Genomic DNA, 140,373 nt, shown 5'->3' on the forward strand with positions numbered 1-140,373 from the left:
AGCATCTGGTTGAATTCTCTATAGCAGCCAAAATGAACGCAGTGGTTAGAGGGAGGCAAGAAGCCCGGCAACTTGCTGGATGTGTTTCCGAGCTGGTGTTCTGCTTTTCAAGTAGCAGCCTTCCAAGCTACAATGCAAACTGTCTTTGAAACCAAGGGGACTTTCAAAAGTAGATAGTGATAGGACTAATTGCAATACTTTGAAGTTCTGTTGAGCTCAATGAGATTAGGGGTGCAATCCTAACCAACTTTCCAGCACTGAGGGCAATGCAACTCCAAGGTAAGGAAACAAACATTGCCTTACCTTGAGGAGGCCTCCGTGACTGCCCCCCATGTGCAGGATGCAGCACATGCCCCACTGGCACAACTATGCCAGTGCTGCAAAGTTGGTTAGGATTGCGCCCTTACTCCCAAGTAAGTGTGTTCAGGGGGGCCCGTGTCTGTGGATCCATATTTGCAGTTTCACTTATCTGCAGATCAGGTCCACGCTTCCCTGTGCATGCCGCCTCTGGAGGCAAGGGGAGCTCTGCTCCGTTTGTCTCCAGAGGGTCCTGTGAGACCAGCAGAGGCTGTGCACGTCTCTCCACAGCCTCTGCTGGGATCAGATTGAGGCCTAAAGTTTTTAAAAAAGTGGCTTCCAGTTTCTCCATGAAACCAGAAGTGACATTTTTAATGCATTATAAGGAATTGCATCTTGCAATCTGCAAGAGGGATCTGAAGGCCTTAGGAGTGGACCTCAACAGGTGGGAAACCCTGGCCTCTGAGTGGCCTGCTTGGAGGCAGGCTGTGCAGCATGGCCTTTCCCAGTTTGAAGAGACACTTTGCCAGCAGTCTGAGGCTAAGAGACAAAGAAGGAAGGCCCATAGCCAGGGAGACAGACCAGGGACAGACTGCACTTGCTCCCAGAGTGGAAGGGATTGTCACTCCCGAATCGGCCTTTTCAGCCACACTAGACGCTGTTCCAGAACCACCATTTAGAGCACGATACCATAGTCTTTAAAGGTTGCCAACTACTACTACTATAAGGAATTAGGAGGCCCGGGGAAGCCCAGGGGAAGTTTCTCCGAGTCTCTGAATGCTTTATAAGGTATTAAAAACATCACTTCTGATTTAACAGAGAAACAGTTGCCTTTTAAAATTTTTTTTACTTTAAGGCTCAGTCTGAGCCTGGCTTAGCCCACGGACTGATGGTAGAGGCTGCAGACAGCAGAGCTCCCCCCTGCCTCTGAAGGGTGGAGGGGGCATTTCCTGGTATCCACGGTTTCAGTTAACTATGGGGGTTGGTAGTTCTGGAACGGAACCTCCAGGGATACCAGGGCACACCTATATATGGACTGCAGCCTTCAGAAGGGAATGGAACAATAATGGGGTGAATGTTATTTTAACAAACGAAGTGTTTCATAACAACAACTATTGGAATAATTGCATATTAAAAAAATCTTGCACAGCCTAGTCAGAATGGGACCATTAATTTAGGATTTTCCCCCCCCCTCTTTTTATACAAAAGAATATGGTTTTAACTTTTGCTGGGTGAGAGGTTATGCATGCTAATTCTAAAATTCACTGTAATGTACATTTATAAAAATGGAACTTTCCTTTTTTCAAAGTCACAAAATAACTAACCACAGCTTTTTTAGACTTGTCTAAAGTTGGGTGCATCACACTTACTTAGTTACCCTTTATGGTAGTGGTTCCCAAACTGTGAGCTGTGGCTCAGCCAGGGGAGCAGCAGAATCTTCCTGAAAAACCTGCCACCCTATACATTGTATAGGATTGTAGCCCTAATGGGAAGCTGTGGCCAATGGCCCAGTAGGTCAAGGAAGTCACCAGTCAAAAAAGTTTGGGAACCACTGCTTTATGGGTAATAAAATGAAGGCCTGGAGGAGTAGGTAATGCTGCCATACCCCTCTCTATAAATGACACAGATATGTCTGTCCCACAAGTTTTGACTCAGTCCATTGAAGTGGTTGGGAATAATGTGGTCTGAGTGGTTTAGAACTGCAGACATGTTATGCAACTTACAGGAACCCATTATAAACTAGGAACCTTGAAGCTCGCAGGACAGTCATTGCAAAACAATGCTCGCACTACAAACCACTCAATTATACTTGCAATATGGGCAGGATATATATTATCACATGAACACTATTCAGAACTGACAGTCAAAACCAAAAGTGGCATGCTTCATATCTTTGGTCCCAGAGTTAATAGTCAAGGCTTTGTTGCATGTGTGTTTTTTTAATGTGGTTATGATAATACCAGCATTCTCAGCCTTTGCAAATCCAGAAGGAGCCTTCTTTAGACAGACTCTAGAGTCTGTTGAACTGGTTCCCACGGTGCTTTAGAGCAGACAATGACCAGCAAAAACCTTCAGTTTCTGTGGTCAGCTCAAAATAAGATCTGCAACAAGGGATGTAATGATTTAGGAGACTGTCTTCCCCCAGAAAATGGAATCCTGGCTAGCTGTTCAAATGTAGTGCTGCTCAAAAGCCTGAAGGCAAAAACTTTGCTCTAAATCCCTCAGGGATCTGAAGGCCAAGACTGCGAGCCACTGATGGAGCCTGCTGTAATGAAAAAGCCAAAGGTCTACTAATAGAGGCCAAAGCTTCTGGCTCAAAGCTTTCTTGTTTTTTGTTGCTAATATAGTTTTCATAATTCTTGTTTATTGTTGCTAATGTAGAGTTATGGAGTAGAAGTTGATTCTCTGACCGTGTTAATGAGTATACAGTCTGCATCAGCGGGGGGGGGCAGAGGGTAGGCTTGGGCTGTAAGTCTATTTAGGATTGCAGCCTTAGGCAGCCTGCAAAATCCAGCTTCCCTGGTTTCCAAATTTGGGGTTGAATTTCTTTTTTCCAGCATGGAGTACATAGCCCTGTTTGCGATCAAAAGTTATCATCAAGCCTACATTTTTGGTGCTGTGTAGGGCATGATACAGCCACCTTGCTGAAGCCAAAGAAGTCTAGGTGTGTCAGTACCTGAGAATTTCATGTGCATCACTTGATTTCCAAGATGGCAGAAAGGGGGGACAAATACATGAAATAAATCTAATCAAGTTCTAGAGCACCTGAAAATGATAATTGAATCTATCTGTACTCAGTTAAAGCTATTTGTTTTGATATTTCATGGAAGGTGAGTGGACACCCTATGGCCATGATGAGGAAGCCATTTTAAATAGTTTTACATAGCATCTTTTGTTAACACAAAGATCTGGTGATTTGTCTTGGCCATTTGTGACAGAGGAAAAGACTCTCCCAATTCCCGTTGTGAACACGATATGTCAAGAGGTGCCACAAACAACAATTTGTATGGCCTCCATAAGGTGTCTAAAATGTGTACAGTGGGTCTGATACCTACCTATGATAAAAACTGGATACCAACCTTTTGTTTCTCAGAGAGGTTATGGAGCTTTGGGTGCTTTAGATCCAGAGCAATTTTCAGCCTTCCTCTACAAGAACAACAGAAATAAAGGTAATATTTATAAGAATTGGTTGACGACTGCATAAGAATTGGCAAATAACTACAGTAACATGTCTTTACTTAGTTGGAAAAAAGGGCATAGAGAGACTCATGTAGACATAGCATCAAGTTATTTCTACATGTCTGATCTAACAACTTTGTGGCACCAAACACATGATTAGCATGATTCTTTGCATGCTAAACAATTGAGAATTTGTGCAAATTGGGCACTCACAGGAACATCATACGAGAAGTCAAAATTTGGGTTATGGGCTGGTATAGCAAGCAACAAGAACATAGAACCAGTCAAGAGGTAGGATACTCTCACCCTACAATTCAGTTAAGTAACACTGTCATGGAATGTTAAGAGGAGAAGTTATGTTGGGAACAACAGGATTCCATCAGATGTTCAGATGTTCCCCCTGCCCATGTTCAGTGAAAATATGAAAGTGGTCCTGCTCACTGGTTCTCCCCCTGATGTCAGCGTGGCTGCTAACTATGTCCCTGATGTCTGCATGTTCACCTTGTTGGTGAAAGAGTTGTACACACAAAGAGCTCTTCCAAAGGGTCAGAAACCCTGATTGACTTAGGTTTCTTCATACTGTGGAAGAGCTATATGCCCATAGAGACTTATCACACAAAAGGCTAATGTACAAATGTTGGGTTACGCACATATATATGGACTAACAACTTCAGTAGGGCTAGCAGGCATGGTTCTGCACCATTCATTCCAAAAAATTTGCTAGGGCATGCCTGGCAGAATCAAATTTTGAAAAGCTGTTTGTGATGGGCAGCACTGGCATGTGCTGTATCCTAGCCCCCTTCTTGGATAAGATCTGCTGACATGGATCAACTTAGACTTGCGCCACTGATTTAGCATGTACAGGTCCAAGTAGACCCATTGCCATGGCTGGGGCAAGGGAATAGATGTTGTATTTGAGAACTCCAGCCAGCAAAATTCCCATGCTGAATGTATGCAAGTTTGCTGCATCAGTGCAGGAACAAGAGAAGAGCATGTCTAAAATACGTCTCATTTAATGGCAACAGTGGCATAAATACAAAGAACAATTCTATTCAGTTCTACCAACCTGAGTTTGGAGTTTGTGGTGGAGTGTTTGGTCATTCAGCCAAGGATGTTTTAAGCATGCAGTTGCACTTATCCTCCAGCTAAAGAGGAAAAAAATAGAAGGTTGAAATGTAATGGATACATAATGACTGTAGCTTTCAAAATGTTTGTGTCAGAAGGGTGTCTTAATACAAGCTGGTAGTCAATCAGTGGCAATGGATAGCAGTAGCTTGGGACTTTAAAAGAGCTCATGTTCCATAGTGATCATAAGGATCAAACAAGAAGATTCTCTTGACTTTGGTGCATCAGTGATAAACTTATGATCACAAGGGTGTATCAAGAGATACTGGTTGGCAACCTTCAGTCTCGAAAGACTATGGTATAAGCCTACAGCACCTGGTATTCCCAGGCGGTCTCCCATCCAAGTACTAACCAGGCCTGACCCTGCTTAGCTTCCGAGATCAGACAAAATCAGGGATGTGCAGGGTAACTATCAATTGTGCAATTCCTTTTCCTTAGACACATGGCAAAGTATGAGTTGGAGCTTCTAGATTTTCTGCAAAACATTTATCTTCAAATTGGCTTCTTGTGGCCAGGGACAGAAGGCGCAATTCTAACCCACTTTCCAGCACCGACATAAGGGCAATGCAGCTCCTAGGCAAGGAAACAAACATTCCCTTCCTTTGAGGAGCCTCCGTGAGTGCAGGATGCAGCACATGTCCTTTTGGCACAGCTGTGCCAGTACTGGAAAGTGAGGCAGAGAAGGGTAAGTCGACGCGAATATTTACTGACTGCAACTGAGATTTTATTAGCATAATAAATGAATAATGGTTGATAATAACAATAATACTTAGGGCCTGATCCTATGCTCTTTGCCTGTCCCATTGTATACTGCTGCCATAATGACTGCTGCTGAAGCCTGCAAGGCAAGTAAAGCAGGCAGAGGTCTCCTCAGGGTAAAGGAACATTTATAGTGCTATGTAGTACCCTTGCAACCCTGATGGGTCTACTTCAGTGTTTCTCAACCACTGGTACTCACTAGACCCCTACTGCCAGGAGCAAGACCAGGAATGTGAAAAATCAATCAGTGGTGGAGGCTCAGATTGATGGGCAGAGCGACAAAGCATGCTTTTCTACACTCAAAAAAGCCCCTCCCCACCCATCCTGAGCCTCTTAGTGGTGTTTGTTGCATCGCGACTGGCTTCCCAACCCAGAACAATCTGGCTTTGATGTCATCACTAGTTACATCTGGTAGTACTTCCAACAGGTGGACCATGTGAAGTGGTACAGTGGAGTTCAAATGTTGAGAAACACAGGTATACTTGGATCTGCACCAACTCAATTGCTGGCACAGAACTGAGGAGATCCATTTTGGGCTCTGAGGCACAGGAAGGAGGATAGGATCCAGCTGCAGCCTCTACCGTCTTTCCCGCTCCCTCATGGGCCCAATCTGCCCTCTGACTAACCTTCTCTCTGCCCATTCATCCCCACTCTGTCCTCACCCTCTAGAAAAACCTCCACACTGAGCTGCAGTTTACTTATCAGCAGGTGCTCTTCTTCTCATCCCACCAGCATGGAGGTCCAGCATCCAGAGTGCTGGCCTTTCTGTCAGTGTCTCACTCATTCTGGCTGCTGCAACATGCCTTACAGCCCAGTTGTAATTATCCTTGCCCAGGCAGTGCACGAGCGAGTGGCGCTGCCCAGGCAGAGAATTGGGCTGCCCATATTTGTAGTGCACTTTCTGAGAGTGCAAAGCTCTTCATTTGTACTATTCTGAGGTAATATAACAACCCTGTAAAATAAGTAAGGGCCCGATCCTATTTAACTTTCTGGCACTGATGCAGCTGTCTCAATAGGGCATGCACTACACTACATCCTGTAGTGGGGAGGCAATAACAGAGGCCTCTTCAAGGTAAGGAAACATTTGTTCCCTTAATTCAGACTGCATAGGGGCTGCAGCATTGGATAGGATTGGGCCCTTTGTATTATTATCCCTGTATTGCAGCTGGGAGGATGCTGAGATGGAGTGGCTTACCTAAGGCTACTACTTCATGAGTTCATGGCAGAGGAGAGACTGAACCAGGAAAGTCCTGATTTGCAGGCCATGACTTAACAACAGTGATACACTAGCTCTCACAGATCTCAAAAAAGAATCACTAGCAATAGCCACTGGAAAAGACACCATGGTATGGAAAAGGAATTTGAGTTGCTTTCCCCCTGCTAAATATAAGTGGACACCACTTTAAAGATAAGGAATCACTTAAGCATATGCTAAATCCTTTCCCATGAAATTAAATGAAAAATTCTTAATTGTCACATATGCCCTTGTTTGTTTCACTAGATTTCCACTGTAAGGATCTTCATGAAGTTCTCTGGAGCCTACCAGATGACACTAATAAAGACTTTAGAGATTTAACAAACATATACATATGTGAGAATAACATGTGGAGGAGGAGTATTCTAAAGTCCAACAGTTAGAAAACTAATTACCTTTTTTCTTTGACAAGAAGCTTAGTTATGAAGTCTTTCGCTTCCTCAGACACACGGTCAAATTCTTCATCATCAAAATCCCATCTACAAGCCATGATGTTGTTCAGTGTCTCATTATCATCCTCGCCCAGAAATGGAGATAATCCAGTGAGTCTAAGGAGGGAAAAGGCAGGAAAAACTCACATTGTGTAACCCGAAATTAACTTTCAGTACAAACTAGACACCTACATTTTAAGCAAACATTTGGTGGCAACTCTAGCTATAATTTTCATCAACATCAATCATAAAAGAAACTTAGCCCTACTTACAACATGTAGGCAATAACACCTACACTCCACATGTCAGTAGGAAAGGAGACAAAGTCATAGTTCACAACTTCAGGAGCCAGGAATTCTGGAGTGCCAAAGTTGACCTTAAGTTTCTCTCTTGGTTTGTATCTAAAAAACAAGAATGAAATCCATGACAACTAATTACAACAAGGATGATTTCTATAACACATGCTTATGATTTCATTATTAGGACATTTCAAATAAGTGGTTGAAGGAGTGTGGTAATGGACAGTGTGATGCCATTAGACCATGGGGTAAATTTTCCTACATATTAGAAAGGTGAGAGCTTGGTTGAGGGCTGTCGATGCTCTTTTCAATGCTTAAATTCGGAAGAGGGAGCCTGCCCCATTATTATTATTATTATTATTATTATTATTATTATTATTATTATTATTATTATTATTATTATTATTATTATTATTATTATACTTTATTTTTACCCCACCTTTCTCCCCAAAGGGACTCAAGGTGGCTTACAAAACAAGGTTAAAACAAGTCAAAAACATAATTTAAAAGCAGATAAAAACATAACATTAATTTTTGTGATGGCCTCTTTAGCTACTGCTTTATTGAAGACATGGTTAACTATAAGGTGATTTGACTAGAACTGGGAGGAGTTAGCAGACAGGGCTTATAGTTTTCATTAATGGCTCTCCCATCTTTTCTCCCATAATATGAGCACTGCTTCTGTTTATTGTTATGTGTAGTTCTACTCTTAGGAAGTAAAATGAAAAACAAAGGAACACTTTTAAGGAACTTAAACTCAAGTTAGCAGATTATTTGATGAAGAAAAACAAAACAAAACATGAGAATCCTGCTATAGGAACCAGAGAATGTTAATTTGGAAAGATGGCATTTACTCTGAACACCTCCATTCATTCACTATAGCTTTTCTTGTGCCAGTTTAGCTCCCTGCATTCAAGTCTTAGGATGGGAAGAAACAGAATTCACTGGGAGGCAGGAGAAGCACTGGATCACTCTTCTGGTTCATTAGCAAAACAATCTCATGCACATCTATTCAAAAATAAGGGTCAACAAGTTCAGTAGGGCTTACTCTCAGGAAAATGAACATAGGATTCCATGCTTAAGCATTTATATGCCTTGCATGCAAAAAGCAATCATTTCAACCTTCTGTATAGCTGGTAAAGTGAAAAAACCTACTCAACAGAAATGCTACTGGCGTCATCATCAAATGTTTCTATACTGGATGAACCAACAATCCCCAAACTTAACTGTCTTCCAGTTGCCTACCTAGAATTCTTCTTATTCTGCTGTTCCTCCCAATATCACAACAAATGCAGTAGGCCTGGAATTGAGGAAATGGGAAGTGCGGGTAACATGATTAAAACAACATACCTCCTTGCCAGTCCAAAGTCAATAATCTTTATTTTATTTGCCTCTCGATTGACACACAGGATATTCTCAGGCTGCCAGGAGAAAGAAGAGCATGCAGTTATGTGAAATGGTAAAGGCTTTGAGTGAATTGCACTAGAATCAGCATTAAAAAGATGACTGAGTATAAAAATATGCATCTTGGTGTTGGCGTCTTGAAGCAGGTTAGCCTCTGTCGCTATCTCATGTTATAATCATGCGGTAATTGAGGCTGGGAACTCTCTGCCAGTGCAGCTTTTCCCTCTCTGGTGCATTTTTGTTTGACATAATGCAGCAACTCAAGATAAAAAGCTCATTAGTGAGCTTTCAGAAAGGGGAATTCAAGCACTCAGGCTGAGCTTCAGGAAGCTGGTGTTGTGATTTTGCAGTCCATAATGAGCTGATATTGGGAAATTAAAAAAAAAAAAAAAGCTTTGCCCCATCTTTGAAATTGAACTGTCAGTTCTGGACTTCTTAATTCACTGCTCCTCTCCACCCAGTAGCTGATATATGAATCCTGGGCAAATCAGCTATACACTTTTCTCATATATAAATGAAGTAGGAGGGGGTTAAATGAATCTGGATCATCAAGAGGCAAACCACCATTAGCAAACTCTGTGTCTCCACACTATTTCCTCCCCCCCAAAGCATTTCCTTGCTGGGTTTTTGTTGGTCATGTTTGCATACAACATCAAGTTAGGCCTTAAAGTTGAAATATATTCATAAAGCACTTCTTGGATATCAATTTGCTTTCAGTCCTGAAATATGAGTATTGAGTGTTGGGAGAGTTAGGACAGACAAAAGAAAATATTTCTTTACTCAGCATGTGGTTGGTCTGTGGAACTCCTTGCCACAGGATGTGGTGATGGTATCTGGCCGGGACACCTTTAAAAGGGAATTGGACAAGTTTCTGGAGGAAAAATCCATTATGGGTTACAAGCCATGATGTGTATGTGCAACCTCCTGATTTTAGAAATGGGATAGGTCAGAATGCCAGATGCAAGGGAGGGCACCAGGATGCAGGTCTCTTGTTATCTGGTGTGCTCTCTGGGGCATTTGGTGGACCGCTGTGAGATACAGGAAGCTGGACTAGATGGGCCTATGACCTGATCCAGCGGGGCTGTTCTTATGAAAAGATTTTTATTCTAAATCCATGTACAGGCCATTCTCAATTTACACAGTGAGGAAAACAAAGATGTCAGTAAGGAAACCAAGAAAGTAGTAAGTAGCAGCTCTGTGAATGCATTTACTTTCTCTCTTGTTCTGTCTTCTGGCTTCAGAGGAGACACCCTTCCTCAGAGGAAGCTGCCAGTATCTAACAGAATTTCTCATTAGCACTATTTAGCTGTTAATTGACTGCATTATTTTGAAATTTGCCGGCATAGATTAGACTGCCGATATTAATTTGCAAATCACACCATCTCAAAAATGTGCAAATTAAGACTGTGTTAATCAAGATCTGCCTGCACTCAAGTTTAGCTTAGCAAGGTTTTGCATCAGACTGCTCATGGACAAATTTCAAGCGATATGTGAAGCTGAACACTAACTTGCTGTTCATTAAAGTCCTTTTCAGAAGTTTCTCTCCCCATATTTCCCATTGAGTGTTCACATGTTCACTGTCAGCATATGCTGAATGTGCAAAAAAAAACTACTTGGAATTCTTCATGCATTCCATGTTGCCTATGCAAATGCTGAATGCGCAGACAACTTGGAGTGCGGCTAGTGGATATGTTAATGGGGATCATGGTTAGCCAGTGTGGCCCCCATTCCCAACCCACACATTCAATAACTGCAGGGAGAGTAATTTTGGAAAAGACCTTAAGTCACTGCAAAATCAATAATAATAAAATTTGTGGAAGATAGGACTATCAATTGCTTCTAGTCATGATGGCTATCAGGTTACCAGTTATAGAAAAGCAATGGTGAGAAGGGTGTAATCTGCATACCCTCATATGAACTTCCTAGAGGCATCTGATGGGACATTATGAGAAACAGGATGCTTCTTAGGTTCTTAATAGTTAAAAAAGCTTCTGCAAAATCATCTTGAGAGAACAAATACCAGAAAGGATATGTGCCATCCATTGTAGTTACAATTTGGTAAGGGCCAGTGGCCCTTCAGTCTGGTAAAAGTGCTTCAGAAGATATGACAAATAGTCATGTTAATCATATGGGTGGTATAACCAATGCTTAGTACCTTCAGGTCTAAATGAAGAATATACATTTGATGCATGTGCTGAATCCCTGCACAGATCTGCTTTATGAACAAGATGGTATCCATTTCAGTCAAGCTGCAGTTGTCATCAATAATTCGATCAAACAGTTCTCCTCCCTCCACACTGAAAAAACAGAATCAAAAATTAATTTTTCTGAAGGATATCAGTCAAATAGGCATGTGTCTTACATGCAAAATTAAAAAAAACTCACATTTCACAGACTGAATTTCTGTGTAAATTTGAAAAGTTCACAAAAAGTATTTATTTTAAGATCACATTTTTTAACGTGATATACAACCCAATCCTGAGCTGCCCATTCTGCCGGGACTGCCTTGGCGCTGAAACGGCTGCCAAGCAGCTCCTCGGGGAAAGGGGACTTCTGTCCCCTTCCCCTGGGTAAGGGATGTAGCCCTGCAATGGGGCTACTTGATTCCACGGGAGCCCTTGGGCTGCCATAGAATCAAGAACCTCTGTGTCAGGCTGAGCAGCCCAACATAGAGCTCAGGATCCAGTGGAATAAGCCAGCGTGCACCATTTAGGATTGGGCCCATAGTATCTCCCCTTCCAGGGACAGGATGTATTATATAGTGGGTCCATGCGAATAAAGGAAAGCATAGTGATAACAGCTCAATACGTTTATTCCATCTTCGGAACAGAACCTAGCAATGAATCTGACACAAGGCAAACACCCCTGCCTTTTATAGCCTTTAGCTCCGCCCAGACTCCCTATGATTGGTACAATTGAAACATTCACTAGAGGGCCAATTGGATGGTAGGATTTTGATCCATCACCCGATTGGCCAGCCATAAGTCTGGGCCAATCGGTTATGCAGGATTTCGATCCTGCATAACTTGCATACATAACAGGATGACACAAGGATATAGAGGGAGGGGACAGATTTCATGAACATCAGTTCAGAGATTATGGGAATTAACAGAGGTAGAGAGCCGAGTAGGGCACTTTTTCCTTCACTCTATCAAGGAAGTCTGTCTTGGCCTTCTTTAGTTTTTGAGAAGCTGGGAATTCTTTTCACATAGCTTGGGATGGTTGTCAGTGCAGTTGTGAAGCAACTTGTTTTTTAAATAGATGCGTGTTTTTTTTCTTCAGTAGATAGGCTTATTTTTTTTTCTAACCAGCCCTTTACTGACACATTGCTGCTATTGTGAGTTACTTGTATTGATGTTGTTTTTATTGTAACTTGTAGCTTTTACAAAAATGGGGCAAAATTGTTTTAAATAATAATAATAAAAAAACACACATTGGGCAAATCAGTGGTCAAATTATGAAACATCGTGGTTGCTCTACTTTAAGTGCAGTTATGGTTGCAGTCAGAGAACCTAGCACATATATATGCTAAGGAAACAATCCTACTACATATGCATGTGTGGAATGTTTGCTCTTTCGAATGTAACTAACCTTAACATTGATAGTACTGTTTCAGTTGTTCATAGCCAGCATGCTAATAACCGCTGTCTCTCAGTTGCCCCGCTCAGCAGAAAATTAACAGAGAATTTTTTCCATGGATTACAAATAGCATTGATCAATGTTGATAAGACTCTTTCTTGAGAGCTTGTTTTTCCTTATAGCCTACTGAATCCAGTGTCCTCAGCCCTCCCTATTTATCCCAAGGTACACACATTACAGAACATGGAGGATATGGGGGGCAAAGTGACTGTGCAGACTGTAGAGATTAGATGCACATTGAGGGAATCTACAGTTTGCTTTCAGTGTCCATGATCCCATAATGTTTGTACCTTCGGCCAGGTTTGCAGGGCTGAGCTGATTGGTTGCTGATACAGTGGGGCAGGAGGAGAAGAACAGAAAAACACATGGTGTGAACACAGCCACTGTCTTAAGATCATAATAAATAAATAAATAAATAAATAAATTTTGAAAAGATGAAAAGTGGACACCTACTATTCCATAATGAGAACAATATCATTTTTTGATTCAAATGCATCATACAACTGAATGAGGTTCACATGGTTCAACTGGTTCATTACGTTGATCTCATTTTTTACTTCATCCTGTGAAGAACAAATGACCAGTGTTAAATGTAAGAAGGACTATAAAAGAGATTGAGTCTCCCCTTATCACTTGAACATGCTACTGCTCACAATGGGCCGCAAACCATCTCTGTGTAATAGAGCAGTGTTTCTCAACCAGTGGTACAGGTGCCATCAGTGGTACAGGTGCACCCGTGCTAATTGTGTAAGAGGCACTTTTTCAAGTGGGTGCTCCTTTTTTTAGCAGGGGGAGAGTAACTGGCCCACCTCACCCCAGCACTGTCTGTAGTGGCTGCCTGCTGGTATTCATTTGCATCTTTTTAGATTGTGAGCCCTTTTGGGGCAGAGAGCCATTTAGTTATTTGATTTTTCTCTGTAAACCGCTTTGTGAACTTTTAGTTGAAAAGTGGTATATAAATACTGTTAATCATCATCATCATCATCATCAGTGGTACTTGAGGTGGTATCTGGTGGTACTCGAGGGACCCCTGGACATCTGCTGCCCAGCAATGAGACCAGGAATGTGACACAACAAAAAGCGGTAGGAGATTGGTGGGCAGAACTCGAAATCATGCTTTACCATGCTCAGAAAAGCCTTCCCATCCACCCTGAGCCTCTTACTGGTGTTTGTCACACTGCACCTGGCCTCCCAACCCAGACGTTTTTGAATGAATTGAATTCAATTCAATAGCTTTACTTTGGCCAAGCTCAGCCAACACAAGGCTCCCTGTCAAAGTTGACGCAGAGGTTGGATTCAGCTGGATTCCGTGGGCCAGCGCACATCCCTGCGCCAGCCCAGCTGACTCTCGAGGAGGTGCAAACGTGCTTTATGGCATGTTTGCAACCCTCCTGGGCTTTCTTGCACCACCCCAAGGGTGACCTACTAGAATTGTACCCTAAATAAATCATGACAATAATTTATCAATAACTTGCTTTTTGATTTAAAAAAAAAACTGAGAAAAGGAAATTACAAAAAGAACAATGTCTCAATTTCTCTTGCATATGAAAGAAATGAGAAATAATTTGAGAGATTTGTGACAACCAGACAATCTAGTTATAGGCTATAGACCTTGTAGACAGATTTGAAGAGCTAAAAGTGAGACAGAAATTAAGGTTCACAGAGTTCTGTGCACCAATGTGTCAGCACTGACAGCAAAAATGGAACCCCACAGAAGGCAGCAAAACGAGCAGGTGCCACTTGATAGACCTTGCACAAGCAGGACAATAGCTTAGGTTTATAAAACCTCATGTGGAAAGTTCTACTGCAAGCTACTGTTCACACCCAAGTCATTCTTACCTTTTCCTTTACACCTCTTGCTTTTATAATTTTGGCAGCTAATTTGAGACCTGTCGATTTTTCTTCACATTTATGCACCTGGCCAAATCGTCCACTGGAAGGGAAAAAAAGCGAGAGGAAAAAATTGGTGATTCCAGGACTGAGTCCAGTTGAAATGTTTTAAAATTGTTTTTATTTTTGAATAGTTGAAACTTAGCCTGTACTCCACTAGAATGCATTCTTTGAGAACTATTTCTGGCAAAGGTGCATTTGAAGGATCAAAATGTACTCTGTTTTGTATTGCTTTCTGCTTGTGTTGACCTAACAGCTTCTTAATTTGCTAGTTTTGAAGGAGTAACATGAGGGATCAAATTTTGATCAAATTCAAAAATTTGATCTCTTGACTATAGCCTGATTGCTGCAGTTCAATAACAGATACAGTCAGATTGTTGGTCCACATCTTAGGTGCACTATTGCATGAATTCAACTACAAGCGATTGGCAAACCAAACAGAAAACAAAGGTTTAAACATTTGAATTACAATGCCTTTTGTTGAACTTACCCGCCCAAGACGTCACCTTTGTGAACATGATAAAAGCTGTTGATCCCTGCATTTTTTGCTGAGACAATCCGATGATCAAAAGGGGCTGGAGGAGGTGGGCTGTCATCTACAACTGATAAGATAATGTTAGTGCCACACGTGCAACAGAGAAGTGTGATACTTATGCATCATTTCCAAGAAACAAGCTGTATGAGAAAGTTAGGCTCCAATGCTATACACATTTACCCGGGATGAGCAGCCCAATCCAGAACAAGGTCCCCTGCAGCAGCACTGATAGCACGGCTTACTATGTATCCTGCAAGGGAATTTAGCAGGTGGAAAGCCTTGCCCTGGGGCAAGCCCCACCCTGCACCACAGATCTACTCAGACCAGCAGCAGCTAAATCACTGGTGCCAAGTCTGCTTTGACACATGTTGGCAAATCAGGCACAAGTAGGGGAACAGGATGCAGCGCACCAGTGCAAACAATCCCACCTCTGCCTGGGTCTGATCTGCCCACCGCCTGCTGCCACCTTACCCCATTTCCTGCCCCTTTCCACTCTACACTGTTCAGCGGGAACTTACCATGGTTGGCTCGCGCTGCTCCTTCTGCCAGCACTAACTCCCCCCCCCCATGTTGCATACCTAATTGCTATACTGTTGCAAAGTGCTTTACAGCATTAGAACCAGTGCAACATGCATTCTGCCAGTGCAGAGGCTGGCTAGGATTGTGTCCTTAAGTCCCATTGAACTCAACAGGACTTACTTCTGAGTAGATATGCATAGGATTGTGTTATTATCAAGGCCTGAGAGTGAAGTCCAATGATCACTATTGGTTTGGTTCATCCATGAAATGGTAACCTTGGGTGGTGCATTGGTAAGGGATGCCTGCTGCCATCACTCCTCCTCTTCCTCATCCTCGATCTAGCCCACTAATCTCCTTTCTGCAATACCTGTGCTCTGTTTCCATCTTTCTTTTCAAATCCAGGGAGTAGAAGAGGAGGAAGAGTGTTGGAGGTGGTTGCAGCCAGCATGCCATTAGGTAAGGGAGAGTGGCTGTGCAAGGAGGGTGGCAGCATTTGGCACACTACTTCAGGTGCCAGGAGGGCTTAGACCAATCCTGGACCACTGCCCATCCAGCCAACTAATTGTACTCTGGAAAGGCTTAGTAGCATTGGATTTTTCATCCAGTTGCGGGTTAAACCTTTCACACATTTTCCAGAATCTATTTGAACTTCAGAAGTCTTGGTTCTGCACTTGAACTGCTCAGAAACTGGTGTGTTTCAGGGAGCTGTAGAAGCTCTGGAGACTTCTTCACTGCAGTAGCCCTCACTGTATATGTGAAAAGTAAGAAGAGCTTTGCAGGATCAGGCCAAAGAACAATCTAGTCCAGCTTCCTGTATCTCACATTGGCTAACTAGATGCCATTAAGCTGGACAGGAAGGACACTCATTTTCTTGGAATGATAATGCAGATGTATTTTCTAAAGTAAGTTCGTACCAGTTGTAGTATTGCCAACGTCTTCTATAGAAGGCTTTCGATTACATTTGCTGTTCTCGGCAGTGGAATTAGATCCTTTTGTTTTTTCTGACAGTGTAGATTCTGCATTCTTGAGCTGCGCTGAGTCTTCTGGTTTGTGTTTATCACTGATATTTGTTGCATCTACCTTGCTCTTTTTGTTGTCATCTTTAATGAGCCCTTCATCATTCACACGACGCTTACTGCTGCCAGTCTGCTCATCCTTCAGAGAGAACAAGAGGTTTTCATTCTCTTTATGCCTATAGGACAAAAGGTGGATTATTGTAGTAGTATGTTTAGAGCGAACTGCAGCAGAAATATAGGCAAGACATGACAGGACCATTTTCCTTTTAGCGTTACTTTTTGTAATTAATCAATTTATTAAGGTAAGTAGGTTTATCTGGGTGAACAGAATAGACTTTTAAAATAAAAATTGACCATCTTTCAACAACCAGTGTGCTAGAGTGGGATTAGTGGGATTAGATAAAGGCCTTGGTTCAAATCCTTAATCAAATGCTGGACAATCTTGTTCTGCATGGATGCGTTACACAGCGTGCCAGTTTTATCATCTGGGAATTACCAACATCATGGGCCTGTTGTGCAAATGTATAAAATGTAAAAAAAAGTTTATAATCTAAATTATTAATAAATTCAGAGGATATCACAGGTATCCTCAATCATAGATGAAATAAAAAGGGGTTCTGCCAAGCTCTACCACAGTGGGCATCTAAAACTTCCAAATATAGACTGGGGGTAAATATTTTCAGAATAGAAGCAGGGGTATTTGCATTCTGGCAGGTTCCAGATCGCTGGTGTTGCTAAGGAGGTGTGTGTGTGTGGCGGGGGGTGCGGGCTGCACCAGGTGACACATGGGGGGTGACACTACTATTCACCAAAATTTTTAAAATCGTGGTATTTTTGATTAATACCATCATGTTATATATCAATAGATGTGTAATGTCATGCAGAATGCAATGAAACAAACCGTGTTGAAATATCTCTATTCTATCAAACGTTATAGCCAAAAAACCATCAGGGGGCTGGGCGATGGTACATCACCACACCTATTGCCCTGGGCGTTGTCCCATCCACTGCATGGGAGGATGCCCATCATAGGGGTGACATGCTGGCCTCATGCTGGGTGGCACAAACCCTAGTGACACCACTGTTCTAGAGCCATTAAGAAAAAGGACTGTAAGCCTCTGCTGCAACAAGGGATTGGTATCTTCACTGCTTCTTGACATGTTGAAGGCCCTTTTGCACATTGTAGTGTGGAATCCAGTCTAGCTTCCAGAATCCATTATGGAATTTTCTCAGGGGAAGAACAGTTCTTCTTCCCACCAAACTTTACAGTACAAAACCAAAAAGTCCTGCTCAACCCTAGGAATAGGAACATATTAAACCGTTCTTCTTGCACTGATTTGTGGACTGGGGCATGACTTTTTGTTCGCTATCAAGAATAGCCTTAAACTGCTGGTGCTTCCATATAAATGTTTCCTTTGTTTGTAATGCTGGAAGTCATGAACAGCTTTGGCTTCAGTCTACATCTCTTGTGCAACTCCTGTTCATTTCAGTAGGGCTTGTGTAAGAAAACTGCTTGGAAGATCGTGGATTATATCTTTAGCAGGTTATAATATCCTGCAGCACAAGTATGACTGTTAACAGACATATTAGTTGGCTCACTGACCAAGTTTCATAAATGTGTATGACCTATGAGCTACCAATAGTCAAAGTATCTGCTCAATCCCAGCTAAGTGTCATAATGGGATTATGTGTCATAATGGGATTTTATGACATAATGTGTCATAAAATGCCACATTTTAAAATGAATCAAAGACACATTATTTTAATAGACCTGGTGGACATTCAGTCCAATCCATCATTAACTCCCCACGTGGCAGTGCTGCAGAGATGGTGCAAACTCTACCAGAGCGTTTGAGAACCACTGCTGTAATCCTATGTGCACTTTCCCAGGAGTAACTCTTACGCAAAATAATAGGATGTACTTCTGAGTAAACACGCATAGGACTGTGTTGCATAACAATTAGCTGAGGGGAAAGAATTCTATCTGGTGAATCAGGGGAAAATTATTCTACAGTTGAATACTCTTCTGCAGAAAGGGTGTTAATGTGGATCAGGTCAATTCAAAATTAAACAGACACTCTAGCAATGAATACAAAATGACATAGTATGGTGATTTAAACATACTTTACGTCTTGAACCTGGATTTTTTGTGAACTGTCAACATCTTCTGCTGTATCTTCACTTTGGGACGTAGTTGCTGATGCTTCATTCTCTTCATTCCCGTCAGCATCTTTTCTTTTAATTTCTTTCCTTATTTCCTTTTGGCTTTCTTCAGACTCCTCACATGTCTTTATGAGTCCCTGAGAGTCACTCTTTGTATCCTGGCAACCTGGTTCCTTATGAGTTTCATTCACTGAATTCACTTCAACCTGATTTTTTCCAGTTGTCTTCTGAAGAGTACTTTTCCAGTTGTTGATATGGCTTTCCTCTGCATTGTCTGTTGGTTCAAAAGTATGAGATGTAGGAGAATGTTTCTGAGCATAGAAAGTGCTTGCCTTCTCATTATTCTCTTTGTTGAGTTGATTGACTTTTTCTGTGTGAGAATAAGAATCTGATTTCTCATCAGATTCTTCTGGAACCAAAAAGAAGATACCAACTAATTTAATGAAAGAAGGACTTGTATGACTAGAGCAATTTCAGTGTCTTATGGAGTAGATACTTCTTTCACCATTTTGAAAGTTAGGGACCTTCCAATAAATGTGCAATGGCACAAAAATGTATTTCATTTTTATTTATTTGGTGAAATAATATTTATGTTGCATGTGATGTGATTTGTTTGGTTCATATGAGCCCCCCCACCCCCAATGATTGATTGGTTTGTGAATGCTACTTGAACATTCATGAATCAGTGCTCTCTCTCTGCTCTCCTCTCTGGCATGGAGCTCTGACATCAACATTTGCCTTGCTAAATGGGCAAAGTGGCATGAAGTGGGGCAGAACTGGGCTTGGTTCAAGGACCTCCTGCCCCTCCTCCCCCGATCCTGCTGCCAGCAGTGGTTGATGATTTCATTCTCCCTTCACAAAACACTTCCATTTTTGTCAAAATAATTACACACATTCATTCCCTAATCCTTCAAAAATGGAAGTCAATGATGAATATTTATAAAACATGTTCTAGCAAAACCATTCTCAAAGTGATTCATATAACAAAAGGAATAAGATGTTTCTATATCTCAAAGGACATTACAACAGGGGCGTAGCTAAGGAGGTGCAGGGGTAGCAGTCGCACTGGGCAACAAGCTTTAGGGGGCCAACAAACTGAGCTTGACACCAGTGGCCAAAACTGTGAAAAAAATTTGGTATGTACGAATAATACCATCATGTCATATATCACTGGAAAGGTAATTTAAAGTGGAATGCAATGAAATAAACCCCATTTGAATATATGTATTCTATCAAATGTTATGGCCAATTAACCAGAAAACAAAAAAGCAACTGCCTTATAGAACAAAAAGTGAATTTTCTTAACTCAAAACCGACCCATGGGACTGATTGTTCTGAGAATCAATGAGATGTAGTTATGATACAGCATGGAACCACTAAAGTGTTAATATGAGTCAGCTCTCATTTCCATGTATCATAACACAGCTACTCCTGCTAACTGGTAAAGAGGCACTTTTTCAAGTGGTGCTCCTCTTATATTTAGCAGGGGGAGAATAACCATCCCTCTTCACCCCAACACAGTGTCTCTAACCAATAAGGGGCACATTTTTTATTTATTTACTTAATTAAATTTGGTTTTGTCATGGAGGGGGAGCTACATAATCTTCTTTGATCCCAGGTAGCATATAGATGTTTTAGCTATGCCACTCGCTGGGGAGAGGTGGCAGATCAAGTGTGTGGTGAACTGCTGGAAGGAGGAGACAGGTTTCCCCCCAATTTGCACTTTTAAAAAGCCCGAATGTGACATCACTTCCAGTTGTGACATCACTTCCGGGGCATCATTTTGAGCTCTACACTGGGCTACATGTTCATTAGCTACTCCACTGCATTACAGTGTAAAAAGGAAGCACAATGAACACTCCAGCAACAGCAATTGGGAGGGATATTAAGCTGAGGTGAATATGAACAGCTCTCCCTTGCTAAATGTAAGAAAATCAGTACTCTAAAAGGTGAATTTTGGGCCAACTTAGCAGAATTGCCTTTAAAAAAGTGGTGCCCACTTCCCAGCGCTTCTTTCCACCTCCTGGACTACCTTCAGTGTTGTTCAATAGGAGATTTTGAAGGAGATCATATTCTGATATATGCCCCCTACTACTACTACTACTACTACTACTACTACTACTACTACTACTACTACTACTACGACTACCCTTATACCCCTAATGCCTACCCTTATGCAATGAGTAAAACAACCATTTCAAACATCTGAAATCACACATAATTTATGGCAACAGACAATTAACTAGATGTAATATGCATATTTCTGTCTCAAGTATTTAATGTCGACCATGTAATCTGCTAACTGGTAAATAGTTCTGGCTTATCTAGTTACAGGAACAAACTTAGGCAGTGCTGGCATCAGGCTTGTCTGATAATGCAACCAGCAGGCCTACAGATGGGGAGCTGGCACAGGTCCTGTGGGAAAGATGCCAAAGTTGAAAAATGTTATTCCAGAATGCCCTGGGGTGATAGAGTTCTTTATCCATTTGATAAGTCTAGTTCCTCTGTCCAGGGCACAAGCCTGTATAAACAATGTCACTGAACATTAGGTTTGAAAAGAATAAAAATTCTAACCCGAGGAATCTGGTGGTTTCTTCTTTTTGATAGATTGTTTTTCCGTAGCAGTCAAATATGGCTTTTCCTGTAGAAAAAACATAAGCAAACACATTAGATCCTTCATGCAGTTTCTATATTTCCTCGGCAAAACACTGCATTTTCTTCCGAAAAATCACAGATTTTCCAAGAGTTACCATCAAGAGTTCTCATAGCATCTGTACTCATTTCCCATTTCAATATCCACTACCTGAACCTTTTAACTATGTAACTGCAACAGACCTCTTTGAACTAAAAAGTGTTCCTTTAAGGAAGGCGCTGCCCTTCACAATGGCATCTCTTTATTTAACATGAAATTATTTGAAGATTCCCATGAACTGACGTTAAAATATTTGTGGTTCACTTGTCATTGACACTGAATAACTAACTCATTATATATTGTGTTGCCCATTATATGCCTTGTTCATACGAACATTTTTTTAAAGTTCTCAGTGGATTTCTTCTATGTGAAAATTCATGATATTTCTTCTGATAATGTTGCTATTTTTGCTCTAACAAAACACACACACACACACACACACACACACACACACACACACAGAGAGAGAGAGAGAGAGAGAGATGCCCTGTGCAAAATTTAATTTCATACTGCTATGAGTGGATAGTTATTTAATGATGTCTTAACTTGCTGACTGGCCAAAGTTCCCCTTTCCCATCATTAGTCTTTGTTAGCACTTACTTTTATTGTGTGGTGACCAATGGTTAAAAGTAGACAAACTAAACTAAAATTGAACTGAATTCCATGCAAACTTTGAAGCACCACTACACTGAAATCAACGAAGTTACACCTATGAACAAACAATATTATAAGATTATCACAATTGAATACTGACAAATCAAATAATAATTTATCAGTGGCTGCTCTGCAAAAGAAAAAGTAGGCTTGTTCCTTTCAAAATTACTAATGGTATTTATCATCAACAGGTAGACCACAGCTGCGATACAAGGACATCTGCAAGAGGGATCTGAAGGCCTTAGGAGTGGACCTCAACAAGTGGGAAACCCTGGCATCTGAGCGGCCCGCTTGGAGGCAGGCTGTGCAACATGGCCTTTCCCAGTTTGAAGAGACACTTGGCCAACAGTCTGAGGCTAAGAGGCAAAGAAGGAAGGCCCATAGCCAGGGAGACAGACCAGGGACAGACTGCACTTGCTCCCAGTGTGGAAGGGATTGTCACTCCCAAATCGGCCTTTTCAGCCACACTAGAACCACCTTTTCAGCTGTTCCAGAACCACCTTTCAGAGCACGATACCATAGTCTTTCGAGACTGAAGGTTGCCAACTACTAGATGGCTGTAACCAAAATACATCTGGTTATTGCAAACCAACATGTGAAATTTCTACTCTACTTGACCCCCTCCCCAGCTCTCAGTTCCCATACATTCTAACCCGTTTGCCTCTCTGCTCAGTTTCTATTAATACGTACACAATATCTTCCCTGACCCCTGAAAAAGGAGTTTCTCTAAGGCAATCCACCTTTCCTTTCTATTACAAACAGCAGGATAGATGCCAACCATTTGCAATTGACTCTTCCCATTCAGCTATTAGTGTTCATAAACATTCTGATTATCACAGAAATTCACTGAAAGAGATGGGAAAAGAGGTTGAGAGACAATACCTGGTTTTTTATTCTTTTTTTTGGGGGGGGGGGGGAGTGGTTATTTGCTAAGTACCTGAGTTTTACTGTTAACTTTCTCCCAGACGTTGTGGTGATGATAGTGAGACATTACAGAACTGCACTTTAATAAACCAGTGTAATTTACTGTTGTAGAGTGATGTGACACATGTATCATACTTCTGTGTATATGAACTTTCTGCTATTTCTATAGTCTTCACACAATGTCACAGTGACACCTAGAGGAAGCTTTTACTAACAAATTGCTCATATAAAAGCTGTAAAAACATATGAAAATAAGAATGACATTAGTGCAGGATTCAGCTAGTTCAGCATTCTCTTTTCAAAAGTGGCTAGACAACTGCCTCCAAGAATTATTACAAATAGGATTAGCCCCCCCCCCTAATATTTAATTATCCAAGGGATACTGCCTATAGGTATCTTTATGTCTTTATGGCTGTTAAAGAAGAAAATTAAATGATCACGTGCTTACAAAATTTCCTAGACAACAAATGAAATGGCAAAATTAACAATCCCAGATATTTATGGCAGGCTGTATTCTAATAAAGTTATAGTGCAATCCTATTCATGTCTACTCAGAAGTCCCACTGTGTTCAATGGATTTTTCCTTACTCCAGGAAAAATGCATACAGGATTGCGGCCATAGTCCTGATCCCGTTCTGTTGATATGAATGGAATTTCTGTTAGCCACAACTAAACATACCTCATTTATTTCAATATGGCATAGTATTACTATTTTCCTTAGGATATAACCCAGTTTATCCACTATTCCATTTTGCATGAGTGGACACTCATGTTATTAAAAGGAGAGAGAGAGAGAGAGAGAGAGAGAGAGAGAGAGAGAGAGAGAGATGAAACTTCTGGTCACTAATCATGCAACCCTATTCAGACGTTCTTTGGAGTAAGTTTCATTGGGCTTATCATAACTCACTTCTGCATAAATATGAAAACAGGGCCAAGCTGCAAACTCCTAAAGCTGCATTCACAGAACTCCATGTTTATTTAGAAATAAGTTGCATTGAAGTGATAGAACTGACTTCCAAGTAAGCATGGGTACGATTGGGCTGCGCATAATTCATTCTTGGATGTGGAAATTCTTCTGTCAGTGAATAGCTCCCCACTTAACTATTGCAAGAGACAAATTTCTCTGTGTCAAAAGGGATTGCGAAGTTGTGACATGAGCAGAGTTACAGTGAAGAGCTATTTGTGTTTTCATACTCTTTAATGGATTTCCAGTGTGTCCAGGATGACAGGAAACAGATGAGCCCAACAATGAGACATTACATAGATTTCCCCACAACTTTTAAACAATAATCTCAGCAGGGAAAATATGTTGTGCCAAAGAAAAGACATAGTGCCCTACGCAGTTTGGGTCCTGGTTGTCTCTGCCTTCTAAATCACCCCATCCAGCCTCTACAACCAGTCAATGAGGCCCTGCTGAAAATACCATCTTGTATTGATTCTATATGAGCCAACAGAAGAAAGGTCTTCTCTGTGGTAGCCCTGGAAATCAGGAATGCTTTCCTTGGTATGTTCATATGGCCTCCTCTCTGCTATCTTTCTGGAAACTGGCAAAGGTATTTCACTTTTACCATGACTTTTGGATTAGAGCCTTTTTTGAAGGTTCGGCTGATATCTGTGTTTTTCTATCTGCATGGTGCAATTTTTTTAAAACCTCATTTTATTTGTTTTTATGATATTGCAGTTTTGGTTTATATATTGTAAATCACTTTGAAAGTACATGCTGAAAAGAAATGCTCCCTATCTCAAAACAGTATTGGACTATATACCTTTCTACATAAATCAAATACATGAATGAATGAATGAGAATGCCATTTACTTGTGGTCAGTTGTGTGACTATAAGTCTCATGGATGACCCCTTTCACTGAAATCCATTCCTCTATATAACTCCACAGCAATTAGTCCGCCACTCATTCCATGGCTGCTAATGTAGAACTGGTACCAAAATTTCAACACAGTGAAACTTGAACTGAACTTCAGGGTTCCTCCCAAGGCAAAACACCTAAGAATGTCCAGTAAATGGGAGGCTAAACAAGTTTATGCAAGACAAGTGAAATTTCTCAGATAGTTTCTAATGGTTGGCAATCTTCAGTCTCGAAAGACTATGGTATAAGCCTACAGCACCTGGTATTCCCAAGCGGTCTCCCATCAAAGTACTAACCAGGCCTGACCCTGCTTAGCTTCCAAGATCAGATGAGATCGGGCATGTGCAGGGTAACAGTTTCTGCACCTCTAAATTCTACTCCTGATTGGTCGGTGGCTCAGAAATTGGGAACTTTCAGTGCAATCCTAACTATGAGTGGAGGATCGCAAATGTGCCGTAAAGCACGTTTGCACCTCCTCTAGAGCAAGCCGCGCCAGCGCCTGGAGGTGCGCTGGCACACGAAGGCTGCATCCAGCCTCCGTGGTGGCTTGTGGGGCGAGTCTGGCATTGGCCGAGCTTGGCTGATGCAAGGCTCTGGGGTGGGAGGGGAGGAGACAGGGAAGAGGTGGGAGGGAGCCATCCTGGGCAGGGGGAGGGTGGGCAGAGGGCGGACCCAGGGTTGAGTGGGTGGAGAGAGGGAGGAGGGGCTGGGATCTGGCTGTTATGTTGGATACCAACCCCTGTTCCCGAGCAGCGTGGAGCAGCTACAAGCTGCTCTCCTCTCCTCTCCTCTCCTCTCCTCTGATTTGCGCCACCTCAAGAGGCTGCAGTGGCTTACCCAGGGGAAAGGGGAAGAGTTTCCCCTTACCTTTGGCTGAGCCACTGTGGAGCCCTATCTCGCAATGGATACAGCGCAAGCCTCCTGGCTTGCCTGATCCAGTGCAAAATACGATTGTGCCCATAGTGGTGTTGCTATCACAATATTATTTGCTAACGTAAGCATGTATTTGGGCAGACACATTATTCATGCACTGGTAGGTATTATCACATGCCTGCCAGCATGAAGCTTTTCTAATGACTTTGTAACAAGTCACCTGAATCCTTTGTGTGATTCATTTGACCTCAATTAATGTAAGTTTCCATTAACTGAATTTTCTCATTTGATGTCTGTCTCATTTGAAAGAACTGAACTGAAACTTTGTAGATTGAAGATTTTTTTGCTTCTGCATTTGTTGATTGTACAACTTAAGTTTATTTTTCCCCTCACAAACTGCAGGTGGAGTGATAAACCTGGTTCTAGACCAGTGGTTCCCAAAGTCCTACTTGAACTGGCAGGGCCGGGGCAGAGAGAGAAGTTGCAATGGCACTGCAGCAATCACTGTGCTGCCAGGACCAAAGGTTTTTTAAACTTACCTGGGGGGGGGGTCACACTGACCCCTCCCGGCTCAAAGCCTGGAAATATCACCCAAAACCAGAAGTGGGTTCCAATTGCCGATCAGAGCTATTTGGAACAGCAGGGATGCCTGCAGAGGCAGCTGCAAGCCTCCTGGATCCTCCCAGAGGTCAGCGTGACTCCCCCCCCCCCCAGGAAAGTTTTTAAAAAGCTTGCTCCCAGCAGTGCCATGATTGCTGTGGTGCAGTTGAGGCACCCATTTCTGGGCCACTCCCCTTAAGAGGGAATGGCCCTCTTCAAGTTGCCCTGGTGCGTTGTGACCCACCAGTTTGGGAACTACTGGTCTAGTCAGTACCATTTCAGATTGTAGATACGAGCTCACATGCTGTATAAAATACAGTCCCATATAAAAATCATGTTTGCACATAAAAAAATTAGCATGTCAGGGGCAAGAGTAGGCTAGAATTCTTCTTTTGAGCATCCTGTTTTCGTTTTGTATGTTGGAGCATTCATTCATTCATATGAGCTGCCACCTGCAGTCTGAAGTGGTACAATCCAGGCCTCCTTGTTTGGGAGGCCTTATTCCAATGCTACAAAATATTTATTTTCTATTACCACTTTCTCTCAAGCACACAGCAGTTCACACTCTAGCAACCACGCAGCAGGTTCAGTTCAAAGGGGAGTGGGTGTTGTGCCATGCTGAACAGGGACCTCTTTCTTTCAGCTATCTGGCTGTTTCTTCCAGAACATAATATTTGCCTAAATAGCCTTACTAGGGCAATGTGTTCTTGAAGCAGCCAAATCATAAGAGTTGCCTTTAACTCTGCACACACCATTTCCTCTCTTGACTGGATGAGATTATTTCAAGACCTAAGTGTTGAAAAAGGCAGGAATTAGACATTAAGGCGTCATTAAGCATAAAAATATTTTTAGTAGTAAACTGAAACGCAATCCAAAATTAACTTAGCAATTTTATGAACACCTGACTCTTAAAAAAAGGAGAGAGCGCCATTGAATTCTTTCTTTATGCACCACCAGAACGAACCTGGCAATGCTTCTAATATCCAACTTTTATTTTTTTGTTCACCTCATAAAATGCTTTGATGTTCTTCCCACTGCCAGAAGCTCCACAATGAATGTTTTCACGAATCTGCCTCAGGCCTTTATCATCCCATCAGGCTGAATCAGGTGCCAAACTGAACTGTTCTGTGGCTTCGGTTCAATTGCACTTAACAGGTCATAATATATGGAAATTTGCATTTGCAATCACTGCATTGCCTGCACAAGAGCGTTTATACAGGGGCTGCTTAAAAATGCCCTCAGAGATTTATTAGGATCAGATATCTCATTTCTATGTCAGGCCCATTAATAGTTGTGGTTGAGTTACCTGATCTAAGTGATGATATCAAGTACTTCAGCATGTCGTTCCTAGCCAAACTAACGTCATGGATTTTGATATACAAGCACCAATACAGAGCCAATACATGTGGCTTTTGCACATGCATGCTTCCCTGACACTAAGCCACGTGCATCTGTACCAGCACCTAAATATATTGCTTTTTTTCCTTTTTTTCTTTTTGAAAGGACTTAAGAGGCATTACCAGAGTACAAGTTCTAGGACAATGCAGAAATTCAGCATTCCTTTTCATTTTTCTTGTGACATTTGGCAGTCTTCAAACATTTAATTTATTCTGATTTATATACTGATGAAACAAATACCAGACAAGCGACTCAAGGATGTTTCGTGATACATGTCGCACTTACTCACACGTTCTTCATGAATTCTTTTAAGGGACTCATAAAACATGTGTGTATCCTGTTAGACGTTTTCCTTTTAGAACCTGCTTTCCACTAAATGGAATCTTTATTCCTTTGAATAGTATAGAATTCTTTTTGTTCCGGCACTCCTGCAGCATAATACTACAGAACAAAAGCACTACAAGGAGGGTAGTGCAAAAGTAACTCACACTACCTGGATTGTTCTTAAATGAATGCAGGTACATCTGACTTTACTGTCCACTCAGGCTTCTCACCTTGGGTGGGGTGGCAGAATGGAGCAGGGAGGGGGAGGAATGTACTTTCTAGGCAGGGGGGAAGTGGGTGGTAGAATGGGGAAGGTAGGGGAAGATTCTGGCAGCACTGCCAAGCACCAGGAATCTGTCAATTCTCCGTTCCCTCTTCCCTATTCTCCTCAGTTCTGCTCAAGCTAAATGGCTGGTGTACAACCAAGAAGACTTACTGTGGCAGTTCACCTATGTGTACATCATGTACATAGGCAGTTCACCTACGTGTATGAATTTTTCATACTTCCACTATTTTACAGCAGCTCAGACCTGGCCTAAATGACACAAGTGCTATGCAATTATTTTATGCAGAAACAAGTCAAGGGGGGTTTGAGGGAGATCTCTGAACAGGGAAGAAATCTCGTCAATAAAATAAATTTAATGCATTAAACATCTTTGCACTTTAAGGCGAGCATATTATTTAGATCAGGTCTCAGTGTGGAAGATTGTATTTGAGATGACAGAACTGATATAAAATGTCATCTCTGTCTGTGGTGTTTGAACTGTGATGGTTCATTCACACATGCAAATCAACCCTTTCTGCATCCACCAAATGATGAACATGTATACATGAACAGTTCGTAGGTTAATATCATTCACAAGAGCTCCTGCACTGATTAGAAGGCATTGTTTCAGCCAGCATGTCAAAGTCTAAAACATCTCCTGCAACTACAATGTATGATAGAATGAAATGAGTTATGTTAAATACAACTAGTTCACACATGCATGTTATCATTCACTGACCAAAGCCTCAAGCCATAACTTGAAAGCATGAATGAGCCATTACTGTTTAATCACCACAAATACTGTATAAACTTTGCATTGTCCAGTGCCAGTTCAAACACGATACTTTTCAATGGAAAGAGTTCCAGCATTTAGCTGAGAGTCATCAATTGATATTCCACCAAGCAATAAGCATGCATGTGTGAATGAACCTACTAAAAGAACCATTCCCAGACAACTGCCCAAAGGAAGAATATATCACTGCTACAGTTGGGGCAATAATTTCAATAATAGGAAATAACTTCCAACAGAAAAATATGGAAAAAGTTATTCCATAAATCTTTTTTCCCCCCCCCCCCAAAAAAAGAGCATTCCCACTACATATGAGCCTCACCAAAATAAGCACACTAGCAATGCTTTATGGGTTGTATCCATTATCTATATTCTGTTGTAAAAAGATTTCAGCACAGAGGTGTATTTTTTTTTTCCTCCCAGACAATCCTATTGAATATATGGTAAGCATAGGAATAATCAGTGTTAATATGATACATGTTTCTAACTGCAATCCAGTTTGGAACATGTCTCAGAGTTCTCAGTAGTTTTCTAAGAAAACCACTGTTTTGCCTCCCTGTGGAATGGATGATTGAGTTTCTAATTGCCAACTGTACTAAAAACAACAGTAAATACCAAGCCTAACATGACAGGCAGTCTCAGCAAAAGAAACAGACAAACCCAGCTGTAAGGTATTACAGAGAGTTCAGTTCACTGGTTGTTCAAGAAAATGTGAACCACAGTCTGATTTTATTTAACATCATGCAGATGCATGATTAGTAACTCCAGCTGTGGTTTACTGGACAAAGCCAATGGTTTTTGTAAAGGATAGCTAGACTGACCCTGGATTATGTTATGCAATAGCACTGTGCTTTTGCAGTTTTCTATCCATTATTTTACCCAGCAGGGTTGCAATCTTGTTCACATCCTCTTGGGTACAGTCTCTGCCCCCATAAGATTGACTTGTATAGCAGAATTAGAACTCATGGCTCACGTAAAAGTAAGAATAACCCAGCCAAAGTTTCAAAGTTTCAGCATCACTAACTTCAAAGGGAAAGTTAAGCTTGTGCTTAATTTCACTTCATTAATTGGAACTTCATTCCCCACTTCCAAATTAATACTGTTCAAAAGTAATAATAGTGCACATTAGCTAAACTAGATCCAACTAATATCCAGCACATGTGTTTATCAGATTATCTTTGCATAATGAGTTGACCACTTTGATATCCTCAAATAGTTTGTAAACTATTCCATTCATTTGAACAACAAATTTTTTTTCCATTTGGGTAACGTTATTTTAAAGTAGTAATAATAATAATAATAATAATAATAATAATAATAATAATAATAATAATAATATATCCCGCCCTTCTCCCTAAAGGCGGCTACTTGGTAAGTAGTGCTTACCAAGTTGTCTAACTTATATGGATAAACCTTGGCCTGAATTACTGAAAGGAAACAATTTGCAAGATGTTGTCCTGCTGCTGTCCAGAGTCTTGGCCTTTATTGAATTACATATGTTTACTCCAGCATGTCTTATCTGAAAAGGAAGTGGGGTTGCTTAAGGATAACAATTCTGAAAAGTACCTTGGCTCAACAGTGAGAAATTCTAAATTCTCCATCACTTAATATGACAGTGGGTGTAGTGCAACGGCTAAGAAAGTGAGCTGAAACCCAAGAATTCCCGATTCAAATCTCAGCTCGGCCACAAATTCACTAGGAAATTGGAGCACCCAATCCTGAACCTGGTGGTGCCCAGGGCTCCACCAGCACCAAAATGGTGACTGCTAGATCCTGTGGGTGCCGCGGCTACTGCTGGGGTCTCCTCAGGAAAAGGGAGTATTCACTCCCTTCCCCTGGGCAGACAGCAGACAGTGGCAATGTGTCTCCTTGGCTCTGTGCCTATGTTTCAACAGGCGCAGAGTTGAGGAGGCCCATGTTGGGCCACCCAGCTCAGGAGGGGGTTAGGATTCAGTGACAGAGGCTGCCACCATCCCCACCCCTCTCATGGGTCCAATCCTCCCCTCGCCCTGCACAATCCTGCCTACTCCCCACCTCCTCCGTGCCCCGAAAATACTCACCGTCAGCTGGTGCTGCAGGAGCCAGCCGCCCCCCCGGCACAGCGCTGTGTGGTGCTGGCCCAGCAGCTATGCTCCCTATTCCCTGGGTGCTTTACAGCACATTTACAACACCCAGAGCTGGCACTGAGCAACAGCATTGTGGGTAACAGAGCTTGGGATTTGATTCTTAAGCTGCAAGCCTAACCTAATTTATCTGACAGTAAGCACCATTGACTATAATTGGACATTTCTGAGTAGACATGGATAGGATTGCACTGCAAGACAAGCTGCTATTATGACGGCTCCAGTATAGTATGAAATACCGACCCACCCACCCTGAAACTGTAAGGATTATTAATATAATTTAGAACACTTCAAACATAAAGATGACATATCAATGATAAGCGCTTATTCTTAAGATTGTCACTTCTGGATTCAAACAATTATTCAGGTAATATTTGTAATGGGTTGGATCTGTACTGGATACAGTTTGTAGGAGTCCATTTTTTTCACCGTTTTGGGACCTGTGTCATTATAGAATGGGTCATGAGGTCCAGAAGGCCTTTATCAGGGCCAGCCTAAGACTTCCTGATGCTTCAGGCAGTGTGCCAAATGCTGCTCTCTTTCTCTGCTGATGTGCCTGCCAGACATTGCACGTTCCACTCCCTGCCTTGAGAAAGAGGGGAATAGAGCAGAAGAGGGAGGCGAGAGGCGTGATAAGTGTCCTCTCCTCCACACTTCCCCTTGTGCCAAACTGGAATATCTTCAGAAGAAGCTTCTTTACCCAGATAGAAGCCCAGTTTATTAAATGAGGTTCCACCCATTCAAACAAAGCTCCATAAGTTAGAGCAGGGGTGTCCAAACTTTTTGGCAGGAGGGCCAAATCATCTCTCTGACACTGTGTAGGGGGCCGGGAATAAAAAAGAATTAATTTACATTTCAAATTTGAATAAATTTACGTATATTTACATAAATTAATATATTAGAGATGGAACTTATATGAATCAATGAAGATCTTGCAATAGCCCAAGGCCTATAAAAGTTCTTACACAAAGCAAGACCGGCCTTTCCTTCACTGCTGCTGCAGCATCACAGTCATGAAACAGCAAGCAGTGGAGGGATCCCTCATTCACAGTTCATGCGAGGGGTCAAACTGTCGCCCTTACACTGAGAACAGTTGCATTGGGCCAGCAAGGGCTCCAGTAAGTCTCCGGAGGGCCAGATTCTCATTGGAAACTGGAGGCTAATCGCGGGCCAGAATGGGAGTCCTCAAGGGCCGCAAGTGGCCCCCGGGCCGGGGTTTGGGCACCCCTGAGTTAGAGTAATGACCATTGTAACTGGGAAGAAAAACAGCCAACCTTCTTTTTGTAATGTACAAAATAAAATAAAGGTTTAGGCAAACTTTTGCACCTACAGGCAGTGACATCAGGCTTCAGAGAGGGCAGAAGCCTCTTTCCACCCAAGTGGAATTTGACACCTTAAGGCTACAAGATATCTGAGAAGACCCAGGGACCAGATATATTCTTTGGCAGCTCTGTTGCTCGTTCAGAGATATGCCTCTGAAATTCAACGGAATCCCTGACCTGAACAAAATAAGAACCCCTGTAGGGGGAAGCCAAATTTGGGAGCTTGAAATTTTTACAGCTTGATGCTAATTATTCCAATTAATGTGCCAGTTGCTTTGAAAAAACCATTTGCACAGAGACATTGTTTTGAAAAGTACAGGAGACACCAATTATGCATAAAACTTAAGAGTCGACATTCTTTAACTGCTCCATCTGCTGCGGACAGTTGATTACACAGGCCAACACACATTTTGCTTCCTTAAACGTTACACCAATTCCTGGGTATATTTGGGGTGCTGATTCCAAAAATGGCATCCATTTTGTCCTATCACGTCGAGTTTTGGAGACACGGCATAGCCTCTTTAGTGAATGGTTCAAACAGCTTCCTCATGAGGAAGCCTACACCACGGCTTCCTCATGAGGAAGCTGCTTGAACCATTCACTAAAGAGGCTATACTATATCTCCAAAACTCAACGTGATAGGGCAAAACAGATGCCATTTTTGGAATCAGCACCCCAAATTCATATCAAACCACCATAAAGTTTGGGAAAAACTTTTCTGACCCTCAATTTTGTAGGCCTGTGTTATTTTTAAAGCTCCTATCATTCTCCCCATATTCATAGTTAAAGTCTGCTGCATATAAAATAACCATATCTTGCAAACAGATATCTCCATGCCCTGTAACAGGGCTCTGATGCAAAGCCTGGTGTGTCTTCTGAGGTTCACATAATGCTTTTGTGCTAGCAGGCTTTCCTGGTTGATTATAAATAGCACAGCCCCAATGATGAATGGTTTGGATGGGAAAGCCCTTGTGTTTGTATCACATTAAGGCCCAAATCCGAACCAACATTCCAGCACTGGCATAGCTGTGCCAATGGGATGTGTGCTGCATCCTGCAGTTGGGTGGTACTCATGGAGGCCTCCTCAAAGTAAGGGAATGTTTGTTCCCTTACCTCAGAGCTGCATTGCCCTTATGTCAGTGCTGGAAAGTGGGTTAGGATTGCGCCCTAAAGTGAATGAGAAAGCCTTGGTGTGTTCAGGAGTCCAATATATGTTTAATGCAACTTATATACCAACACACACATTCAGCTACATGAACTAAGTCTGAAGGAGATAACTACATAAAGTTGAAATCCTATGCATGCTTATCTGGGAATAAGTCCCACTGAACTCAGTGGGATTTAATTTTGATTAGACATGAATAGGCTTGAGCTGTAAGAAATACATTATCTCAAAAATAAGATCCTTTAAAAGTGCAACAATAGTTATGTAAAGAAAAAAACCAGACCCAAAACAGTACCCCATTTGGGGTTCCAAATATTCAGCAGACCTCATGCTTAAGTATACGCAACAGGGAGCAAATGTGTACACCTGTGGGCCAGGCAAAAATGGTTTAACCTGGGTTGCTAGCATCCACACATGCAGTGTTACATGCTAGTATGGAGTACTTCCAGGCTATAGATCTCCTTGTGCGTTAAAATTTCATGCATATGCTCTAGCGACTTGGTTTAAAACATGATACTGAGCATGCAGAACCCCGCATTGGTTAAAAAAATAAACACCCAGCACCACATTAAAACCCAGACTGAGGCAGAACAAGCAAAAATGTACATGATAAATGTAATTTGCACAAGACTTGGGAAAACAAATTCATCTTGTCTGGCAACACACATGGAGATATAGTTATAACTTTAGTACAAATGTAGAAAAATTATTTCAAGGCTATGACTAGATAGATGGTTCTTCTGTCATAATAACTACAAAAGCTTTTGAAGAATTACAGCTTTATATTATGGAAATGTCAGAACTAGGACTTTTTCATATAAGGTGGTCTTGTTTTTTAGTGAATATCTGTTGGAATAATACGCATAGTTGAGAAATCAAATGAAACTGCAGACCTAAAACTAGACTTCTCTATTTTTATGTGGCATATACAAAAATCTTAATGTTTAAAAATTGGGAGTTCATAGCTTATACAGAACAGTGGCTAGAATATTTACCAGATGTGAGATGTCAAACAAAATTTCAACTATAAAATACAGGTTGAGTCTCACTATTCGTGAGGGTTCCGTTCTAGAATGCATGTGGATGGCAAAAATCGCATTAAAGCAAATCCATTTTAAAAAGTATGACCCTTTGCTAGGCAATTTAAAAACAGTCTTGCTGACCTTTGTGATGTAAGATAAGCAGACAATACATCAATCAGTCTCAGTCTCTCTCCAGGTGCTTAGAAAGGCTTCACTCCCAGCCAGCCTCCCCTCCCTTCACCCAGAGCAAAGTGATTATCTTTCTTATCTTTCACATGCTTGGGGGAAGGGAGGGTTCTAAGTGCCTGGAGGGAGAATGATTGATTGTTAAACAACTGTTTTCCTTTAATTTAAAGGGCCCTTCTCATCGTGTTGAGATAGAAAAAGCCATAGATTTTTCCACGGGTGAAAATCCATGGATAATTAGGTTACACCAGCAATTGCTTGTATGACCATCTCTCTACAATAGTAAGAAAAGCGGTTTTTTTTAAACTGTGATTTTAAACGGATGTATTTTCCCCTTCTCCAGGGATAAGCACATTCCTTCTCATTTGCAGTGGCCATTCGTGTTGAGTCAAATCTGTGTATAAAAAATCCACGTATAACAAGGTTGGACCTGAAATAGCAAAATCACCTCAATTCAAAATGTGCTGCTCTTTTGGCTGTATGGTTATACAGTATTCACTTCTCATGTTCTTTCATGTCTTAGTGGTTTTGCAGTACAAGGTTATTCATGTTTATGTGGCTATACGTTCCCTTCGGTTCAATGGAGTTTACTCCTGGGTAAGTGTGCACAGGAATGAACTGTCAATGGCTCATTCCTCCTTTCAGGTGAAGCAAGTATAGTACCATATACCACCAGAACCTTAGAATAAGCAAATCACCAAATGCTTCAGTGCTTGCTGAAAGGGCATAAAAAGTCAATTTTCTGGTTGCTAAGCAGCATCCCAGGCAAAATCATGGCATGCTAGTGATAAGGAATTCTACCAGCTCTACCTGATTTCTCTGACAGTTCTACCATATTTCTGCTCTGACAAGTAAACTGAGCATGACTGCAGCTTCTATCCATCACGTACAATTGAAATACCCTGATACGAAAGTGTTTCGCTGCCTTTTCCATGAGATGTTGCCAGCATGGATCTCAACACCATCAATGATTAGTATTATGACTTCAAATTTTGCTTTCAAAGTAATCCACAACAATGCAGAATTCAATTGCCACAGCAGCCAGGAGCAACAGGCTGAACAGCCCTCAGCCAGGAACTGCAGCGTTTCAGCACTCTCTTTATTCAGATTAGTGCCGTCCATTAAATGGGATGCTTATGGTTTGTGGATATTGACTGAGAGCAGAACTTAAAACTGCTCAATATGTATAAAACAGTACCGGGGACATCCATGGATCCCGTATCCACAGCTTCACTTATCTGCGGATGTGGGAGGGCCCCCTGTGCCCCACCTCCACCCTCTGAGGGCAAGGGAAGCACAGATTCCAGCAGCCAGTAGCCTCTGCTGGGCTCACAATGACTGAAAGCAGCAAAAAAACTTACATTTTTTGTGAAATCCGGAAGTGACATTTTTAATGCCTTATAAGGCATAGGGAGGCCCCAGGAAGCCCTGGAGGGCCTTATAAGGCATTAAAAATATCACTTCCGGATTTCACCAAAAAAACCAGAAGTAGCATTTTTCACTATGTTCTGTCATTCTGAGTCCAGCAGAGACAGCAGGTGGACACGTGATTGGCAACCTTCAGTCTCAAAAGACTATGGTAGAAGCCTACAGCACCCAGTATTCCCAGGCGGTCTCCCATCCAAGTACTAACCAGGTCTGACCCTGCTTAGCTTCCAAGATCAGACAAGATCACTCAAGTGATCCATACATCAGTGGACACATGTAGCATCTGCTAGATTCAGAAGACTCTCCGGAGGTGAAGGGAGCACAGCTGCCCTTGCTTCTGGAGGTTGTGGGGTGTCTCCTTGTATCCATGGACTCATGTATCCCTGGGGGGTTCCAGAACATAACTTCCATGTGTATGGAGGCACGACTGAATCACTAATAGGAATACAGGCATGCCCCTATATCCATCCCCCCGTATAGCAGCAGACCACACACTTGGGATCCAATCCATCTAATCTGTGCAGCAGTTGGGAGAAGTGGATCAGATTGGGTCAATGCAGCTCAATTTTATGCTCACTAATTTATATGTAAACCTCACTTTACACGTAGTTTATTCCCAGATGGCCATGAACAGATTGGCACTTTGTATTTAAAACACTCACATTATTTCATAACTGATATCAGCCCTGCAGTTAATGTATCTAAGAGGATAGTTCCACAAAACCATATTGAATATGTCTTCCTATAACATAATATTAAGTACTGAAAATTTGCTAGAAAGCAAAACTTTCCTGGTATTATAGTTGAAAACAAAATATCTGATGAAAATCTGTCTTTTAGGCACAGTTCTTTATCATTGCTACTGGATAGTAAGGTCTGTCCATGTCCAGCCACAACTCTGAATTAGGCTGTTGTCTGTACAGTACCAACATCTGTAAGATGTAATGCACAAATTTAGCTAGCAATGCATTCTTTACATTGATTTAAATGACTTTGATTTAAAAGCAAGAAAGAAAGGAATCGAGAGTTTAGGGATCCCTATTTCATGGAAAGAATAATACAAAAGGCATCCCTGAGAAGACTACAAAAGCCAGAAGCATAGAAGTTCCAGCAAGAAGAGTTATGTTTTAAAATACTTAGGGATTTCCAAACGGTGTCTGCTAAAACAATAGCTAAATCCTCCTGACACTTGGACATCTGCAAAAGCCCCTGTTAGCCACAAAACACCGGGTGAGGTGTTGCACCATCTGTAAAACAAAACAATTCACTGAAACATTTATCTCAGAGGTATTTGTGGGGCTCACAAATGACACTGGTGAAAATGGGGTCACACATAATTCTAATACAGTATTTTGTTTTCTCCTCTTAAACACCAGAGGCCAAAGGTTGGTCATATGTCAGTGGTTGTGAAGGAAGACTGCTACCGTTGTGGACTCCTCAGCATAGAGGGCCCCCTGCAAAGAGCAAATTTTGATGGGGAAGTGAGGACAGGCTGAGAAGGCAGAAGGCCTTGACTTTCCACACAGGCACTTTGCCCTATGTTTCTAACAGCCTGACCCTATCTGTCCCCCTCCCTTTTATAGTTGAACCTATACTCTTTGTCTTTGATTCATAAAAGTCCATACTGGGGGGGGGGCAGGGGAGGTGAACCCCCCAGTGGGTGCCTATTGCATCGCATGTCACTGGCTGGCACAAAAATTGTAGTACTTCATTGGTGCTTTGTGATGCTCCCAATAAAAAAGGGTGCTCAAGTAACTTGCAAGTTCCCCTTTTAAAGAAGCAAAGAAATTCTTCCACTTCCATCCCAATCATTCCTTTCAGAGCCATTGTGGTCAGTTGCTATATGCAGCTTCATGGGAATTCCTCCCCCTTTATTCTAGTGTCCAGGGAACAAGCTGAGCAAAGAGCTGCAGACAACTTGGATAGTGATGGACAGCCCAACCTTAGAAGCTGTGGTCCCAATGCAAAAAAGAGCAGTGATAGCAAGGCACCCAGCAGCGGTATCACCTCCAACTGCTTCCCGCTGGGGGGGGGGATTCAAGCTAACTCAGGGGCAGGTGGGAGGGAAGGCTGTCTAGAGGCAAAGCTCTATTTACTGTGCTCTCTTTGCAATGCCTTGGCATGGAAGATTCCAGCCAGAGCATCAGCTACAGAGCAAGGTACTAACTGCAGGTGCTCCACTCACTGCCCCAGTTTGGAGCCCCTCCAGGCGATTTGAATTGTCAAATTGCCCTAAGGCCAGCCCTGGTGGTGGATCACTATGGATTGGTGTTTAACTACTGGTTCCTTAAAACTGCATTCCCAGGGACCCCTGACTAAAAGTCATATTTTAAAAAGCTACAGCGATTGGGCCATCATAATATCTCATTGTAAGGAATTGCAAAGGTCTAGAACAGGAGTGCCCAAACCCTGGCCAGGGGGCAACTTGCAGCCCTCAGGGGCTCCCAATCCAGCCCTCGGGGAGCTCCCAGTCTCCAATGAGCCTCTGGCCCTCCAGAGACTTGCTGGAGCCCAAGCTGGCCTGACGCAACTGCTCTCAGCATGAGGACGACTGTTCGACCTCTCACCTGAGCTGTGGGACAAGGGCTCCCTCCACAACTTGCTGTTTCATGTCTGTGATGCAGCAGTGGCAGCGTACGAAAAGCTGGCCTTGAGCTACTGCAAGACCTTCATTCATTCATATAAGTTCCATCTCTAATATACTCATTTATGTAAATTTATTCAAATTTTATATGTAAATTAATTCATTTCCCCCCCCCCAGCCCCTGACACAGTGTAAGAGAGATGATGTGGCCCTCCTGCCAAAATGTTTGGACGCCCCTGGTCTAGAATGCCGTTCACAGAACCAACTTCTGCTTGCTTGTTGTAATTCTGCTCCGTCATTGGCTGCTATTGAACATATGTATTATAAGAAAAAGCCAACTGGAGCTTCCTTTTCCACAGTCTTGATTTTATAGTCCTGGATGGACCTAGTACTTATCATCAGTTTTTTCAGAGTGCTTATTTGCCAAGATTGAGCACCTCCTAATTTATGGCAGCTGGCACCAAACATGAGCACCCCATAATTTATGGAGACTGGCATTAAATGCAACAAATAAGAATTCATGTAAAAATACTTCTGCAGTAAAGTCCAAATCTGGTCGTTTCTGGCTACAAGTCACATATTGGGAGATGCTATCATTCACAGTGTTAAGCAACACTGCACTTAATCACCAGCAGACCAAATGTCATTTTAAATCACTGGTTTCCAAAGCTCAATATTCTTGCTTCCTTTTAGATAATTTCTTCTTTTTCTTCTTTCTCCAGCCCTTTGGAAGAACCCCATCATCTGCCTTGCCCACAATGGTGACACACACATATACAGCCCAATGCATCATCCCAGGCATATTCTACACTGTAGATCTACACTACAAATTTACATCTATTTAATTCCAGCTTAACAATAATTTCTTCTCCCAATGAATAATGGAAATGATAGTTTAGTGACACTACTGAGTGACAGAGATTCCTAGCTTGCTCTTCCCATCAGAATTATAGTTCCAAAGGTTACCCAAGGAAAATAATTTATTTTTAAATCTAACTAAGACTGCAATTCTAAACATACTTACTAGAGAGTAAGCCCCATTGAACCCAATGAAACTTACTTCGGAGACAACATGTTTAGGATTGTGCTGTAAGTCTGTTGTATAGAGAAATCTAAACTCACTCCAGATACTCGCCTATAAGTCAATCTCACAGATAAGACGAGGGCAGGTTTTGAGTCTAAAATCATGGAATTTGCTATGACCCTCTGTCACCTAGGCCCAGCCCAGGAGGCCAGGAATCACCCCGGAGCAGGGGTCTCCTCAGGGGTAAGGGCCTCCTCGGGAGTAGAACCTGAGCACTGTCAGGACTGGGGTCCCAGGCAAGACACTTCCCTGGGAGTTGGCCCTAGTGCCTCCTGGGAGCAGTCAGCAGCCACGTGGGCAGAAGGGGTGGGGCTGGACCAGAACAAGGCTAGCTTCATAAGGAGGCTGGACAGCCTAGGGAGAGGTCACTCCTCTCTAGTGGGGAGGGGGATTGCAGAGGAGGCCAGAGGGGGCAGCCTTCTGCAGGCTGCCCCCCCCCTCTCCCCATCACTCTCCCCCGATCACTCTCCCCCCTTCCCCACCCTGTCCAACTTCATCTGTGGGGAGATGGGAAGGGGGTTAGCAAGTTGGGCTTTCTAATGGAGTGCTTGAAGTTTAAATACAGTAGGAAGGGGGGGAATGGGGAACAAGAAGGAAAGAGGAGATGGACTCAACTGTTTCAAATGACTACTTCTCCCTCGCTATCTTGGGTGCAGCTCCAGAGTTGCCTCTGTGGGCACTGGTGCTGAGCGAGGGGGGCTGCTGATGGCTGTGGTGGCAATTGCCCTGCTCTGTCCTGTGTTTGGAGCTTCTGCAGTTGGGCAACAGCCTGAAGGAGCACGTGGAGCAAACCCGTAGGCAGCTGCAAACGCTCAGCAGGCACCCCAGCCTGCACAGCCTCCTCTCAGCAGAAGATCACTTGCTCTCTCCCTCCCTCCCACAATAGTGATTGGCTGGCTCACTTGCCTCCCCCCTGCCCTCGCTGCTTGCCTGCCCCGGAGTTAAGGCGGGGCAATGATTCAGTCTGCTTTTCTGGGAAGAAATTTTTCGCCTTATAGGTGAGTATCTACAGTACATCCTTTCCATATAATTTTAATTACAAGCAAATAAATGTAAAATTACATTATCTGACTGTGCCCTTTCTTGCTTCTCACTGATTCAAATTGAAATGCATTATTTCCCATCCTCTGTTTTCATATTTAAACACCTTAACATTCATTTGTCTGCTTCTTTGTGTACTTCCTTCACATGTCAAATTTTCTAGACCAAATGTGGCCAGACTTATTTAATGTAAGAGCCACATAAGATAAACTTCAGACATTTGAGAGTAAGAAGCATTTAAATTCTTAAACATATTTACTCATCATGAGCATTAATGTGTTAATTCAGTGGACTCTCAGTTTATATGCAGTAAATAATCATAAGGCTGGAAAATTTCTTATTTACCTTTTATATTAATTGCGATGTGGTAAAGAGCTTGGCCAACATATTTTCAAGAGCCACACATTATATGTCAAAGAGCCACATGTGGCTTGTGAGCCATGATTTGGCCACCCTGTTCTAAGCCTTCAGGCACAAAAAAGCCACTCTACTGAGTACAGAAAGAAGCAGATCTTGAACCTGGCCTCTTGCAGCTTATTTCCACCTAAGTAGTTCTTGGTTGTAAAAATGCCAGAATACAGCTATTTGATTATTACTGGGGATCTGCTGCAAAAAATGAGGAGCAAGTGTCTAGAGTAGCTATATTCACCCACTGTGCTATGGCACACTGGTGTGCCGCGGATGGCCTGTAGGTGTGCCACGGTAATTTGGGGAAGGATCGTTTGTTAGTAGGACCACCTGAGAATGCTAACCCCTGCTGTCAGTGTGGTGTGCCTTGTCAGTGGTCAAAAAACTGATGGTGTGTCTTGACCATTTTAGTGCCTTGTCAGTGTGCCATGAGATGAAAAAGATTGAAAATCATTGGTCTAGAGGTTATGCAGCTGCTGCTGTCAGGGACTGTAATGTTATCTGATTTTGACAACAGCAAGGACCTTAATGGTGCCCAGGACAAACATGAACCTTTTCTTGTCAATACCCTCCTAGTCAATGTTTGGAATCCTTATAACAGAACCTCAAAAATCTGCTCATAACTCTCATATGCATTGTGGCTTTTGGAATTGATTTGCAGCACAATACTATACATGATTACTCAGAAGTAAACCATGCTGAGTTCAATGTGACATCCTCCCAGGTAAGTGTGTATAGGACTGCAGCCTTAGAAAACAATATAAAAAAGATGAAACCCTGACCAATGCAGACAGATCTGAATCTAACTGCAAGCCATTTGTACTCTAATGGATGCAGAAATAAGGCACTGTCCATTCATAACTGGCTTTCAGCCAAGAAGTCTCTGGTTCAATTTTTATCTGAGCCATTAAGGGTGCAATTCTAACAGTGCCCTGGACCAGTGCAAGTCCCTTGCGCTGGTCCAGGAGAGTCGCAAACGTGCTGTACTCCTCACCACTGTCCAGTAGTTCTTGCTACTGCCCCATTGTCCGGTGGGTCCAGATGGAAAGAGAGTGTGAGTGGGCAGTGATGGAGATCTCATAAGGTGGGATGGGTGGGTGAATAAATGGCAGACTCTCAACTTATGTATGCATTGGAACATGGGCACAACCCCATCCAAATGGTTGTGTTCTGCTGCAGTTTGGGAGCTCTAGTTGTCAAAGTGCTGGCATGGTCTTCTGCTGGCTGCAGAAGCTGGGCTGGTGCCCAATTTGAGAGAGGGCCTGTGAACCCTAGAAAATACATCCAATAGTCCCCTGAAATGGGCATTTGCAGTTGCAGTGGGCAAGCTGTCATTCAGGAAAGTTGGTCTGGCTTTACTAATCCCACTGACAAAAACTGATAAGCTTCTGAATAACTTCTGAGCACCCTGGAACATAGTTTGAAAATCACTGGGAGATTCAGAGATCAAGACTGATAGTGGATGGGAAACTCATCTGAGCTCTCCAAACCAATCTGTAATAGAATCTCTGCTAAGGTCTCCGCATGTCAATAAATTCATCTCAATCTGTTCATTTCAAATGTATTTTGGAATCTCTCATTGTGAGAGTTAAAATTATTGCATAATATCTAAAGTAAGTGACATGCTGTGTCTTGTGTGATATATGAGTGTGGTGTCCATAGAGCCATCCAGAAAGGTTGTCTGGAACTCCATTCAGCCCCTTTTTCTGCTACCCAGAGGAAATGACAAAGTTTAAAGCACACACAGACATGGTTCTGGCCCTAAGCTCAATGAGGCAGAGATAGGGAATTTATAGCATCAATGTGGTCTCCCTGCACAATGATTCTACCACCTGTTAATCAAATATGAATCCTGACCTCCCTTACCATAAGCTAACTGGCTACAAGGTGTTCTGCAAATCCCTTTGGTAATAAATCATGGCAGGACACCTAATGTTCAATTACCATCTTGTGTCTGGTGGAGTCTTTTGTTAAAATTCTCTCTGTCATGTAATGGCAGAAAACAGGAAATATCTACCTATAGTGGCTCATTATCATTGGCATGTTCTCTCCCAACATTTGTGAGACCTTTATTGGCTTAAATTTTCTACAAAAGTAAAATGCAAAGATGGATAAAGAAGAAAACTTCCCTTCAAAATCAGTTCACTTGTTTCTTCTTTCAGTTTCTCAGCTCTACTTTAAATTAAATTATTTCTTACAACAGCTGGCAATGTTTTGAAAATGCATGCCTCACAAATACTAGGATTACTTATATACTGTTGTGCTTTTGATTGAAAAGCGGTGTATCAATATTCTTGGTAATGAATAAGAATAATATATTCTTGGGTTGCAATCCTATAAACACTTTTCTGGGAGTAAGTCCCAGTGAATATAATGGAACTTACTTCTGAGTAGACAGGCATAGGATTGTGCTATTTGTCCCCATTCCCAAATAAAACAATGCCAATGTACCTATAACTGCATTTGCTTACATTTCTCCTGTATTATCCTTGTCATCCCTTTTCTCCTTACTTTTTGTGATCTTCCACTGTTGACACGGGCCCATCTTGTACCATTATTATAGGGACGACTGGTCTAGATTTATTCAAAAGATTTGTATTCTGCTTTTCCTAGGCCAAAGCAAATGCCCAAGGTAGCTTACAACTTTAAAATGTACAATATGTTAAATAAAGTCATATTGAGAACAGCAAAACCATGGGGGGAACTATTCAGACCACACAGCATTATTACATAGACACAATCACTAAAGAATCACTCAAACACCAGAAGAAAAGGAACATTTTGAGCCCTTGCCGATAGGCCATGAGGGAGGGATATGCTCCCCCCATTAGATGACTGCTTTTTACAATTCAATGGATACTTTCAAGTGGAATGTTTAAACTGGGATTGTTGCACTTCCTTCACTCCATAAAGAGAGAAGAACCATAAAGGTTCTTTATGGTGAACCATAAAGGTGAAGAACCATAAAGAACCATAAAGGTTCACACAATATCATCATCCATCCTTATATTGTCTTCCTATATGCTCCCCATGTCTAAATTATCACACTTTAAAAACAAAAAATCTGACTTTTTTTAAGACCAGCAGTACATCAGAGTGAGTGCAGGTGCGGACTAAGATAAGCACTAATATTCCGCCTTTTTCTGATACACTGTTGTACCCACATACAACCCCAACAGAGACTGGTGAAGTAGAGGGAAGAGGATCAGTCTACTTTGTTCCCAAAACATGCTAAAACTACTGTGATGTGGAAGGAATCTGGAAATTCTGTACCTGACAACAAGCAGAAAAGCAGTGACCCGCTGGTGCTACGAGGAAGCTGTCTGGAAGTGCCCTATGTTCTGATGATTTACTCAGGTGACTAGGATCCAAAATATCTCAGTTGTACAGATTTCTCTTTTGAGATCCTGCCCATTTTCTGTGGGCCAGCACCCTCAAATATTTCCCATAGTTTTTCAGAGTTATGAAAACAGTGGAGAACCACTGAGCAGAATTCACTCAAGCCAACCAGAAATGTCTTGCAAAACCAATCTAGCCAACACAACAACTCTTCATGAGTTATGGGCGAAGAGTGGAAGATCAGGCCTTTAATGAGAAGTTTTATGTACAGAAATAATTGGACCTCTAAGACTACTTTATAATTGATGATGTCTAGTATTCCCTGGTTGCCTGTTAGCCCTAACTTACTCCCCATTGTCCATTATATCAGGCCCCATCTGAAGAGTCCTGCATGACTATTGCAGCCCCCTGAAGTCGTGTTTCTTTCTTTGTTGTTTTTTTTAAATCACTCAAGTCACAAAAAAAGAGACCCGAATTTCTCAAGGCAGAGAAATATGATGTGATAAATTATCCACTAATAGTGCACAAGTCTAGTTCCAAGAAGCTAGTTTGAAGGAAAATTCCCGATGTTCTGAGGCGAAAGCCAGAGGTGTCATAACTCTGAAGAAGGGGAATGAAAGAGGCTCTGTCTCCAGGTGCACCAGGAGCTGTACCTCATTTCATGTTAGGGAGACTGCTTCCAATCTTTGGTTGCCATCCAAAGCAGTTCTGGCAGCTAGCATCCTGTATTTAAAATGTATAAACCACAAAAGGTCTTTTCTTAAAAGAAAGTTAATTCTGGATGGATAGCCTGAAAAGACTTTAAAAGAGACAGCAGTCAGAAGCGGTTATGTGGAAAATTGGATGGGAGTAATGGCTTCTCGCTCCATCGGAATCCACTAAAAATACAGCAAATGTGATTTCCATTGAAAGGAACACCATGCTGATTAAAATTTATTTCAGAAATCTTCAAATTAGAGCTCCCCATTTTTTTCCCCTTTAGCTTGGGATATTGCACCTTTATAAGGTGCCTTATTTATCTTCTGACACAGTTATTTCCCAAACTGTGGGTCTTAACCCACTGGGGTCATGACCCCATGCAATGCTCCTGGTAGTTCTGCAAAGCCGTAGTGGGAGGCCTTGGAGGCTCATTCCAAGTTGCACTGGGCAACCTGGAATAGGCTTCCCACTGTATTGGTCTCCGTGGGCCTCAGAACCTTCTGATTTGACACAATGTCCAGTTTAAAAGTTCTAATAGGGTTATACTCATGGAACTGTCACTGGTTTTGCATTCATTTTAAAAATTCTGTAATACTGTCCACACACCATTATTTTAATGGTGCTGTCCAGATCACAACTAGCAAATAACGACTAATTTTTTTCCTACATATGGCAGTAGAAACTGAAGATGACATAATAGAGGTTGAAATGCATTCAGAGTGAACTATAGATGCCAATTATTGGAATTGTCATTGGTATCGCCCTAAAATCCACTATTTATACCCACAAAGCTATCCTACAGACTTCAAAAATATTTTATTTGGGATCACACATTAAAAGCACCGGGTTTCTCCTCTTGGTAACTGGAGCAAAATCTAGCCACACTTTGGATTAAAAACTTGAACTGATTAGTAGATGAGGACATGCATACAGCAATCCTCATAAGAATCTTCCTATTCTTGCCCCAGCCAAATCTTGTGGGGTGAGTGCTTCAAAGATTCAAAGGTTCTCTCTTTTGTTATCCTAGCAGCTACTGTTAGTTGCTGCTCCAGTTCCAGCTTCAGTTTCTTCAGTATTGCTCATTTTGGATTCTCTAAAAAGTGACTGCTTCAGCATGTCTCTGTTTCTTTAAGCAAAATGCTTTCATTTGTAATACAAAATTACACACCCCTTGTTTTTTGCCTACAGTCCAGTAAAATCCAGTCACCATATTCTGATTTGGGCTTCTAACATGTTTCTGATTTGCCTTTTCCTCTATAATACTGAGCTTTGGTACCAAATATAGAAATGTTTGCATTAGGAAGACAACAATAGAGCGTTTTTCTTAAATGACATTTGGGGATAACAGTACTCTGTTATCTCAATAACTTCGATAAATTCAGTCATTTTTGATGCACAGTGTACACTGAAGATGATTTTCCACCCTACTGCTTCCCTTTCAGGTCACATGTTTAGAATCTGAAAGACCCCCTCACCTTCTTTCTGCCTGGTTACTTTCCAGTCTAGGGGAACATAGATGCTACAGACTCCAATCCTACGCACACTTAGCTGGTAGGAAGCCCTACTGAACCCAGTGGGACCTATTTCTGAGTACACATGCAAAAGATTGCACTGTCAATTGCTTTATTGTCTACAGAAGAGTCATGTGAAAGCAGGCACAAGGAAGCAATGGTGAAGCAGTTATTTTTATTCCTCGACCTCTGAAAGGGGACAATCCTACAAAAGGTTATATTCATGTCACACAGTGGGACTCAGTATCTACTTACTCCAGGGGCTACTATTACACTTTTACTAAGGAACTGCGTTATATCTGTTTTTAAACATGATTCTGTTCTAATTCTGGACATGATTGGAGAGAGACCAGCCCTGGCTGTATATTTTTTAAAAGTCACTTTTCCATTTTCCAAACTACATTTTTCTATTTCTTTTCTACTTCTATAGAAAACTGCTCATTTTTTGCTTTTTTCCACCTACTCTTCCAACATTCATTCAATTTCAGTGTTCTCAATTGTCTGCTGCCATTCTTTTTGGCCTTTTCATCATAACCCAGTCATTTCTTGTATTCCCTTAAAATGTTCCATACTATTTCCACTAAGCTGGTCTTCCCTTCTTTTTCTATTTTTGCTGCAAAGGTACACTTGTGAGGGCTGGGGTGCAACTCTGAGTAAGGGGACTTATGTTCCCTTATCTTGAGTAACACCCTAGCCAGCCCTATAAGGCCACTCAGATTTGCACCAGCGAAATCCCTGGCTGAAATCCGAGTGGCCTCTGTAAGGCAACTCCTGCCAGGGATGGGTGTTAGGATCTTGCCTAAGTGCCAGATCCTGGTCCCAGCCCTCTCCCTGGAATGCCAGAATGCCTTCCCCCTGTCCTCACCAAACTCCCATGCCGGCCACCCTCGGCCAGCGCTTCCTTACCAAGTCCAGGCAGTGTGGGGCCTGGATCTGGCCTCACTGAGTCAGCATACACCTGTGTACTGGCTCAGCGTCCTCCTGAGTTGTCTCAGGCATGCCTAATGGCATGTTTGCTACACTCCTGGGCCAGCACAAGGAACAAGGCAGGATTGTGCTCTTAATGTTATATTCTCAACTACCGGAAGTGCAAGGAAGAAGCAGGTACCCTTTTCCATTCATGGTTGATCTGTCCTATTGAAACAACTTGCAGTGACCTCCAGCTGAGACAGTCATTCTCTCTGGTTCTGTCACTAAGTAGCTGGAGGCCCTGGGGTAAACCTCTGAACTGGGGGCCCCCATGGCCCCCCACCCAAACCCTGATGTTGCATCGAGCACTACCACTGAGGCTGATGGGCATGGGTCCTTGATGAGTGCCTAACTTGGTTGACCTCTGATGCCTCCCATGCCTCTCTCCCCACATGCTGTTCCAGCATGACTAACAAGCCATCTTGTTCTTAGAGAGAGAGAGAGAGAGAGAGAGAGAGAGAGAGAGAGAGAGAGAGAGAGAGAGAGAGAAATTAAATGCAGAATGAAATGCTCTGGCTTTTTCTGCTGCCTTTTTTTGTTTTTGAGGTTTCAGTGTAAAGTATAATCTTTTAATTGAGAATTCCTGTCTTAATATTTTATACAAACCACTTTGAAAAGTAGCAAATAGACACTTTAAATAAATAAATTTACTGGACATAATTCGGAAGATGAACCGTATAAGAATAAGTGACAAGGTACATTTTCGTTCAGGCCAAAGCAAAAGATACTCACCTGGAAACATTAATGTACAAAACCACATAGCTATATAGAACTATGTAGGTGGTCAGGCTTCACTGTCATGCCTGAGTTCATCTGATGCCTCTTTGCCAGATCAGGGGCTCTAAGAGGTTTGTATAACCAATAGCTTCTCTCACAGCTCACATCAGATCTTCTCTTGTAACAGCTGGGAAGGGAACTTGTGCATTCCCTTAAATCAACCTCTTTGGGCAGGGATTTCTGATTGCAGGGCATATAAAGCTGATAGAATTTGGCCTGAGATTTTGAATGAATTCCCTCCTCGTGTAAATATGCAAATACACAGTGAAAGCTAAAATATGAATCAGCCAGGAGAGTAGAAGCATTTTATTCTTTGGAGAAGATCACATCTGCCTAGAAATAAGCAACCACGGCCCATTGCCATCTCCTTTCGTCATGATGGCATGCTCTGCATTCTGCACCCTCTTCCATATGATGCCAGTGACAAAGACTCTTTCAGCCTCACCTGACCCTCCAGACTATGTTGGTTGTACTGGATTGGTATGTATTAGATAAAGCCTAACAGCATGCAGAATCCAATGCTTTTTTAACAGTTATTCTGAAAGCCAGTATACTGCTATCATGGGTCCAGTGCAGATAGCTTGAAGGCAGCAGCACACACCAACTCTGATCTATCCCATAGCAACGCTGAGGCAGCTCCAGAGTTTCCAGTGATGGCATAATGGATTTGCTTCCTGAATTTCTTCAACTATTAAATATCATGGTAGGGTACACAAAACTTCCAGGTGGTCTTCCATCTATGCACTGAACGGAGCCGGCACTACTTAGCTTCCGTACAGTTGCTGCATCACATTGCTTGAGCCTGTGCTCAGGGATCAGGTCATATGGCCCCATCCTTTCTCATGAGCATACTTCTGCTTTCTTCCAAACCAAACAGTTAAGACGTCCTTCTAGGTCAAGTTGCCCAGAGGCCTCTGAAAAGCTGAAGTTTGCCCTGCCTTACCTCTCAAGGACCTTTGCAAAATGTGCAAAACACACGCACACACCAAACTTTAAAGACTGACACTTGCTGAAGTGATCATTAAAGCAGTAAATTTAATGCAAATTTAAATGGGGGGGGGGGTTGGAACCATGGAAATAATAACCACTCAAAATAGAGTCATGGCTGAAGGGTACTTCACTTGAATGCCATAGTATTGGAGTCAAACACAAACTTACATCACCACTTTCTGAGTCACAGGTTTAGGTCCCTCACTAAAGCAGCACCTGCTGCTCTGTTGACAGCACAAGGCTTCTAAATTTCCATGATGCACAAATACTGTCAACATCTCTTCAAATGTTCATTATCTCTCACATGGACACGAAACGTGATGTCCATCTTATAACTGCACAAACCTTACAGGGAAAGTAGCACATGTCTAGCTCTGAGCTCCAACCCTGGCTAGGTCTGCTTGCCACCTTTCTGGCAGTTGCACGAGTCACGTGTTTCCTCCACTCTGCAATTCCAATAAATAAGCAGGCTATTTCTAGATGTACCCTTGAAGCATTTAATTGGGTATCAAAGTCCCAGCCTTAATTTCACCCTGACAACATTCTCCAGGGACTATGTGCCTGGCCAAGAAGATTCTGAATGGTCCACATGTCAGTATTCAGGAGTCTACCACTTAACTGATGGACGGCCCAATCCTATCCACACTTTCCTGGGAGTAAGCCCCATCGACTCAAATGGGACTGACTTCTGAGTAGACATACATAGGATTGGGCTGTAACCTTGTAAATCAGGATCCATTTACCAACCTATTCCCCCCCCCCATATATACACAAATTGAACCTTCCTACTCCCCACTTGCCCCTGTTTCATGCTTCAGGAGCATTCCTCTCTTTGGAAACAACAGAGTTGGACTGAGGGCATCATCTCCGAAATGACAAATATTTAGAGGTAAAGAAAGTTCAGCCCCCCATAGAGGGCTACACACACAACTCCTTTGTTGTTAAAAAACAAACTCTTAGACAGATGTCTTAGGTGTAAGATGAAAGATTTCTTTATTATGCATCTCTTTATTTCCATGTGCACAAGAAACATGACTCATGCACTCCTTTTTTTTTTTGCAAAGTCATGCATTATTACTTCCTCTCAGCTCAGTAACAAATCTAATTTTGTGATACCTGTTGTACCTGCATTCTTTAAAGCACTAAAGCGCCTGTCTCCTGTTTGCTTTTATCTCATGCTACCCTCACTCCTGCAAGGTAGCTGCTATGCTTAAATCAAGTGATGAACAGAATATGGTAGCTCCTGGGAACTGGAGCAGATAAATTTCTTAATTGACTCTGGAGGAGGGAACAGAAGTATGAATGACAGCATGCAAACAAAAGGGAAAGCAGGTATCTGTAGCTGTACTGTACATCAGCAGCTCATTTTGAGTAGCAGTCCATCCTTTTACCACTGGTTATAGGCAGTGAGTGAGTGGTTATTCACAGAATCACAGTAGCTCATTTCCTCACTCAGATATAGTTAACTTCAGCACAGTATCATAGAAAAACCCTCTATTTAGCTTTGACTTGCTGGCGAAGAGGTGTATTTTAATTAGAAGTCAAAGCAGTGTAACACCATCCAGTTCATCTGGGATTTTGTTTTAGTTCTGAATTCCTTCTGCCCTCAGTGCATTCTGCCTGTGTAAGGAATATATGACACCATCAGCATATCGTGGCCTTCTGCGATCATGTGGATAAAGCCATTTGGTAGAACTCTAAATGCGTAACAGGACAGCCCAAGATAGTTTGCTGCTGCAAGCAACCACACTGCAATCTGAGAGGTGCAACCTGGGATGCTATGGCACCAATGATGCAATCATGCAGTTCTCAGATGGTGAGCAGCTGCCTGCAGTCTTCAAAACAATCCAGAAGGCTGTGGTCAGCATGAACTGCTATGCCTCTCTCCTTAGCCACTACAATATCCACCACGATAGACTAGGGCAGGGGTGTCCAAAGTTTTTGGCAGGAAGGCCACATCGTCTCTCTAACACTGTGTCGGGAGCCGGGGGGAAAAAGAATCAATTTACATTTAAAATTTGAATAACTTTACATAAGTTTACATAAACGAATATATTAAAGATGCACTTATATGAATGAATGAAGGTCTTGCAATAGCTCAAGGCCTATAAAAGGCCCTGGACAAAGCAAGGCTGGCCTTTCCTTTGCTGCCGCTAGTGCATCACAGACGTGAAACAGCAAGCAGTGGAGGGAGCCCTCATCCCACAGCTCACGTGAGAGGTCAAACAGTTGCCCTCATGCTGAGAGCAGTTGCATCAGGCCAGTGTGGGCTCCAACAAATCTCCAGAGGGCCAGAGGCTCATTGCAGACTGGGGGCTCCCTGAGGGCCGCATTGAGAGGCCTCGAGGGCCACAAGTGGCCCCAGGGCCGGGGTTTGGGCACCCCTGGACTAGGGGATAGATGAGTTAGTTGAACATGTTCACTCAATATCTACTTCCAATCTAGTTGTGGGGGTTTCCTCCATCATAACCACCACACTCATACCTCTCAACAGGTAGGGAAGAGAGAGGCAGAAGGGATCATTCCTTCCTTTTCTCTACCCTGCCCCAAACCACAGAAGACATACATTATTTACCAGATGGGAGACCCAGGGGTGGAATTTAGGACCTTAAAATTTCTGGCTAGAATGGCAGAAATGACAAGAAGTGGGTAACAATTAGGTTGACGACATGCAATATATTCGGCAAGGTAACCAGTTATCTGGCAGGGTAGCAGGTACCAACATAAATGCTGCACCACTAATGTTGCTTTGACAAAAGCTAAATCCCAAGTAAGCCTTTACCTTCAGCAGGTGGATATGATCCATGCACCAAAAACCTACGAGAGAATGTGTGGTAAGGTGCTGTGGCTATGACTCTCACATTATGGTGCCATTATGTGTCCCTAGTTTGTGCCTGCTGCCGCCTTAACAAGGGATCTCTAAGGAAACAGACAGAATTAGGAGGCTGGAAGTGCTGTGGTATAGCAAAGATCCCAGATTCATTGCTTGGAAGACTGAAGCAGCCAGACCCAGGTTCTGAAGCTGTCTTCAGAGTGGGACAGAGTGTCTTCAGGAACTTCCTGAAACCAGAGTGGGTTTCAGGAAGTTCCTTTTCAGAGTCCTATCCAGTGGCATCGCTAGGGGTTTGCGAGTGGTGCGGGCCACACCAGATGACACGCACTTGGGGTGACAGGCTAAAATCGCAGTGCCTAGGAGTAATACCATCATGTTATATACCATTGGGCGTGGAATTTCCAGTGGAATGCAGTGCAAACCAGAGTGAAATAACTCCTTTCTATCAAACGTTATGGCCAAAAAACCAGAAAACAAAAAAATGCATGGAGCCCTATAGAAAGTGAAACTGAGCCATATCGCGTGTTTACTTGCGAGTAGGCAGCCTTGCCTTAAGGTCTGTCGGAAAGGGCAGGCTGAGAGGAATCCAATTACATCAGAATGGTCCTGATTCAATTGATACAGCCCCCAAAAACACCTGCAAAGGAAGTCCCTCCCTCCAAGCAGACAAATATATTGAGCCCTATGGAAAGTGAAACTAAGGGCTCAATCCAAAAGTTGACTTGGGCTGGCCTAAGTCACTTGGGCCTGCCCAGGAGGGTTGCAAACGTGCCATAAAGCACGTTTGTGCCTCTGTGGGAGGAAGCCGCGGCGGCTGACATAAGCCTCTGCGGCGGCTTCCCCACAGCCGCTTGTGTCGGCGCACCTGCTCTGACACAAGCAGCAATGGTAGGCATGGGGGAGGAGGAGGAAAGGAGGCATTTCTGGGCAGGGGGAGGGCGAGCGATAGGTGGCCCTGGGGGCAGGGTGCTGGAGGCAGGGCTGGGACCCAGCAGTTCTCCTCGAACTTGAGCTACCTCCAGAGGAGACACATTGGGGCCAGCAGCCCTTACCCAGGGGTAAGGGGAAGAGTTTACCCTTGCCTCTGGCTGAGCCGCTGCTGCCTACAAACCTGCGTTGGATGCAGCGTAAGCCTCCTGGCTTGCCTGCTCCAGCGCAGGTTTGGATTGCGCCCTATGCCTCACTGCTGCGTTTACTCGCGAGTAAGCAGCCATGCCTTGGCTGCTGGTCAGGTCAGGCAAAGGGGAATGTGAGGCCACCAGAATGGTCCTGATCTGATGTAACTGAGCTCAACAACTGCTCCAGAAGGCAGCTCCCCCCCCCACTAAAAAGGATCAAAACAGAGGCTTCAGCTGATAAGGTGAACTTTTTTTAGACTTGCAAAGCCAGGTGGATCCTGACAGTGATCTGGTTTAAACAGAAGTTCTTAAATTGAACCGGGCACTGGGTAGGGCTGAAAATCTTACTGATTTTGGAGGGGGGGTGTTATTGCAGGCAGGTTACAGAGGAAATTCACTTGGTGGAACAGGGCTGGCTTCTGCTTTTTTAATTGTTTGTTTTACTTTAATTATTTATACTTATTTATTTTAATTTGCCTGATGATGTCACTTCCACCATGACATCACTTCTGGTGGGTCTTGGACAGATTATCATTCTAAAAAGTGGGTCCCAGTGCTAAAAGTTTGAGAACTGCTGCAATAAGGTGTTAGTAAGTTGACACCCTGGGGGTGTGTGTGTGTGACACCACTAGTGACCAAAATCACTACAATAACAATTTGGAAGAATAATACCATCATGTTATATATCAATCAATGCGTAATTTCATGCAGAATGTGTTCTATCTTTTTTCTATCAAAAAGTACAGCCAAAAAACCAGTGGAGGTGGAGTGATGGTACATCACCACGCCCACCACCTGGGGTGTTGCCCCGCCCACTGCATGGGAGGTGACGCGCTGGCATCCTGTACCGGGTGACACAAACCCTAGTGATGCCACTTGTCCTATCAGAGAGGTTTGGGTCATGACAAGATAGGGAAGGTAAAGACCCCCTTCCAAAGTTTGGATCATGACAGGATGGGGAAGGTAGAAATCATCTTCCAAAGTCCCATGCCTTCCTTCCTATGGGGAAGGGGAGCATGTGTCTGGGGTAGGAGGAAACAAGGGAGTTGGGAGTGCCACCAGGGACAGGGTTTGGAGTTTCCTTCTAAACCCCCTTGAATACCTCACACTGCAATTTTTTTGAATTACTACTGATTGAAAGCCCAATCCTATCCACACTTTGCTTGGAGTAAGCCTTATTGACTCTAATGGAACTTACTTCTGAGTAGACATGCTTAGGCTTGGGCTGTGAGTCATTATCATTTATGTCATGATAACTGTCATGCTATTTTATGTAATGATTGCAATGATTTATGTAGTTATACTTAATGCATCCCTTCTGACAGAGCAAAGATAAGGAAATTGTGCAATTCAGAAATGTGTGGCAATAAGTCTCCTGAAGGAATAAACACATGCTTTTATGCTTGGACTAGAGGAAAACAAATTTGATTCCCTCCCTTACTCCCCCCCCCTCCAATTATGAGTTGTACTAAAGAGTGCATCCTGCTCTGTGGATTGCCACCATAGTTGTAAATGTTATGGAATATTACTATAGTATTTTATTTTAGACCATTTTCCACCACTAGAGGGCACTGTAATCTCAGTGTTTTCCTTTCCAGGTCCTAGGTATAGGAAATTTATTGCTACATGGTTGCATTCAGTAAGGTGAAGTGCCATTTGCATCCTGGCATTTGTGGACATGCAAACTTAAAATTAATTTTCTATGCTTCACTGACCTTCGACCAGTTTAAAAAGGATGTAAAATGCTTTGGAGTTGTGACACCTTAACGATGGGATATATGAGAGGTTTCACAGAGAAAAGCATGATCGCTCAATTATGGTATCTTGACATGAATCTCCATTCTTCATAGAACTGCTCCTTTGACAGCACTTCTATGGTGGTTTTTTTTTCTTTTTTTTTTCTAATAAAAGGTCAAGACCAGGGGTGTCAAATAGAAGGCCCATGGGGTGGATTTGGCCCTTGGAAGCTTTGTATTCATTTGGTCCTTATGATAATTGGTGCTCTTCCAGCACCACTGCTGAGCTGCAAAGTGGTGCATTGGCAGTAGTAGTGCTGCTGAAATTGCGCTAATTGGGCACATGACAATGGGCACTGCTATATTTTGAAAATATGATCAGGGTTTGCATATTTTTCTTCTTCCGTCATTTGCATCTAATGAGTTCCTAAGTGAGAGAGAACAAAGAGCATATTTCTGTTCATCATCAGCTTAGTGATGTCACTTCCTGATGACATAACTTCTCACCTTTATCAGGCACCATGAATGCTATTCAGTCTGCTTAATGAAATGTGTTTGATACCCCTGGTCAATTGTTAAATACATGTTGTCTCCTGGCAGGTGTTGAAAACTGATTCTTCTAAGTAAAGAAATATGCTTTTCTCACTTCTTTTTTCCTGTCAAACTAAATGTATTCAAATAAATTTATTTATTATTTATAGAATTTGTATCCCACCTTTCTGTCCCACAAAGGGCACTCAAAGTGGCTTACAAATAAAACAATTGATCTCTCTCTCCCTCTCTCCTCAATAATAGCAGAACTAAACATTCCTCCAAATATAGGGTTGACAGTGACAGAACCATTGTATTCTGGACAAATGTGTTCTTGCTAAATGTGTCCTGTTATTGGCATTCCTGGACGTGGGTTTTTTGCATCCCAGTGTTTGTGTTCCAATATATGTATATTTATATTAGATGTACTTTTTAATTTTTAAATCACAATGGTAGGGTCAGGGTTAGGGCTGGGATAAGAGGCTTAGGATATATAATAATGGGTTTGTGGCCCAGTTATACTGGATGCAAAAAAACCCAGATGTGAATGTCCAGAGACAACAATGACCGGGATGCATTTGACTGGGACACAATCATCCAGGATGCAAATACCCTAGTACCCTGGCTGACACCAAAAGTGGCAGCCACGGCCACTTACCTGTTTCATGCTGTCTTATGTTGCATTTTCCTGTTCTCACTTCATATAACTGCAGGGTGGAATGATGGAAACACAGGAAAATGATACAGGAAAGTGCATTTTGAAGAGAGAAAGCTCCACCTGGGATTGCCTTTTTCAGTGGCAGCCTCATCTCAAGCTTGACATTATCGAAGTTTTGCATTATTCTACCCTCAGGGCTGGTCAGATGGGATCAACCTGTTTGTTCCTTTACAGCCTTAAATCTCCCCTCCCCACAATTCCTAATTCAGCTGCAGGAAGGAAAAGGGCTACCAAATGTCTCCACGGTGTCTATACAATAGTGATATGACATGAGGTAGTGTTTAACTGGAGACTCCCCGCCATCTGCCTGCCTCCCCCCTCCCTGGAACGCCTCCTCCTTGCCTCGCCCCTACCCCCACTTTCCTCACCGTGGCTCGGCGGTCCGTGCGATCGCCAAGCGGCAGAGGCCGGGCACTTGCCTGCGCTGGGCTATTATGGGCGCTGGTCTGGCATTAGGCCTCAGAAACGTGCCTTACGGCCTTACAGTATGTTTGCGACAGTGAGCACCAGCGGTTAGCCAGTGTGTTGAGCTCAGGATTGGGCTCTCAGTCATTTATGAATTACACCTTATAATGAGGGATTAACAATAATTTACTTTAGGTGCCTCTGGGGAGAAAATTGGGGTACAAAATGAGTAAGTAAAATATATAACTAAAAATAAAAAAAATAAAAACAATGAATCCATGGCAGTCAACAAGCATTTCTCCCTGATTTTACTGAACTCTCTAATATGCTACATTTGGTGTCTAATACCTAATTGTCTTTTTAACAATGCAAATCCATTGATGGATTTGAACTGGATTCCTATTATGGTAACAATATGACTGAAGCAATCCACAGATATAAGCAAACGTATAAACTGAATATACTGTATAGATGCATTAAATATTATTCCCCTTATAGATACAAGACCTTCTGGCTTAAATATTTTCAGTGTTTTGTCACTTCAGCAACAAATTCTGTGTGAGATGAAAACCATTCTCAGAGTTAACATCCAGTCCAAAACTGTATTACTAACAGATGAAAGCTGATCCAGCTCTTTCACATGAGCAGGCAATAAAGTCTTGACATTCAGAATCATTGTAACAAAATGTGAATGATGAACGAAATGAAAACAACCCATTCAATGCAGACAGTAGGGCAGGGAAGGCTCTCAATACTGTATATAAAGCCCTTTCATTCTTCTCTGGCAATGCAAGTGGGATTTAAAATGAGTGTAAACAGGAGCTAAGGCCACTGTAAGAACTCTTTTGGCTGCCAGAGTGACGCAAAGTAAATGTGAGTCAGACCAATACAGAATGTGTTGTGATATTTGCTCTTTGCTTCAAATAGATAAGGCAGCATGGTATGCAAAGCGATATGGGTCCTTTGGCTCTAGTAGGAATGAGATAGTCTTTTTGTTGTCATAAATATATGCTGTTGTAACTTACCCTTTCAATCCTCATTCCCAGCTGCAATCAGTTTTAAGGTGTATTTAAGTTTGTGTACTGCATTTCCTTCTTTCCTCCCCCCCTCCCCATTGTCTGTTTTAAATTGTAAGTTCCCTGGGGGCCAGGGAACTGTCTATTTCTGCCTACACTCCTTGTATTCTGATGATGCTGAACAATACCTGGTAGGGTTTAGATTTAGTGTGGTTCCTTACCCTGAAGATGTGGGGATACTATTCAGAAGGCACCTTCAGAGGCATACGGAGCTGGATGGATTCTGGGGAATTTTCCTGACGTTAGCACCAATGATTTGGCATAGGTCTTGGCCTTGGAAATGAGAAAATGAACTGGGCCTTCAGTGCTATCACTCTTGTGAATCTTCTCCTCTGGTTCCCTGAGAACTGCTGGCAATGAAGCAAGTGGGCAGATATCTTGATCAATGGTGGAGAAAAATGCACAGTGCATCTTACCAAGGATAAGACCATGGCAGCAGTGGCAGCAGAGAAAGCAGACTGCCACAATTTGCATCCACAGCAATGTTTTTCCAAGTAGTCCTGGAGGCTATCATCTCTTGGCTTTCAAAGAGGTTTGGAGAATACACTGGCAATTTGCTAGAGACAGTGCAGACAAAATTGCTTACATGTATCAACTTGGACTTCACTTTCACAGTTTTCATCAATGTATTCTCTGCAGCCGATTGTCACATTATGGATTCTTTTCACTTTGTACAGCCAGAGAATGTGGACAGGATTTCACCATGTGTATGCTCACTCCATGGTTGACTTAGCTGATAAAAGCTGCCCGAATAGGCAGGGGGACTGAATAAAACATCTCTTGGAGAGGGCATGGTACCATCCTGCCTTAAAATTGCATTTGTCTATTTTTTTTCCTGAAAAAACAGCCCTGTAGATCGACAGTCAGCCCTTGGCATCTGCAGATGCCAGTCTGCAGCCCTGTAGATCGACAGTCAGCCCTTTCCATTCTTGGAAAACCTGCAGATGCCAAAATCCACAGATAATGAGATCCATGGCTTGGCCTCTTAGAGGAACTCCAGACATGACATTATGTCAGCTACAGTGGATACCAGTCTGTTTGTGGGTGCAATTCAAGGGGGCAACTGTTACCTTTAAAACCCTAAAATGGCTTAGGATCAGGTATCTGACTATCTCCACCTTACGAAATGGTTCAGCCCCTGAGGTCTGTTGACAGGGTCCTTATTACCATCTCCGGGAGCCTACATGGTGGTGACTTGAGAGAGGCACACTGTATGTGGCCCTGCCTCTCTGCCTATGTTCTGATAGCAGCTGAAGTTTATTTATTGTTGGGGGGGGGGGGTTAACTTAAATTTTCTGCTGCCATCGTTGGATTATTTTGCATTCTACTGCTTTATTATTTGTTTTGTTACCCTTGTTTCTTTTGCTGTTTATTGTCAACACAGCTGTTTTTTTACATTTGCTGCTGGTCATGTTGGGTGCCTCCCTGTGGGAGGGGAAAGGCACAATACAAATATTTTGAAAAGAAGGAGAAGACAAGCCAATCAGAAAGCTACACAGTTAGCAGTGTATGAAACATGACTCAAAGTATCTTCTGATTACACAACCTAACACTGAACAAGTCAAAGGAAACCGACACTTGCTGTTGGTTTCTCTGCTTGAGAGTGATTTCTCCCATTACCTATCATAAGTGTATCCAGTTCTGAACAAACACATTAATTCTTCTAATTACTATGATTGTTCTAATGACTGGGTTATAAGGATCCTGTTCCTACTGTCGCTGCTCATGATGTCTCCGACAGCAAGTGGGAGAGGCCGCTTACATGGCACGTTGCGGCATCTGCAATACTTACTGCAGGCCCCCCCGTAGATATGCTACTGATCTTGGGTAACAGGGCATGGAGCCAGCCATTTGCTAAAACTGAGTATCTCTCATAAACAGGAATCTTCTCTTCAACTTATATTGAATATCCACTAAAATTGAGTGTCAGAAGAGTTAGAACAGGCAAAATAAAATATTTTATTTACCCAGCATGTAATTAATTTGTGGAACTCCTTGCCACAGGATGTGGTGATGGCAGCTGGTCTAGATTCCTTGAAAAGGGGGTCGGACAGACTTATGGAGGAAAAGTCTTATTGCGGATTACAAGCCCTGATGGGTATATGCAACCTCCTGGTTTTAGAAGAAGCCTAACTCAGAATGCCAGATGCAAGAGAGTGGCAACAGGATGCAGGTAACTGGTTGTCTTGTGTTCTCCCTGAGGCATCTGGTGGATGGGAGATGCAGGAAGCTAGATTAGATGGCTGTTTGGCCTGATCCAGGGGGCTCTTGTTATATATTTATTATGTTCTAATTTATAACAATCATCTTCTTTAGCCTAAATACATTTCCAGGCAGTGCTTGAAAATCTTATGGCTTGTAGAGCACAGAATCAATTTAGGATGTTATGGAATCAATAATAATTTTGTGTTATCCTTCATAACTGTAGACTCTAAGTATGGAGTCAAGTCTCCCTCAAGGTCAGCGATGTAACTGGATAAGAACCAAGGTCTTGGTATAAGGAGTAAAAGAGAAGTAATAAAGTTATCAAGTGAACTTACATAAACATTCTGATCTGGTGGGACTAATTAATAAATTCTTACATCTTATTTTTATTCTGCAGAACAAGTGGTGAATACATAGCAAGCATGACATGTAATGTGAAACTGATGCCAAGCCCCAAGCAATGCAAGGAATACGCCTTCCTTTTGACTGACAAGCGCATGTGCAAAGCCCTGTGAAATAATCCTCCATCTAACAAATAGGACTTAACTAAATAAAAATGAATGCATTATCCCCCTTCCACTGTGCGGGCCTTTGAGGTTATTTAAATTACTTTTGAGGCTGCAATTGTATAACACTTTCCAGGGAGTGGGACCCACTGAACACAGTGGAGCTTACTTCTGAGTAGGCATGCATAGGATTGTGATGTAAGTCTTATTGGTCTACATGCCAACATACAGCACTCTAATTCTACTCCACAGTTGCAGAGAGACCCTCAGGAAAGGAAATGCTTCTAGAGCAGAGTTTGGATAGACACAAAGTTTATGATCTTATCTGGCCTTCTCCTTGTCTGCAAGCCATGCAACAGAATCAATGGAGGTGACAAAACTGTCCAGGAATTTTGGACTGAAGTGCAAAGAACAAAATAGACTAGGGTGTTATATGCAACTGCAGTAAGCTACTTTTGAAACTGAAGGAACTTTCAAAAGCAGCTTGTATATTGGCACAGGGAATTATCCTCCAAATGAAAAAACATTTTGGGCATGTTTGAAGGAACTATTTGGATTTTCACAACCATACACATTTGCATACACTGCCCTGGAACAGGACACTGCCAGCCTTGCCACTGATGCTGGAGCTGTGTTTGAAGTAACTTGGGAGAAATACATGTGAGTAACTGAAATTCCAGTTCAGTCTAAAGTTTCTGAACCATCTAAAATGAATGTCCAGTTCTGCAGAAGGTTACCATGTGTTTCTTTACTTCTCTCCACCTCAGACGGGCTGGGTGTTCTGCTTAGTGCTAGAGAATGATCTCTGTAATAGCTCATTTATATTTTGAAAATAAACAATGGAACATCCATTATTGTTTCTTTGTCCTAGCAACCTTGAAATTTCTTTCACATCTTGCAGAATCTAATCTAATTAACAGCACAAGTCTTGATGTGTCTTTTAAGAGGTAAGCTCCATTAAGTTATATGGGACTTACTCCCAGCTGTGTATAAGATTGCAGCCTAAGATAACCTGCACCCCATTTTCAGGCTGCTATAAACTTTGTGACTTGGTGATAGGCTTCAGGATATCATGCCCTCCTTTTTCTCTTCCCCCCACTCCTTGTCTTCCTTAACTCTTAATTTTACTTAACTCTGAGGAAGAGTTCTAGATAACCTGAAACCTTGATCACTATTCTGTGGCATTTTAGTTGGTCCCAATAAACGAGTAACCCAGCAATCGCTTTTGGATGTTTTCTAATGAACCAACACATACATTGTTACTCTTTTCTTTTAGTCTCCAGTTTGTTTTTCCCTGAATACTACCAGTATATATGTATTTACCTGGAATCAGACATGAATTCTTCCCAATACTGCTAATTTTCCAAACACCCTAGGGACCCATCCGTTTAACTAAGTTTGATTCTCAAACTTTTTCAGCTGGTGGCTCCCTTGACCTACTGGGCTGTTGGCCATGGCTCCCCATAAGGGCTACAATCCTGTGCATTGTACAAAGTGGCAGGGTTTTTTGTGAGAATTCCACAGCACCCCTGGCTGGTTTCCAAGGTTCCCCAAGGAGCCATGGCTCACAGTTTGGGAACCCCTGGTTAACTGCAATGCCACAGCCAGTCTTGTTTTGTGAATGAGTTTTAGTTGCTATATTGCAAACTGATATGAAAGCAGTATTTGTAGAAAGGCAGCTAACTGGAAGTAATCTGGATCCACAGGCACCCTGGCTGTCAGAAGTCAGCTGGGGCTAATAAATGAGTTATGAGCACCTTCTCGTAGAAGAGTCATGCTGTACAGCTTCAGAACTTTATTCTTTTATCAAATAGAATGTTGATGCTTATCAGGGCCAGTCCACTCTGAAGCAGGTGCTTCGAGTAGTAGGCTGGAAGAGCTGTACAAACAAGGGGAGTCTTGCACTGTTGCACCCCACCAGCCACTCCATTCTATTGCTTTCCTGATCCCCTTCTTGCAGTGGCTCTCTACCAACTCCCCCAGCACAACTGGGGAAGTTGGTAGGGTGTTCTGTCATCCTGTTCTGATTGTTCTCCTTCCAGCAGAGCAATCACATACACCCCTTACCACTACCACTAGTTCCTTCTCCATCATCCAGCCACTTCTTTAAACCAGGCCAGGCAGCAGGATGCTGGGAACAGGAAAGTGCCACCAGCATCTTTCTGCACCTACCTGCTTTGAAGAATTGACCAGGCAGTGGAGTAGGGAGGAAGTAGAAGCAGTGGGGAAGATGGAGGAGGCTGGGGTGCAGGCTAGTATATTACTTCAAAAAGGATGGTGCAGAACATTTGGCCACCGTTTCAGATGCTGGTTTAGCTTCCCCTGAGCCTGATACTCATTCTACAGCCAGCTGCAACAGCCTCCAATGTCCTGTTTTGGGGAAGACTGGTCCCTTCAGATACAGTGGGATAATGCTGGCTATCTGATCCCCCATTATTCTGACCTTTTATCCCTGTTGTGGTATGGCTGCTGTCTCTGTCTCCAGTTAGCGGAAAGGAAACTTTTAATGTTCTTTTAAAAGATGGGTTAGGGTGTTGCTTTATGGATCAAAGGTCTGTGTTCAAGTCTCAATGCATGGATAATGTTGTCACTATACAGCATAATGACTGATAGCTGGCAGTGAAGATCCCAGGAATTTGTGAGTTTGCCTGTTGCTGCTGCTATGTTAGCTTCTGTTTCTGAAGCTGCTGCTGGTGAAGTATCACAATAATGTCCTGGCATAGCAGGTACCCATTATACCACCCAATTAGATTTGTCATTTTTCTTACTGAAGCACATTTCTTACCATTATTTATTACATGGCTGTACATCCCTACATACTAACAATAGCTTTCCATTCTTCACTGCGAAATCCATATCTAAATGCCACAGCATGATATGCAACTATCTAATATGAATCGATCTCATGGGAAATCTCTGAACTGCTGAAGAAATGGAGTGGGGAGAATGGTGATATATGTCAGAATTTTGTACTTTTTCCCATACACACCTTGCTGTATATCAGAGAGTAGCATGCATACACAGTGAGGGAGGATTCAGGCAGTATTCCAAGCTGATAGTGATAAAAGCAACAGGCAAGTACTAACTTTGCCTCTCCCGACAGAGGTCACTAGAGGATATATGATCATCATATATCCTCTAGTGACCTCTGTCAGGAGAGGCAAAGTTAGTACTTGCCTAACTGTTACTTTTATCACAGTAAAAATTTAGGATTCTCTTGATGCAACAATTGACAAAGAGAAGTAACAAGAGGAATTTGGTCTAGAATTCTAGGCTATTAAGTTCTATGAGTTCTATAAGTTCTATGAGTTCTATAAGTTCTGAATCATGCTGACCACATTAAATTCTTTAAAAGCAGTTCTACTACCTTTTTATCTTTAGATGCTTCAGTCTTTCTCTTTCTTCCATGGGTTAGTATAATCCACAGAATGTGCCAGAGGAATGAGGCTACACAGCAGAAGCTACCAGCAATCAAGGCAGCTTTTCCTTTCAAAGGGAACTCCATTTTCTACCTGTTTAAGATTGGCTTTGGTTTCTTGGAATCACTAGAAGTAATTTGCTGGGCATTTTCAATGGCCTTTTCCCAGCTCAGCCAGCACTACCTAGCTGCAGAAAACATATCTATACTGCTGGCTGGCAATCCTGTGACAGCAATCCACAAACTCCCATGAACCTAGAAGGTGCCCAATGACAAACATGAAACAGGTGCTACAGCCCACAGATAAGATGTAGAGAGCATCGCTGGGAAGATAATTCACCCTGACATTCTAGAGTGTCTCAAATGGGCCAAGAGAACTGTGAGCATCAAACCCAGCAGTTAACAGCTCCTGTTGCAAATCAGCTCCTTTTCAGTCTTCCCAGGAGCGAAAGAATGAGATGCAAAGTACAACATTTTGAGCCTCAAACATCAAAAGGAAGAAAAGTGTATGGTCCAAATTTCAGGGCTTGGCAAATCTGAATATGGTGATTAAAATCTCTCTCTTGTCTCATGTTATTCCAGTGACTTTCTACTTATAATGGCAAACTATGAAAAGAAATGAGCACAGGAGAAGGGAAAGGGAGAGGACATTTTTTTCAGCTCTCTAAAAAAACAAAACTGTAAGCCTGAAACAACAGGCATGCTTTATATTCCACCTGAGCACATAAATTGAAGTGAATTTTAAGGTACCAAATATTTGTTTCTATAATGGGTGTGGCTTTTAAAAATAATATATTTGGTTTTGCAGATCAGAGAGCTTACCAGCTTCCTGCTTGACTGATTTTCTTTTTTTTTGTAATGCTTTGCAGATCTGCAAGAGGGATCTGAAGACCTTAGGAATGGACCTCAACAAGTGGGAAACCCTGGCCTCTGAGCGGCCTGCTTGGAGGCAGGCTGTGCAGCATGGCCTTTCCCAGTTTGAAGAGACACTTGGCCAACAGTCTGAGGCTAAGAGGCAAAGAAGGAAGGCCCATAGCCAGGGAGACAGACCAGGGACAGACTGCACTTGCTTCCGGTGTGGAAGGGATTGTCACTCCTGGATTGGCTTTTTCAGCCACACTAGACGCTGTGCCAGAACCACCTTTCAGAGCGCGATACCATAGTCTTTCGAGACTGAAGGTTGCCAATACAAGTGTAATTGCCAAATCTGGTGGATGTCACAATATTGACCGAGGTTACTCAGTCCAAAAGCACTGGCATTATCAGCCCCTTGATTTCAAGAGTCAGACTTATGCACTATGTATACTGACATGTGATGCTGTCAGCTGCTGCCGCCCCGGCATTTTATCTTCTTTATCTTTTTTCATGGTTCTTATCATTTTTTTGTATAAATAATTATAAAATGCTCTGAAAACTTTTAAAGTGAAAAAACAGTATTAAATAGTACTATACAGTATATAATTTAAATAAAATTAATAAGTATTAAAATAATGAACACACTGCCCATACCAGCATGGTTGTCACTGCCCCACTAAATCTTCCAGTAGCACACATAACCATTTCTGCCCATGTAGCCATGAGAAAATTTTGCTAGTAAAAATATATATATAGCATGGAATAACACATGATCTGTCTTAACACAAGAACAGATATTTTCTATATAAGCTGTCAAGTAAAAGGGGCTGAAAAGAACATATGTAGAAGCCTTATTCCAATCCAATAGATCACAGTGGCCTCCAAACATGTTTATTACTGGATGTAGAATCATCCAAACCCAAAATACTTCTTACCAATTAGGTCATACGAATGCACTGTAATGACTTACCAATGAACTGCAGTCTAGTTCATAAAAGCTTATGCTACAATAAGTTTGTTAGTTTTAAGTGTGATAAAGCTGTTGTTTTCACTATAATACTGAAGATTATTTAAAAAATCAGCACAAATTTGGAAAAAAATCAAAGCAGTCCAGTGAATGGCCCACTGAGTCCATTATTAGATAAATACCATAATTCAGCCTCAGTTTCCCAATTGTAAATGAAAATCAACATCAGTTGATTCACTAGACAACTGTCATGAAGGTAAAGTTCTCAGTTCATTTAAACGATAAAAATTAACACAAGATTAGCCATAATAAGTGTGGCGACTGCTCTAGTTTGAAAGCACTTGACTCTTTAAGCACTTGAACACCCGAATGTAGTTTTGTTTGCATTGTCAACAAGAATGCTTGCGGTGCTATCTAAAGGCATGCTGCATAATGACAAATGCATATAGCAAGCTGCTGCTCAGCATATGAACACTAACTGCTCAGCATATGCAAAGATGCCAATGGCTGTGATGGCCAATGGCTGTGCAAAGATAATTTCAAGCAGCCTCCATGTGCAAAGCAGCCCTTAGACCAGAGGTCTCCAAACCTTTCAGTATGAGGGCCACATCATATATTTTACACATTTTCACAGGCCAAAAAAAATCAGTTTTGCGAATGAATGAATGAAATAAATGAGTAAGTTTTATTTGGATCTTTTTGTAATTAGCAGGGATGGGAACTCAAGTCAGGTGACTTGAAACCGAGTTGCAAAAATCAGCATTTTTTGCTGACGCGTGTACACTTAAGTCAGCTGCACTGATGACTTGGGAATTGACTCAATTCTGAGGCGACAAGTAGCCCAATCCTGAGCTGCCCAGGGTGCCCAGGCTCCTGCACGCCCTGGGCTACTGCGGGAGGTGCTTCAGGACAAGGGGACATTCGTCCCCTTCCCTCGGGTAAGGTAAGCAGTCCCACAATGGGGCGACTCAACTTTACCACCGATAAGGTAAAGGCGCTTGTGTAGGGCGCAGAGCCCTCCATGAGTGCCTGCAGACCCGCCTCCCTCCCTCCACGGCACGCTCCAACCTGCCCCCCCCTCTCCGCGTCACGCCTCCCTCCTGCCTCTCTCTGTCCCCTGCCGGCCCCCCCCTCACCGGAATGCCTCCCCCCGCCCCCATTCCTGCCCCTGCTTACCATGCCGCAGCTCGGTGGTCCACAGAGGCTGTGCGACTGCCCCACGCTAGCCCAGCACTGGCCGGTGCTGGGTTAGTATGGGCAGAAGCCCAGTGGAGAGGCTCGCAAGCGTGCCTTACAGCACGTTCGCTCTGTGCGGCACAGAGCAGCACAGAGCTGTGCCGCCAAGCACAGAATTGGGCTCTGACTTGGCACTCGGTTCCTATGCATGCAGACTTGAGTCTGTGTGTGTCTGGGTGTGCTTGCTTACTTTTTTCGCGGCGCAAAGACCTTGTGGAGCCATTATTCAGACGGGGTGAGCAGAAGGGAGGTTCCAGCCAGGAGGCAGAGATGGGTTAATGTTTGCTTCTGCATTCAAGGTGGAGAGGGGGAGGTGGCAGAGGGCTCTTTGCCCATCTCTGAAGGAACCAGTGCTTACTGGACAAAGGATGGATGGTCTGATTTGTTTCTTTGGATGAGGGAGGGAAGGAGGAGAAGCCCAAGGGGGTTCTTGGCTGGAAAAGCCCTGGGGAAAAAGAGGCGGGGAAGCAGGGGGTGGGAGGTTTGTAGAAATCACACTTTCCTGACTTGCCCATCCTTGGTAATCAGCATGATCTGATTCAGATCAAAAGAGAAATGTGACAATTGCAAAGAAACAATGCCGTACTTAAACTGAGAAATTATATATAATGAGTAAAAATATAAAACATTAGTAAATGCTCTGACAAAAAAAATTGCTGTGGGCTGAATAAAATCTTGTGACAGGCCAGACGTGGCCCCCAGGCCATAGTTTGGAGACCCCTACCTTAGACTAAGCAACATGAATGAAAAAGTAGATCAATTTGCAAATATGTCTCTAGGAAAAAAATGATGCCTGATTCTCCCTTTTAGAGGATAAGCTATATTGTTCATCCCATTCCCTGATGTCAGTCATTGTGAAACCATTAAACAAGTACTTAGAAAGCCATCTTTAAAAATCTGTTTCAACATGAGTTTTAAAAAACCCTCTGATCAATCAATCAAATGCCAAGCAGTCAGACATTTTGCATTAGCATCTTACAAGTTCAGGGCATTTTGTCATCAATGATATAATATCACAGACACTATCCACTAGGTGGTCATGATAATCACACTTAAATTATACAGAACACAGCGATCTCAAAGGCAATAGAATGGAGAAGAATATGGCGAAAGAGCACCAAATTTCACTTTGAATTAGTGGTGCTGCCAAATTTCACAAGTAGTCAGTAATTCTGGAATAGAAATTTGTCCAGCTCGGCTGTATTATAAATTGAGCACCATTTTTCTGGCAAGTTCTTCTCCAGCTCAGAATGAAAAATAAGATTCTGCAAATGTGTGGTCAGTGTTGAAGGTGCACACAAAAACTACACCTGACTCTAATTGAAATTCTCATTGAAACTCTTTTTAATCACTGTGAAGCTATAAAATGTATTTTGGAGGTGCAGAAGTTTGCTAAATGTAACCTAACCCCTTATTCTCAAAGAAACTGACAATTGTTGCTATGAACTGCATGACCAAGCAGCCTTTTATTTGGTAACTTCTCTTTCTGAGGGCCCAATCCTATCCAACTTTCCAGCGTTAATGCAACTACAGTGCAACTCCAAGGTAAGAGAAAAAAACATTCCTTTACATTGAGGAGGTCTCCATGACTGCCCCCCCACCACCACCACAGGATACAGTGCATGCCCCATTGGCATGGCTGCATCGGCACTGGAAAGTTGGATAGGATTGGGTCCTTAATCACTTATCTTGATTGTTTCCTGCAAAGACTTAATGTAGTTGCTGTCTATATTCCCTCTAAAGCAGTGGTTCCCAAATTCTCTGGGAATCTGGGAACCACTGTAAGACAGGGTGGAGCAGTGACGTGAGCTCCACAGTCACATCACTACTGGGGACAAAGTGTTGTGTGTTGTTTTTTTTAACTTATCTGTGGCAGCGCTGGCCCTCTGGAGGATCTGGGGAGCCTGCAGTCTCCGCTGCAGGGCTTCCCACGCCTGTAAACTGCTGTAAAAAGTGTAAAAAGGTCACTTCCAGTTTCATGACAATTTTTTTGCTATGGCTGCTTTGGGTGCATTTGGAGAGAAGGCAGGATATAAACTGAATGACTGGCTGGCTGGATAAAATTTTAGATGACTCTCCAGTGCAACCACTGCTGGGAACTAAAGTTTCCAGATGGCAGAATGACAAGGTCCGTGCACATGGCATTATCAGCAGGCCAATAGTAAGAGCCAGGTTAAGCCATTTGTGCCCAATGTTGCATATATGCAATTTGGATCAAGGTGAACACCTGTGGGCCAGGAAAAAATGGGTTAAGAACCAGATGAGAGAATTTCCATGAATTCTCTGAGAAACCACGTGAGTGCTGAGCTGACTCAAAAACAAACCTTTCACGAACTAGTCTGAATGTTGGATTTTGTGCAGCGGAGGCAGAGACAATTCAGGTGACAAAAATGAAACATGGAACAATTCCTATAACCTTTTCCACTCAGGAGACTGTATCTCCTGAAAGATTCCCCCCCCCCAGCAGAAGCAATATGAAAGATCTGATCTGAATGTGAACCTACAGAGGGGACAAAAACATATGAGATGCAGGAAGGATCATTTGAAATCTGGCAATCAGCGCCATGATCCAACTTGGATAAACCATGCAGGTTTTTATGAGACTTATTTCAAAACTGACAAGCATCGCAGGCTTTCAATGAAGTGCATTGTACACTGCTCCTACATTACTCCCTTTAACTGCAACAAGAAACGGCATGTTAGCAAGATTCCATGGTGTTTTCTCTTCTTTCTCCCAGAATGTGCTTTTTGTGCTTTCAAAAATTCTAACATGGAGAAGAGCACCACCTGAAGGAAAGTTATACCAGCTTCTTTAGCACCATTAATTTCTGAAAGTTATCCTTACCAAATAGTTAAACTTTATAAAGCCCTTCCTTTGCCCTTTAAAACAGTCTGATATGTAGCCCGAACATTTGCCCAATCATCTCCATTTCTATTGGGCTACAGTGGCCAAAAATGAATGCCAACTGTACCATAAGTGTGGTACCATATGGTACTTTACCATAACTTGACTATAAATGTGGACAGGATTCAAATCCCTGATTGGGATCAGAAAAGACAAGAACAGGTGAGAGGGACACTCTGTACTTTCTCATTGTGAATGTCATGCGGTTCACTTCTAGATCCGATTCAGGATAATCAGATGACTTTTCTTTTTTAAAATTAAAAGATGAAACAGTCTAGAAGCCACATGCTTAGAAGCAGTTTTGATGATTTTAAAACTGCAGTCATCAGGTTGCCAGTTCTGTATTAAAAGACAGAAACTGAGCAGACATTACAGGGTATCCCAAAGTCCAAGATCCCCTTTTGATTCTCTCCTCTGCTAATTCTTATACAGGCAGCTGGACACCATTGGCTGTCATTCTCCTCTCCCCTATCTTGGCCTGTTCCTATGCTTTCAGCCATCATGCTTTTTATGTCTGAAAGGGATAGCCTTCTACATGATCGCTTGATCATCTTATTATGTTTCAGTTTTATTTTCTTAATATGTTAAAATATTTGAGAACATCCTATGGCATAGCAGCAGCTCAGCATTACAGTACTTTATAAAGTGGGTGTGGAGAGCAATAATGTAGTGGGAGAGAAATAAAGAAATAAGATACTACTACTTAAACTCACACATACCTCTTCATCCCTGCTGAAAGTTTCCACTGTTTCTAAACCATGGAAGAAAGCCATCCTGTTCTGCCTGCTGTTGTAGTAACGTGTATTGATTTCATCGAGCCGATTAAGCTTATAGAACTTTGTGTGATACTCTATTACGTGGCTGTCCTGATGCTTCCCCATCATGGTTGCATAAATCAATGAGCAGGACTGACTCCTGATTCCGTCTCTTTGTTGACTGCAACAAAAGGAAACAGACAGAAACACAGAAAATACTGATAAGAGAGTGAATTTAGTAATTCAAAAAAGTCACAAATTAACAGCAATACAATATTGCTGTAAAGGTGTATAAGAACATAAGAAAAGAAGAAAGGAAAATAAGTAAAGGTGTATAACAGGGGTGCCCAAACCCTGGCCTGGGGGCCACTTGTGACCCTCAGGGGCTCCCAATCTAGCCCGTGGGGAGCCCCCAGTCTCCAATGAGCCTCTGGCCCTCCAGAGACTTGCTGAAGCCCGTGCTGGCCTGACGCAACTGCTCTCAGTGTGAGAATGACTGTTCAACCTTTCACCTGGGCTGTGGGACAAGGGCTTCGTCCACTACTTGATGTTTCACGTCTGTGATGTAGCAGTGGCAATGAAGAAAAGGCTGGCCTTGCTTTGTGCCAGGCCTTTTATAAGCCTTGAGCTATAGGCCTTGAGCAAGACCTTCATTTATTCATCTAAGTTCCATCTTAATATATACATGTATGTAAATTTACTCAAATTTTAAATGTAAATTTGGAATCGTTATAAGAAAAGGTTTTACAACAAAATTCCACTCTTAGCTTCACCACAAGAAGCACATTTTGGTTTGGGAACTGTACCAGGAGATAAATGGTTATTGTATAAGAACTTATTGAAATGTAATCAAGGTCAATGTATTTTGAAGTCTAGAGAGGAATTGATTGTAGAGGGTTTTGACTGCCAATGGTTTATGTATTTACAATTATTAGAAAGATTTAAAATTGATAAAAAATTATATGGTTTTGAAGAGGGAGAGACAATATTGGAGAAACAATTAAGATCAGATGAGCAGGTAATATCTAAAATATATAAATTGCTTTTGAAGTTTGAAACAGAAGATGAACAGGTTAAGGAATGCATCATCCAGTGGGCAAAAAATGTGGGCTATGAACTATCAATGGACAGATGGGAGAAATTATGGATAAAACAGACAGAATTTACTTTGAATGTTAACATTAAGGAAAATATATATAAGATGATTTATCGTTGGTATGTGACACCAAGTAAATTAGCCAAAATGTATGAAACTATGTCCAATAGTTGTTGGAAATGTAAGAAACAAGAGGGAACATTTTACCACATGTGGTGGACGTGTTCAAAAGTTAAAAAATATTGGTCACAAATTCACGCACAGATACAGTTGATCTTTAAAACAAATATACAATTGAAGTCAGAAGTATTTTTATTAGGTATGACAGATGAGTATGCGGAAAGAAAAAATGAAGTTTTATTTTGTATATGATAAGCGCTGCCAGAATACTTTATGCTCAAAATTGGAAGACTATGAATATACCTTCAGTGGAGGAATGGTGAATAAGACTTATGGATTATGCGGAGATGGATAAATTAACAATTTTGCTTAGGGAGAATTCAACAGAAAACTTTTTGAAGAATTGGAGTCCAGTTATTGATTTTTTGAATCAGAGAGAGGATGGGGATTTGAGGTATTTTGGATTTGAAGATTGATTTTGAAGTATTAGTGGTATAGATTAATATTTGTTAATGTTTGGACTGTATGTATTTGGATTATAAGTATGGGAATGTTTTGGCTTTGCTCGTGCTGCTTTATTAGAATTTTGTTTATGTATGTATTTGTTTTTCTATTTTATGTTTATTATAGTTAAATAAATAAATAAACAGAGATTTGTTGGGGGGGAAAAATTTTAAATGTAAATTAATTCTTTTTTCCCCCCAGCCCCAGTGTCAGCCCCAGGCCCCGACCTGATACAGTGTCAGAGAGATGATGTGGCCCTCCTGCCACAGAGAGATGATGTGGCCCTCCTGCCAAAATGTTTGGACACCCCTGGTGTATAAGAACATAAGAAAAGCCTTGGTGGATCAGGCCAAAGGTTCACCAAGTTCAGCATTTTGTTTCCCACAGTGACCCACCAGCTGCCTCTAGGAAGCCTACAAGCAGGGGAAGAAGGCTGCTACAAGAAGGCTGCTATACAATACAGGGTGCATATAATTATTGATAGCAATTGTTACCCTGCACATGCCCAATCTCGTCTGATCATGGAAGCTAAGCAGGGTCAGGCCTGGTAAGTACTTGGATGGGAGACTGCCTGGGAATATTGGGTGCTGTAGGCTTATACCATAGTCTTTTGAGACTGAAGGTTGCCAACCATCTGTTACCCTGCACATGCTCAATCTCATCCGATCTTGGAGGCTAAGCAGAGTTAGGCCTGGTTGGTACTTGGATGGGAAACCGCCTGAGAATACTGGGTGCTGTAAGCTTATACCATAGTCTTTCAAGACTGAATGTTGCCAACCAACCATAATCATTGATAACTGGGCAAAGAGGCACTTTTTAAAATGTTCCTGTTATGTTTAGGAGGGGTGGAGGGAAGCAATTGTCCCTATCATCCCAGCAGAACATATTTCTAGTGACTGTTTGCTGGTGGTTCTTCTACATCTTTTCAGACTTCAGGAGGCCTTTTTTTCTTAGCAACTAGCACACATGGAGGCTGGATTTGATCTGCAGCAGAGATAGGGTTAAAGCTCATTGCCTTCCCCATCATGGACCTAGCTGGCAGGGGCTCTGTTATAATTTATGCCAACGATATGTTTAATAACATGTGTGGTTTGGCTCTAATTTGCTTAGGATCAGATAAAATTTAAAAAGAGGAAGAAAAATCTAAGATATAAAAATTTCTTCCTGGAACTAATGTAAATCCTAATCCTGTAACAATATTATTGTAATAATAATAAATATAATCATAACAATACTAATTTTTTCCCCATAGCACCACAACTGTACATGGTATAGTCACATCAGAAAAAAATAAGTCCAAAAGCCACAGTAGGGTAATAGGTTTTTAAGGCCAACTAGAATGGTCCACAGTAAGGAACAAGCTTTCAGGTTAGGCTGGATATTGCCAAATGACCTAAAACAGTAGCGAAGTAGAAAATCCTGGCCATGCTGTAGTTGTAATAGTCTTAAGATGGAACATAGGTCCTTTGGGCTTAATTTCCATCCAGGCTAGATTTTTCTCCTCTCCCACCACCACCATCCCCTCCCCCCCTTATTTTGCTTAATTATGGACAACCCAATAAAGGTATTTCCATATTGTGGCTTTAACAAACCTGCAGGACTAACAATTTTTGTATGTTTGGGCAAATAAACACATAATACACAAATGGATAAATGCATTTTTTTTCTTGCAAAGTAAACAGGAACAGTGGGTAAACACAAGAATGCCAACTGACCTACACTATTGTTCAAGGTCCAGGATCCCTAAAGCTGAAACTTTGCCCACCCCTGTGTAGAGGATTGCAGCAGCCCAATCCTATCCATACTTTCCTGGGAGTAAGCCCCATTGACTCTAATGGGACTTACTTCTGAGTAGACATGCATAGGATCAGGCTCTCAGGCTGCCACCTTATCCACACTTTCCTGGGAGTAAGAAGAGAGAGAAGAAAGAAAGATGGGATGTAGAGAAGGGGAGGGCGACACATACAGTGTATATACATACATAAAAGTGCACTGGACCATCCCATCCATGAGGTCAACAGAGGCAGTAAATTGGATGGAATGCTCACCTCCATCTCCCTGCTCACCTCAACTGCTCCTCTCTGGATTGGCAAAGGGGGGGGGGAACAGTGGTGGGCTAAATACCCCACTACTGTCTTCTCTGCACTTTCTCCTCCACTCCATTCTGTTGGTTCCTTCCTTTTCCAATTCAGTGTGTGGGAGGAAGAGGGACTGGCACATTACCAGGTAAAGGGGCAGCATTTGACATGCTGCCTCAGGTGCCAGGAAGTCTTGCACCAGCCCTGAAAGTGGACACCAAATGGCCCAATCCTATCCAACTTTCCAGTGCCAATGCAGCCCAGAGGTAAGGGAACAAACAAATGAGGAGGTCTCCTTGCCCCCCCCCCCCACAGGATGCAGCTCATACCCCCTTTACACAACTGCATCAGTGCTAGAAATTTGGGTAGGATTGGGATCAGAATCAGCCTGAGGCTAAAGTTGCATTCTGGATATCAAGAGGTTGAGCACTCCTGCTCTAGCATTTAAAAAAATGAGCAAGAAACAGGGTGGTGCCAGTTCAAGGCTTCGCTTCCTTCCCCTCTGCCAAGAATACACATTGAAAAATGCACTAGGCAGAGTTACAGCTATTCCATAACTGCAGCCATCCTCTTAAGTAATCAAATGTTAAGGTCAGTTAAACGCACAGCAGACAGAGAAAATCCTTTAGTATTTTGTAATAATCGAAACTTAGGCTGAGCAGTGAGCACTGGGGTGTTGTTGTTACAAACTTACGCACAAGTATCCCTATTTTCATCTGTGGTTGCAATCCTATGCACACTTTCCTGGAAGTAAGCTCCATGGAACATAGTGGAACTTACTTCTTTGTAAACTCGTATAGCAGGGGTTCCCAATCTTTGTTCACTTGCATGCCCCTTGGCACCCATTTCCATAAATTGTATCCCATTTATTCCTGTATAAATTGTATTAGCAAAATGTTTGTAATTTACATAGGCTGCACTCTTAACCTCACTTTCCTGGGAGTAAGTTCCACTGAACACAATAGAACTTACTTTGGAGTAGACCTGGTTAGGATTGTGCCCTTAGTTGTTATTCTTTCAAATTTGTATGTTGTAACTGTAAATAAAATGTAAATAAATTTCAACAGGTGCAGCTTGCCATCTCACAGAGGAAATTCTCTCTCCTACACTATTGTTCCAGGATCCCTGAAGCTGAAACTTTCCCCACCCCGGTGTAGAGGATTGCAGCAGCCCAATCCTATCCATACTTTCCTGGGAGTAAGCCCCACTGACTCTAATGGGACTTACTTCTGAGTAGACATGCACAGGCTTGGGCTGGGAGTTTCCCAGCTCCACAGCAGGAGCCTGGCGCAAAAGTCACCCGTAGCGGATGTTTGCTGACACGTGTCCCAGCAGGGCGCGGGACTACAGCTCCCGAAAGGCCGCTGTCGGTGCAGGCGCCCGGAGAAGAAGGCGGTGTTCCCTTCCCGCTCGGGCGCGCTGCGGGGATCTTGCCCGCCTGCAGGGGCTTTTGGGCGGGAAGCGTCGGCGGGGTGCTCCTGCAGCCGGCGCGCTCTGGTGGGCAGGTTTCTCCCCCGGCCGGAGGGACATGGAGGGGGCCGAGCCTCTAGTCAGCTGCCCGGTGTGCTCCCGGGAGCTGCCGGCTGCTCGCATCAACTCCCACCTGGACAGGTGTTTGCAGGAGCGGGAAGGAGGAGAGGAGAAAGCCGCCCCGAGCTGCCCCGAGGAGGACGCGCAGCAGCCCCGCGGCAAGAAGATGCGCCTCTGCCGGGGCGCGGAAGAGCCGGGGAGCAGCCTCGCCCTCTTCCCCCAGGCCGGAGCTGGCAAGCCTCTGAGCCGGGGCGAGGCGGGGGAAGGCAGGCAGCAGCCGGGCGGGGAGGGCTCAGTGCCCGAGCTGAGCGGAGGGAGCCTGGCCCAGAAGCTGGAAGGGAAGCCCCTGGCCGACAAGCTGCGCCCCAACACCCTGCGGGACTACGTGGGGCAGAACCAGGTGCTGGGAGAACAGACCCTCCTGCGCTCCCTGCTGGAAGCCCACGAAATCCCCTCCCTCATTCTCTGGGGGCCGCCTGGCTGCGGCAAGGTGAGTGGTGGCCCCAGGCGCCCCCTTCCCCGGACATGTCCCCTGTGAGCAGTCTTCTTGGAATCAATAAGTAGATGGAATATTATTCCACTGAAAACTAAGTGTGGTGGTTCTCCAACTTTTAGCATTGGGACCCACTTTTTAGAATGAGGACCCACCGGAAGTGACATCATCAAGCAGGAAAAAAATTTAACCATCTTAGGGCCACATCCTATCCAACCTTCCAGCCTTGCTGTAGCCATGCCAATGGGGTGTGTATTGCAACCTGTGATGGGCAGGTAGTTACGGAGGCCTCCACAAGGTAAGGGAACTTTTGTTTCCTTGCCTTGGGGCTGCATTGCAGCTGCACCAGCACTGGAAAGTTTGATAGGATTGGGCCCCTAGGCTGCAATCCGACCCACACTTACCTAACAGGATAACAGCATATACACAACTTGTTAAAAGTACAGAGTTGTGGCATTTCCCCAGATGGTAGCATCAAGTCTCATTTATTAAAAATGAAATATTGAAATGAATGGGGACCCACCTGAAATTGGGTCCCGACCCACAGTTTGAGAAACACTGATCTAGTGTTTAAATTAACCACAGGAAATCAGTATATGAGTGTTTATAGCTTATTTTGTCATGTCCTACATTTTTCTTGAATATCCTACATTTTGGGATGCCTTGTCTTCTACGACGGTTATGACATCCAGGCACCCTGGGTGGCACTCTGAGGCTGCTGTGCCGGCCACATTGACCTTCCCTTCCCATGAGAGTCGCAACGCACACATGATCTCGAACTGAACTGAGTTTGTGCCAGGGCTGAGCCCTAGGAATCTGTTTTTCAGTAGCCAGACTGACTTCTGAGCCACACGACATTGTAAGCTGGCTGCTGAAATACCTCTGAGCATGTGCAGAGTGCCTTTCTTTCTTAGGGCCTGCCTAAGTATTGTTCTGGCAACCAGGTATTAACACTTTCAGGACTTTAAAACCAGGGATTCAGTTCCAGCACCTCAGTTTAAAAGTCATTCTGCCCAATGTTGCATGTACACAACAGGGACCAAATGTGTACGCCTGTGAGCTGGGCAAAGATGGGTTAAAAAAAAATTGAACTGTAATTACTCCTTTATGTCATGCATCAAGTGACACACAGTTTTCATGTTCACCCTCAAAGAGTGTGTTTGGCTTAACAAAAATGTGCTTTACTAAAACTATTTAAACTCTGCTTCATACTCTTAACCAAGCATGATGTAGAGGAGCAGGAAGTGTTTTCCAATTCCATCATGCAGATACTGTAAATTCAGAAGGGGGGGGGAGACAAGTTTCAAAAACTTAGGAAACACTAGGCTAAATTAACCCAACAGTGGTCTTACTGGTGTAGCACAGCAGTCACCAAGCTTGTGACCGCTGTCCTTCAAAAAATAAAAATAAAAAAATAAAAAAAAGGTCCCCGTTCAGATCGGAGCCTACCGTTCGGCCTCCATGTAGTTCTGGGCACCAGGATGCTCTGGGAAGTCGCATCTGTTGCCCGGTGTCCCAGAAGACTGTGCAACTGGATGTCTGGGTAGATGCAAGTGCCCAGAGCATCCTGGTGTCCAGATCTACTGGGAATGAATGTGGGGCGAGGGCAGAATGGTAAGCTCTGCTCATGGAGCGGAGGGCTTTCCCCAAACTCCAGATCCAACCCCTGTTTGAAGATAACCTCTGCCAGGAATTCACTAGATGGCCTTAGTCAAGCCACTCACTCTCAACCTTATAGTTTCTGTAAAGGGATGATAATACTTACCTTATAGGGCTGTTGTATATATGGTCAAGGTAATATGGAAGCAGTTTGTACACTTAGAAAAATGCTATATTATGAAATTCAGTATTTTACATTTTTATCAGGGATTTATAACACAATTCCATGCATGTCTATTCAGAAATAAATCCCACTGTATTCAGTGGGCCTTACTCCCAGGAAATCGTGCATAGGGTTACAGCATTATTCTATTAGTTTTACCAGCTCATGTACAAACAGTTGCTATTTCTTCCAGTGGTACAAGGCTAAGTAAAAAATCTAAATTAAGGGTGTTAATCTTGTGGAGTGAAAGAAGCATTGAATAATTTGTTAGATGATCCTTGGAGAATGCGTGGAAGCATAATCTATGTCTACCATTCAGAACATTTCCCATTTAGAATTACTTTATAAAATGATGCCCAACAATTGAGAACTGGTGTCTTGTTAGGCATTATTTTATCTCTATATAACAGTCAGAATAGGTCATCCTGGCATCACAATATAGGCAGAGATGTACAATGAAAATGCATCCATATTTCATCTTCATTTCTTTATATAGTACATTTACAGGCATGTTCTTCACCCAGAAGTGAGTTCTACTGAGTTTAGTGGGTGCTCACTCCTAAGTAAGTGTGCATAAAATAGGTTGCAACTTTATTATACAAGCTGTTATGTGCATTTTAGACTTTGACCTTGGGGTAAATCTTTAAGTTAGGTAATTACAATCCATGTTTCAGATATCTGGTTTATTGAGTGGCAACATGGCCAAAGAAGTTGAGCAACTTTATGACTGTTATAACTATGGGGACTCTTTATCTATGGATTTTACTCTCCACAGATTCCAAACCTACAGATTGGTCTGGTTGTGTCTGAGAAGTTTTCTAAGCCTTGGAGAGGCGATAAAAAAAATATTGTTGACTAAAGTATGTGTGGTATTAAGTACAGGGTGAGGCTTTCCGAATCAGACTGAATCCCTACCCTTCCCAACGTAGATCATCCCTTTGGACAGTCATTGAATAGGACTACTGAAAGATAAATAGTGGTGGTGCCTCAGCATCCACAGGGGTTCCATTCCCAGAACTCCTGTGGATGCTGAAACCCAAGGATAAACAAATTGATAGGTCAGGGCACCCAGCCCTCCAAGCAAGACCAGAGGGTGTTCTGAGAGCTAGGGAGCCCCAGTTTTCAGAAGACCTCCTAAGACCTCAAAACTTTTTTTAGAGAAGGCCTTCTGAGGACCTTAAAATGTCACTTCTGGTTTTCTCCCCAAAAACTAGTAGTGATGTTTTAAGGCTCTCAGAAGGCCTTTGGGGAACACCCTCCAGAGTGTACAGGTCAGACCCCATCACGGGTTAGGGGATCTGCGTTGAGTCTTATCAGCCAATTAAAAATGAGCAGATAACAAGGTCCAACCTGTTTTTTGGGGAGCATTTTTTTGTCTAGTAGGTAGTCTTTCATACTTTAACTTGTGCCTGTATCTTTGCAGGATTCCCCCCTCCCAGCTTTGTTCATTGTTTGAAGAAGTATGTCTAAACTTATTTAAAAGCCTGCAGTTTTTATAGACCTAGCAAGTGAGGTTTTAACATTTGAAATAAGTATGTTTGAGATCAGATGCCTTTTTATCCTGGTGGTGAAATAAAGGGTGGTTTTAACAAATATAATGCTATTATGATTTTGGCATACTCTTGAGATTTTGTGGACGTGACAGGCTACAAACCAAATAAATTAACAAAATCTTGGGCTAAATTCAGAGATTAGACTCTGTAAATCCAAGTTACTTTCTTCAAATTTCTTCTACCTGTTTACTTTGGAAGCAGTTTTGACTTTCTTATATCCGCTTATAATTATGTTATTATGAGCGAGTGTCTTGACAACAAAACTTGAACTAATCCATTATGTGACTTGTAATATGCAACTCTGAACACAAGAAAATTTTGTTTTGTGAAGTTTTCAAAAATCAGTCACGGATTGTAACTAAATAGGTTGGGAAGAAGCATTTTTGCAACAAAGTCGTATCCAGATACAACTACCTTGTGCTTCTGTGACAGGCCTAAGCATTCAGGAAGTATTTTCTTCAGGACATTTATGGCTGCTCCAGGAAGCCAGATGCAGGGACTAAAACCCAGGTTAGCAGTCATGATTCAGGGCAACAGCATGGACTAAATAGACAAACGCATCTTGACTCTGTAAAGATTGGAACGCTGGTAAACCACACCAAACCCCAAGTTTGGATTGTGGATGTGACCAGGACCAAGTGATGTGAACATGTGTGCATCTGTTTGTTCAGTCTGGTAGCAAGTTAAAATGAAAAGGCCCTCATGGCTGTCTCTAATGGCCCAGCTGCTTAAAGACAAGCCTGCAATCTGAGTAAGCTGTGCTGTGATTTATGACCCTTTAATATGCGAGATTGAGATTTTTGCTTGTCTGCCACGGGTCATCCAATTTTAGTCAAGAGACAGCAGGGGAACGTCCACTGATGTAACTCAAGCACAGAATAACTTCAGTGTTGCAAAGGAACTTGAGGACTGCCGAACCAAAGGTCTGGTATTTGCATAGGGGTAACCTTATTTATGTAAGTGTGTTGTTTAACATATTTGTAAAAGGGCTAGGTACTGAACATATGATACTGTATGCTGCTACCTAAGAAATTGACTGTGAAAAACACAACCATCTGATCTTGGTCCTACATTTGCAATCTGATCCTAAATGTAGGTTTCCGTAAATGCCGCCACACCTTGAGTTCTATAGTTGAGGGGAGTGCACTATTTTCAGTGCAACATTGTGTCTCCTAGTTTGTATTAAGTTGACTTATTTTTATCTTTTAGCTTTCTTTGTGATTTGCTCAAAACCTCTTTTTTGACCAGACAAAAGTATTTGCAGTTTAAACCTGGTCTACATTATATGCTATAAGTTGAATTCAAAACTATTATACATATTAAATTATTCATTTTGTGGTGCATGTCTTAACAACTTTATTGCATTTTTGGTCATTTCCACATAATCCTCCTTCTGAGTAGCTGATTCATCAGTAAATTATTGGCATACTCCATCCCTTCCCAAAGTGTCATTTCCTATCATAGACAAAGGGACTGTATCCTACCATGGCACTTCTGGTATTTAACATTGAAAGATTTGCATAATGATTGCCAATGCCAGCCATAGACATCTTTAGTTACAGAAATGCATGCATGGGTAATGTCCCTATCAGCATTCACAGTGGCCAACACGACTTCAGTTTAGTATCGGGTATTCGGGTTGTGTGTCATGCTAGTCCAGCGATTTTCATCCATTTGTCTGATCAAAAGACGAAAGAAGTGCCACAAGTGGTCCGCAGGTGTGCCTGTGGAGTTTGAGGGTGGTAATAGTAAGACCCTTGGGATATGAGCCCCGCACCAGCAGCATGGTGTGCCTTGACAATTTTAGCACCCTGTCAGTGTGCCATGAGATGAAAAAGGTTGAAAATCACTGAGCTAGTCCATATGCAACATTTTCTCCCTCTGGAGAGGTCGGCATTAAACCAGAACTGTCCTAAGTTGCCAAGAACTAGAATAGACTGCCATAAATGCCTCCACACCTCGAGTTCTGAGTCAGGCAGTTCCCGGATCAAATCTCAGCTTAGGCAGGAGTTAGTTTAGGCCACACTCTTCAGTACAATTGCTCATTCTCATAACTGGAAGTACAATACAGTTAGAGTGTTGGACTTCTTCCTACGTGTATGACATAATAAAGTGGCCAAATGTTAAGGTGCCACTTCTAAGATCTTTCCACCCCTTGGAATAATCAAAAGAAGTGAAAGAGACTTCAGGAGTGGGCTTATGCCCCAGTAATTCTTTATGTTGTACGTATAGTATAGTATGCTACCGCAATGTATAGCTTTTTTCAGTTTATGGTGTGAACTGCCCTCTTTCATAGCCTCCAACTTAACTATGGCTGATTATACTGTCCCACCTTCCTTTGTTTTCTTTTCTGTAATATTGAGATAATGTATGCGAAGCTCTTTGTGTATTTAGCATTTATATACTGCTTTTAAAAAATTATGCATTTGTTACAACCATTCTCTATTAATTTCTATCATTGTGACTTTTTTTTATTAATGGGAGATCTGTGACAGAACAGGGTGTTACAATGCAAGATTCTAGTTTTACAAAGCAGTCATTGGCTTTGCCAGTCCCTGTCCTATAGATTTGCTTCACAACTGGTATCCTGGGAATGTGGGAAGGAACGCAGCAGCCACTTTCTTGGCAGTTCAACACCCATCTTCTTCCCAGCTACATGCCTTTGTAATGGATTCAGTTTCCAGGCCTACCCCTAGAGGTCCCAGCCTATCCCTGTTAGTCCCATCTGGAGGACTAACTGTACAAAGCACCTGTTCGCAACAGCATTATTGCAATTTTAAGCATTCTTCTTCTCTGGACACTATCCATCAGAGAGATAAGGTTGGTAGGCACTGGAGTTAGAATCTGTTTAGTGCTGACACCTCAGTTATGGAAAACTTTCCAAGAAAGACCTGTGTTGTAATGCCTTCTGGTAGCCTTCATTATTTAATCAAGGTCTTATTTTTCCAGACTTTTTATTTTTCACTGTTACCTTTGGTATGATGGTAAGGAAGGGAATAACTTAGATTCTGTTGGTGTTCATATTGGTTTTTGCCATGTATCTTTTAGATAATTTTGTATTTTATTATGTACGAGCATTTATTTAAGCTTAAATTATTATTTAAGCTCGTACATTATTTAAGCATTTTAATGAATGATAATTTAAAAATTTATAACAAAAAGTAACACGACATAACTACAGGCATCACAAAAGGAAATTCTCAGCCTCTCTAACTTGGATTTCCTTTGGCTTTTATCTTCTGCAAAATAGGGAACAAGGGGAGGTTCTGTGAAACAACATGCACACAGAGGAGGGTTGGAGGAAAGAAATTCTTGGGGGTTTTATTTTTTCAAGGAGGGATTATGGCAGATCTTGAGTATCTTAGTTGTCATATATCATACTGTAAAAAAAATCCTCTCAATTTCCAATCTATTTATGTATCTAAAAAAAATCAAGTATTATTATGTCTTACACCTGTTGCGTGTAATTAAGGCTACAGTCGTATACACCGATACCTGAAAGTAAGCCTCACTGAATGCAGCAGGATGTACATGTGAGCAAGCTTGCAATAGGACCAGGCTGCAAGTTATAGTATGGACAGCAGTTTGTGGAAATAAAATGATGACCCACTGTTAAGAAAGAAAGACTATCCCTCATATTTTTTAAAACATGTCCAAGCAAATTATAATTCTGTGAACATTTATATACCTCAGTAAAATATTTATTTAATTTAATAATTTATACTCTGCCTTTTCCTTGTCAAAGCAAATGACCAAAGTGGCCCCCACTTTGAAAGCCCTGATATTCTCTTGGGCAAAATTAAAAGAATGCAGTACTTTTTATTAAGTTGGTACTGAAGACATGTGAACACAGTAGAGGATTTAGAACACTCATTATTATTATTAACAGTATTTATATACTGCTTTTCAACTAAAAGTTCACAAAGCAGTTTACAGAGAAAAAATCAAACAACAAACACTTTATTATATAACTTTTCTTCATAATACAATGTCCAACTAAATGCTGTGAAATACTTCCTCATATAAATGCAGCTACAGTCAATAACCTTTTCATATTCTGGGTATCCAGTGTATATCATTGTGCTGCTGAGATATACCTGTATACTTTATCTACTTGTAAAGTCTAAACCAGTTTTGGATCATTTATGAGACTTATTAGACTTTTACTATAGCCACAGAATAAATTAAAGCTCAAGGACACACAGCTGTACAGAAATATGGGGTATGTGGAGCTTGCTAGTTTTGTAAAATAAACTTAGGAAGAATAAAGAGGTCTATGCAAACTGCAGGCTTTAGTCTCTATAAATATTGACAATATATTTATAAATATTGACAAAAGGGCTGCGGTTTCACTTGATTGCAGTGCAGAGCTGATTGCAGTGCTGGTACTCTATAACTGTCTGAAGAACATTATCCTATTCATTTTCAAGTGGTATTAATGCATTGCACAAAACTTCAATGTAGTGTTTTTGAATTCCCTATCAGTGCAGATTCAAAGGAAGCTTAAGTATGATGTTGTGCAGTGTCTTTGTCTGAATTGATAAGTGTTGGCTTACGATTGGTTAGAAAACTGGAAGTGAAAACGGTGGTTTGAAGTGGCTCTGCAGACCCAGTCTGCATCGAGTTTGTGCTATGTGTAGTTTTGGCAGTGACAAACTACAGTTATCATCATCATTCTTTGTCCAGAGGCTGCTGGACTATAAAAACAGGTGTGCTGACTTGATAGAAAACAGAAGCAGAGAATTAACTCTGAGCTACATTTACCTGCAAACATGGAAAATCAAGCCATGGTTTTTGGAACTATGGTTAGGGAATACTGTGATTTTGGTGTGATAACTGAACTGAACTGTAACCAATCCTACCTCTTGTAATAGATTGAGGGGTTTTGAGAATGGTTTTATTGGTGCAAATTCAGGGTCTTTTCAGTATTTTTCCACTTGTAAACCCAGAACTGGAGCAGGCAGTGTTAACCCCACTGGAACATTTCAACGCATTTCTTCTCCCAGAAGCAATCTGTCAGTGCTTTGTACATGCCTGCCCATCATTTGATTTCGTATTATGTAATGCCTCAGCAAAATGTTTGAATTAATTATGCTGAAAATCTTCCTGTTTATGGTGATAGTAAAGTTATATCTGGTGGCTCCTTCACACCTACAGTCATCACTTGAGCCTTATTCAGCAGTTTGCTCTCTCTGGAGAGAAAACATGTATGGCAGTGTTTCTCAAACTGTGGGTTGGGACCCACTAGGTGGGTCACAAGTCAATTTCAGGTGAGTCCCCATTCATTTCAATATTTTATTTTTAATGTATTAGACTTGATGCTTGATGGTATGTGACTGCATTTGGGGAAATATTACAGACCTGTACTTTGAACAGGCTACAATGTATATTCTTTTAGAATGACAGTAAATGGGACTTACTCCTGGTAAGTGTGGGTAGGATTGCAGCCTAGGATGGTTAAAAATTTTCCTGCTTGATGATGTCACTTCTGGTCATGTGGGTCCCAGTGCTAAATGTGTGAGAACCACTGGTGTACAGGATTTGATAGGGTTGCGCCCACAAGCCAGACCACCACTGTACTGGCTGAACCCCCTTCCTAGTTTATTCACATTCAGCATTTGTCTAAAGAGGTAAACACAACCATAAGGAGAGTTTCTCCCTTTGATTGACAACCCTGAACATTCCATGGTTCAGCATTTACTTCTGCGGACACAGAAGCAGAATACAAATTCAGTAGGTCAGCAAAGGCTTCTTGCTTTCCATTGCAGAACACTGGGCAAATCATATATTTCTGAACCACAGTGTTCGCTAGCTGCAAAATGGGTCGTTAGGCTTCTGCTGTCTTATCTTGAGCAAGTCTTCCATGCTACCTTAAGGGACAAAGAGGGGAACAAGAGAAAAATGAGAACCAATTCTGTCTGCCAGTGAAAGAACAAATGGGAGTGTTCTGTACATTGCAGATTAATAGTCCCCAAGAGAAAGAACTGACTCAGAAGCTCTGTCTTGTAGAGGATCAGGTTCAGAGCACCTGCTGCAGTAATCCTGATCTTTGGAATATCTTCTCAAGCAGTGTTTAGGGCCTGTCACCACCTGCCCACACCAGCTGCTGAGTATCTCTTCCCTTCAGCCTCCTGGACCAGAATGGCTCTTGGGAGAGAAGGCTGTGAGGAGCTGCTTTCCATACCTTCATTATTCTCCTTTTAAGAACCTGAAGCTTTTTGACTCCTTAGAAAAACTACATTCATCAGGAAAGTGTTGTCTGATTTTGCACAGTGTCAACAGAATCTGTTCTGTTGGAATAAGGGCAGCTCCCATTGATTAGTTAGAATAATTGATGAAAAACTGTTTAATCAACTAAAGGGGCATTCTCGATCAACGTTTTTTTTAAAATTGGGTTACCTCAATTAATTAGTTTACTTGTTTTTCCATTTTCTAGAGACTCTGGATTGTAGAATATTCCCTTTATCTCTGAGCCTTTAAAATAAGTTCTCTTCATTACTGTGCAAGATCCAGATATTAGACATACTAGAACTGAATTTCAGTTGCTTGCTGATAACCACAAGTGCCTGTATTACTTTTTGCTAGAAGAAAAGCCATAATGGTTTTACCCAGAAATGTCAAACATCTGTTAACTATGGATACAAACTGAAAGGAAAAGCCACCGTTATGGATTTTTTAAATAATTATTGCCCAATTTGTGACATGAACGAGGATTTGTCACAATTGTGCTGCTTACATGATAACATACTCTTCAGCTTCAGTTGCATGTATCAGTTATGGGATAACTTTTAAATTACTTTAGGCCCAATCAACTTTCCAGTGTTGGTGCAGCCCTGAGGTAAGGGAACAAACATTCCCTTACCTTGTGGAGGCCTCCATGACTGCCCATCACCACCACAGGATGCAACACATACCTTGTGGACACAGCTGCATCAGCATTGCAAAGTTGGATAGGATTGGGCTCTTAGCTGATTAAAGCTTACAGCCCTTGTTTTTACTTTTTACATAGAATGGACGCAAGTTTCAGTCCTATGCATGTTTATTCAGAAGCAAATCTCATTGGATACAATGAGACCTGTTTCCTGTTGTTGTAATTTAAGACAGAACACGTATTCATTCTTTCTCTGAGCTTGCCATAGGACACTGAATCTTGACAGTGGTTTCTGGCACATGTGATGAGGTAGGGGTGGAATAGTGAAGACAAAACTGTCTGAGTTGAATTCTGAAATATTACAAGGCTTTTGCCCTTTCATTTTCTCACATTCCCAAATGCCTTCTTGCCATCTCCCTAAAAACATGTAAATAATTTACTGCCCTGAACAGCTGTGTCCCTACACCTGTTCCACTGAAAATCCTTACTGCCCAGTTGAAGAATGTATACTCAGTCTGATTTTGACTTAACTGGCTATGGTTCCCTGCATACCTGTTGGATGAAAAAGAAATGTTGGGTTCCTCCGCACCAGACTTTTTCTCCAGCGTTGGCACTTTAATTTGACACTGATTCATCCCTTTATTCCTATAAATCTTTTATACAATGTTTCCCTTAAATATTTGCATTTATGTATTTTCCATCTCACCCCATTGTTCTCCCATTTTTTTCCCCAAGGGATAGTTTGCAGGTCATGCCTCATTATCCACTGATTTGGCTCACTGCTGATTCCCAGGTCCACCTTTAAAACCTTGTAACAATGAAAAAAGCATTAAAATCCAATTTCCTATCTTCACGCTGTTAAATATAATTTCATTCCATTAGATTCTATTATTCACCCCACCTAGTGGCTGAATGTGGCACAGTGTCTAACCAATGCATTCTGGGGCAACAATAGAGGAGCAAGAAGCCTGGAAGTGGATCTTTAAAACTATTTTTCCACTGATTTGGTATCCATTGATTTTATTTTTATCCACTGAGGGTTCCAGAACAGAACCCTACTGGATAATGAGGCACAACCTGCGTTGCTTTCCATTTGTTTAGTTTCAGCTTCAGCTGAATTGCAGTATGAAGCTTTTTGATGTAACAAAATGTTTTGCATGATTTGAAGTCATGGTTTTTGACATGTTTTGTGACATGATGAAACTTTTTCTTTCTTGTTGCCTTCATACCCATCTGTCATTGTCCTCATTGTCCTTTTCCCTTAGTGAAGGAAAAGGTTTTTTGTCAACCTCTTAAAATTAAAGTACAGGTGCCCCCCATATCTGTGGGGGATTCTTTCTAGGGCATCCTGCAGATACAGAAACCATGGATATGGGGAAACCATATCTCCTTGGCCCCCAGTGCCCATTAACGTTTAGAGGCCCAGTGAAGTGTTTCATCCTTACAGGATGCTTTAAGTATGCAAACTTAGAACCCATGCAGGTAGCTTGAAGAGACTAGATTGAAGATTAACTTCCTGCAGTTAACTTCCTGCTTCCTGTTAACATTCAATCAAATCTTTTCAAGGTTGCATGCTTATAGTATCCTATAAAAGGAAGAAACACTTTGCTGGTAAGCCTCTTAACATCAGTGGGCACCCGTGGATCACAGGAGGCCTACAGGTTTGCGGATGACTGAATCAGTGGATACAGGATACGAGAGGACACCTGTATAATGCTTACATCACCACTGTTAGGACCAGCCTTTCCATGAAGTGGTCCAAAACAGCCATGTTGGGTGCCAAATTAAAGAGTGTGGCAGACACCCCGCTGCTGCTGCTGCCAGAAACTCTCCAACAACCAGTAGGCAAAGAGGCAGAGTTCACCTCATATCTCCTATTCTAGCACCATCTCCGTCTTCTGCACGAGTCCTACTACAAATAAACAGGAAGACCAGAGTATGCTAGGAGTGGTCTGCTCTTCCATTTTAATTGAAATCCTATAGTCTCACAGGAGAAAGGAGGCAGGATGGAACAGGAAGGTAAGGGGGTTCTGTATCCCCTCCTTATTAACCTCTGGTGGGGGGGGCACTAACATGAGCACAAGGTGTTTTGGTTTGATTTAGTTTTTTTTTTTTTGCTTGTAGCAGTGTGACACTTTTCATCTGCCCCACAACCAATCCTAAATGCCTAGGTGCCCAGGGCTGTAGTTGTGCCAAAATGATGACCGCTGCATCCTGTGGGCATTGAGGCTACTGCTGGAGTCTTTTCAGGGTAAGGGGCATTTGCTCCCTTACCCTGGGTAACGCCACTGTGGTGCCAATGGGTCTCCTTGCCTCTGCGCCCACATTTGAGGAGGCACAGAGCTGAGGAGATCTGCATTGAGTTACCTGACTTGGAAGGGGATTTAGGACTCTACTGCCGTCTCCACCTCTGTCCTGGGCCTGATCCTCCCCTTCCTCCACCCTCCCTCTGCCCTGTTCTGCCCCCCCCATTTCAAAAACACTCAGTGCCGGCTGGTGCTGGAGGAGCCCCAGCCAGCTATCCATATGGTGCTGAAGTTCAGCACCTACTGGCACTGGCCCAGCGTCAGTGCTCCCTCCTCCCCTGGTGCCCGTAAGTGTGTGTTATGGCACACTTATGACAGTTAGAGCGGTAGTACGTGTGTGCTGCCGGTAATAGAGCCCTCAGGATTAAGCTCTCTGTCACCAGACTACCTTCGGCCGGGCCTGATCACACCACATAAGGCCTCATGTGTGCGCCATGAGTGCACATGTCCTTAAGAACATAAGAACAGCCCCACTGGATCAGGCCATAGGCCCATCTAGTCCAGCTTCCTGCATCTCACAGCAGCCCACAAAATGCCCCAGGGAGCACACCAGATAACAAGAGACCACATCCTGGTGCCCTCCCTTGCATCTGGCATTCTGACATAACCCATTTCTAAAATCAGGAGGTTGCACATACACATCATGGCTTGTACCCCGTAATGGATTTTTCCTCCAGAAACTTGTCCAATCCCCTTTTAAAGGCGTCCAGGCCAGACGCCATCACCACATCCTGTGGCAAGGAGTTCCACAGACTGACCACACGCTGAGTAAAGAAATATTTTCTTTTGTCTGTCCTAACCCACCCAACACTCAATTTTAGTGGATGTCCCCTGGTTCTGGTATTATGTGAGAATGTAAAGAGCATCTCCCTATCCACTCTGTCCATCCCCTGCATAATTTTGTATGTCTCAATCATGTCCCCCCTCAGGCGTCTCTTTTCTAGGCTGAAGAGGCCCAAACGCCATAGCCTTTCCTCATAAGGAAGGTGCCCCAGCCCCGTAATCATCTTAGTCGCTCTCTTTTGCACCTTTTCCATTTCCACTATGTTTTTTTTGAGATGCGGCGACCAGAACTGGACACAGTACTCCAGGTGTGGCCTTACCATAGATTTGTACAATGGCATTATAATATTAGCCGTTTTGTTTTCAATACCCTTCCTAATGATCCCAAGCATAGAATTGGCCTTTTTCACTGCCGCCGCACATTGGGTCGACACTTTCATCGACCTGTCCACCACCACCCCAAGATCTCTCTCCTGATCTGTCACAGATAGCTCAGAACCCATCAGCCTATATCTAAAGTTTTGATTTTTTGCCCCAATGTGCATGACTTTACACTTACTGACATTGAAGCGCATCTGCCATTTTGCTGCCCATTCTGTCAGTCTGGAGAGATCTTTCCACTTTAAGTCCTTAAGTCCTTTCCACTAAGTCCTTAATCACACTTTAAAACATTGTCCGCACTGGTCTGTTGTTGACTGTTCTTCTGTAGCACATTACCTTAAATTGTGTGTCGCAATATTGAGAGCTTGATATTCTGGCTATGAAAGTGTTCATAGAACACAGTGAATATGGCAGATCTGCACAACATCAGGTTGTATACAAGCCACCAGCCCTTTGTGGTGGCTCACTGGGAGTGCAATAATGTTCTTCCCTCTTCCCTGCTTACTCCCTGGTACTGCAGAACCGAGTTATTTTGTGCAATACTTGAAAGGTCAGAATGCACAGCTGGTGGCTACATTCAGCTTGGCAGATCACAAATTGTGCAGGTCTGCATAACAAAAAGGACTACCAAAAATCGCCTATAAATAATCACCAACATCAAGTAACGTGTCCTGCCACGAGGACAAAAAGAGGAAACCAAAATAACTACCCTTTGAGATAACTCAACAGTTTGTCTGGCAATCAGTTAAGTGCAGTTATCATATTACATTTCTGTAGGATTTCTGTAGGTCAAGTGTGAGTTCATAAGGAAATAGTCTATTGCAGTGCACACAATATTTTGGAGTAGCATGTTTATTAAAATGTTTGGTACTAAATATGATACCTTTAGCATTTGTGTAGTTCATATGCGTTCACACGCATTATCTCAACAATCCCTAAAACAGAACTGTAGAACAGGCTAATGTTAGTAGAGTAGGCTAACTTTTTCTTGATCAGATTATGCCTTTTAGATGGTGTTTTTCTTCTTAAGATATTGCCCACTGGTGATACATGATGCTGCCTTTCAGACAGGGTTCTCAAGAAAGTGAGAAAGAAGCAAAAGAACTTAGAAGCTTGAATTCCAAGTTGTTTCTTGTAGAAATCAGCAACTAGTTCTACACCCTGATGAGGTCTTTGTGTTTCAGTTTCTTAAGCAGCAGCTTTCCCTGTCTCATGGCAAGTTGCTTTTACATCTGGGACTTTTGTTTGATATAGCATGAGAGGAAGAAAAAAGACCTTTAAAACCTCAGTGGACATCCCCAATAGCTAAAATAACTGTTTGAATCACAGCCTGAGGATGGGTGATAGTGGTTCCTTTGACTCAAATGCCAAATAAGCCTTCCACTTATATAGCATCTCTGTTCACTGGGTTAAAATGGGGGAGGGGGAAGACTTTCTTTTTTCCACAATGCAAACATATTCCTGAGTGATTTTTCCCCTTAGTGTTTACATTTTCTCTTCTCAAAGCAAGATCAACATGCTAGCTCCATTCTTCATTGCAGACTACCCTGGCGCACATCATCGCACATAGCAGCAAGAAGAATGGCACAAGGTTTGTGACATTATCAGCGACAAGTGCCAAAACCAACGATGTCCGAGAAGTCATAACCCAAGCCCAAAATGAGAAGAGACTCTTCAAGAGGAAAACCATCCTCTTTATTGATGAGATACACCGTTTCAATAAGTCTCAGCAGGTATTGATGGCTCCACTTCAACTGGTTATCGTTAAGAGGCTTATCTTTGCAAATTAATGGGCTATGTGATATGTTTTGAGAAATACTGCTTTTGAACCCAAATTGGTTCTAGCTCAACATAGAGAGTTCAGTGTGGGTTATCTTATTTTAATCCTTAGCACACTGTCAGGTAGGTTGGACTGAGAGAATGATTGGACCAAGGTCACTTAGGGATCAATCCTATTCAGTTTTCCAGTCCTGATGGGGACACAATGCAGACCCAAGGTAAGGGAACAGATGTTCCCTTACCTTGAGGAGGCCTCCTTGACTCTCCCCCACAGGATGCACGTGCCCCATTGGCACAGCTGCATCGGCACTAGAAAGTTGGATAGGATTAGGCCCTTAATAAGTTTTGTGGCTAAGTAGGGAATTGAAGTTTCCCTCATCTTTACCACATTAACATATTTCATGGTGTGTGCATGCACTTGGTTGAGTTGCAGTCTGGACTGATAATTTTTTTTAGTATCCTTCTGTCTGTGAACTGAAATTTGATTGGCCATGATAAGGACATTGTACTCTAGTTTCAGCCACAAATTTGGGATTAGGAGTTTATTAGGTATTCCTAATGGAGTTAGGCACTCCTATTTTAAAAGACCTTCCCACCCCACTAACAATCAGCCAAAGCATCTCTCCTCTGAGTGAGAGGCAGGGGGAAGGCAACATGTTGACAACGTCCTTGCTATAATCTTTCATTTGTTACATTTGCTTCTCATGATTTCAGTTTTGTGATTGAAAGTTAGCATGAAAAGATAAGGAACAGAGAATGTCAGGCATCGTAAGGATTGCAAACTATAAAACATGTAGGGAATGAGGGATGGTTAGGCAAGAAGGATCTTCACTGAATAACATTGCAATTAAACTGAACATTTGTTTTGAATGAAAATATAAGAATTATGTAGTACTTTATAGTTTCTTAGAGTAATCCAGCGATTCTTAAACTCTCTGGGAGAGTTTGAGCCACGACACAATCCCCAGGATCGCGTCGCTAAGGGGGGCACAGGGACTGAATTTACTTACCAGTCCCTGCAGCAGCCTCCCAAGGGTGCAGGGAGCCCCGTGGGACCGCCCGCAGGACTCCCCGAAACTTAGAAAGTGAAAGTGGAGCGATTGTGCTCTGCCTCCGCAAAACTGGAAGTGAAGCGCAGTCGTTCTGCTTTCACTTTTTATGCTTTGGGGAGCCCTGCGGACAGTTGCGCAGGGCTCCCTGCACCCACGGGAGGCTGCTGCAGGGACCGGTGAGTAAATGCCAGTCCCTGCAGCCCCCTTAGCGACGTGATCCTGGGGATCGCGTTGCTGCCTCCCCCCTGCCCCCCTTAAGGAGGCAGAGGCCAGGGCTCTCAGGCTGGGGTGTTGCGATGCCCTAGTTTGAGAAGCCCTGGAGTAATCCTTTTAGTTGCAGTGAAGGAGCTACCAAACTTTTAATTCTGTCTACAAAAATGGCACCTTCAGAAAATGCATTGTTTTTAACTTATAGCTTGAGCGATGGGGATGCTACCTGATACATGCACTGCATAAATTGAACAAATGAAGCTATTACTGGGTTAAACAGTATGAATGGTCAGAAATGTTGAATGCGCATCTCTCAACCCGCTGAGCAAAGGAAAGCTATGAATGCATCTAGTATTGTGGAAAATGTACTCACGTGGGGTGCCTCAGGCTGTCATTGATTGGGACCAATTTCTTCTGCTTTCCTCCCATATCTAGGACACCTTCCTTCCTCACGTCGAGTGTGGCACTGTCACTCTGATTGGGGCAACCACAGAAAATCCTTCTTTCCAGGTTAATTCGGCTCTTCTGAGTCGGTGCCGTGTTATTGTTCTTGAGAAGCTGTCGGTTGAGGCGATGGAAGCTATTCTGATGCGAGCAATCCGGTCCTTAGGGATACAGGTTCTGAGTCAAGATGAGCTGCTCTCTGGCTCTGTGAATGGCAGCAACAGCAAGAGCTCCGAGTAAGTACGCCTCGTGGATTGCAGTGTGTAAACACACACCACCCAAAGAATTCATTGACAGTCTGCCAGAACAGAAATGAGAAAGAGGTTGTGGGATGGGGAATCAAGGGAGGAGGGACAGGAAAACTTAAACTCCTTTAATAGGAAAGAAAATAAGTTGTTGCATTGGTTGGATATAACTGGTGGGGAAAAATACATCAGTTTTGCTTTTCAAAAATAATGCTCTCCAGCTTACACAGAGCTTTATGCTGATTTCACCATAAATTCCTGAAACTGGTTCTACAGCTGAAGATTTGTTTTGTGTTCCTGTGTCGTACATATGCAGTAAATGTTGTTGGTTGTGAACACAGCATATTGGACACCAGCATAAGGATATCAGTCTCTTATATACCTTTGCTTCTGTCAATCAAAAATGCCATTGTGTGCTGGCTGCCTTGTTTGACTGGAAGTGAAAATAGCAGCACTGTATGCCATTTGGTTATCCATTTAAAAATGACATTAATAAGAACATTCCAGGACAATAAAAAGAAGTGACTAACAGCAGATGTCATATAAAGAACATTAAATTTTTCTGTTCCTTTTCCTGACCCTGAACTCGCTTAAAAAGTTAAGTCTAAAAATTAGAGAAGATGCCTCTTCAGGTTGAAAACAAGCCTTTGAAACTTATAGTCACAGTTTTAAGGAATTGTAGGACATATTCCTTTCCATTTTCTGAGCAACATTCATTACTATATTATGTATTCACCTCACACAATGAAAGCAAAATGCACATTCTGGCAAATTATTTGCAGATATTGGCTCCAGTCAGTAAAAAAAAAATTAGTGAAACCATGAAATCAGTGGAACAAAAAGTATTTGTGAATAATTGAATCCCATTCATTTCTGTAGGGTTCGCTCTGGATTGGGATCACTGTCTGATTTGGCTAATACTGTGCAGTTTTTAAAAGACAATCTTCATGTTACCTTCACAGTCTTCATTTCACTGATAGGAATGCCTGCTGTTGTATGACCAAAATTTTTGCTGCCACAGACTATAAACTGTGAATTTGAGGGGTGGGAGAAATGCAGCTTGTCAGGGCTTGATATTACTGGCACAGCTGTGTTATGTGGCGACCCCTTGGCTGAATTTCAGAAGCTTTCTTTGTCAAAGAATACATCTTAAAATATCATGATGGAATTTAAAAAAAAAATTTTCTTCTTACTGCGGATGGAACTAGACTTATACTGCAAACAGCCTTTCAGTTTAGTTCTACTGTAATTAGTAATAATGGAATGAATGATATAAGGTCATTGGTCCACCACCTATCTGTATATTATCAACTAGGACACCGTGGGGCAGGGGCCTGTGTTGTGCTTTCGCCTTCTGGAGAAAGCCTCAGGACCATGGAAAAAGCGGCATCCTTACCCTCTCTTCTGCTGATCAGGCTTCGCTTGCAGCACAATCTTATACAAGCTTACTTGGAAGTAAGCCCCATTGAGTCCATTGAGACTTACTTCTGAATAAACATGTATTGCATTGCACAGTTTGTTATGTCTGCAACTGCTCCATGTGCAAGTATTTTATTTTCTTAAGGAATAAGGTTGGTTGTTTTCATGTTTGCTCCTGAATAATATTAGTAGCGGGAGGAAATCAAAGTGTTTTATGTCCATTTATACTTTCTCAGTTCTGTGAGTCAGGTAAACATGTATAAACAGAAGCACAGAAAGGTTAAAGGAGTTTCTCAAGGTTATTTAGTAAGCAGGAGACATAGCCAAGAAATTAAGAAGCCACTTAGATATTCTTATACACTGTCCTATGGCTTTCTGCCACACTGCTTCTGCAGAGTTCAAAAGCCAGGCACTACCTGGGTAGAACAGTTCACACAAGTCCTTCGCGCTTGATTGCTGATCCTGTCTGGGTAACAATTGCAGGCAAAGAAGCCTTGCCAATGATGCCAGGCCTTTAAACTTTACAGGAATGCTGCAGGATGAAGTCATGGCAAAGCAGCTTCCACACTTCTGCAACAGCATATAAAGGAGATTTTTTTTGTAGTTCAACACGTTAGTGTAACATTTCATAATGCTTACACCTTTGTAATTAAAACCAGATCCTTGTTTTCACTAGTTTCACCTGAAGAGCCCTGTTTGGAGTAGTCCTTTAGTATTCTGCTAAATCATTTCAGAAACCTGTTAGCAGGTTTTACCTCAAGCATTCTTGATAGTGTCAGAAGTGAGGAAAAACAACTGCTAAGTGTATTCCAATGTATAGTGGATACACTATATAGTGTATACCAGTTGTGAGTCAGCCATAGACTTCCCTGGGGCAAATGTCCCAGGTGTCGGCCACAAGGACCCTGCGGAAGCCTCTCTGAGATTCCTGACAGGGGCGGAAACTGTGCTTCCGGTTTGCCAGAAGCACAGTTTATAGCACTGGGGAACTTCACAGAGGTTTCTCCAGTGTGGGAGGAGGTTGCGCAAGGTTCCATGAGCCTCTGGTGAGTTGAGAGGGGGCAGATTTCTGCGTGAGGGAGACAGCCCACAGGGGGGCGCCACCGCAGAGCTTTGCCCCAGGCGCGGGGCTGTGTAGGTCCGCGGCTGGTGTATACATAGTGTATTACACTGTATATCAGTGTAGTCTTCTTTCAGTTCCTCCAGTCCAACTCACAACAAATTCTGCTTCAGATACCCCGTATTTTATGATCGGCATCATGAGAAGTAAATTTGCAGACTGAATTGGTGGAATTAGTTGTGCTTCTAAGACTCTTGGTTTCAACAAGGTGAAGAGGATTGGGGTTTTGTGGGCAAGAACAGATGTGTAAGGAGATATCGGTGGGAATTGGGTGCAGTCCAACAGATAAATGTTAACAATGAATGACATGGGAAAAGATTTTTGCTGACTGTTGGAAGGCCTGTCCAAAGCATCTGTTGGATTTTTGAGTCTTCACAACGGACACTGCCAACAGGTTATCCCTTCTGTTATGAAGGGTGGAACCCACCTCTTAAAAATGAATGAATGAGATCTGTAGCATCATATTATATGTTGGCTGACAATGCAAATGTTTTTAGAATGATTGCAACCCTGATAAGGCTGTGTTACGTTTGTTGACTGGTCAGTGGCCAGCATTCACGTGAGAGGATTGATGGGGCAGCCTTTCCTCCACCTTTCCAGGGGCTAGTTCAGATCTGTTTGTCATTGGGGGCGGGGGGGGGGAGAAAAGAGTCCAGGTCAGAGAAGGCAATACTCTTTGTTCCTGAAAGGACCATCACTTACATGAGACAACTCTGCTATCTCATGTGATTTTTAAAAAAATCTAATATTTTTAAATAGTAAATTACTTTGAATGCAAAGGCAGAAAGGTAGTACCTGTATATAAATGTAAGAGGCAGATAAAGAAATGAGTTGGCTATCTTATACTTGGCTGCTTTTGTACATACATTATGCTTACTAATGCTCCTGGTCTATAAACCACTGGGCAGCAGTCACAATGAAGAGCAGAGGTGGTAATGATGTTGACTTTGCATAATAATAACATCACCACAAGTCATTCTCCTCCTACCTATAATACCAAGTGAACCCTTTATGTCACCTAGTGTTTCCCATGAGAATTTGGCCTGATGATGGATTCTTGTGAGGGAAGCAAGTTACTGAAGTTGCAGGAAGCAATTCTCTTCCATGACAGCAGGCCCATTTTATTTTAATGTTAAGAGAGTCTGTGTGGATGCACTTGTTAGAATGATGGTGGGCTTGGAAGCAGAAGCACAAGTTTTAGTTGTGAAGATTACTAGGTAAACCTGGACAAGTTGCTTTCTGTCATGGCAGAACCATGTAGGACAGTGGCAGACTTGTGCCTTCAATCACAGGTGTAAATTAAAGCGGATGAAGGGGATTTAAAGAAGAAGATTTGAACTCTTCCTCATCCAGCCCAGCCACTTTTCCTGGCCAGGTTTGTTTCCTTTCTCTGACTCTAGTTGGAGAAAAGCATGTGCCTAAATTTTAGGAGTATTTTGATAACCTGTATTTGAAGCCATGGACTTTCATCACATGTAGTTCTACCCTTGATTCATATGTGGACAAGAATAAGCAGTTGTTGCTTTCGTGGTGGATCATTGGAGTGTCTGTACTCTCTTTATTGAAAGATTGATTAATTTAGGCCAACATTAGCAACGTCGCAGATGAAAAGTAATCATTGCTTGTGTACCAGCTGTAGTTTTCCTTTACTTTTTAGTTGACATATTATCTTGAGGTCAGCCAGTGTTAAGACCTGGGGTGTCCTCCTCATCTGTTTGTTTGTATTTTTGTCTCTAAGTATCACTGCTTACAAGGTATAAACATCAAGGCTTGGTGTCCAATATGTCCTGTGTTAATTTTGGAGACTGGCAAAAATCTGGAATAGTGCAAGTGTAAGTTGAGATTATGGACGTCTTCGGAGGTCAAGAAGTAGGTTAGCTTCCTGCCTTCCAATTGTTACATCATATGAAATAAAGGGCCCACTACAGATAGTTGACACACATATTGAGATATTTTTGAGGGGAGTATGAAACAAGAAGAAAGCAAGGTGAAACTTATATTTTAATACACAACCATAAGGCTGAAAAAACCAGATATTTTGTGGCCACTGAAATGTTTTTTTTTCCAGAGAACAAGTTAACAGAATAAGAATAATTTTGTTTGGTGTATGTGTGTGTGTGAGAATTTATTACACATGGAACTTTATGCATTGCTTAGAGTTGCCTCCTGTTCAGTTTTAATTTGCAATTGTTTTTAGGTTGGATTGAAAAAGAAGTTTTAAACTGAAAACTTAATTTTTAAGTTTAACTTGGATTTTGCACTAGGCAACTATAAAGGTTCATGTGTTTAAATTACCATCTATGGTAATTACAGATGGCTGGTCTTCTGGAGAAGTGGCATTGCTAAGGTCATCTGGAATACAATTGTTTTGAAGCATTTCAGGTTTTTTTTTCCTGGAAGAATGTATTGTCTGCTTATGGGTTTCTACTAGGTATTCTGCCAACTTCAGTCTCAGAAAAATCACCTCATAAATCAGGTTGCTCCTATATCCTGTCAGAGGACAACCTATGATGCTAACGTCTTCAGTAAAGGATTCCCCTCAGTGGAAGAGGGGTTCCACAACAAGATGTTGCCATACATTCATCTTCCTGGTAGTAAGTCCTGGTGGATTTAATTGAACTTTCTTCAGAGTATGGACAACCTTAACCATACTATTCAACTTGATAGGTAGATAGGAGTGTTTTGCAAAGAACATTTTTTGTTCTCTTTAATTCATAACAAAAAGGAACAATTTGAAATTTTCTCAGTCTCTGTCTGTGCATTTACAATCTGTCCCCCTTTCCTTCTCTTTCACTGAACTGCTGTTCCTTCATTCCCCCCTCACCAACCATTGAAAGAAATAAAAAGATACTGTTAGGTGTCCTTTTCTAATGGTGCTTTTGAAGGATGATGTTCCTTTCCTTATCCCATTAGTATCATACTTTAGAACAGCGGTTTTCAACTGCTGTGCTGCGGTGCACTGGTGTGCCGTGAGGCAGCCTCAGGTGTGCCTCGAGGCCAGAGGAGACAGGCAGCAGCTGCATGCGCGGGGAGAAGCAGGAGCAGGCAAGCAGGTCGGAAGGGAGCGCGTCTGCTGAGGCCACCAGCCCAAGAACTGGCTGACCTGGCGAAGGGTCCACAAAAGTCCCTTTTCCTGCCACAGTTGCCTGCAACTGCCCAAGGCGACCCTCCCTGCCTTGCCTTTTGCCTTTCAGAGGAAGGGCTTTGGGCCACAATCCTGTCCATACTTACCTGGGAGTAAGCCCCATTGACTATAGTGGGGCTTACTTCTGAGTAGACATATTGCCTAGCATTGGGCTTTTGGTCGCACTCTTTTTTCTTGAATACAGGAGCAGGCAATTGGCACTTCTCCCCACCCCACTCCCTCCTACAGGCACATTTCCCCCTCCCAAATCACAGGTAGCACCTCTCTTACTGTCCCTCCCTTCACTCCTCCGCACCTTTCAAAGGTCCAGAATCACTTTCCTAACATTCTCAACCTCCCACTCCAGCTGAATCCTGCACTTCTTTCAATCATGTGTCTTCATTGTCCCCTCACCCCACTATGTGCTCAGTCTGACCTCTCTTTGCCAGCACTTTCTGGCATTACACTTTAATCACAACATTTTTCCTCCTTTCCAGAATCACATATACTCCAAACTTCATACTCTCCAAACTTCTTGTGAGTCTTTGGCTGCAATCCTAACCACACTTCCCTGAGAGTAAGCCCCACTGAACAAAATAGGACTGACTTCTGAGTAGACCTGGTTAGGATTGTGCCCTTTTTCATGTAATGATTTAATTGTATTAATTAAAAATTAATTGTAATGTAGTAATTTAATGTAAGTAAAAAACTGGGAGTGTGCCTTGACAATTTTAGTGTCTTGTCAGTGTGCCGTGAGCTGAAAAAGGTTGAAAATGGCTGCTTTAGAACCTTGACTGGCCCTGACTGTCAAATTGATCAGGGCAAGGTCGTTGGACAATATTTAGCAATCTGTGGAGAGAGGTGGGAGAGACAACCGAATACTGTGCTTCCCAGGGCTGCAATGGTGCCAAAACGGCAACCGCTGCATCCCATGGGGCTGGGAAGCACTGCCAGGTCTACTCAGGGTAAGGGAGCTTATGTTCCCTTACCACGTGTAATCCCCAGGTGGGGAATCTCCGATGGGTCCCCTTGGATCTGCACCTGTTGTTGAGCAGGCACAGATTCTAGGAGAACTGTTTTGGGTCTCCCTGGCCAGGAGGGGTTTAGGATATGGTGATAGGGCCTGCCGCCATCTTCGCCCCCTCCTGCCTCATTCCCTCCCCTGTTGCACATTCCCCCTGCCCCGGAATGCTTCCCCCACCCCAGTGTACCAGTTTGCTGCCTGGTGCTCGCCCAGAGCTCCAGGCAGCATTCGTCAGTCTTTCCGCCAGGCTTTGGCTCAGCATGGGCTTGCACTGAGCTCACGCCAGCCCCAGCAGTAAGTTACAGCACATTTGCCACACTGTGCACCAGCACGGGCCATTCTGAATTGGGCCCTCACTCTCCAGTAAATAGCTCTCCAGGATTGCAACCTTAGTTTCCTAAGTGTCTCAGTCAGCATCATAGCCGAGTTTAGATCTGAAGCCAAGTTTGCCTCGTGAAAGTGAAACAGTCTGTTACATATGTTGATTAATGATGGGAAATGGGATACTCTGCCTGTATTCTGTGTAATGTACTTACTTAAGACTCTGGATCATACTTCTGTTAAAGGCGGGTATGTGCCGGACTTAAAAAATTATTTATATTGCCGTGGGGATTGGCTTGTTTTCAAGTCAAGCTACAGAGGAAATCTTTTTGCTTTAAAAAATAAATTCTTTTTTACTGTTCTTTACAGAGGCTTTTCAATTTGTCCCTTTTTCTCAAACTAATTTCTTTTTAAGCTTCTTTTTTTCTTTGGTCTTCATTTCACACAAGTGCTTGTGACTTGATAGGTACTTGCACAGCTCAATTTGCTTTTAAAAATAACCTTTTAGTCAGCTTTGATTCATTTAGAAACACAGTAGCATCTCTGAAAGGAGCAAACTGGCAACACTATGATGGTCTGCAAAAGCACTGTGGATCTACTCCTAAAAAATCCTGTTGTGTTTACTGAGATGGTTTTACTGTGACTTTCTCACAAATGGATTGTGAAATTACCTTGAAATAGTACAGCTGCTGTGAGATCAGTAGACCTCACAGATCATAATAAAGTAGTTGTGTGTGTGCTGTGATAACAAGTATACCTGGGTGCTGAAATCAGGCAGCTACCTGAGAATGCTTTATTTGTTCTTACTGTTTAGTTTGGGAAGTTTTAATTGAATTCAACAGTATTTTTGTGTCACACTTTCTTCAGTATCTCAAAAAGCCCCCCGAATTGAAGTTTGAGTAATATACAAATATATTTAAATGTGAACTGATCAATTGGTTAAAGGGTGTGACTAATTAGTTAATGATTAATAGATTTACAGATCTACTTAGTTAAAAATTAATAGATTGAAAGATCTAGGAGTTTATAAAGTATTTCGTGAAAATAATAAATCATTCAGTGAAGGAAGTGCAGAACTACTGATAATCCTGGATTTATTTGCAATGCCAGCATACTCCATAAGACCTGGTTGCTTATTCCAGTCTCCACATGCTAATCTCTATTGGAAAGAAGCAATGAGTCAGGAGCTGGAAACAGAACAGTGGTGGAGAGGCTGCGTGTGCCAAACCTTTATGCATGGTAGCTTCTGCTCTTAAAAATAAAGTGGCTGCATTTGTCCATTGGGATTCCTTCATATTTTTACTATTGCTACGTAACTTACTAACTTAAAAATGGAGAGCCAAATCCTCACATGTCTGCGCATACATCCTTCTAACCAGGCATCTATGAATGCTCTATGTAACCCCTAAATAGAAAGAAAAAGCAACATTTTGAAATCAATAGATTGCATTAAGCTTCATTGTTGTCATCATTGATTTTATTCTGTCGTGTGGAAGCCATTTCCTAATCTGTTGTTCCCTTTCCACTTAATTTGTCTTTTCTATCCTTTTATCAATCTTTTTTACTCAGTGTTTGCATAGCAGAGGTTCATTCTCCTTTTAGAAGCTGTAGGTTCTACTGTGCTGGGGGCCAGAATGTAACCACTAAATAAATTGCGTGGGGCCTGCTAGCACATCCATCTTTGTGGGGTAACTTTTTTCCTTTAAGTAAAGCCAGAACTAGACATTCAGAGAACATGAGGCTCTTGTCAAAAGCAGCAACTCCTCATCTCCTTCTGCTATCTCCTCTAGTAATGTCTGGTAAAACTCAATGTTTGATGTGACAGCATTGCATGGTGAGTTTCAGCACAAATTTGTGCTATTTAATTAAAGTGGATTTCACCTTTAAACCTTGAAGCATCAGGCTTCAGGAGTCCTGCCTGCTTCAGCATCAGGAGTCCTGCCTGCTCCTTCCCAGTCCTTTAGGAAAGCCAAAGCCTAGACGAATGCATGCACATGCATGTGGTGGAATCCTTCCACATATGACTTTTATGCACTCATGATAAGTTCCAGTTGGGCCCAGAAAATGCTTCAACACATTAGATTAGGGGTTTGGGGGTTCTTATTTTTCACAGTAGACTAAACATTTGTTAGGGTTCTGTTCCATTCCAGGTTCAGTGAGGATTTTCAAATACTGGTTCAGGTTCTGCTCCTTTGCAGAGAAAAAGAATAAGACTCGGCTTGTTTTTTTGGTTCAGGTTTGAATGAGAATAACCCAATCTCATTCTCCAAGTTGTTGTTTTTTTAACCATAAAAGGCAGTGGACTACATCTACCTCTGTTATCCATTGTGTGATTGCAAATACACACAGGTTTGGGATGGTTGTTAAAGATCCCTAGCAGTTTTAGGACCCAATCCTATCCAACTTTTCACCACTGGTGTAGCCATAATGCTGCCCTGAGGTAAGGAAACAAATGTTCCTATACCTTGAGGTTGCCTCTGTGACTGCCTCTCCAACACAGGAAGCAGTGCATACCCCATTGGCATTGCAGCACCAGCATTGGAAATTGGATAGGATTGGGCCCTTTACGTGTTTGGGTGCTTAAGGCTCAGTGCATAGATTACATTCTGTTCATGAAGCCTCTGTAACATTTAACTACTCTGGCATTTCATAAGGATAAAGCTTAAATCCAATAGGCTCTCAGTGGACAGTGCAAAGAAATTTGGCCTTGTGAACAATAGGTCATGTACATGGATGTCATGTATTTGTGAAAAGCAATATGGCATAATTTCTTTCAGATCTTGTGTGTGCATCGAGAGGACAGCTATAAATACTCTTGCCTACCTTTGTGATGGTGATGCAAGAACTGGGTTGAATGGACTCCAGATGGCTGTTCAAGCCAGGTTAACTAAGCTCCCCCATCAGAGTGACATGCATGACTTATCTAATGGAGTGGTCATAAAAGAAGACCATGTAAAGGAAGGACTCCAGCGATCCCACATTCTGTATGACCGAGCAGGTGAGTAACTGAAATAGGATCGCCAAGGCAATTCTGTGAATGAAGTGCTATACCAGATCAATTGCCGGATTGTTTTGTGCATTTTCTCATTTAAACATATCTTTAAAATGAGTTCAGAATTGCTAAATCCGTGTTAGTTTTTTGCAGCAGCTCAAACCAAGAGTAATGTTTGTGGTGCCACAAGACAAGACATTTTCTTGTTAAAATATATTGCTTGAAAGTAGGTACTTCTGGAATGCATAGGATTTTTTCCTTCTCTCCCATTAGTTTCTCTCCCTAGTTCTAATCACTGTATGTAAAATTCATTCCATTGCTATTTATTTATGTGCTTTATTTTCAGAATTTATAACCAAGACTACTAACTCTCTAGCAGTCCAGTCCTATCCACACTTTCTTGGGCATAAGCCCCATTGACTCTAATGGGACTTACTTCTTAGTAGACATGGATAGGATTGGGCTGTAAGCCACTTACAAAATATAATAGTGAACACAGCAAAACTACAATAAAAATAAACAAAATAAGCAACAAAGCAGCAAGCAAAATCCATAAAACGCCAAGACCAGAAGAAATCAACCTTGACTTCCCTTCATCATCTCAAAGGGCTTTTTTTGGAATTGCTCATTATGAAGATTTTCCTCCTGAGCAGTTATGTCTAGAGCAGCCATTTTCAACAACTGTGCCATGGCTCACCGGTGTGCCGCGAACGGTCTCCAGGTGTGCTGCGGGAATTTGGGAGAGGGTCATTTATTAGTAGGGCCATTGGGGCATGGGAGCCCCCCACTGGCTGCACAGTGTGCCTTGTCAACTGTCAAAAAACTAATGGTGTGCATTGACCATTTTATTGACCATTGTACATTAACCCCTGCTAATTCGGTAAGAGGCACTTTTTCAAGTGGGTGCTCCTTTTTTTAGCAGGGGGAGAGTAACTGGCCTACCTCACCCCAGCACTGTCTGTTCAAGTGGCTGTCTGCTGGTATTCCTTGGCATCTTTTTAGATTGTGAGCCCTTTTGGGACAGGGAGCCATTTAGTTTTTTCTCTGTAAACCGCTTTGTGAACTTTTAGTTGAAAAGCGGTATATAAATACTGTTAATAATAATAATAATAATAATAATTAATAATTTTAGTGCCTTGCCAGCATGTTGTGAGATGAAAAAGGTTGAAAATCACTGATCTAGAGGGTTTTTGGGGAGAGGGGTTGCTAAAGACTAGCTTATTGCCTAAATCATTAGACCTGAGTCGTGGAAGATGCAGACAAGTCACTTTAAAGTAGTAATTCTGTGGTATTCATTGTGATTTCTGCACTAAGGAAGTTGAATTTTGGGATCAGTATGTCAAATTTGCTTTGCATACTTTCTTCCTGTGATGCTTCTCCTCGTCTAACTGAAATTGCCCCTGAGCCATCCTGCGTGCCTTCACTGGGTACTATCCATGCATCTGAAAGCCTATCCAAGCTTTCACAAGGACTAGAAACTGTCTAAAATGCTGCTGCTTAGCCAAACTTTGTCTATGCTAATGGACACAATATCAAGCCTTCAGCACATCATAGACAGTATCTCTGTGCTGTCAACCTTAACCTGGCTTAACCCAGCTCCACCTGCCTCCTCAGAATCACTGCATGTATTGCTCTGCACAGGGATGAGGTGTGAAGAATATGAGAGGGCCATGTTCCCAGAGAAGAGGGAAATAATGAGAGAAGATTGGCAGGGAGGGAACATTCTGTGAACTCTGTGTTATTATCTCAAAGGGAATGAAATTTTAAAAGGATAGGATAACACATACCAGTTTTCCCTAGAGTCAGTGTGGCAGTTCCATCAAATTTCTTTGTTCTTAGCTAATAATAGCTTATGGCATTTTGTGTCTTGCTCCAGAGCTTTTCCGGATGATTCCAGTGATAAAATCTGTCTTTTTTTATGATACAGTATTTACAAAGTGTGGGTCTTTGTGTGTGCATTTCAGTTCCAATTGTGTTGTGATGTTCCCTGCAAAGCAAAATTCAAATCCACTGTGTGTGTTTGTGTGTTTTGTGCACAAATAAACCTACCAGCCTTTGTATTATACCATCAGCAGAATCAACTGACAAGGCTTTTTCTCTGGCTGGACCACTCCAGGATGCAGTTGGAAAGGGATAGAGGGTCTTCGTCTTATGAATATGTACTCAAAATGTGTCCTGCATTTAGAAAACTAGTATGTTGAGTTAAAAGCAGCTTAGCCTAGAAGTCATCTTGACATGTTGGTCTTTGTTCAGATGATGTTCAGATTGCTTTGTGTGACAGACAAACGGGGGATGCATCTGATGTTGGGATAATTAAACATGGAGCTCCATCAGGACCTAAAATGAACCAATGATGAAAAGCTTTGTCATTTTATTTGATTACAGCCTTTGTATAATCCCTAAACCATGCATTTGAAACATAAAGCCCAGGGGCTGGATGTGGCCTGTGGAAGCTTTTTATCTGACCCTTGGTTGCTCCCAGCACCATCATCAGCTGCTGAGGTGTGCTAAGGGGTCACTGCTGAAAGGTGTCACTGCATAATAATTGAGCTCTCCTATATCTCGAAATATGATCAAGATTTACTAATTTTCTTTTCTGTCATTTGCAGCTAATCAGTTCCTAAGTAAGAAAAAAGTTTATTTCTGGTTTATGACCTGTTTGACATTACTTCCTGCCTAATGACATCACTTCCGGCCCTCAGTAGGCATCATGAATGCTGTTTGGCCCGCTGTATGAAATGAGTTTGACACCCCTGTCCCAAACAATGGGGCTACTCTTAAGTAATGAAGATTTTGATCTAAAACTCTGAAATGACAGTATAACCCTCCTAGAACTTAGCTATCATAAAATATTCCATGAGAAGCAGAATAAACGTAACATCAGATTTTTGAATTGATATTTCATGGGGCACAAACTCTTATTTAGGGCTAAGAATTATACATTTTTTTAAAAAGATACCTCTGACCCTCAGTTGTGGAGGGGTCGTAGAAAACTCACTTGGTCTTCAGGATGCTTTCTGAAGACTATTCCACACCAGTTTATGAACAGGTACCTAGTGTTTATTGAAATTTCTAATTCACAATAAACACTTCACTAGAGAGAAGTTATTTTGGACATTGTTTTCAGCACATTTTGTTGCTGAAAAGTTTAGAGCATTTTTAAATGCATCCCATTGCAACCCCAATGTTTGGACTTTACTCCAATATTTAGTTTAAAATGTTATAAATAAAATATATAAAATAAAATTTCATTTTATTTATGGCATTCCTTTTTAAGGAAATGAATTTTTGTAATTTGCTTACGTACAATTGGGCTGCTTGCGTACAACTGCGTACAAGGATTCTTAATTTGATACTAGGTCTTGCTGAATTTGTGACTTGGCAGCATTATGTGTCACAAACCCTGGTCATGTCTGCCTGTCTTTGCGGCAGAGATCGGAATTGGAGATTATGCACTGAGGATTAGACTTGTCTCCTTGTGTTAACTAGTTATGTGCTTATACTGTATTTAAACAAATGCACTTTAGGTTTTCTTGACTTTGAGCTTGATTCTTATGGCTTTTCTGACCCATCTCAAATTGGTAAAATTTGGTGGATTTTGTGGAAATGCAAATCTTATGATAGATTTGTGTGTAAGCCCTTTTTTAAACTTTGTGCAAAGTAAAGCAATGAAGAAAAGAGAAGTTGCAATGAAAGTGCAGCACTGGTGCAACATTTTAGTAATTATTTAGTATTGCTGAAGAGCAGTGGCTGCTTGCAGAGTCTCTCTAAGTAATAGTACTCCCCAGCCTTGTCCTGCTCCGTCAACTTTTGTTAATAATGCTTACTTTGCACAAGATAGTCTGTCTCACTCAGAAATGATCAAACAGCAAATCAGTGCAGATTGCCAGTGTCACTGCCCCCCCCCCCCACTGCTCCAGGATTTTTGGGCACTCACTGGTGATCTAGCGCCAGGGGTATCCAAACTTTTTGGCAGGAGGACCACATCATCTCTCTGTCACTGTGTCGGGGACCAGGGGAAAAAAAGAATTAATTTACATTTAAAATTACATTTAAAAGTAATAAAATTACTTAAATTTACATAAATGAATATATTAGAGATAGAACTTATATAAATGAATGAAGGTCTTGCAATAGCTCAAGGCCTATAAAAGGCCTTGCAGAAAGCAAGGCTGGCCTTTCCTTTGTTGCCACTGCTGCATAACAAATGTGAAACATTAGAGGGAGCCCTCAGCCCACAGCTCATGCGAGAGGTCAGACAGTTGCCCTCACACTGTGAGCAGTTGCGTAGGCCAGCACAGCCTCCAGTGAGGGCCAGAGGCTCATTGGAGACTGGGGCCTCTCCGCTGGGAATCCCTCCCCGCTCCTGATTGGGAGTCCCTGAGGGCCGCAAATGGCCCCAGGGCTGGGGTTTGGGAACCCCTGCTCCAGAGGTTACCAGCAGCACAAATGAAATGACATCTGGTGTGAAAGTGCAGCAGGTTTGTGAGTGTCCTCTGTTCAACAGATTAAAATAAAAAATGCAGTAGGTGAATATAGAACAAATTTATTCTTTGAGGATCATGTGAACTTCTTGGAGAACATTCATATATTTGAAATAAAAAAAACTGCAAACGGATATATTCCAGGATTGAACAGAGTTCAGCGAATTTCACCAACCAAATTTGGTGCAAGCATAGAATATGGCGAAATTTGTCAACCTCCCTATAATCACCTTTGGTGCTGTGAAGAGACTCTCTGAACTTTGTGGAAACGATTTTGGTTTTTAAGCCTGAATTAAAATCTTGTCGACTGGGGCCTACTTCATCAAATACAAGAAAGCCGCTATGTGCGTATCTACATCTAAAGCCCTTTACCACCACATCTCTTCATGAGAGACTGTCTTTTTGAAGGGGAAGAGAATCACCTCTTCCTATCAGTATCTTACATTTTTGTATTGCAGTGGTCATCAGGATTGCTGTGGCTTTTCTTCTTTCCTCACTCTAATACTGCCAAGGAACCTTGCCGCTTAGACACTGCGTAAAAGGATACCAGCTGAAAAAGGGAAGCTGTGCTTGCCTTTTTAAAATATTTAAAGGCCATCTTGGTTTTAAGAGACCCAGCGACGCCATTCCTTAGAGCGTGACGAGACTCCCAGCTGCTTGGTTTATTGCCGCCAGCTCAAGTTGAAAGTCTGAATGCTGGAACAGAGCATAGACGTGCTGTTTATATTGGCCTGATAATGATGGCATACCAGTGGGCTCTTTGTATGGAGCGCTATTAAAAATAGTGTGTGTATTTCAGAAGAGACCACCCTTGTGAGAATTGGATAGAGCTCTAGGAGAATTTCACCAAGCAGAGATGCAGGCTTATCCCTTCCCTGCTCAAAACACAAAGAACTGCATCTTTAAGTTCAGAGACTGGGATTGTGGTGCCTCTCTACACCCTGATATTTTTATGTATTATTCATACATTATGTTGTTCTTCACCTCAAGAAGTGATGAGATTAGGGATGAGAGAGCAGAAATGCACACCAGATGTTTGTTATGCACTTTCTATAATTCAACTTATCTGCATAAAGACATGAACATGTGTAACTGAGTGAATACTACACTTAGAAAGTGCTCTTGATAGTATAAGCATACTAGTGCTGCTAAAAACCTGTGAAGACTTTAAGAATTGCTTTGCTGTTTTCAGACCAAGAGTCCATCCTGTGCTGCATTTTTTCTGAGACTTGCCAACCAGATGCCTCTAAAAACTTAGAAACAGGGCATGGAAGTGATAACCACCTTGTTACTTGCTCTTAGCATCTGATAATTAGAGTTATAAACTTTTAGAAGTGACCGCAGAGATGGCATGTAATTGTCATGGCTAATGGCAATGGATTGATCTATCTGGCATTAGTGTCTATAATTCATTTTTAAGGCATCTGAGTGAAAGTCTGTGATCACATCTTATAGCAATTAATTCCATACATTAGACATTGTGTGAAGAACCACTTCCTTTTTCTCTCAGCACTGAACATGCTGTCTGTCAGTTTTCTTGTGGCTGACAGCTGTCCCTTCTGTCTGCATCTGAATAGGTGAAGAGCATTATAACTGCATCTCTGCACTTCATAAATCAATGCGAGGATCTGATGAAAATGCTTCCCTTTACTGGCTTGCTCGAATGCTTGAAGGTGGTGAAGATCCACTCTATGTGGCAAGAAGGTTGGTGAGGTTTGCAAGTGAAGATATAGGTGAGTTACCAAGAGGATTTCTTTGTGTTTTTCATTTACTTTTAAATCCTGCTATGTGTTAAAATTCCACAGGATGGATTGCTTTTTTAAGAGTTTTCTTCAACACTAAGTTCAGAACCACAAACAATTCTATATACCACCGCTTATTTTTCACATTTTAATACTGCCCTTCCTCCAAGGAGCTCAGGGATGATTTACATAGGGCGCAATCCAAACGCACCCTTGGGCTGACGCAAGTCCCTTGTGCTGGCCCAGGAGGGTTGCAAACGTGCCATAAGGCAAGTTTGCGCCTTCTCAAGAGGAAGCTGGGCCGGCGCTCCAAGAAGCAACGGCCTGCGGAGGCCCACATAAGCCTCTGTGCTGGCTTTCTCTTGAACACTTGTGTCTGCCTCGCTGGGCTGATGCAAGGACAAAAGGTAGGCGGGGAGGAAGCGGGAGGGAGATGTTCCTGGGCAGGGGGAGGGTGGGTGGTGGGCAGCTATAGGGGCGGGTGGTGGGCGGCTATGGAGGCGGGTGGGGAGCAGTAGGCGGGGCTGGGATCTGGCAGTCATGCTGGATCCCAACCCCTGTTCCCAGGGAGAATGGAGCGGCTTTAAGCCGCTCTGCTCTCCTCGGACTTGTGCCACCTCAAGAGGTGGCGCAAATCCAAGGAGACCCATAGGGACCACCAGCCCTTACCTAGAGCTAAGGGGAAATGCTTCTGCTTGCCTCTGGCTGAGCTGCTTATGGCCACTATCCTGCGCTGGATACAGCGCAAGCCTCCTGGCTTGCCTGTTCCAGCTCAGGATAGGATTGTGCCCATAGTTTCTTTCACCCTTTTGTCCTCACAACAATGCTGTGAGGTAGGTTAGGCTGAGAGATAGTGACCGGCCCAAGGTCATCCAGGAAGCTTCATGACTGAGTGGGGATTTGAACTTGAATCTTCCAGGTCTAAGTCCAACTCCCAAACTACTACACATCCTGGCTCTCGTTACACACAATTCATTGCTTGCCCATGGGTTATTACAAAGTAACCTATTACATTTAAAAAATTGCATATTGCCCTGGATCAACTTCAGATGAGGCTAATTCAGGGATGATTTAGGCTCATATTAACACATAGTAGCCATCTGGCTGATTAATGGCAACCATTGTGGAAGGGACATTTGGTCCTTAGAAACTTGGGATATGCTACCCTGTACATCAGCTGTGTACTTGATAGACATATGCTGTCTCTAGAAATTACAGTGGACTTCTCAAACTCTCAGAGAGTTTGAGAACTGAGGTAAGTTGTTTCAGGGGAGGGAGAATGGCAGCCATGTGATCCCCAGGATTTTGCTGCTGCCAGAGACAGGAGGGGCAATTTCAACTTACCTACAGCCAGCAGCAGCATTGTCATGGGGGTCCGTGGAATTTGTGGACCCCTCTGCAGGACTCCCCAAGTCTCCAAATGTCTTGAAAAAGTTTAAAAAAACAAAACCCACTTCCTCATCACAATCCTGGCTTCTGAATTTAAAGATGCACTTTTTTGTGTCTTGAGCAGGGAAGGGAGGCTGCTGCTGGCTGTAGGTAAGTGGAAAAAACCCCCTTGTCCCTGGCAGCAGCATGATTCTGGGTATTGTGTTGCTGCCTTTCCTCCTTCCCCACATCTTAAGGGGCCAGACACCCATTGCTGCTGGGTGACAACCCACCCATTTGAGAACTCCCGCTCTAGTGAGTTTAGTCATGCCAAAGTGTGTTTACTCTTAATTGGAGACTAATTGTAAAAAAACTCCGATGCTGAACAACTAGGATAACTGAACTTCAAGTGGGAATCTTCCTCGTCTTGTTTTCTTGCTCCTAGAAGTTTCTTTTAGCTAAGACAGAACAAATTTCTGGTAACTGAACTGTTAAAAAGATTTGGGATACCCTACCTTAATACAAATGTGTTGGCTGACATCTCACTTCATTTAGTACAATGTCTGATACATAGACCAGACCCTGTATTTTGTGCTTGAATTATGCAAGACTTCATAAAATAACGGACACTGCTTGGAGTATTCCATTTCTAGTTTTAATGTGTTGTCTATTCTTCCTTTGTAGGACTGGCCGATCCATCTGCATTAACACAAGCAGTGGCTGCTTATCAAGGTTGCCATTTCATTGGAATGCCGGAGTGTGAGGTAAAGTAGTTTGAAACTTACTTGTATAGCAGCATTCTAACCATTAAATTTTACTTTACCTTGTCAATTTTCCTTTTGACTGAACCATTTCTTCCTGTTAACTCTCCTCTTTCCAGAAGGCAAGAAGTTTTATTACTAGGATCAGAGGTATTGCCTTGGTTAGTCTTTCCTTGGCTTAAAATACAAATTTTGGTAAATGTAAGTGGTAATGCTTTGCTTAAATAGGAGGCAAGCATTATAACTCTTGAGTTCTCCCAATAGCTCAGATTTTTAATTCAAACCAGAAAAGTGCCCCTTCCACACATCAGCCTCTAAACCTCCTACATCCCGTCCATTTACCTAGCAGCCATGAAAGGAAGAAGGAAAGTCTCTTCCCCCAGACCCTGTCCCCTGTGGATCTGTAGCAGGCAACCCAGATTCCATTAGCTATGGGACTGTTGTTTTCCCAGGGCCACTGATGTTGATAAGATGTCTTCCCAGGGTAGTAGCCCTGGGCAAGCTGTTATTTCCCAGAGCTTCTGGTGCCTCATTCACTGCTGTAGCAGTTGTCCAGGTGTGGAGCCAGGACAGAGAAACGTCCCTCCTGCTGCTGGAATACCAACCAGATAGGCACAAGAATGAGAGGGGAGGATCTATGGACGCTCACAGTGACTCACTCAGAAAAAACAGAACTATTTCCAGATATTAATGGGGGGGGGGAGAATATCTCTGTTAGTTGAGATCAATAACCAGTCATACTTATGGGGGCCTATCCCTAATCGTTACAATATACTATTCCAAAGGCTGCTATTGTGTTTAAAAACTGAGAGTTGCAACGTGGTCAGCTCTGTAAAAGCTTGGACTGTACCACTTTGGACTGGGATGGAGAGGAAGATTTGTTTCTTTTTGCTCTTTCATATAACAGTAATATGTTGGAGAGGGAGAGAATATTTATGCCTCACTTCCTACCCCCCCCCCCCAATACTGGGGTACCACAGCTGCTTACAAAATCCATAAAATTGCAACAAAAACATCAACATGAAAATTTAAAAACTGGGAGTAAAAACAAACAGCATTTATAATTCAAACAGGAACAGCCAAAGAACACAATGTAACTAAGGGCGCAATCCTAACCCACTTTCCAACACAGAGGTAGGGACAATGCAGCTCCGAGGTAAGGGAACAAGCATTCCCTTAATTTGAGGAGGCCTCCATGAGTGCCCCCCAACTGCAGGATGCAGCACACGTCCCCTTGGCACAGCTGTGCCAGTGTCAGAAAGCTGGTTAGGATTTGGGCCTAAACAGAACACAAACCAACAGCATTTACACATTTGGTATATATGATTTCTGCCCCCAGAAATGTTGTTTCTGGTTGGTATTCCAGAAATATATTATTTCTGTCTTGTCACTGCTATCTGAAATGGCCTATTCCACATGACTGCTCTGTTGCATGTTTTATCTTTGAGCCTACATATAGTGCCATTTTAAATGAATCTGAAGAGCTCTTGGTCTTCATCATTTAACACATGGCCCCTTGTCAGCCGCATGCTATGAAAGAGTGAAACTAGAAACCAAGGACAATTATTGTATGCCATTGTCACTTGATAGTCATGATTCTACATCCTCTCTGAAATCATATGAAGCAGCTGCTTAAGGCCAACTGGGGGGCTATTGAGTAACTTGCAGGGAGCAGGAATCTGCAAGAGATGAGGCTCAACTACAAAGGCTTGGTTTATTAGTCTGCTTTAGGTGCCAGGCTCAACATCTTGCCTTCAGAAAGTGCTCCAGATAATGTCTGCTGGGTTTCTTTTGTTGTACAGGTTCTACTAGCCCAGATTGTACTCTATTTTGCCAGAGCTCCGAAGTCTATAGAAGTGTACAGTGCCTATAGTAATGTCAAGGCATGCCTGAGAAACCACCAGGGACCACTTCCACCTGTTCCTTTGCATTTAAGGAATGCGCCGACCAGGCTCATGAAAGACATAGGGTATGGTAAAGGATATAAATATAACCCTATGTATAAGGAACCTGTAGAGCAAGAATACCTGCCTGAAGAGCTGAAAGGGATTGATTTCTTTAAAGAACGAAGAATGTAATGAACATATATGACTGTCTTTTGCTTGCCCATGTATTATTTTCTTACAAACTGAATTCTCTTTTAAGATCTTAGCTTGTGGTAGCATACTTTTCTTTTTTGTATGTCTACTAATGATAAAAACATGTTGAGCTAAGTCATTTTATAATAGAGGGAAAAACACATAAACAGCTTTGGACAGTATGTATGTAAAAAAATTTATATAACCTGCAATTCTCTCTATAGCTGTTTGAGTTTAAAATCCACTGAAATAATTGTGACTTAAGCAAGCATATCTTTCAGATGAAACAGCTGTTATTTTTAAAATAAAGGTTTGAAGCATGACTATCCAGCCAAAGTTTAACACTTAAAAGTCCCATTAATTTTACAGGATTTGATTTGAGCACATGCTTAACTCTTCCGTTGAAATAATAAGAGTTAAAGTGCTTAATTAAGGCTGGATCATGTCCTTGGTTACCAATTTTACTTTAAACAAAATTGTGAAAGGGATTACATAAGAAAAGTACCATATTTTGCACCTTAAGAAAAGAGTATAGCTGAAATGTACGTTGTCATTAGTTTTGATATTCTAAATTTGTAAATAAAAATTTATTTAAAATTTGTGTGTTGTATTTTGTTAAAAGACTTTTGACTTTGATCATGTGATTCTTAACAGTACTTCAAATGTTCTTCTTAACTTCCCACATTACTCTGAGTGTGTAAGCAACATTCCACCACAGGCAAAATGTGTAAAAGCTTCATATGGAATTGGTGAGTTTTTTCTATAGCTAACCATGGAATGGTTGCTTTAGCACTCTGTAGAAATATTTGCAGATTGCAGTCTCAGTATCTTGTGTTTGACTGTTCCCACCATGTTCTGTACCATGGAGAAATAATTCCCCAACAGTGTGCTGGGGCACTCTAGAGTGTCATAAGATGAATCCAAATCACCCATCCACAAATAAATACTTGCTACATCTGTAACAATCCCTGATGTGGCCTTTCCCACTTTTGGTCAGACTTCACTGCTAAGTCTTTGCATTGGGAATGATCTGATCATTCAATAGGCAGATAAATTATCCATCTGTGGAAGTTGTCCATCCTGGCTTTGTGTGAGCTATTTTAATATTTTTCCACCTTAGGAAAGTCAGAATGCCCTTGAGGATGGAGTTGTTGCTGTAATTAAGCTGTCTTAAAATACCATTTGAGCCTGGAGGGAATCTTCCAGGGACTGATAACGACAGGGTATCTCAAAACAAGGTACACACATTTTAATGAGCTCTAATTCTTACATTCTTCATTGTAGAAAACCTGCAACACTCACATATGTAAGGCAGAGTTCAGCAACCTATGGTCTGTGGGCTGAATCCAACCTGCCACCCCAAATCATCCAGTCAGAGCCCCTTAAGGCAGAGAAGGGGTGCAGTGGCATACCAAGAGTGGGGGGACACTCCACCCTGGTTGTCAAATGTCCTGTCGAGTGGCCACATCGACGTCCCCCAGTGGAGGCCAAGTCTTCCTTTTGCTTTGAATGGCTGGTAACCCTGGCCTTCATTGGGGACTCTCCAGGCAGACGCTAGGTCTACCCATGCCTTTGAACGGCTTTCCCAGGTATCAAATACTCTAGGTATGCCACTGACAAAATGCACTCTCCCTGGAAACAAATCATGTTGCCCTAGCTGCTTTTCACACATTGCCATGGTGGTCAGGCTACCATGAGATGAACGTAGAATCTAGCTTATAGAGATGAATGTGGCCCACCATCCACTCATAGACATGGCCTGCCCCTATGCAGAAGAAGTTTGCCTACCCCGATCTAAGGGAAGCAATTATATGAGATGTGTGGAGCCATCCAGTACAGCTGTTGATGGACATCTGAAGATCCCTTAGTCAACTATGTCAGTGGTATATACAGTATATGCCAAGGTGGAAGATTTTGAGCCCTTGGTCTGATTAACTGGGTCAAGCGACTGCTTCTGCATACACCGTATTAAATATATGTGAATTGCAGCATAATAAATTTGACACTAAATTTCATGAGGCTCCCTGTGTTTTAAAAAATACTTCAGGAAATGTGGCTCTTTTCTTGAAGCTGACAGGGGATGGAAGAAATTCAGTACTTGACCCTGGAAGAGATTGGCATCTAAGGAAGAGGAGGGGACTTGAGATAAGCTGAAGTGAATGAACCCCACCACGATTCCCCTACAGCTGGGAATCTTGAAGTATCATACCCAGCTAAATTATATCATTTCCCACATGGGTTGCAAGAGTTCGTCAGCTAGGATCTACTGAAAACGTTTGTTCTCTCTGGGGGAAGAACCTCAGAGTCATTTTCCACATGGCAAAAAGTGTTAGCAGAAAAGTAAGGGGACTCACATGTCCATTTTTCATTCATTTCTTGTAATACATAAAGTGGCCTACACATTTAGAAAATTGGGGCCAATCAGGCTATTTATAGTTGGCATTTGCTTTTATACAATCCCAATGTACTTTCAATTTACTTCCAGAAGACAATGGCATACATTAGACGTGTAAAAAAAGACACAGTGACTATCTCCATAGTCAACATAGAATAATAATGGAATAATAATAGTCAATAATGGAATATTTTCTGTTAGCTCTAAGTCACTGCTTCTCAGTTTGTCCTCCACTGTACCACTTCACGTGGTTTACTTAGTTGAAGTACCGCCAGAAGTAACTGGTGATGACATCATTACCAGTTACTTCTGGGTTGGGAGGCCAGATGCTACACAACAAACACCAGTAAGAGGCTCAGGGTGGACAGGAAGGTTTTTTCAAGTACAGGAAAGCATACTGTTCGTTGTGTTGTGTTCTTGGTCTTGTTCTGAGTGGTGTCCAGGGGGTCCAACAAGTACCACCAGACACCACCTCAAGTATCAGTGTTGGTACCCGTACAATTGGTTGAGAAACACCGCACTAAGCCCTTACTGAAGGACCAAAGATATATTGCCACCAAGATGCGGCACAAAATCAAAACCAACTGTAACAATAACACTCACCCCTTTCCTCGCTGAGGGTCATGTTATTTTAACATTTCTAACATACCTGTTGGCCACAAGAACAGGTCACATGATATCTCACAATGATATCTTATAAATAAACAGAAATGTCACCCATGACATCATTTAAACACTTTTTCTTTATCCCAAACATATATTTAGGAAGGAGGTGAGAACCCTTTAACCAGCCCTTCAGGCACCACATTGCTATCTGGGTGCTTACAAATCTACATTTCATGAATGCTCAACACATCAGACTGCTCCATGAGCCATCTGGAAAGCATCACATTCACACTGAGCATGCTCCACGGCTTAACACAGATATGCAATATTCTTCTGCTAGTAACTTGACCTTGCATTGCCTCACATGGAGACTCTTAATTCCTCTAAGGATGCACTGCAACTTGGAAAGAAAAAAAATGTGGCTGGCTAATGTGAGTCAAAACTGTAGGTTACAGAGTTAGCCCAACACCTGCCTTACCTGAGCATCAAATGGTACAAACCTTCATCCTCTTGCTTTGGCACTCGTGGAAAATAGTAACAAATGCAAATCCAGATGAAGACACCTATGTTGATTTGCATACCATTTCAAAATGAAAGGTGTTTAAGCAGGGAAGCATCTAGAAGGTTGAGGCTTTCATGCCTTTGTACATGCATACAGAATGAAGTAAAATTTAATATACTCTCAAATTTCACAGTTGTGTGAGGGAAATCTTGTCATTAGTCTTGGTATACTTCCCCACTTCTCCTCCTCTAAACAGCATGTACAGGAAGAACTAATTCAGACTGGAACTGTGGTGGGATGAGCTTTAACCCTATCCCCTATTGCAGTCCCCATCTGGACCTCGGGGCCTGTATGCTGTGTTTAAGCAAAAAATAAAAATCATTTGAGCCAATGCTAGTTTTTTCTTGTGTGAGTTGCACACACAGAGAAGATGATCCAGCTCAGAATCCTGGATTAGGTTAAAGCCTTCTGCTTCCTATAATAGTCCCAGTTCCGTTCAGGTTCCCCACATGCTAATTACAAAAGGAAAAGTGAGTTTGCAGGAGAGAAAATAACATGACTTTGTGTCTAGTTTGGCTTTCAGAAAATGGTGGAGTAGTTGTCCCTGGTTTTTACCTTTGGCTTTGAAAACAAGCAGGAAGTGAACTCCAGAAGCTGCTGTTGTCTCTCTAAAAGGAGGTGGTTATGTTAGAGTGACCATTCTCCTAGACATAAGATAGTCATGAACATTGACAGACCTTGTAATTTTGTTCCCCTGGGCAAACAGGCAAAGACAGAAGTGAAGGCTCTTTCTCTCGCTCGCTCTCTCGGTGTTTCTGTATACATGGGAGATGCATGACTTCATGGCAACTGGATTTGAACCAAGAACTGCTTGTCCTCTGTAGAAGTGTGTGTGTGTGTGTGTGTGTGTGTGTGTGTACACATGGGAGATGCATGACTTCATGGTAACTGACTGATCAGCATAAGGATATGGTTGCATCAGTTTTTTAAAGGGAAGGTTTCCATATTCATTCACTGCCCTTGATGTGTTTGTTCTATACATGTAGTCCGACATCTGGCCTACTATCAGGATCAGCCAGGATTTGAACTGCTTGTCCTCTGTAGTAGTGTCCCTTTCGATGAGCCATTCAAAAACTGCAGAGTGGAGCCAGATGGCAATATTTTTCTTCCCAGTCCCACTGTGACCATTTCCCCAAGTAGCCCATTGTTCTCCTGCCCAGGCCAGGTTATGAACTTCCAGATCATGTCTGGGTAATACACCATCTCTGGTCTTGATCATGTGGTTCCTGAACCTTGTTCCAAATATTTCTTCCTGTCAGCCTGTCAATTCTTCACTGTCTTCCTGCCCATCTCCTTCCTTTCAAGTTCCATTCACTTGCCTTCTCTGTTGCCTACTTCTTCCTCTTTCTAAACCCTACTCCAGAATTTTTAGTTTACAGCCTATAGGTTATTATATATACATTGCCTCTAGGTTGACTTACTTGAGCACCTTACACTTCGACTCCAGTGCTGGGGCTCACTTTAGCAAGCTGGCCAAAAATTCATTCCTACCAGTTGCAACCTGTAGTGCTTTCAATGCTGGCCCACAGGTCATTCCAGCAACCAGTCCCTAGCTCACCACTGCCCCATTCCCATAAGGCCTTGAGGACCCTCCCAGATTCTCAACTCCGGTCCTGTTTATCCTCTGGTAATCCGGGGCTTCACCAGAACATAGGGTAGGATTGAAGTAGAGCCTACACAACGCCTCAAAAAAAAGGGGGAGGGGTTATTTACAAAGCACACTTCGGTTGCCATCTTTTCCTCAAATAGTTCAACAAGAGATTCAACTGTGATTTAGTTTCAGTGTTAGTATTTCAGCTTCCGTTCCAGATTTCCACACTGAATTGCTTGGAGTTTGTCCTTACATGGGTACAAACTGCAAGAGAGGAGATTCTGGCTAGACCCCAGGAAGACACTGACAGTAAGGGCAGTTCAGCCCTTATAGATTGCCAAGGGAGGTGGTGGATTCTCCCTCACTGAAGGTGTTCAAGCAGAGGCACAACAGGTATCTGCTGGAGATGCTCTAGGATTTCCTAGTTGGATGGTGGCTGGGGGGGGGGAGGTTGGACTAGGTAACCTTGTGGGTTGTCATAGACTGGGGGTCTCTAAACACACCAATTCACTAAGCCCAGTCAGTTTTGTAGTACACCCCAGCCCACTGTCATCTCAACTCCAGTAGGTCAGCCACACAGCTCCCAATTAATTCCTATGCAACCCTTGCTCTTAAGCCTGTGTCAGTCTGCCAAAGTGTCACGACTACTGATTCCAAGATATCTCTTACTGCTCCACGCTATTTCAGAAAGAAATACCACATCAGAGATAGTGAGGTATAGTTCTTAGCACATACAGGTTTCTAGCTCAGGTCCACCTGATTGGTTATAATAATTACTAACAGGAATGCCAGAGTTCCTTAGGGCGCAATCCTAACCCCTTATGTCAGTGCTTTCCAGCACTGGCATAGCGGTTCCAATGGGGCATGTGCTGCATCCTGCAGTTGGGTGACACTCACGGAGACCTCCTCAAATAAGGGAATGTTTGTTCCCTTACCTCAGAGGTGCATTGCCCTTCTGTCAGAGCTAGAAAGCACTGACATAAGGGGTTAGGATTGTGCCCTTAAAGGACCTGCCCGCTCCAGTATATTTGCCACCACCACTTTGATGACCAGCCAGATGCTTCAGCTTCATGGCAGCTGACGGTCTACATGCTTAGCCAGCTCTTGCAGCCTCTCACACTCCCCAAGAGGAGTCCAAGGTCCAATATTCTGGTACAACTCATTTTAGTAGCAGACTGAATGGTTAGACTAGACTTAGATGCAACCATGTTCAGTAAAACACAGATGGAGTGTATTTGGTTTATTTTAGGTACAAAATAAGGTTACACGTATAAATGGAAAGGCACTTAATTATGGCATAGGAATACATATAAAATAAAAACAAGAAATGATAAGCTTCCTGAAACTTAGGCATTCAACGTCTGAACATACTAACATATGGATCTCTGAATCTAATGATGCCACATCTGATCAGGTAGGCATCCATGAAGAAATGGCAGAAATCAAACTTGCCCCCTCAAATGGAAGACTTCTTTATATCTAACTCACAGCTTGCAAAACCTGCTGAACCTTCGAGAAGCTTGCGTAACTGTCAGGTCACTCATTCCAACCTGTCCTTACTAGAAGCACAGCTGTTTCAAATCTCCCAAAAGGCAATTTGACTGCTTGGCTAATCAAAGTAAAGCTGTGCTGAACTAAGAACGTTAGCACATAATACCAGATTGAGACAAACAATTCCTTTCCCAGTACGCTAACCAACCCATTTCACACAGTGACTGCTAGATAGAACAGGATGTTCAAAACAGAGTCAGATGGACGCCTTCCTTGTTCCACTAAAGCCTGATTTTTACCTGCACTTGACATGGTTCCCTCCCTTCCAACTCTATGATATATACTGAGGAGCATCTTAGCCCCTTCTTTTTCAGTTAACCATTTGGGAAGGAATCTCAAAAGCAACTGTCCTTCCCACGCTTTTTTTTTTTTTTACAGGATGCACTTCATCCTGTACTCCTCTGGAGAAACAACCTTAAAAGGGGAGGGGAAATACATCTGCACATAGTGTGTAACTTGGTTCTCAGTTGTACAGAAATGCTGCTAGAAAGAAAGCAGGAGGGGGCTTGATAGTGCAGAAAGGCACACATGCAACATGGCTTCCTCAAAGGGCTGCAAATCAAAACTTTTAAAAAAAACAACCAAGTTATAAATAAGTCTCCCCAAACTAATATATTTCTCCCCCAAGTTTAGGAATATTAGAATAACTGTGTCTTTAACAATCTCATTGATTGTTTAGGACAAGGGCAGAGAAAGGTGTAGGACAGAAATACTGTGTACGGACTTAGAGCTCTGACTGCTTCGTGCATCCATCCAGCTGAGCATCAGCGTGCAGAGCCTGTAGTTTTAGCATAGCCCAGGGGTGTCAAACATAAGGCCGGAAGCTTTTTATACAGCCCTCAGGCTTTCAGCTGCTGCGTAGTGCTAGGTGTTACTGCTGAAAGGGCAGCCCACATGAAAATGGGGCTCTCCTATATCTTAAAATATGATCAAGATTCATATATTTTCTCCTTTGTTATGAGTTCCTAAGAGTTGCTATGAGTTCCTAAGCTAATGAATTCCTAAGTGAGAAAAAAGTGTTTACTTTTGATTATGACCTTTTAATGACACCACTTCTTGCCTAATGACATCAGTTCCGGCCCTCAGCAAGCATCATGAATGCTATGTGGCCCTATGAAATGAGTTTGATACCCCTGGCATAGCCTGTAAGCAGCACTCCCATGGATGTGTTTTAAGTTGCATTTACAGAAGCAGACAGTAGATGGCGCTCAACCACAACATAACTCCCTACTCCACCCTGACATGTTTACCAGAGTTGGAACTAATCAATTTAGGGCTTGTTTACAAAACACATTTTTTTTGCTCTTGATTTAGGCTGCCCACTTTACTGTGTGTGTCCACATGACTGTTCACTTCAAATTACAGTTGGAACAATATGTGAACTGTACTCCTTAAGTATAATAGAGAATAGGGGCTGAACCGACCATTACATAACATAGGAATTCTAGAGCCTCAGTTAGGGACCAGCTGTTTGGCATAAAAACATAAGAGCCCTGCTGGATCAGGCCAAAAGTCCATTTAGTCCAGCTTCCTGTATCTCACAGTGGCCCACCAGATGCTTCAGGGAGTACACAAGACTACAAGAGACCCACAGCCTGGCGCCACTCCCTTGTATCTGGCTTTCTGAAGCAGCCTACTTCTAAAATCAGAAGGTTGCACATACACATCGTAGCTCATAACCTGTGATGGACTTTTCCTCCAGAAATTTGTCCAACCCCCCTTTTAAAGGCATCTAGGCCAGATGCCATCACCACATCCTATGGCAAGGAGTTGAATAAATACCCCATGTTCAATTTTGAACCAACATCCCTCCCATAGTCTACTTCTATTGCAGGAAGTAATATATGACATTAGCATGTACCAAAAATTGCTAACATAATCAGCAAAAGAGAATGCCAGCTGAACAGAAAAAAAACACATTTTAGCTGCAAAGCATCTTAAAAAACCCTCTGTAAAAGGAGTCTGGCTTCTGAAGAAAACACTGATCTAAGATCTAGCACGTGGTTCAATGATTTTTTGAAAAAAACTTTTCATGGAGAGGCAACTCTGCCAAAGAAAAGTATAATATTAGTTGGATTATGACGAATAAAAAACAGGAGGGGATGGTCAATAATGAAATGTACATCTTTGTCCATAGGCATAAAACAGAGTTTCGCGTCGTCAGCAGTTGCTGCTGCTGCCTCCGTACCTTCTTCATTTACTTCTATAAATGACTTGTGAACAATTTTGGACACAAAGAGGTCTTAGGTTCCTGACATTCCAGACAAATTGGCCTTACCACAGTCAAAGACATCCAGCAGTCCCAATGCTGATAAATGTGACTTAAGATCATAGCTCTCTTCCAGTTTAAATCGAGGCCGGTGAACATAAACCTCAAAGTTGGAATTCATCTTCTTGGACTGTGTCCACTTATGGAGCTTTGCTAAGGTGAGCTTCTTCATCAGCTAAAGAGACAGAGAATGAATTACTAAATTGTTAAAAGAAGCGCTACCATAACAAAAGTGTTTCCATTTAATTAACTACATGGAAGGTTGTGATGGAATATCTAACATGTTTGCAGAAATACTTCAGAAAGGGTTAGAACATGGGTAGAAACATCAGGTGTATAGGAAATCGAATCCAAGCACAGCATGGAAGGCATACGTTTCACAGAAGATTCTGAGCTGTGAAACTTTTATTTACAATGGAATTGATTTCTACAGGTACTAGATAGCTTAAGCGAAAATGTGCCATAGAAAAAGTCAACTAGGGTGAAATGCAATCAGAGTTTTCTCTGCAAATGGGAATAGGGTTCCTTCTCTAAGGACATGAATATTCTGAGTTCCAGAAGTGGCAACAAATTAGGTCACAGTGTAGCAGGTCTCCTTTGAGGTTTACCCAGTAACACTTTGACAAATCTCAATGTCATATATGCATGCAATCTATACAGCTTTCACTGCACTGTACCCACAATGTTCTATACTGTATATTGATAGTCTCCTGTATTTGCAGGAAAGCAGAAACTAAGTATTTAAAAAAAACAACCAGAATTACCTGTTCCACGCCCGTGGAGTTATCTCCAATGTCATATGGCAGCAGAATTATCATACTAAGCTCCTTTCCCTTATATGGAAGTTCCAGCACACTTACATTCACAGATGTAGCCACGAGGAATATTCTTTTTCATTATCATCATCTTCACAGTCTTCTTTTCCTTCTGGATAGTTTTAGAAATATGTAGCAATGAGTACAAAAAAACCAGAATGAGAGTAAAAACTTGTTATTATTTCCTAAGCGGGGATGGGGGCCCTTGGGAAAAAAGTATATACTCCAAAACCACTGGTAGTACCAAATCCACCCACGCAGTTGACAATCCCCCCCATCCCACAATTCACCTCTTACCATTTGTTGATCCCGCAAAAGGTGGCTGTGTGAAAAGCCTTCAGATTACCTTGCTGAGTCGAAAAGTTGCATCTTCAGTGTCCTCTTCCTGAAACTTCTCTGCCCAGCTGCCCTTAAAGTAGATAGCATTCACCACAACTAGTTTGGTCAGTTCATTAACTGAGCCTTCAGGTAGCAAGTCAGGGATTTTACCTTGAATGAAAAGTTATAAGAAATAAAACAATTAACTCATGAGTGTGAAGATATATGTCCCAGTTTTGGAGCAGTAGGACCACTCTAGAAATATATTCAATGCATTTCATTTAAGTGTACTCAGAGTCAATTAAAAAAAGTCAAAGATAAAAACATCTGCACTTACAAATAGATTTCCACTAGTAGTAGTAGTAGCAGCAGCAGCACCTGGCATAGAAATGCAAACACACATGCAAACAAGAAGACATATGCCTGGTGGTGATCGAACAACCTGTAATGTCACAAGCTGCTGCTGGCTCAACAAGCTGTGTACCTGTTCTGGTCAATGAATGGTGTATAAAGATAAAATAGAAAGAGGGGGAAAGGATGGAGAGAGAGAGAAAATGCAGGCAAGGAAGAGAAACAAACAAACAAAAAAGAACAAGAAGAAAGAAGACTGGATTAAAAGATGGGCTTTTGTAGGCTAGCCTGGGAACCTAACAACTTTTATAACACTGAAAATGCATTCCAAGTACCAAACAACAGACTTAATAACAAGCCTCTAGAACACAATCCATTTGTAAGTTGGGGACTTCCCATGAACTGTTCTCCAAGTTGAAGCTGAACCCTGCTAAACTCAACGTTGGTTTGCTAGCCCAGGTGATGTCATCAAAAAGGTCTTCTTCACCTCCTGAGAAGTTTTGCACTTTAAGTGTTTCATTTTTGAAACAGTCATAAAGTAACAAATGAGTGGATAAACAGAGCAACATATAAAGCATGAAGAAGCAGCAAGAGTGGCAGCTAGCCTGGTGTTTGCATAGGTACATGCACCTATGCTATCCTGAAAGAAAGCAAGGCTTTCAAGCACGTGAGAGTTGCACTGTGAACTCTCTTTGTATTTTATGTCTTCAGCCCATGTTGTTTTTACAATATGGATACAGCAGAACAAATTTCTCCACAGAAATTCAATTTCCGCCAAATTGACTTTCTGGAACATTCAACTCTGATTTATCATATACATACTTGTGTCATCAACCACACTTTACAAGGTGCCTACTTTTTACAATATAAGGTCCAAACCAGTGAGATAGTAACATGCACAGAAATAACCTCTGTGCACCGTTTCCATCAGTGGATAAGAACACTGTACAGTACGTAGACCAGATACAGACGTATACAGGCACCTCTCGTTTTACGCAGGGGTTTCATTCTTGAAAACCAGTGCATACTTGGAAAATGCATAAATTAAGAATATTTGTACTATAAGAAAGTATGAAAATGGTAAGAGTTAGGGGAAGACTGATTTAATGCTTATGTGGACAACTGGCAACTTCTGCTTGCCCAAAATAGTGTAGGTGGAGTGTTGAGGCTACTGGCAGTGGGAAGCTACTGGTGTCAAAAGCCAAGAAAGCAAAGATGCCATTTAAGGAAATTGAAAAAGTTGTAAGCAGCAGCTCTGTGAACACTATCACACCCATGGCGCATGAATTTGGCCACGTTATTTCAAATATTTGCAAACATAACAGATTATATTTTGGTATTAACTAAACAAGTCTGTTATTCCAGAGATGGCTAAATCAAACACACATTAAAAAAGAGAGGTGCCTGAATGTGCATTTGGAAGTCTGGCAGAGAGAAGGGCCCCCATTCAATCTACATAGCATCTGTGGGGATTTGTGTTCCCATCCACAATGCAATGTCAATGAAAATGGACAACCTAACAGAGTGTCTCAGGTGGTTGTGCACATCTGTATCTAACCTGGGGCCACAGTGATAAATTCCCAGGATCCATCATACAGGAATCATGATATTGTAAGCAGTACCATATTTAAAAAATCCTGAAGTCTTTCTTTTTGCAAAGATTTAAGTTGATGAGCGACTTATTGTGATAAGAATGGCCTTACTGCAGTGGTTCCCAATCTGTGAGACACAGCTCCTGGGGTGGTACTGAAAACCCGCAGGGGTGTCATGGATCACTTGCCACCTGGCAGCAAATATCTGATGTGACCCTGAAAACAGTAGTAAGAGGATCCGCTTGGTGGGCAAAGTTCCACACATAAGGTTTTCGCTACTAGAGGAACTCAGCTGCCCTCCCTGAGCTTCTTACCACTGTTTTCAGGGTTGCTCCATGGTCTCCAATCCAGAAGGAACTGGCAATGATATCATAAGAACATAAGAACAGCCCCACTGGATCAGGCCATAGGCCTATCTAGTCCAGCTTCCTGTATCTCACAGCGGCCCACCTAATGCCCCAGGGAGCACACCAGATCACAAGAGACCTCATCCTGGTGCCCTCCCTTGCATCTGGCATTCTGACATAACCCATTTCTAAAATCAGAAGGTTGCACATACACATCATGGCTTGTACCCCGTAATGGATTTTTCCTCCAGAAACTTGTCCAATCCCCTTTTAAAGGCGTCCAGGCCAGATGCCGTCACCACATCCTGTGGCAAGGAGTTCCACAGACCAACCACACGCTGAGTAAAGAAATATTTTCTTTTGTCTGTCCCAACTCTCCCAATACTCAATTTTAGTGGATGTCCCCTGGTTCTGGTGTTGAGAGTGTAAAGAGCATCTCCCTATCCACTCTGTCCATCCCCTGCATAATTTTGTATGTCTCAATCATCACTGCATATCACTGCATCACACATCATCACTACTGACTTCCAGGTTCTAAGCGTGGTATCTGCAGCATAGAGGGTGTTGTGACGGAGGTAACTTCGGGGAGTGCTGCCTTACTGGTTCCAATGTAGTTCAAAATTTAGTTTTCAACAGTAGCCAGCCAGATGCTAGAATGGTGATTTCATTATAATTTTTTTTTTAATCAAGTCACACTTACATGTTCTAAGTAAACAATGCAAATTAGTTTTACTTGCATCTGTTTTTTGTCTCTTTCTGCAATGGACAGTAGAATTATAGGACGTGAGCCTAAAGATATAGCACAGGGGTGCTCAATAGGTGGATTGTGATCTACCGGTAGATCGCGAGGCAAAATGAGTAGATCGCGGAGCCCTGTCTCTCCAAACTGTTAATATGTCAGTTTCGTCTAGTGACTAGACAAAACTGACATATTTAGCTGACACTAAACTGAAACTGACACTTTAGCTGCTCTTCAGGCATGCAGCAACAAAACTGACGAAACTGACTAGACTCCAGCAGGGGCTCCATACATTAAAGGGGGTGTCTGTCAGATGCTTCCTTCCCCCCTGGTAGATCTCCGGGCCTTGCTGGGTTTCAAAGTAGCTCTCGAGCCAAAAAAGTGTGAGCACCCCTGATATAGCAGATAGCAGAAGCTATGAGTATACACAGAATAGTACAGGCAATTGTTCTTAGCAAACAGCTTGGTGAACCTTCTCACCTTCAGTGTGCTCTTCAACCCACTGGTTAATTTTCTTTCTTGCACTGTCAGAAGCATTTAGGAAATCCACTGTGGATAACCCAGCTCCATACAGCTTCTGAGTGCTTGTCAGGAAATCCTGGATAAATAATACAGGGCAGCAGTCAACGTACAATAAAAATGTCCAGTCAGCTTGCATTTATGAACTATAGACCAATTTATCTTCTCCTTCTTGGCTGGTACCACTAATGACTGGTTGGCAATATTCAATCATTTAAGTAAAGATAATTTCTCCAGAATATCAGTTCTCAAGTCATGCATGAAACATAGTAGGCATTGAAACTTCTACAATGGATTTTTCCTACGGAGAAAAATAATGTCCTGTGGAAAAGGTCTACATCAGGGGTTTCAAACATAAGGCCCATGGGCCAAATGTGGTTCCCCAAAGCAATTTATCTGGTCCCTATTATCACGCTGGAAGAACCCAAATATAATTGGACTGTTTCATATCTTGAAAATCTGAACACGATTTGCATATTTTGTCTTCTGTCATTTGCAGCTAATAAGAACATAAGAACATAAGAACAGCCCCACTGGATCAGGCCATAGGCCCATCTAGTCCAGCTTCCTGTATCTCACAGCGGTCCACCTAATGCCCCAGGGAGCACACCAGATAACAAGAGACCTCATCCTGGTGCCCTCCCTTGCATCTGGCATTCTGACATAACCCATTTCTAAAATCAGGAGGTTGCGCATACACATCATGACTTGTACCCCATAATGGATTTTTCCTCCAGAAACTCGTCCAATCCCCTTTTAAAGGCGTCTAGGCTAGACGCCAGCACCACATCCTGCGGCAAGGAGTTCCACAGACCGACCACACGCTGAGTAAAGAAATATTTTCTTTTGTCTGTCCTAACCCGCCCAACACTCAATTTTAGTGGATGTCCCCTGGTTCTGGTATTATGTGAGAGTGTAAAGAGCATCTCCCTATCCACTCTGTCCATTCCCTGCATAATTTTGTATGTCTCAATCATGTCCCCCCTCAGGTGCCTCTTTTCTAGGCTGAAGAGGCCCAAACGCCGTAGCCTTTCCTCATAAGGAAGGTGCCCCAGCCCCGTAATCATCTTAGTCGCTCTCTTTTGCACCTTTTCCATTTCTACTATGTCTTTTTTGAGATGCGGCGACCAGAACTGGACACAATACTCCAGGTGTGGCCTTACCATAGATTTGTACAACGGCATTATAATACTAGCCGTTTTGTTCTCAATACCCTTCCTAATGATCCCAAGCATAGTATTGGCCTTCTTCACTGCCGCCGCACATTGGGTCAACACTTTCATCGACCTGTCCACCACCACCCCAAGATCTCTCTCCTGATCTGTCACAGACAGCTCAGAACCCATCAGCCTATATCTAAAGTTTTGATTTTTTTGCCCCAATGTGCATGACTTTACACTTACTGACATTGAAGCGCATCTGCCATTTTGCTGCCCATTCTGCCAGTCTGGAGAGATCCTTCTGGAGCTCCTCACAATCACTTCTGGTCTTCACCACTCGGAAAAGTTTGGTGTCGTCTGCAAACTTAGCCACTTCACTGCTCAACCCTGTCTCCAGGTCATTTATGAAGAGGTTGAAAAGCACCGGTCCCAGGACAGATCCTTGGGGCACACCGCTTTTCACCTCTCTCCACTGTGAAAATTGCCCATTGACACCCACTCTCTGCTTCCTGGCCTCCAACCAGTTCTCAATCCATGAGAGGACCAGTCCTCTAATTCCCTGACTGTGGAGTTTTTTCAGTAGCCTTTGGTGAGGGACTGTGTCAAACGCCTTCTGAAAGTCCAGATATATAATGTCCACGGGTTCTCCCACATCCACATGCCTGTTTACCTTTTCAAAGAATTCTATAAGGTTCGTGAGGCAAGACTTACCCTTACAGAAGCCATGCTGACTCTCCCTCAGCATGTTTTGAGATCCTATCTTTGATGAGGCATTCCACCATCTTACCCGGTATGGATGTTAGGCTGACCGGCCTATAGTTTCCCGGGTCCCTCCTCTTTCCCTTTTTAAAAATAGGCGTGACATTTGCTATCCTCCAATCTTCTGGCACCGAGGCCGTTTTGAGGGACAAGTTGCATACCTTAGTCAAGAGATCTGCAACTTCATCCTTCAATTCCTTAATAACGCTTGGGTGGATGCCATCAGGGCCCGGTGACTTATTGATCTTTAATTTATCAATGAGGTCTGAAACATCTTCTCTTTTAACCTCTATCTGACTTAACTCCTCGGTCAGGAGGGGTCGTTTGGGCAGCGGTATCTGCCCGAGGTCTTCTGCCGTGAAGACAGATGCAAAGAACTCATTTAATTTCTCTGCCATCTCTAAGTCTCCCCTTTCCCTCCCTCACCATCCAGAGGGCCCACCGCTTCTCTGGCGGGTTTCCTGCTTCTAACATATTTGAAGAAGCTTTTATTATTCCCCTTAATGTTGCCGGCCATGCGTTCCTCATAGTCTCGCATGGCCTCCCGTATCACCTTCTTACATTTCTTTTGCCACAGTTTATGTTCCTTTTTATTCTCCTCATTAGGGCAAGACTTCCATTTATGAAAGGAAGCTTCCTTGCCCTTCACAGCCTCTCTGACTTGGCTCGTTAGCCATGCGGGCACCCTCCTGGATTTAGTGGAACCCTTCTTTCTTTGCGGTATACACCTCTGCTGGGCCTCTATTACTGTTGTTTTAAGCAGCCTCCATGCACTCTGGAGAGATTGGACTCTTTTTACCCTCCCTTTCAACCTCCTTCTAACCAGCCTCCTCATTTGGGGGAAGTCTGCCCGTCGGAAGTCAAGGGTTTTTGTTAGAGATTTGCCCGGTATTCTTCCCCCAACATGCACGTCAAAACGGATCGCAGCATGATCACTGTTCCCCAATGGCTCAGTAACGTTTACATCTCTAACCAGTTCCTGCATACCGCACAATATTAAATCCAGAGTCACCTGTCCTCTGGTGGGCTACGTGACTAGCTGCTCTAAGCCACAGTCATTTAGCACGTCAAGAAATCCAGTTTCCTTATCGTGACCAGAACACAAATTGACCCAGTCAATATGAGGATAATTGAAGTCCCCCATGATTACAACCCTGTCCCTCCTTGTCACCTCCCTGATCTGTTTCCTCATTTCAAGGTCCCCATCCGATTTCTAGTCTGGAGGACGACAGCACGCCCCCAGTAATACATCGCTGCACAAGCCTGGTAATTTAACCCACACAGATTCTACGGTGGAGTCGGACCCACCTTCAATCTCTACTTTGCTGGATTCTATCCCTTCCTTAACATAAAGGGCCACCCCACCTCCAACACGCCCCTGCCTGTCCCTCCTGTAGAGTTTATAGCCCGGGATTGCGGTATCCCACTGATTCTCCGCATTCCACCAGGTTTCCGTTATGCCCACTATGTTAATGTTTTCCCTTGTCACCAGACATTCCAGTTCTCCCACCTTTGCTTGGAGACTTCAGGCATTCACATAAAAGCATTTGTACACAGAATGCCCCAGGATGGGCTGCTTATTCGCTCCTTTGTCCCCGCATCCTCTCTGTGTGCCAAACCGTCTATCACATCCCATCACGCTACCTTTCCCATTTTCTTCTCCTACTCTGCCTTTGTCTTGTTGTTCTCTAACCTCCCCATCCTCATCCCATAGGGATGAGGAGTCCCGAACTGGATGCCCCTCGGCTCCTGTCGGCCTTCCCCCAGGGATCAGTTTAAAAGCTGCTCTGCCACCTTTTTAATGTTATGCGCCAGCAGTCTGGTTCCATTCTGGTTCAAGTGGAGCCCGTCCCTCTTGTACAGGCCCCGCTTGTCCCAAAACGTTCCCCAGTGCCTAACGAATCTAAACCCCTCCTCCCTACACCACCGTCTCATCCACGCATTGAGACCCCTGATCTCCGCCTGCCTAGCTGGCCCTGCGCGTGGAACAGGTAGCACTTCAGAGAATGCTACCTTTGAGGTCCTGGCTTTCAGCTTCCTGCCTAAAAGCCTAAATTTGGCCTCCAGGACCTCCCAGTTACACTTGCCCACGTCGTTGGTGCCGACATGCACCACAGCCGCTACCTCTCCCCCAGCACTGTCTACTAGCCTGTCTAGACGAGAAGTAATGTCCGCAACCTTCACACCAGGCAGGCAAGTCACCATGCAGTCCTCACGTCCGTCGCAAACCCCCCTCTCTATGTTTCTAATAATCGAATCCCCCACTACAAGAAGCCCCCGACCCCCCTCCTGCCGAGGAGTATCCCGAGTGCGTTCGGATACGGGCCCATCCCCTGGAGAAGGGGTCCCCCCTAGGGGATTGTTTCCCTCCTCTCCAGTATGATGTCCTCCAGTCCTGAGACTTCCCACCCGGGCAGCCAAGGAGCTGCATGCCTGAGGTTGGGACGAAGCCTGATCGTCCCCGGAAGTCTCCCCACGGTCCTCCTCTGCCTGCCTGCGCTTCTCCAGGTCGGCCACCAAGGCTTCAAGGGAGCGGACGCGTTCCCTGAGACCCTGGAGCTCCTTGCACCGAGGACACACCCATGACTTATGCCCCAGAGGCATATAATCATACATGTGGCACTCAATGCAGAACACTGGATAGCCCCCTCCCTGCTGCTGGCTGTCTGACTGACTGCATAGCTTTTTTGTTGTTGTTGTTTTATTTAGGGGTACTTTTATAAACCCTACACTGGTTAGCAGCTCTCTTCTCAAGGGAAGAGGAAGGGCAGTGTATGGGGCCCTGGCCTCCTCGCCCTGCTGCTGAACTCACCCAGATGCTAAACTCTCAGTTTACCTGGCACTTAGGGTTCCCAGAGGCCACACGCGTCTGGAGAGAGCCTCACGCGATGGCAGGCCTAGCTTTATACTCCTGGCTGGCTCCTCCTCCCTCCTTCCTTCCTGACTGAAAGGGGGGCTGGTCTTCCCAGGTGAGTTTACAAAAGCTCAGGAAGACAAAAGGCTGCTGATGGGCGTAACCTACTCTGCAGGCTCCTGAATGGGAATTGCCCCTTACTAGGTTCTTTCCCTCCTAGTTCTGTTCTCTTAGGCTGGACTGTTTTATAACCTCAAGCTAGTTTTTATTTGAGTTTGTTTAATTATTTATTGCTGTCTAGATCCTGTGTCCCAATTTACTGAACTGTTTAGGCTATGTTCTAACTTAGATTAAGTTTAACTTGGTTAAGTATAGGGTTAATTTAAAACAAAGTAGAAAAACCTGCTTTCCACTTTATCCTCCTCCCTTCCTTCGATTAGGTGCTACTTTAGGTGCAGCTAACTTTCAACTTTGATTTAAGTGCCTGACCCTTGGGCTCTTACTCATGAGTAGGACTCTGCTCCTGCTCAGAGTAGACCTACGTACCTCCCTTAGGTGCGAACTTTCAATTTTGCTTTAAGGTTGATTTAAAGTTAAAGTTAAGGTTAGAAGACAGGGAGTTAGAAAGACAAAGAGTTAGAAAGAGTACACTTACCCTCTCGTCGTCTTCCTCCTCTCCTTCTCCAAAACTCAGAGGTCCACTTGCCTTCTCCTTGCCCAGATGCTAAACTCTCAGTTTACCTGGCACTTGGGGTCCCAGAGACACTTAGGGTTCCCAGAGGCCACACGCATCTGGAGAGTCACACGCGTCTCACATCAAAATAAGTTTTGATGTGAGAACAAAGTGCCTATTTCCGGTCATCCTCTGCTTCATGAGGTCATTTCCTGCTTAATTACATCACTTCCAGCCCTCAGTAGGCATGATGAATGCTAACTACTCTCTGCTCTCTGTATGAAACAAGCATGACATCCCAGTCTACATAGTCTGTACATTCCAGAAAAACAAGATAATCATACTCTCTATAAATACCTCTTCCACATAGAGAGATTTCTGCACTGTATCAATACTTATCTGTATTATTATTGGTTATAACTAAACCCTTGGAGAGAATGCACTATAGGCAAATTAGCTATTCTTCTGAAATCATAAGCATATGTAATGTTCACAGCCTAACTAGAATTCTAAGAACTATCTGAGAACAACAAACATCACAATGCTAGCACCAAAAGCAACATATGAAAAGCAATTTTTAACCCAATGCAAATGGCTTTTTACATTCACTCATTCAAACAGAAGAAAGGTAGTGTGATGGTTTCCTGTTTTTCTCCAAATTCCCATTTCTTTCTGTGCATTTTCTGTCAATTTTTCTGTGTTGTGAGCAATTTTGGTCACCCAGTTATATCTCTGCTATTCAGATGGTGGGATTAATGGGTGCCTTGACTGCCCCCCCCTTTTTTTTTTTTGCAAAACCCCATAAGCCACTAGGGAGAGAAAAATCCTTCTCTTGCCCTTCTCTTTTGTTTGAGTCAGGAGTAAGCCAGCTGATTGGCTCATACTCCTGCCATTTCTCCTCCTGGGAGGAGGTAGGTAGATATTCTGCTGCGCTCCCTCCCCAATCAGGTAGACTTATGAAGCCATTATGGTCAAGTGATAAAACTTCCAAGGTAGGAGGGGATCCTTGTTCCAGATGTTCAAAGCTCATGCAGTGAACACCAAATAAAAGAGACCCACTCATGGTAAAGCAAGTGATATGGGGGCTAAAGGTTCCATCCTTCAGATAACTAAGACTGGAACTAAGTCTAGCTAGTAATCATAAGAGATCCCATTATTTTTTGCCTCTTTGCAGTCATTCCAGCACACATACATTTAACATGCCACTGTTCTAGTTTCACAAGCAATGTGAGAGCTCCATCTCCATCTACTGGCATTAATTATTACACAGGTCTACAAAAAAAACAACAAAAAAACCCTTTTTTTAAAGTCGCCAAGGCTGTTTAAATAAATTTAGAACATTTTTGGGGTGTTGAATTAAAAAATGGCATCATTTGTGTTCGATTGGCTCTAGATTGGGGGGTATGCCATACCCATCTTATACGCTGCTTCCTCATGAGCTTCCAAGGTATCGGCTTCCTCATGAGGAAGCTGCTTGAATCAGCATATAAAGTGGCTATGCCATACCCTCCAAACTGGAGACAATCGGGCAAAACCGGTGCCATTTTGGATTCAGCACTCCAAATATACCCAAGAATAGGTCTAACTTTTAAGACAGGCAAAATGTGTGTAGGCTTGTGTTATTGCATCTTCTATACCAGTCAGTATGTTTTCTTGCAAAGTTTCTTTCTTCTTTATTCATTTTTTTGCACATTTTGTTTATCCCCAGTTAGACATTTTATATAACTGTTCATATTTTAACCCTGATTTGCCTGGTGCCTGGTAGAGTGGATTGCCACATCTCCTCAGTCTGCTGGCACTACCAGGAGAGTGATTTTGATAGGAACCCCTGAGGTTCAGTATTTTCCTGGGAGAGGGTTGTTGTCCAGATGCTCCCGCCCTGGTCTGGCCTGGTCACCTGGGCTAGTGGCAGTGGATACATTCTACTAAGGCCTTCCCCCATTCAGCTGCATGTTCAAACAGGGGAAAGGGGAGCAGGAAGGGAGCAGGAAGGGAGCAGTAAGCGCAATAACCAATGAACAGTACTGCCCTGGAACATCCTGAAAATGCGCGCCACCTTGACAAGCAGACTGACTAAAGAGGATTTTATTTTATTTTATATTGATGGTCAAACAATATTCAGTTCCAAAAATGATGAAAGAGTCATTGAAACAAAAAAAACAAGGATAAAAAGAAATTCTAATTACCAGTTAAAAGAAACCTCATGCCCTAGCAATGACTTACTTGCAGAAAGGCATGTGTCTTTTCTCCATACAACCTGCTAGCAAGCTTCAGAACATAGGGAGCATCAGTCTTGTTAATCTCAGCACTGTCTGGAATCTTGAATGAAGGTCTTCAACAGAATCAAAGTGAAATGTCTGCATGGACAAAAAAAGAAGTACCCCTGCCCCCATCACTACTACATCCAATCAAATGAAGAGATCAGGGGTTTATCAGAGACCTTTACAACACAGACCTCTGCACACCTTTCGAATGGTGTGCACACACACAGGTGACAAAATAGGTTGACTCTGGCCAGGCTACAGCCGGACAAGGAGCACCTATCTATTTCTGTCCCTGATACAGGTTTGGGGCAGCTTCTTGAAATTGTTGTCTCTCATTTTGAAGGAGATCTGCCTGTAGCACCTTTGTTTACAGAAATGCAAGCAGGAAAACTGGAGACTCACCAAAGTTTCAATTTGTTCATTTTCTGGAATTGATAGAAGATGTAGATTTAAAAAAAAAATTCAGGCTGGCTTTGAGACCCAGAAACAGAACAGGAAGTTAACATACCTGCTGTTATCTGTTGTAGGTCCAACTAAATAAAATATGAGAGTATTCCACTTAATCTGAAGAAAATAAAACTTGCTCCTCGCTTTCAATGACTATAAAAATGTGTTTGATAGAGTTTTACTGAGTTTAAATTTTTTAATCAAAATAAAACATGGAATTATGCAATCTGTTTCACATGGACCAACGATTCCCACATCTCTCACCATATGCTAAGGCTACACAACTTCTGGCTAGGAGCCCACTGAATGGATCGCCACATTAAGAGCATGGCCTGCTTTGGACTGTTAATGGAAACTGCAATCACAGAACTGTCTGCTGCCAGCTCCAGGTTCATGCTAATGTTTTTCAGCAGGGACTTACATTCACTTAAGAGGCTGCTTAGTTGAGGCAACAGTTTAAACAAGTTCTGGGAAATGGATAGGGAGGAAACAGAGACGTCACAGCATTTTTAGCAGTGTGTGGTTACTTTTTTTTTTTTTAATGAAAAAAATCCCTGCTGTTTCTGCTTTAGACTTTACATGGGTTGGGCCACTGACTTAATGTGATGACTTGCACAACTGATTGATGACCATCTGTACAAAATCTTAGCCATGGATGGGAAGGAGAATTAGCTTTATTGTCCTCATGTATTACCATCAGGATACAAGCAAAACAAAAGATATTCCCTTGAAAGCCAGAACCATAACAGCCACATTCCTGCCATCCTTTGATACAAGGTTAAATAAACTAAGAGCTCTGAATCTTTGTGAGACATTATAAAAGGTGGAAAATTTTGTTCCATCCTTTCTTCAAGGAGCTCAGGTTGGAGTACATAGTTCCTCCCTTCCTTTTGTTCTCACAACAACCCTGTGAAGTAGGTGAGGTTGAGATGGTGACTGGCCCAAAGGCACCCAGGAAGCCTCATGGGTGAGTGGGGATTTGAACCTGGCTCTTCCAGGTCTAACTCCAACACCACAACCTCTACACCATCCTGGCTCTGATAACACTCTGATTATCCCCCCTCCCGTATTGAATTTTTTTGCATCCAACTCCCAAACCAGTACACCTCCTTAACAAAAATAACCAGAATAAACTGAAATGCTGCCACCCAAATTTAAGAGAAATAGCTTGCTGACCTTTGCAAGTTGTGAAGCTGTGTTGCCTCTGGCGCCTAAGAAGACCATGGCAAGTGCGGTGGATATGCTCACAGGGGAAAAGAAGATATTGCTGGTTGAGCTGGCTTCACCAAACTTTTGGAAGAGATCCAGAGCAAAACGGGCATTTGCATGCGCTAGTTTATCCATGGTGAAGATCTGAAATCTGAAAGTGTGAAATGACAATTGTGAGCTCACACATATTCATCTGGATGGCAACAGAGCAGCCACCTGCGCAGGTTACAAGTCAGGAAATTGAGTTCTGCTAAAAGACCATCACATTACAAACAGACACAAGTATAAGCAGAGAAGCTTCTTCTGGCATGCATTGGTGGTATCCCATGCTACTCCAATGTATCACATGTAAATAAGGGAAACAAATGCACAGAGCAGAGACGAGGAGTCTCTCCTTCCCAGCGACCAGGTGAAAAGAGCCGGACTGCATAGGAAAGGGACAGAAATCTGCAGTCGCTCAGCGAGTGAACAGCCTTGCCAACCTTCCTGTGCTCAAAGAGGCAGCAAAGCAACCGGCGAGGCTGATCCCACAGCGCAAAGGAAAAGATGCCCCAGATGGATGGCTGCTCATCCTCCCAACACAGGACCCTTGCCTGAAAAGGGGGGGGGCCTCCCTCCTTTAGCCCTCATCGTCCAGTTCAGTCTTGGATTGCTGGACCTCAGGGCCTGCCACGCACCTGAAACCTACCAGCTCGCCTTCTGCGAGGCGCCCCCGCGCAACAAGAGGGGCGCCCCAAGATCAGCCGGTGCCACTCTGCCCTGGGGCTGCCTGCAAACGGGTCTCGCTCTGCAGCGTCCCTAGACGGGGCTCGGGAAGAGGCGGCCCTGCGAGAAGCGCCTTCGGCGCTGCTTCTCCGTCGTGCCGCCAAGTCCCAGGAAGCCCAGCAGGTTCTCCTCTGCGCCCCGCTCGCCGGGAAGCCTCCGCGCAGCAGCGAGCCTGCCCGGGCAGAGCCAGGCGAAGGCAGCTCGGGGGCTGGGCAGGCGGTGGCTGCCCCCAGAGGCGGGCGGAAGGGGGCCTCTTTTCGGGAGGGAGCGGGACGTGGATGGCGCGTCACCTCGACGCAGGGGCCCATCTTTCTGCCTGGGAAGCTCTCTGAACGGGACCCAACCCAAGGGTGGGCTGCAGGAGCCTGCCCAGACCCCAAGTTTCTCTGGCCTCATCTGTGCATGGCACTGAGGAAAGGGACCGCGATCCGAGCCACACTTTCCTGGGAGAAAGCCCTATTGCAGTTTCTCAAACTGTGTGTCGGGACCCACTAGGTGGGTCGTGAGCCCATTTTTGGTGGGTCCCCATTCATTTCAATATTTTATCTTTAATATATTAGACTTGGTGCTACCATGGGATGTGACTGCATTTGAGAAAACGTTACAGACCCAAACTTTTTACAGGCTACTACATATGTGCTTTTAACAATGATCGTCAATGAGGCTTACTCCTGAGTAAGTGCAGATAGGAGTGCAGACTTGAATTAAGCTTTTTCCTGATTTCTGATGTCACTTCCAGCCATGACATCACTTCCAGGGTAATGACATCACTTCCAGTGGGACCAGACAGATTGTCTTTCTAAGAAGTGGGTCCTGGGGCTAAAATGTTTGAGAACCACTGCCCTATTGACTATAATGGGACTTACTTCTGAGTAGACAGGCAAAGGATTGGACTCTCATTCAGAAGGTTTGGCTAAGAAACTCACTTTAATACATAGTTTTAACTCTGGAGGTGACTGATAAGGGGGCAATGGAGGCCCTATTAGGACACAAATGAATCAGGAGGGTGACAGTGAAGGACGCAAAACTGATGCAGTTCTTTCATCAGGTTCCACCCCTTCAGATTTTATCTTGCCTGGAGTATAAAAGAATTATTTGCCTCTGAGCTGTGAGTAATCAAACCTAAATTTCTTTCAGAAAACAAAGAAAAAAAATTAAGAACCCTGCAGAAGCTTGCCAAACGTCCATCTTCGCCAGCATTCTAGTTCCAACTGTCTCTAATCCTGGGGAGCAGGCACAGACCAGGACCCAGGTGCAAGGCAATGAGGCCAGGTGCCCCTCTGTGGCACTCAGTTGTTCCCCCTACCCTTGCTAAATAATGCTCCTGATGCAGATGAGCAAATCTCATCTCACCAAGGGTGCAATCCTAACCCCTTATGTCAGTACTTTCCAGCACTGGCATAGCAGTGCCAATGGGGCATGTGCTGTATCCTGCAGTTGGGTGTCACTCATGGAGGCCCCCTCAAAGTAAGAGAATGTTTGTTCCCTTACCTCAGAGCTGCAGTGCCCTTATGTCAGTGCTGGAAAGTACTAACATAAAGTGTTAGGATTGCGCCCTAACAGCATCATGCAGTCCTGATGATGCTTCCCAACCCAGAAGCCCCCAACTTTCTGATCCTCTTACCTGTCCCCCCAGCCCTAATGATAACCCCCAGCAACTGTACTCTGGCCCAGCATCTCTGCTGGTCACGTCTCCTGGCTGTTGAAATGGCAGGAGAAGTGTGGTAAGATGAGCTGAGGTGGCCAGCAGTGATGGTAGGCTGCCTCAGTTGGCAGCCTGTGCCAATCCACAAGTCCCGGATTAAAGCAACTCCAGTGAATAGGTGGAAGAACGGCTGTTCCACGGAACAGCTGAATGGCTGAAGAGGGGCAGAGGAAGCCTTTCAAGGCTCACCAGACATGCTTCCTTCACACCTTTGAGAGGACTAAATAAAGGCTGATGGACAGATGACTCAGGGCTTCAAAATTACTACTTTAATAATACCTAATACTTACACAACATGCCTGGAGGGGGGTGATTAGCAGAACTTGTCTTTCCAAAAACACACATGACATTTTAGTATGTGAAATATCTGCTTTC

General features: G+C 42.7%; 3 protein-coding genes and 1 pseudogene across 3 annotated transcripts; 1 reads left to right on the forward strand and 3 right to left on the reverse strand.

Annotated features, from left to right (window-relative positions):
- Positions 1-4,525: 4,525 nt before the first annotated feature.
- MYLK4 (myosin light chain kinase family member 4) lies at positions 4,526-75,910 on the reverse strand. Its single transcript, XM_066624462.1, has 13 exons — positions 75,833-75,910; positions 70,772-70,988; positions 21,087-21,153; positions 18,474-18,921; positions 16,248-16,525; positions 14,770-14,881; positions 14,229-14,322; positions 12,843-12,952; positions 10,906-11,047; positions 8,697-8,767; positions 7,320-7,448; positions 7,012-7,164; positions 4,526-4,622 (listed from the first exon to the last, which is right to left on the reverse strand). Exons 1-13 carry the CDS (start codon positions 75,844-75,846, stop codon positions 4,526-4,528), a joined length of 1,932 nt encoding a protein of 643 aa, XP_066480559.1. The 5' UTR covers positions 75,847-75,910.
- On the reverse strand, positions 24,896-25,009 carry LOC136649938 (5S ribosomal RNA; annotated as a pseudogene).
- Positions 75,911-75,961: 51 nt separating the features above from the next.
- WRNIP1 (WRN helicase interacting protein 1) lies at positions 75,962-115,104 on the forward strand. The gene is made up of 7 exons (XM_066623535.1): positions 75,962-76,625; positions 91,886-92,077; positions 93,821-94,065; positions 103,860-104,080; positions 110,136-110,291; positions 112,353-112,432; positions 114,232-115,104. Exons 1-7 carry the CDS (start codon positions 76,134-76,136, stop codon positions 114,505-114,507), a joined length of 1,662 nt encoding a protein of 553 aa, XP_066479632.1. The 5' UTR covers positions 75,962-76,133; the 3' UTR covers positions 114,508-115,104.
- Positions 115,105-123,242: 8,138 nt separating this feature from the next.
- On the reverse strand, positions 123,243-137,669 carry SERPINB1 (serpin family B member 1). The gene is given in 8 exon segments (XM_066622851.1): positions 123,243-123,656; positions 124,246-124,333; positions 124,335-124,408; positions 124,643-124,785; positions 128,124-128,241; positions 135,832-135,920; positions 135,923-135,965; positions 137,496-137,669. Coding segments are annotated over 8 exon segments (1,137 nt in total). The 5' UTR covers positions 137,664-137,669.
- Between the last annotated feature and the right edge of the window lie 2,704 nt (positions 137,670-140,373).

This window comes from Tiliqua scincoides, chromosome 4, assembly GCF_035046505.1.
Source record: "Tiliqua scincoides isolate rTilSci1 chromosome 4, rTilSci1.hap2, whole genome shotgun sequence".
Taxonomy (NCBI): domain Eukaryota; kingdom Metazoa; phylum Chordata; class Lepidosauria; order Squamata; family Scincidae; genus Tiliqua; species Tiliqua scincoides.

Excerpts from the sequence above, each read along its gene's own strand:
- WRNIP1 (XM_066623535.1), top strand. The coding sequence starts at position 76,134 with ATGGAGGGGGCCGAGCCTCTAGTCAGCTGCCCGGTGTGCTCCCGGGAG. Across the intron at positions 76,626-91,885 it reads GGCCGCCTGGCTGCGGCAAG|ACTACCCTGGCGCACATCAT; the intron begins GTGAGTGGTGGC and ends TCTTCATTGCAG. Across the intron at positions 94,066-103,859 it reads AGCAACAGCAAGAGCTCCGA|ATCTTGTGTGTGCATCGAGA; the intron begins GTAAGTACGCCT and ends AATTTCTTTCAG.
- MYLK4 (XM_066624462.1), bottom strand. Across the intron at positions 14,882-16,247 it reads CGTTGGCAATACTACAACTG|TTGTAGATGACAGCCCACCT; the intron begins GTACGAACTTAC and ends TTATCTTATCAG. Across the intron at positions 12,953-14,228 it reads CAAGAGGTGTAAAGGAAAAG|GATGAAGTAAAAAATGAGAT; the intron begins GTAAGAATGACT and ends TGTTCTTCACAG.